The sequence below is a fragment of the Pinus tabuliformis genome, chromosome 3_1, assembly GCF_031772625.1.
Source record: "Pinus tabuliformis cultivar Carrire ecotype Pingquan chromosome 3_1, CPIR1, whole genome shotgun sequence".
NCBI classification, from domain to species: Eukaryota; Viridiplantae; Streptophyta; class Pinopsida; order Pinales; family Pinaceae; genus Pinus; species Pinus tabuliformis.
Window position 1 is genome coordinate 883,897,143 of NC_142301.1, and position 144,179 is coordinate 884,041,321.

A 144,179-nucleotide genomic window follows, 5' to 3' on the forward strand; every position below is an offset into this window, starting at 1 on the left:
ATTAAACTGTTGGATAAACCTTCATTCTCTATCTAATTTACAGAAATTTAAAGAAGTCTAATCATGATTAAATAATATGATTAAACTAAAGCAATTGATTGTGGCATTTTGAACAAGCTGCACACAACTTTATTTTACAGAAATGAAACAAAAAACTATGTATGAGTAGTGGCATTTAGACTTGCAACACTTTCAATATTATTCTCTTTTTGATTTTCTTTCTTTTTGGTGGGGTTCAATCTTTTTCCTTTTTCAATATTTTTGTTTTTCTCTTTATTCTTCTTCTTTATACCCTCTTTTCATTTTTATTTCATTTTTTCTTTTTATTTGGAAATCATTGGCAGATTGACAAGTATTTACAAAATAGGATTCCTGAGATACATCACTCAATTACCTTGAGATCCTATAAATTATAGGACCCTAACAATGCCCATACATACCAATCCTCCTGTCAGGTGTATCTAGTGATTTGTCGTCTTTGACTATATCCCTTTTATCCAACCTATATCGGGACTGAGACTTGCTACTATAGGCTCGATTAGTTTTCTCTTTCTACTCTTAACTGATCCTCAACCATCCTTGTCTCTGCAATTTCGACAAGCTCTGAAGAATTACTAAATTGACTTCTACCTTATTTTCCTGAACCCTTGCAAGTCTTTCCTGAGCCTCAACCAACCTGCCATTGTCTGCTTTGCAACTTCTGATCTTTGTCGTCAAACTCCTCAATGTGTATTCTATTCCAGGAGAATACTTATCTCCTTGCTACCCAGTTGATTTGTAGGGGGGGTCACGAGAATTATAGTCTACCATTTTGTTCATCATCTCTGATTCTCTTCTTCTTTCAAGTAGACCATGTTAGATAAACCAAATAGATGCCAAAATCAAAACCTTACTATACTGATGTTCATGGGAGGCTTATCTCATCTGAAAAATCAGTCAACATTAGCATGATACATATATGATCATAATCATATCAATATAACAACATCATACATGACCTTACCAATTGTATACCATGGCCCCATGCATGACAACCATAACCATGGCAACATCAGATTTTACCCAAAGAGAGCGCAACCCACTTTGATAACACCCTATAAGCGTCTCCTCCCACATTTACCCACTTTCACTGGTTTGCCCGGGGTAAACATGAGTTAAGGGTCACTATGATAAGACTCAACCTCCTATACGACCTTAAGTAAATGGAGTTGACAACTTAAGACTTTACTGACCTCCCTCAGGTGCCACATAACCTCCAGGAGCAACCTAACCCCTCTAGGTGTTGAACCCCCTATTTCTATGACCTAGAACCTCAATCACTCCCTTACCAAGGCCAAGCGACTGTAGCCCTCCAGCTGTTCCCATAGGCTTGATTCCCAGTGACTGTGGACTTTTTTAGTCAGTTCTATGCTAGCGACCTTGAATTCTAAGCCACTTTTTCAAGGCTAAGACTCAGGCCCCTATCCATAACTCATTGAAACTTCAAAAAATTATGAATCACATAGAAACAAGGCTTTCGAACCAAAACTTAAACCAGGGCTTGACCTGACCTCTCCTAACCAAGACTTACATTCCGTTAAACACATGATGAACATGCAACCTACAGGTCAAGAATGCATATCTGAACATAAGGCCCTGAAAAACTTATTTGAGGTTTAACAAGAAGGATCTATGCCTTCTCACAATAGTTGTGATAACACCAATTAGGTCATGCATTCATCAACCAGACATTCATTAATGGAAGTGTGATAAGAACCATACTTAAATCCATCAAATAACCATGCTTATAGCCAACATATAACCAGATAAATAACAATGATAGAACAACCATTAGAGCCACATAATAACAAGTACGTTTACTTATCAAAGATAAGATAAACTTAACTCTTATTAACCATATGCAAAAGCTAACCAATTCAGGGACTTCCATGTACCACTTGACCATAGATTGGGTTGAACTAAATATTTCTTTCATCCAATCACTTCCATGCCGTATTTCAAGCATCGATATGGGATCTCATAGGATAAACTAATATATGAAAAATCAAGGGAATCCAATGGTTAAACCACCTCCACCCTCACCATACCGTGATCTCACCTAAACTGGCTATGATATTAAAATAAAATAAATAAATAAATAACCGAGCTTGGATGCCTCAGAATTCTTTCACCATCCCTTGAGGAATTTTCCTATCTCCACCCACCTATTGAGGGCTTCTCGGAGAAAACCATCTCCACCTCCAACCCTTGGGATTTTCCTGAGACCACCTCACCTGGATCCAAAATCTTTTGGAAATCCAAAGCTCAACCGAGAAAGAATCCCATCACACCATGGTTATTCGAAAATGGAAAGGCAAGGCTAAAAAACACTATCAAAGACTGGAAAAATCCATGCCACCGACAACAATGAAACCAAATACACACATGCACATACCATGCATGCCAAAACTAGCTAGGAAATCATACACGCAACATGTTACATTCAAGTATTCTTGTTGAGGTTGCTTGATCCTTGATTTCCTTGTCCTTCCTTTCCTTGCTTGCTTTCCTTCTCTGCTTGGCACTCTTCTCCTCTCTGAAACTAATTCTGAAAATGCGCTGACAAAAGACTACCAATTAATGCTCTGATGTCTTTTTATTATTGATGCCTCTAATTTCTTCAATTTTCCATAATTTTCCTTCAATTTCCTCCTCACATGCAACCTATGACCTTTCACCTCTGTCTTCTCCTATTTTCCTTTATTTTCATAAATAAAATGCCAATAATGCCTTTTTTTCTTTTCAAATCCTTGCCATTTCCTTTGCCATTTTCCCACAATAAGTGATACCCACTAGGATATTTTGCCCAACATTAAGCTTGGAATACGTGTACCTTGACCATGGTCTTATTTTTCCTTTATTAACTTTTATTACATGAACTTTTAACCTGGGGATGTTACAAAATCCATTTACTATACCTTCTCATGACTATCCTTCCACCATCCATTTACCCCAATGGACCCAACCAATACAACTAGTTGTCATATTCTTGCCTTCAATTTCCCTTATACATGCATTGAGCTTCATTCAGGTCTCACATTACCTATTGGGTTCCATCCATCTCTCTCTGAGCTCTATTAACTTTCCTCTTTCCGCAACCAATTCTCAAGACCCTCAAAACATAAAAGGCAAAAACAAGAAACAAACAAGAATAAAACCACGAAAACCAATAGCAATATGACACCACAAACAAAGTGGCATGGCCATGCACCAGACATAAGAAAACTACAAATCAAGCGCAAATAAATCACAAAGCACCGAAAGCACAATACTAGCAACAAACACCATGAATCAACCCCCATGGGTTCCCAATGCTCCCAAAGGAAAGCTCAACCTGAACCTTCTTTGAGATTCACGATAGTCTCTTTTGCTATACAATCCCTGCATGATACTGCCATAAACACATAACTATCAGTGTATAAATAAATATAACAATATACGAGTTACCTTGTTGTGCCAAGCACGTTGCCTTGCAACTAAACACATCCAGGCCATCTCTCAAGGGACTCCAATTCCTCGAGGAATCCAGTCAGAACTAGAAACTAGCTAATATACCTTTCAAATACATGTTCACAAATATAACACATATCCACGTGATGTCAGACAAAATCAAGGTTAAGAATAATTCATGCATGCAAAGCACTCATTCATTGGGAATTAAAGTTGCCAAACATAGCCAAAGGAATTCTCATCAAATTCCTTTCTTTTACCTTTTCTCCTTGCTGTAATTGGATCTTATTATGTACTATCACATCACTCAGTTGTTAGTTATATAAATAAATCATTTGTTACCTTATCATGTTATTACTAAGTATGATTCCCTGCAACCATTCGCACATGTCAGCCACTTGTTCCAAAGATAAAGACAACATATCTATTAATTTGAAATCATCCTTTACCAAGACTAACAACCATGTCATAATCAACTATCAGTCATTAGTCATAGTACTAGTACAACTAGCACCCACTTACACTCAAGTGCATATTAGATGTCTCAACACATAACGTGTTAGTACAACCATCTTAAACAAGACCATTTCTTCATGCAATCTTATAGACACGTACTCATATCACGCAATTAATCAAACATTCAAACAACTCGTAAACATACCATGTTAGATAAACCAAAGAAACGACATAATCAAACACATACCTCAATGTATCTTAGGGGAAGCTATCACATTTGCATAAGTCAGTCTTGATTAATATGACACAATATCACAAGTATATCGACTCATACCTAAATATCATAACCATTACCACTTGCACAAGCCAATCCAGATTAGCACGATACATATAACATCAAGATCTTAAATGCAATGACCATAATCATCTTGTGGACAACCACAATGCATATAACAACAAGTTACTACCATTCATGACTATCTGATGCATATGCATAAGACCACACTGATCAACTAGCATCTACCATGCATGTAACCACAACAATGATAGAAAGACAAGCATGTATGTAACCATAATGCATATAACAATTATTAACCATCATACCTGTATGCCAAACACAAAAACCTATATGATGATTTGCTCTTACCTCGAGGTCCAAAACTGCAACCTCACTCTAATAATATGCTTCTCTTGCTCTATATTAGTCAACACATTAGCATCATAACATACCAACAACATCATGATGACACAAATTGCAACAATTACTGCTCTAATGCATGCATAATAATCACATAGACGATTAACATGCATGCATGACAAACACATTCCACCCATCCAGTCCAAGTGTTGAACCATGTTCTGGTACCATTCTGTAACCACCCATCCCACATCTACCAACTTTCATCGGCTTGTCAGGGTAAACATGAGCTGAGGGATACTATGATATGACTCAACTTCCTATATCACCTTAAGGAAGTGGAATCGACAAAACCAAAACCTTACTGACTTCCCTCAGGTGCTACAGGACCCCCAAGGGCTAAACTGCCCTTCTAAGTGCCCAAACCCTAAGTTAAGCCTCTTTTTCAATGTCCTGGACTCCCAGACACTGGCACAACGCTGCAAAAATTTGACTATAGCCCTCCAGTCACATGCATAAGCCTACAAGCGAGCGGTTGTAGTATTTTTCACCCAGTTTTATGCTTGTGACCATGAGATTTGGGACACTTTTTCGGGGCTACTCTCCAAAACACTGCCTAAAACTCAATGAAACTTTCCAGAAAAATGAATGACACAAAGACAAAGCCTTCCATACAAAACTTAGACAAGAACTTGACCTAACGAGGCCTAACAATGACAAACATTTCATTAAACACATTGAGACCATGTACTCTACAGGTAATGAATGCATATTTAAACATAGAGGTCTGGTAGTTATATTCATTAAGCATTCATTTATGAATCAAAACATGATGACAACCATAACTGGAATCTGTCATGAAACCATGCTTATAACCAACATATACCCATAAGAATAATAATATAGAACAACCATCAAAGCCACATCATAACAAGTATAAATACTCATGAAATACAAGGGAAAATAACTCTTATTAACATATGCAAATCCAACCAAATTAGGTACTTCCATGTACCACCCGACCATAGATTGTGTTGAACAAAATATTTCTTTCAGCCAATCATCCCTGTGCCATATTCTAAGCATGAATGTGGGACTCACAACAAAATAACCATGTTGCTTAGGCTTTACCACATATCCCGCTAAAATTGGTCAAGGATTTCTAGGCCCGAAACAAGCACTTATACAACTAGGCTTTACCGTATATCTCGCCATATACCAGTGAAGGATTCCTATGCCCAACTAAGAAACATACACTACCATGCTTTACCGCAATCCCACCATTATCGATCCAGGGATCACTAGGCTCTAAACAAGCATGTATGCCTTTGGATCTCTCCACCTAAACCGTGATGAATTTGTCCGTCTCCGCCCTTAGGCTTAACCTTATATCCTGCCATTTACCTTTCAAGTATTCCTAGGCCCAACGAGGGTATACACAACCAGGCTTTACCGCAATCCCACCTTTACTGATCTAGGGAATCCTAAGCCTTGTGATTTTTCCCAAGCCCACCTCACTCAGTTTCGAAACCATCTAACAATCCAACTCAACCAAGTGAAAGAACCCCATCACACCATGGCTATCCAAAAATGGTAGGGCAAGGTCGAAAACCAGTGTCATACTTGGCAAAACCCATGCTAATGACAATAAGAGAACCAAATACACACATGCATGCCAAACTAGCAAGGAAATCATACATGCAACTCGATACCTGCAAGTAATCCCGCTGTAGTAGCTTGATCCAACTCTCCCTTGCTTGATCGTTGCTTTCCTTTCTTCAATGCTAGAGTTCTCAAAGAATGCTCTAAGTGTGCAAGAGTATGAGAGAGAGATACTAGAGAGAGTGCTCCAAAACTAAATAGACAAAAGCTAACACTGACAATAACCATGAACTAGTCCTCAAAAGCCTTTTTATCATCGTGGCCTCTATTTTCTTCAATTTCCTCTAATTTTCCTTCAATTTCGTTCTCATGCAAATATGTGACCTTTCACCTTTAGTTTCTCCTATTTTCCTTTATTTTCATAAAGAAAATGCCAATTAATGCCTCTTTTCCTTTGCCAATGCCTTTGCCAATTTCCTCTTAGCCATAATAAACCAAATGAACACCCACTAGGATGTTTTGCCCAACATTCAGCTTGGAATATGTGTCCCATGACCTTGGTCTTATTTTGTCTTTATTAACTTTATTACATGAACTGTTAAGCCGGGGTTGTTACAATCATAGTTTATGTGTTCTACATTTTGGAGGGTTTTTCGGTCTAATTTGCCCAAAATTTGGTAGGGATTTCGTGGAATTACAAGTTTGAGTTGTAATCTCTCCATAATCTAAATGCCCCAAGGGTTTTTCAGGGTGTTGAATCCATATATGTAGTCAAAACTCATTTTAAACAACCAAAATAAAGGTTTGACAAAAAAAAATCACTTGATTCTCACCAAAAACTCCAAAATATAACATGTTTAAACAACATCTTTACATTAATTCAATAGATATCCACATTTATAACACAAACTTCTTCAATGTATCCACAACCTAACAACCTACTTTTTACTCTATAATATCATTAAACAAAATAACACAAACCACTATAAATTATATTAATTTAAAAATAAAAATCATAACTTTTAACATTTTAAAAAATTAATTAATATTAATTTTAGATTACATTTAAATATAATACTATGTGCTAATATCATCCTACCCCATAGTGTTTTTTTTTTCAATTATAATTTATAATCCATTAAAATAAATATCTTATCATTTAAGAGTTTAAAAAGATTATTGATGGTGAATTTATATATAAATATAATATTATACATAAATATCATCCATTTTAATATCATATTTACTAAATATTGAAAAACTTATCTATGCAAAACGATTACAAATGTCACGATAAAAAGCTGACTTTATCTATTTTTATAATAAAAGTTTTGATACGGAGATGTGGTGGTGTTCTTAGAGCTTAGTTGACGGAGTAAAGAGGGTGTTAGACATTAAAGTGTGGATGTGTGGATTTTTAGTGTGATTTTTTGGTAAAAAAATTGTGGGTTTTTTGGTTTAATTTTTCTAGAAATTTATTAAAATTATAAGTTTGAAGGTAATTGCTCAGAGTATTTAGCATGTAAAGTTGGATTTATTTTTTCAACTTGTTTTGACGATGAACCACACTGGTTGGTTCGATGTGATTTACGCCGAAGTTCTACTTATAGGTAATTGCTTCACAATTGAAGTGTCTTATGGGTTTTCCAAAGCACTGAGTCTATATATAATTAAGAAATCAATTTAAATAATACAAATCAAGATTCCACCTCAAAATTTTCCACCAAATTCTAATACCAGAAAATCCAAAAAATCACACCAAAAAATCCCTGTATTAAATTTCTAACCGCAAATTACAAAAGATATATTTGCCACGTCGAACTATGAACTTGAAGACACTTATACCATGTCATATTATGATATTTTTTTTTAACTGGTTGCCATCTTGGACTACGAAGGCACCGATGCCACGTCATATATTATGATATTTAAAATGGTTGCCATCTTGGACTATGAAGGCACTGATGCCACGTCGTATTATGATATTCTTTCAAATGGTTGCCATCTTGGACTATGAAGGCACCTATGCCACGTCATATTATGATATTATTTAGAAAGGTTGCAAAGTTGTGCTGCTTTGTTTTATTTGCACTGCACTTCTTTGTCCGTAAAGGAAAAGATTGAAATTCCTTAAAGCCCATCGCAAGGTTACCTCAAAAGCAAAGCAAAGGATAAGATTTGTTGTACGAATATGTTTTTTCTTTTTTCCGTTCGATAGACAAAGCAGGAGGATATACATTTGAAAAAAATATAGACAGCAGTGAAGCTGCACGTGTGGTTATTCCAACTCTGAATATACAATAAATTCTCCAATTCGGTGTGACAGCGGATAAAAGATGGTTTTGTCGACACTCACATGAGAATCATGAGTATAGTAACTTTAGCTTTTAATTTATTAAATCTTGAAAGGGTTAAGATAAAATGTAAATATTGTTTATATTGATATAAAATGAATATAAACGAATTATTTGGTTTAATATGATCTATAGATTTGAATTTGAATTGGTTAACCCGCTTGGTTTGTACAATGGATTGATTTCCATCACTACCATTATCGCTCCCAAAGTACCCATAATTGCTTTTGTTACATTTTTTTTTTGAAGTGCAGGTCATAAATTTGATTATTTTTTTTAAATGTATGATGTATATTTATAATAGGATTTATTTTTAAAATATATAATTAGAATAAATTTTATATTTTATTTTGAAAAGAATTTATATACTATTAATTTTTTTAATCTTTTAAGTAAAATTATAATGATTTTGGAATGTTTTTCTTAATACATTTCAAATATAAAGATAAAATTTTAAATTTTTTTATGTATGTATAAGTTTAACATTTCATATGCAATGAGATTGGAGTATGTCTTAAAATTGTTTCTGCTTGGCTAAGAGCTCATCTTCCTCACACGTAAGGAAACATGTTAACGACCCAAGACCTAAAGGGATTTGGCAAGAGTGAAAGCCTGCCCCCTTACGAACCGCCAACGGGTTATTCCAAGTGGCATGGTTTTCCTTGAATAACAGTGATGAGTCAGCTTGCATTCGCGGATAACAGTTAGAGATGACTATCCTCACAATTGGTTTGACAACTGAGTTATGATAGGTTTTCCCACATGTATAGAACATCTCACATGCAAGAACTAAATTGAAATGGAGATGATAACTTTTTTCCCAATCACTTAAGTTAAACCCAACTAACATATATATTAACTAGCATAGGTCCATCTTAAATACAGATCTAACATGAGCCAAGAGGGATCTAATTTCTTTATGTGCATTTTTTTTTATGAACCAATATTATTTAAATGTTTTGTATAGTTTTTTTTTTAGATTTTTAGATTTTTTGTTTTGGCCGACATGAGCAAAATTTCAACTTTGATGATAGACGAACATCCTTACACATCATATTGGGTTGTAGAATGAGCATCTCGGCTTAATAATTTTTAATTTTATTTATTTATTTATTTATTTTTAAATAATGTAAAAGTTCAAATATTTTTTAATGTTGGTATTTGGTAATTATTATTTTTCTTTTCCTCGATGGGGGTGACAAATGACATATCTAGTGATTTGATGGGGGTCTCATTGTCCTCCCACATGCGATGCCTAGCGAGATGAAACACGCTTGACACACTTCTTTTGGCATTAAAGCACCGAGTTTTCTAGAGACGTGGAGGGTTAATTGTGTTAGAGCAAGGGGTGGCAAGCATTGCTGGCTAAGGAGAGGTATGAGGTTGCTGCCGGTAGGAGTTTACTTCTATTTGTTTTTGCAGGGTGACACACCGACGGTACCATTTCCTATGAGCCAAACAATTGTGCAGGCCAAAGGAATTTCAGCCAGTGTTGGTGGTGTTGTTTTTACAAATGTGAATCAAATGACCATCTCTGAGTGGGTATGTGATCCAGAATTAAAGGGGCGACCTCTTGATGATGGTGGTGGTGCAGTCATCTCATGGAATTTGCAGTGGACATACGAACTAAGAGAGGTGGTCAACTAGCAGTGCGCTCTTGCACTATGATAAGTATTAGTTATTTTGAATTAAAGCAAGGGCTTGACAGCTTGTCTTGTTGGATTTCACCTTTCGTGGGTAGGCTATGTGATCTTTGTTAAGTCCTAGTTAGGAAGATCGTCGAAAGGACAAGGTTAGGGGCTTTGGTGGCGGGTTTGCAGGTTAATTTTCAAGGTGTCGACAATGGAGATTGGTGCGTTAATAGTGTTTGGAAGGCAACGTCTCACTGCAGGGTCTAGGGTATGGAGTGTTTATGTGTGGAATTTATCTTGGTGGTGCTAGCAAACTATGACTATTAGGGTTCACAGATGGCTCCCTGGGAGCTTAAAGTGGGAAGTGAAGAGGTGGTGGCAACCAAGAGGGTTTGGGAGATGTATTGGGTGGACTGCTTGTGGGGGTGGCTAAGGTGATTGGGACTGTTGGGGTGCCATGCTGCATCAATGGGGCCGTGCTCGCCATGGAGGGGGCCCACGAGGCTAAGGAACCATTCACCATGAAGCTAACTATGACCTAGGGGAAGAGGTGGATCAACTAGCAGACCTTTCTCCTAGTCGAGTCGAGATGCCTTCTCCCTTTGATACATTGGATGAGCGTCTTCAACAAATTAGAGTTGAGTTCTTTTGGAGCAGCAAGATCAGGATAGACACAAGGATAGGAACGAAGCTATAGGGTTCATGAATGATCTCCAACAAAACTAATGGTAAATTTTCGACAAGATGGTGTCGTTGAGGAGAGGTAAAAAATGAATCCATGATAGATTAGTGAACCTTGAAGGTAGAATGGAGCATATAGAAGGTCATGTCCATGAGGCTTTCCATCATCCTCTGCCTCGAGTTAATGAGCAAGGTGGGCCAATTCTAGCTCTCCATCTTGAACAATGATGAAAATGGATTGTTTTGAGCTACTTGGAGATTTTTTAGTTATATTGAGTTATCAATCTATAGTTGTCCAGTGTCATTAGTTTATTTGTAATGTGGTTTTGTTTTCATCTTTGGACCAACAACTCTGGTAGAAATGACACCTTTAATTTTAGTTTATGGAGCCTATCATGATGTAACATGAATGTGAATTAATATAAAACGTTGATTTAACAAAATATACTATTTCTCTTTAAATTAAAATAAATTATTTATTTATTGTAACATAATGAATATGTATGTCAAAAGATCTTAGCTCGAGTGATTTGGTGGACAAATTGTTTTCTGAGCTATGTGGGTTTAAGTCTCTGGAGACATGTTGTTACTGGTCATTTGTGACATTTATGAAATAGTTGCATTTGGTGTAATAGTAATAGATTTGATCCCTCTTGGCACTTGATAGATTAGGGGGTTAACATGAATCTAAAAGAGCATTTTAATATGGATAATGTGGGTCTAAAAAAACAAATCTCAATGCAACTATGTATATATTAAATAAAACAAGTAAAACTAAAATTTTGTTATAACCAAAGCATTTTATTAGTATGATGTTTAAGATGAAGTAGTAATTCCTTTCATGCTCAACATGGAGTTGACATGTTATACGTATTCCTTCCTTGCTCAACATGAAGTCATGGAGTTAACATGGATTGAGATGAAGAATACATGTAATTCCTTTCATGTTCAACATTGAGTTAACACACATATAAACTCCATGCTTAGCAAAGAAAGAATATGTACAACCACACACATACATATATATATATATATATATATATCAACTCCATGTCCTTCCTCAACATAGAGTTGATATATGGGTATGTGAATTCCATATTGAACATAAAAAATTACACTTTTACTCCAACTTAAACAATACACTAATAAAATACTATATATATATATTATTTAATATATACATGGTGCATTGAATTTTTTTTGAGATCTACATTATCATATTAATATGTTATTTTTTATTACTATAATTTTAAATACACTTTAAAATTACACTTTCTCTTTATATTAGGTAGTAAAAAATGTAAAAAACATATATTTTATATATTTCTCTTTGTACGCATCTTCCCCATATTACACTAGAGTGTCTCTCCCTGAATAATTTTAAATCAAAATATTATATAAAATGGTACTTATCATACATTTGACTTTAGTTCTCTGAAATGACTATTTATATGAGTGAGACAATCTGCTTAGCATAAACCACTCCTTTAGTATGATGGAGACAATCTATATAAGGTAGCCATGCTTTTTATAATTTTGAATTTTGATGGAAATAAATGTCACTATCTCTATTTAATTATGAAATGAATGACTTATTAATCCATTTAAGTTTAATAATAATAATAATTATATATATTTAATTTTGTTTTGTTAATTAAATTAATTAAAAGAAATAAAAAAATGTTATATATATATTAATATATTAAAAAAATTATATAATTAGATATATCATAAGTTTTATAATTTATATAAATATTTTAAAAATAATCATCATAAGTTTTATAATTTATATAAATATTTAAAAAATAATCGTTATAAGTTAAGGAAAATTATAAAATATGGTACTAAATCATGAATTAGCTTAGATTCATTTTAATTCTAGATCCAAGAGGGATCGAATCTCTTTTCATTCTAAAAGAAGTTTACACCTCAAGAGATTTGATCCCTCTCGACACTTGATAGATCCGAAGTTAAGATGGATCTATGCTGCTTTAATTATTAACCAGCATAGATCCATCTTAAATACAGATCTAACATGAGCCCAAAAGGATCCTATCTATATATATATATATATATATATTTTTTAAATTTGTATTTTGGTCGACATGAGCAAAATTTCAACTTTGATGAACACCCTTACACATCATACTAGGCGGTAGTATGAACCTCTTACTCAATAATTGATAATTATAAATATTAATTTTATTTTTATTTTTAATTTCAATTTTATGTAATTTGACCTCGTCAAAATGTTTTAATTAATGACTATAATTATCAATTTTATTTTTATTATATATATATATTTTTAATTGTATTTTAAGTTTATTTTTATTGTTATCTAATTTGACCTAATCAAAATGTTTACATCACATATCATAACCTTATAGCATCTCTTCCATATTAAGCTGGAGAGTACCTCTTAAGGCAATAATATTAATATCAAAGTGAAAGAAAATGTATCATATCAATCATGTAAACTTTTCAATTAGTAAATCATTTGATAGAATATTGAACTATCAAGCACCCTTGTGTCATCACATATGTGAAAGCAACTAGACATCCAACCTAAAATCATTGAAAACAACTATTTGCCTATTGAAAAACTTAAGATTTTTTTTTAAAATAATCTATACTTTTAATTTTTTTTTTTATTTTTTATATAAATATATTATTAAAACAAATTCATTTTATAGAATAAAAACAATATAGATACAAAGGTGAAGAAGAATTCACTGATTTCCCAAAAAAGTTGTCCTATAATCTTGTAACAAATAACCTTTTCCATTAAGTAATTTGATAAGATGATAATGAAAAGTCTCAACAACATATATGTACGTTCTCAAAATAAGATATTAGTGATTGGACATGAGGGGGAAAATCTCAATTTTAATAATAAAACATTGTCATTTTTTGCAATTTTTGACAAGGTAGATGTATTTCTAGATCTTCATTTCCTTTTTTAGGTACTTAAATTTTGTAAAATTGCAATTCAATTAAATAGTTCCAATTTTAAATTACATTTTTTACCAAATTTATGAGAAAATGTATTAAAAAAGAAATTTATTTGTTATAAAATCAACTTATTTGATTTCACTATTATCAAATTTTATTTGTTAAAAAATCAACTTATTTCATTTTACTATTTATCCAAATCTCATTTATTTATTAATAATCCTTAATTTCAATTTATACAAATAAATGATTAAAAACAAATTTCAAAATATATTTAATTTTGCTTTTAAAAATACATTTTAACAATATCTTTAAAAACCCAATTACATTTACAATTAATTAATGCATAATTAAATACACAAACCAATAACCTTTACACCTTAAATGTAATTAATATATGCAAATCAATAATATTTAAGCCTTTTAACTATAAAAGACTTTTACACACCTAACAATAAGGTACTTTCAATTTATAAAATCTGTAAAACCTAAATTTAATAAAATACTTTAAAAACTTCACCATCAATACACACCTCCATAGCATAAGGTATTTTTCAACTAAATACACAATTTATGAGGTTTGTAGATCTAAATTTGGTAAGAGATCACACAATTCCCAATGAATACACCGAGAATTTAAGGTATTCAACAAAAAAAAGGTACAGTTTATAAGGTTTGTAAATCAAGTTTTAAATCCACATTTAGAACCAATAGTGTAGAGAGTATACAAAGCTGTAACCATCACACCACCTAGCAATAAGGTACTCTCAAACTAAATACATTGTTTATAAAGTTTGGATTATAGATCTAAATTTGGTAAACAACCTTAATTTACCACCAACCATGTACACACTCTCTAAGTATATAAAATTTTAATATAACAAAGTGAGACGTAAGCCCCCAGCTTTGTGTTTTTTTAATTAGCCACAAGGTTGGGAGTGTACAAATTTTCAAACACGAGCGATTTAACTATACTCCTGATATTCCGTATAGGTAGAGCTGGCTGAATCAGACTCCTGAAAAAAGTCCCCCCAAACTGCATGAATGAAACCTGTGGAAAGAGAAGAGGAGAGAGAAAAAGATGGAAGGAAAAATTAAAAGAAAAGAATAAGGAAATTAAAAACTGCGAAAAGTTACGGGGAGCGGATTTTAAGTAGAATTAAAACTCTCGAGTGAAGCGAGTGTGGCGTTCTTGGAGTCGAGCGTTCGATTTCTACTCGACGGGAGTGAGCAATGGCAGTCAAATCAATTTTAATTTTCTCCCTTTCACCGCTCGAGACCGAAGGAAACATGGAGGCCAGGGGGCGTCATAGAGTTTGACCGGTTCCGTAGGGTTATGGAACGGCGGTTTTTTGAATTTTTTAACATGAAGAAACTCACGTTTTCTGGGTTTTAACAGAAGGAAGATTCCAATTTCAGCGGGTAAGAGTAGTTAAACCGACGATGCTTCTTCTGGAAGGGAGTAGTTGGCGTTTGGCTTGAATTCCGGCAACTCATAAAATCTTACGCAACAAGGCCTTCGCTCAACTCCACATGCGACAGATCTATGCAAGAGCCACCGATCCTGCTGCCCTGCCATTTATGTCAACAGGTTTTGATGTTTTTCTTTTTCGGAATATTCTGAATTTATATTTAGCACTCTCTTTCGCCGAGACTGGCCGTTGGAATCCTTTTATTTCTGTAGTTATTTCGTTTGGATTTCTTCATTTGGGGTTTCAACTGTTTGGTCGATTTTGCAGCCATATTGGGAGCCATTTATTGAGTAGCTTGGTTTCGGACTGTTTTCTCAGCTGAGAGCTGTATTCAGAACGCTTTATTCGATATTTTGTGGGCTCAAGTACCTTAATAGTTTTCACAGTGGAGAATCACAGGGAAGACAATTCGAAACATAGGGTTTTTACGAAAACCCTGGAACTCTAAGGGACAACAAATTACGATAGATTTTCACGTTTTGTGATGATAGTGGGGGGTTCTGTAACTGTATGCAAGCATATATTGTGTATATGTGATCGTTCGATGGGAAGAATTTCACGTAGGCAAGAGGGCATGCTCCAGTTTGTAATCTTATAATTGGGGGTCATTGACGGGTTCGGTATGTTCTACAGTTCCGGGTCACAGCCCTGGTGCATTTAATAGGTTGGTTATCTCATGAGATTCCATGACAGCTGGTGCAGAATTTTGGAATTGTAAGTTAGCAGGGCTGGAATCGCTTACTTCAAACCGTTGATGGTTTCAGGATTATTAGAAATTTATGTGATTCGGACATTGGCAACCATATATTGTATTTCATGAATTGTGCACGGAGATAAAATTCAGGTTGGTTTTGTTTCCAGTTAATCACCTTGGGCATGGAGCATCATATGTCAGGTGGTCCTGTAATGTTTGCTTGGCAGTGGATACTGGCTTGCTTGATAGTGTTGGTTGACTTGAGGTGATGGATCACTCTCTGTACGTCTCTCGGCGGGTCGGAACCGTGAATTGTGATTGTCCTCTGTAGCGGTGCTGCAGTTGAGTTTTTCAGATTTCATAATGATGATTTCCAGAGGTCTCTTTGGATGGTCTCCTCCCCACATACAACCTTTGACACCTGTTTCTGAAGTGTCTGAGCCGCCGGAGTCACCATCACCATATTTGGATAACGGTCCAGAAGCCCTACAAGTGGAAGATGATGGAGGTGTTGAGGAGGCTGAAGAGATGGAGCCTCCTCCCGCAGCTGTACCCTTCTTGAGGCTTTTTGCCTGTGCAGATGGGTTAGACTGTATTTTGATGATTGTTGGGTCTCTTGCAGCTGCGGCACATGGTGCAGCATTGGTGGTCTATTTGCACTTTTTTGGAAAAATCATAAATATGCTCAGTTTGCACCGCCCACCCGGTTCACCAGAGGAATTGTTTCATGAGTTTACAAAGGTTGGTTTTGTATAATTCAAATTTGACCCTCCATCTAGTGTACTCAAGCTAGGTTTGTACCTCTAGTTTCTAGATAATTTATATACCGCGTTAATGGCTGTCAGCTTTATGTGAAACTGGTAAAGTCGTAATAGTATGCGCCCATGCCCCCATTTTTCTACTTAGCCATGACGGAAAAATGAAACCACTTCTTGTACCAATTTCAGCTGAATGCAAATACTCATCACCAATAAACGGATGTCGATGTTGTCGTTGAAGTGAGATATAAGTTTGATTTTCTCTGCAGTACTTAATGATTTTTTACCCCTAAGTTTACTCCTTTTCATGTGCCCTGCATCTGTATTTTTCTTTAGATTTCCAATTTTGGTTTTGATGGTTTTTGATGATACAGGGTTTGATGATCCTATATGAGAACACACAAATCTTAATATTGTGCCAAGTATCTTCTTCCACTATCAATTTATTTGTAATGATTTCTTAGGCACTAATGCTTTAGTGAAGTAATTAATCTGGGATATGTGATTTCTCCTACACTCTTTTTCTGAACTTATTTTATTTGGAAGGTCTCTCAGTTCTTATTGCAGAAGGCTTTTTTTTTTCTAAAGTGGTTATACTCTTCTAAATGAAATGATCTCCCAAGCAAACTATAATGTTGTTTTTCGTAAACTGCCTGGGAAAATCCCTTTGTATCTCCCCTTGTTTTGAGGATGGTACTCAGGGTAAATCCTAGAATTTTTAGGGCACAAGGCCCATCAACAACAGGGCTTGAAGCCATTACAACAATATACTCAATGTGTGCTCAACATGTCACTAATGGGAATAGAACCTGGGTGGGGAGTAGAATACTCCATCCCACAACCACAAAGGTAGACCCGGTTGACATTCTATTCCAGTCAATAACAGAGCTTGAAGCCATTACAACAATGTACTCAATGTGAGTTCAATAAGTCTATAATGCGAATAGAACCTTGGTGGTGAGGATAACGCTCCATCCCACAACCACTCAGGCCAGACCCAGTTGACATTCCATTTCCAATATCCTAGAATTGAAAGCCTTTGCTGAGCTAAATTTGGCTTCTGACTTTTTCATGGTGTTTGACGATATCTGCTAAGTTGACACAACATAGTGCTTTATCTTTTAAAGATCATGGTAAAAACAAGATTTTGTGGAACAAATTTGAGCCTTTTTTAATTTCATTAATTTAAACGACCATAATAGATAAATTCAAGTGAAACTCTTTTTCATTTTATTTTCTTTATTTGTTGTTGGTTAGCAGGTAAAGGATGATTATAGCATGGTTTGTTAGGATACTTCAATTTTTGTCTTAATTAATTCCTTTTTAATTGTTCCAGATTGGAAGTTTTCATAGATGTATGCTAAATACTTTCCATACTTATGCAATATTGGTTTTTTGCAGCACGCTCTGCATATTATGTATATAGCAGCAGCTGTTTTTGCTGCTGGTTGGATTGGTAAGCTACTTCCTGATTGTGACTTATAATTGATGTGCACCTATCTTGATCAGAATCCCGATATAGTGGGATTAGTTCTAGTTTTGACTGTGCTTTCAACTGTACACCAGTTCAACTCTATCCTGCTATTCATTCATTTTTGTTTGCTTCATAACCTGCTTAGAGTTTGCGATTGTAGGGTTGCATTTGACTCTATCTGTGATTGTGCATCTGGATTCTGACCTGATTTTTGCTTTCTTTGTCTTGGGAAATAGAGGTCTCGTGTTGGATTCTTACTGGAGAGAGACAGACAGCAGTCATTAGGTCCAAATATGTCCAAGTATTGCTGAATCAGGACATGAGTTTTTTTGATACGTATGGAAATAATGGAGACATTGTGAGCCAAGTCTTAAGTGATGTGCTTCTTATTCAGTCCGCTTTGAGTGAGAAGGTATGTGGTCATATTTTTCGTAATCTTGAACACCAGAATTCAAGCATTTTTTCTCTAGTATCTTTTTTTTGTAAATTGAGAAGATGCTTTTCAAAGTGACAAAAGGAATTATTTATGCAACAGGTGGGAAATTATGTCCATAACATGGCAACGTTTTTTGGAGGCCTTGCTGTGGGATTCATAAACAGTTGGCAAATTGCCCTTGTAACTCTGGCTACTGGTCCCTTTATTGTGGCTGCAGGGGGGATATCAAATATATTTCTCCACAGGCTTGCAGAACAGATTCAGGATGCATATGCTGAAGCTGCGAGCATTGCAGAGCAGGTTTGGAACCTTTTTAGTTAGATTTGTTATATCTTTTGAATAAACATTATGGTTCAACTAATTTCTTGTTTTCTATAACTGTTCATTAAATCTAGTACATGTTTTCTCATTGCAACATTTCTCCATGTTAATAAATAACTTATAAGGATGTTGAAATATTATTTGAACTTTGAGTGTGATCAAACTGGAGCACTGTTGGCAGCAAATTGTATATTAAGCTAGTGATTTCTTCATGCAAAAACAGAAGAAAACAACCAACTATGAACCACAGTACAAGTTTTTCCTGTATAGAAAATATTGAAGCATCATAGCCCACAACATGGTAAAATATGTAAATTCTATAAGGCAACACGCTGGCATCTGTCAATAAATCAAACTAAATGCTTGAAAACAACATTTTTTACTTGTAATCTTCAAATTAATGCTTTATTATAAAAGAGTAAATATTGTTCCTGCACGTACTTGATGCACCATAGCTATGTAGCCTTCCGATCTGTGCAACCATAGACTGCAAAGACTGCTGGCAGGATCAACGTAATAACTGTAAAAAACGTGCTGTAGCTTGTACAGCCTTGAAAAGCAAGTTTTGGATTCTTTAATCTGTCCTACACTGAGACATATGTCTTTCACTGCATGATTCTAGTTAACTTGGCCATGCAGATCTTGTGTGAGGAAAGAAAATTAACATTTGTGTATAGGAGACTAGTAGGATTTGTGTCCAACAAGATCTTCCATTCAAGTTCCCCACTCTACAATTTTTGTTGTGTATATTCATATTTGGGTAGTTGCTAGATTGTAGATATTTAATTTTCTCTTTCATATGTTTCATGTTTTCCTCCCATTGCATTGACTTCTTGGTTGGTCTTTATGTTTTTTGTCCTCTTCATGCTCTGGTTTTACCTTGTCTTTTACAGCCTCTGCTAGTTAGAACAAGGAACTTTGTGCTACAAATTTGAAAAAACACTAAAAAGACAAAGAAGTTGAATGCTTTACTCAACCACCTCAACAAACAGACTTTTGCTAGCTTTGACTTCTAGATTTTGGTTGCCAGAAGATGATACCTATTGCTGTCTGTTTAGGATATCAACAAAGCCTTTTTATTTGATTCTGTTTCTTATTTTTTAAGTGTTTCCTATACAGCAACCTTCTTTGCCTTGGTTCGCTCAACTATGTGGTCATGTCTAGTTTCTAGATCAAGAAAGTGGTAATTTGTAAATGAGAAATCAACCTTGTTTTCTGGTTTGTTATTATCCTGTATAATTTTCTTGAAGATTTTAAAATTGTGAAATCAATATCTGTAATCTTTTCGTCACAGTGCAAACTGTGTTCTTTTACTGAAATCAGCATACTCTATAAATTGATGCGTTTATTTTCCTATTAGTATGATGTTATTGTAGCAAACCAAAAGGTGGCATTCACAAGAAGAAAATGAGTTATTATTCTGTTTACAATGTTTCTTTTCTTCTTCCAATGTAAACCTTGCGGGAAGCTACTGGTCACTTCCTCACATTTATAGATAGTATCCAGTGTAAACTCATTGGCACTTGACGTATGGACATCAAGCGAGGCACACAACAGTGGCAGTCAGACTGGGACATTAACCCCAAGATCTTCTGCATGAATCTTGAAGAACTCAATGTTATTATTTTAAAATATATTACGCAGCCCAAGTAAGCATTTTAGTATTTAAGTTAGGGATTTTGCTTAAGTAGGGGAGCAATATTATTGCAGTAAACCAAAAAACTGCCATATATGATTACATTTGAGGAGTATTTTTGTTCTATATTTTTATTGGATTCTTGGACACACAAAGCTTTAGTATGGAAGTTGTCAAGGTATTTTTTAAGAATTCAAATATTATGCCTATTTATAGTATTATAGGTGACTATCCTGATTTGAAAAGTCATACATATAGAATGTAGGGGAATATTCAAGAAAGGACATGTAATTTACTATTAAAATTGGTAAATTTTTGGCGAATATTACCCATTTAATCATATACATGTAAAAAATAGGCTAATTTTTAATCAAATGGACAACCATTTTTTCAGAAAATGTCCAAAAAATAGCCAATTAATGAAATTTTGCCCCTAAAATTTTCCTTGGAACTTGTTTTCAAGGAATCACTCAGCCTTTCCAAAAACTTTCCCACATTTTTCAGGGTCGCACTCTAACTAATAGATGTTTTGGCTTTTTCCTCCAGAATCCAGTGATACAATTTTAGGTGAGATTGTAATTTCTTGTTGTTTAAAATCAGTTTTTGAATGCATAAATGGATTCAGTGCCCTGAAAAACCCCTGGGCACTTGGATTCTGTAGATTACACAAATTAAACTTGCAATTCTAAAAAGTCTCTGCCAGATTTTGGGCAAAATTAACTGGAAAAAATGCCCAGAAAAGGGCCAAAACGTCTATTAATTAGACAATACTTTCTTGGAGAGCATTAGAACTGTGCACTTTGTATTCTAGGACAACAATGAATCTCACCTAATACATGCAAATCAGGTTGCTGAGTGGTTCTAATGGTTAAGAACATGTGTTTTCTCCTGGGAGGTCACATGTTCAAATCCAGAGTGGGCTAGGGTCTGTACACCTCTGTAATCTTTAGCAGTCATTGACTAACAAGGGGTACTCATACACCAATTTGGTGTCTGGCTTGACTGTGAGTTTAAAATTAGATTACTATTGTTAATGGCTGTAAATCAAACAATGATTGAAGTGCTGTGATATTTTAATTTATCTTTGTTGTATATCTATGCATTGTTGATTGAGGATAGTGCAGAAATGGCAATGTGGCCTGCCTAATTTTTCTCATGTTTTTGTTTTACAAACAATGATTGAAGTGCCGTGATATTTTAATTTTTGTTGTATATCTATGCATTGTTGATTGAGGATAGTGCAGAAATGGCAATGTGGCCTGCCTAATTTTTCTCATGTTTTTGTTTTTTATTTAGAATCGTTGACCATTGCATCTGCCTGGCCCATGCCTTGATTTGTGTATGATCGTTGTAACTTGAGACAACATAGGTCTTTACATTCAGAGTTGATTTTTACAGGCTATTGCTTATGTGCGGACATTGTATGCATTCACAAATGAGACATTGGCAAAATATTCATATGCGACTTCACTTCAGGCAACACTGAGATATGGTATACAAATAAGTCTTGTACAAGGACTTGGACTTGGATTTACATATGGGCTTGCTATATGCTCCTGTGCGTTGCAGCTTTGGTTTGGTAGGTTCTTGATCTCGCATAAAAGAGCCAATGGTGGAGAGGTCATCACTGCCCTTTTTGCTATAATTCTTAGCGGCCTGTAAGTATAACATATGAACATCGATATAGCAATTGGAGCATTTCTATTTTTGTTTTTATTTATTTTTTGTTGTTTCTTTTTCGTGAACTAATAATCTTAATTAAAATGTTTTCTTGCTGTCCAGTATCATTTGAAAATTTGATCTAACTCGAAATTCTGTGTTTTCCTTCAGTGGTCTCAATCAAGCAGCCACAAACTTCTATTCCTTTGAGCAAGGAAGGATTGCTGCTTATAGGCTGTATGAGATGATAAGTCGGTCGCCTGCAAGCATTAATCACGAAGGAAAGACTTTACCTGGTGTTCAGGGGAATATCGAATTTAGGAATGTCTATTTCAGCTATCTTTCTCGACCTGACATACCTATTTTAAGTGGGTTTTACTTAACTGTACCTAGCAAAAAAACTGTTGCACTTGTTGGAAGAAATGGTTCTGGAAAAAGTAGCATTATTCCACTTATGGAGCGATTCTATGATCCTACGTTAGGTGGGTCTCCTTTTATTCCTGTCAGTAGTGCTGAATTTTTTTAACACTTAACTTTTTCATTGCCAAGGTACTTTGTAGTTCCTAATTTATTCAATACTCAACCATGGGGAGATCTTCACATCAGGCTTGGCTTATCCCTGCAGGAGAAGTACTCCTGGATGGAGAAAATATCAAAAACCTTCAAATTGAATGGCTAAGAAGTCAAATAGGACTGGTAACTCAAGAACCTGCTCTGTTAAGATTGAGTATTAAAGAGAATATTGTATATGGACGATCAACTGCAACGTTTGATCAGATAGAAGAGGCAGCAAAGATTGCGCATGCTCATACATTTATCAGCTCACTTCCTAATGGATATGATACCCAGGTAGCAGCCTTAACCACTGGAAATAGCATGTTATAACTTATAGAGTAGTTGATTATATAATTTATATGGTTGAACATTTGTAGTCATATTGCAGATTGGCTCTGGTGGGTTGGCTCTGACAGAAGAGCAGAAGATAAAGCTTGCAATTGCAAGGGCTGTGCTATCTAATCCTTGTATTTTACTACTTGACGAAGTGACTGGTTCTCTGGACTTTGAAGCAGAACGCGGTGTTCAGGAAGCTCTAGACATTCTAATGTTAGGGCGCTCAACAATCATCGTAGCCCGTCGCCTTTTCCTAATAAGGAATGCCGACTTTATTGCAGTTATGGAGGAGGGCCAGCTTGTTGAAATGGGTACACATGATGAACTATTGACAGCTGATGGGTTATATGCTGAGCTTATTCGGTGCGAAGAGGCTTCAAAACCACCAAAAAGGTATTTTGTGGATGCTTTTCATTTTTTTTTAGTTGTGTCTACTGCAGTGTAATGTGCTTTTTAATAACATGGTTATCAAACATCCTTTCTTCATCTACCAGTTTTCTGATCAAGGTAGAAATTTGTTAAATAGCATGCTAGTGGACTGATAATGAACTAGAAAAGATTAATGGACTAGACATGATTGCAGGCAACAATCAAACATTCCTTCTTTATCATTATACTACAAATACATGTTAGCTTTTGAAATGAATTGATGCTTAACTGATTTGTAGGTGTTGAATTTTAATTTGGGCATTTACTATTTGTGCTTTGATTACAAGAATTTCTGTATGATTTTTTTTGTTTGAAACTCAATTTTCATATTGGTCATATCTGCCAAGACGTTAAGTTTAAAGTTTTAACTTTTAACAGACTATGGGCTGGCCGAAAGAATTGAACTAACAAAAGGGAAATCATAGAGATTGAAGTATCTGAGGTACTTCCTCCTCGTATGAACGATTTACATGAACTGTAGTAATAACTAGCAGAAGCTTATGATTCTGGATGAGAGAAATAATAGGAGTATCAAAGTGTGAAAGCAAGATCATGATAACAACACCTCTCAGTTTGATGGATAATCATTTTGTTACTGAGGAAGTGACTTACCAGGACAAAGAGAAGGATAAAGGTGTTATGATAACTTCTTTCCTGGAATATTTGGACGGATAGTGGCTCAATTGCGAGCTTCCATAGCAGCTGGTAGCCATGAGGGAGCATTCTTTTTAGATTATAATTTTTGTTGTTGTGTTGGAGCCTGTTGTAAAACCACACACTGTACTAGAAAAGAAGGAAAAATTTGTGAATGGAAGGTTCATATCAGACACCATACATGAGGAAGAAAAAACAAAGGTCAGAGGAAAGACCTTTAATGTTAATAATGGATCTGGCACATGCATTCTTTGTTTTAAGGGGTTGGGCACATTTGATTTTTCAACTTTTTTTTATAGATATTCTTAGTGTTATTTTCCAAAGAACTCCGAACCAATTTATTGATACACTGATGTGTTGTTTATTCATTGGACATGCCAACATAGAGGATTAATAAGTTCATTAGTTTGTGATGACAAGTGTGACACTTTCAAGTTAGTTAGAAGAACATGTTGCAGGAAAATGACATTTAGAGAAAGGTGTGTTTCTTGTCAACCAACATATTATGTACAGATGTCTGTTGCTTATGGTAGATGCTTGGAAAAGAATCTGCAGGATTTAGGGAGGTATTGGAATTCTACAAGTCATATCTAAATCAAGGTCACATATGGTAAATTCAAACTTCTTTTTGGCTTTAGGAATAATGAAGATGTGCAAAACATTCTTAACTATAAAAGGAATCCATTGGCAACATGTGGACCTCCTTAGGACAGTCATATCTCTAGAAGCAAGCGTTGATTCCTGATAAGATTAGGTGTCTCAATCATTTGGGCACACAATTAGAAAAATATATTTTTGGACTCTGGAGGGTAAATGTGGAGCAGTTAGGATGGAATTTTTATACATGACTGCAAGTTCTCACAATAGATTTGAGGATGTTTTGATAAGCTCAATTCCAACTGCTTTAATTGAGGAATCAGAAAATTGCAAAATAGATTAATATGTGGGCATGGCTATAGCTTGCCGTGTGAAGGGATACATAAATGTTCAATCCTTATGGTTGCAAGACTCTGCATTTACTTGCAAAGCAAGCCATATACAAAGTATGCTGGATTATATCACTTGCTTATTAGAGAACGCAAAAATGCAATTGGTTTCCAAGTCAGAATATGGTGTTCAACTGCAGTATAAAGTGAAAGCCAGAAAATTTGGGGAAACAACAAATTGCTAAATCCGATAGTTAAGGACATTTCCTAGTATGCCTAAAGAAGAAAAAGTTGACTTGCAGGATTCCTGTGACATCCACCAATTGCATTCGCAGTTGTGTGCGCTCATGTGGGTGTCCTGTAGCTCTTCGATGGAATTAGACTATAAATATACAGTGTAATTTGGTAATTTTGCACCCATACAATGTATTCACACAAGAAAGGCGTAAGACAGATGGACATACTGACAATATTATAATAATGCAAGACAAGAGGCATCTTTTATTTTTACTTGGAATGAAAGCATGGGAAACCCCGGAGTAGTTCCCCACATTTCATCGATGGTAAACAGGGTAAAATGTCGGCCCTGATTACTGGCCCTTGCCCCAAGGGAATCGAAGAGAGTCGAACCTGTGATCAGCAACATCTAGCAACCATATCAATGAGCTTCATCTTTGGCTCTAGACCACGTGAGCTAACCCTTGGGGCTAAGCTAAGAGGCATCTATATCAACAAAGATTGTATATGTTAAGTGCAGTTGGAAAATAAAAAGAATTCATAATAGAATTTACAAGCTTGTGAAAGAATTTTAAGGAAGCCTAAAGAACATATTCTTACAAAGGCCTCTGGAAATAATTTTTTTAAACAACGATAAGAAATTGAAGTTACATTGACATATTACATCAGCTATATCTGTAGAAGAATGCACTCTACAATCCTTGAGCAGAGTCTTGAAACTATCTACTTGTTTGGCTATTTGTAATTGTTTTTAGTGAACAGTATCAAGATTCAAAACGAAAAAAAAGTAGCCAGTTTTAGAAAAAAAGAGCTTGAGAAATTCTGAACGAGAAGAGCCAGCCTCATGTAATTGTGGAGACAGATCATTCAGATTAAATGGAGTTTACTGAACAGTGTCAAAACAAAAACAATGTAGCCAGTTTTAGAAAAAAAGAGCTTGAGAAATTCTGAACGAGAAGAGCCAGCCTCATGTAAGTGTGGAGAAAGATCATTCAGATTAAATGGAGTGGGTGGAGAGCTGTAATCCATGTATTCATCTTCATATGTACACTGTATCTTCCTCTTCAGTTGTTTGTGCAATCCCAACACATGTAATTTGTCCAAATAAATAATTAAAATTAGTCATTTATGTAATATATGAGGGTTAAGCATGCATCTTACCCTAAGGCATTGTAACTCACTCTTACAATAAATAAGATGATGTATACAAATATTAGAATTCAAACAAATGTTACTGTCTTCTCTCAATCTCTTTCCCTCTTCTGCCAACTAACAGTGGTACCAAAGCCAGACACTCTCATCTTGTGATCAAAGGGTTGCATGGGACCAATTTCCAAAAAATTGAAGGGTTTGAAGAGAGAACATGCTTGAGTAAAAAATACATCTTATATGTGATTGCCAAACTTTGAAAGGGCAAACATTATTCTTTAAATCACCAACCTTAGATTGTTGAAAGAGAAACAAACTTAAATATTTCAAGATCAAAGAGAGCACGGTGGATTCATTGAACCTACTGTAAATGGGGACGACGTCAGATGTTGAAATTTTCACTGCCCGTTTGCCTTCCCTCTAGGAGCAATTTTTCTGGTCCTGTTGACCTTCAGCAAGTATTTGCCTGCATAGATGATAGAATAAGTCTTTACTATGTGCATTTTGTTGTACAGTCTTAACAAACTTCTATTTAAACTGACTGTGAAAAACATTCTTGAATATGAACTTGCCACTTGGAACTTCAGCTGCACATTTCCATTCACTTGAACAATATTGTACCTGCCATTGTCTGAAACAAATGTCCTTGTTCTGGACCTAGGCTCCTCAAAGAAACAATCAACTCTTCCTATATGTTGTATGCTTTAAGACACCTAGAAGGAAATACCAACCATACCCACCAGTATGGTTGCTTCTTGGAGTGTGATTATCACCTCCAACAATGATTTTTGTTATGTAGAAATATCTTGCTGCCATTGTAGTTTTTGATGGCTGACCTGGCAACATCTCCTTGCTAGTATAGCCAAAAAATTAGCCCATAGTTGTCCTGACTTTTTATCTTCCAGCTAAGTTGCACGAAACGCCAAAATGTTTCAGAGTTTCCGAAATGGGTACGTTTAGAAACGTCACCTCCCAAAAATGGAAATGTCGGCCGAAACTTCAGCTGAAAAGTGAATAACACATTATCTTGCAAGAAAAAAGGGAATAAGACCCATAGATGACAATTTAGAAGGAAAAACCAATGTTGTTAAAAGCTCGCGAGCGGGATTAAATCGGTGCGATCGAATCGAAAATCATCGAAAGCGGAAAAAACGTTTGGTACAAAAATATTCATTCATTTTTTTATATCTAAACCATCTACAACATAAATACATTGACACATGATATAAGATGTAATCATTTCTAGCGCTAAAATCACACATAACATTGTCATGTCCTGAATAGTAAGTCTGACTCCTGAGTCCCAACTCAGCCTCATATCAACATATGATAATGTATCTCATCATGTCATAATGTCATAGACAATAAAATGAAGTCTAATCCTATTGATTTCCTCTGCCCTCTTGCGAGAAAATGCCACAGCTTTCCTTTCTAGATGTAGATGTTGGTGCCTGCTGAGATGGCAGTGGAGTCTGATGTGCTCTAGAAGCTGAAGAACTAGAAGTAGGAGCTATAGGAGATAGACCACGTCCTCTACTGGTTTCCGAGCAGGTGGTGTCACCTGGAAACATTCAATCTCCCAATCCTGAATCCTGAAAAACTGATAAGTCTGCTGGATTTTAAATGTAAAACTTCTCCATATGAAATATGAGGCTGGACCACTCTCAACATCCTGAGTCATTCTGGATGAAAATGAAGATTAGGAGAATGTCACTTTTACTTCATTACATGAATAGCATACATACTAGGGCCTAGACCATAAGCTGCCCCACTCAAAAATTATTTGTTTCTTTCAAAATGCATGAATGACCTGAAAACGAATTATAAAATCGCGCTGTCCCAATCACGATTTTTTCGAAAAAAGATTTTTGAAGCGCGATTTTTTAATAAAATCGGCAAAAAAAAATAGGCGATCGAAATGCGATTAAACGACAAGCTGAAAAAATCGCGATTTTATCGCGATTTTACACTGAAAAACAAGTCTATATTAACTCTAATAGATGATTACATGATGGTCGAGTTTCGGGTACGGATACGGCCCGAAACGGCGGGTTCCTTGAAGTTTCGTGCAACATAGTCTTCCAGGTAATTTTTCATGTAACTTTCAATGAGCTGCCAGCCTTCCACAAGTTGTACTCATCACTTAATCCATGTAAGTTCTGTTAGACTTTCACTCAGAAACAACTCTGCCTCAGCTTCTGCTGGTGATATTGGCTCTAAACTTGTGTTTTATCTACCCATTACACCCTAGCTGCCCACTGTCTGTCCAATATTTCTTGCCAGTATGATCCAACAGATTACCTTTTTGTTGTCCTAATAAATTTTGTCTCCTGGGTAGTTTTTCTCCAAACATTCAGTGAACTGTCTCCAATTATACAGAACACGTACACTTCCTTGACTCTCAACAATGTTAAATGCACATAAGGTCTGTTAGACTTAGTCACAAACAACCTTTGTCTCTGTGAGTAATAGCCACTGAAGCAAACTTTTACTTTATGTACCCAACTCACCCTGATGTGATGCCCACTGTCTCTCTGCATTGTATTTGTTGGAAAAATGTTAAATTCGTTTATACCAGATCTGATTTACTTTATGTCAACAATTTATTAAAAGTCCAGAAAATATTTATCTCAGATATTTTTGAAATTGCTGATAAAATAAACATGGTATATTAACTCAGAAAATAAAATGCAGCGGAAGTACAATAAGGAGGAAAAAATTTAGCCTTCCTCACCAGCAATTCGGCCGTCCTCTTCAGCTGATTTGGCCTGTAGAATTTCCTTGAAAATTCTGCACTGCTGTAGTGAACAATTCTGAAACTAAATTGTAACACTAACACACAGAAGTTCTCCACTCATTTGCAGTGAAATACACACAGAAGTTCTCTACTCATTTGCAGTAGAATAGAACATAATTAAATGCACATTAACACAACACAATACCACAGTATTTTCTAGGGAACCCAACTGGGAAAACTCTTTCCCTGTTTGAGAATTTTATTGATAGAAATTTGAGCAATAAATCTCTTACAATACAACTGTTTCAATCAGAAAACAATCTTGTATTCCCTTTGCTTGTCCTAAGCTGAAACAGTTGACAAGAATCCTGATCTGCTTCCTAAATCCTTGCGCATAGGGAGGCCATATTATTTAGAAATTAATTCCCAAATCCTAGCGCAAATCCCAAGGAATTCTCTTCTATCAATCTGTGCACAAGCTTCTCCTTAGTACGCCTTTCCCACACACAAGCTCCTGCACACAAACTCGTGCTCTCTATTGTCTTGTCTCGCCAACTTGTGCTCGCAAAACAATGAATCAATTCTGTGCCTTCATACTCCTCATCAACTTTTCGACCATGCTGAATCTGACAAGTTAATTTTAGAACTTGGACTTGTGATTGATTAGTTAATTGAGTCAAATTGACTCTTGTAACTCATCCTAGCCACAAATAACTCTGCTAACTTTTAGCAACTCATCCTAAATTATAGGAATTCGTCCCACCTTATACGAACATGTGCATGCTAAGGGCATGATTGCTTGTGGTCTCTTTGACTAAGGCACAAGTCAAAGAAGTACTTTTCAACATGACCTCTCTTCCCTACATTGGGCTTCCCTGAAATTTCTCTCGAAATTCCCTGCTGCAATTTTTTTCACTTCTCTATAGTCTAATTGAGCCTCTCACTCTTGAGAAAATCGCTTTCTCAACAATTGTGTGTCTTCACCTCTCCCTTAGGGCTATTTTTTAATTTCATTAAAGCCTAAATATCTGTCCTTGATGGCCCAAGTGATCAATGGCTAGGGTTAAATCCTAAGCCTCACTCGAGATCAATGATTCAGATTATATCTAAGTCATTTAAATAATTTTATTATTTATCCCTAGAAGTTTGGCCTAATAGTTAACAATATTTAATGAAATTAATTATTGTACTTTCTTAATTTAATTGTAGGAAGGAAATCATAAAATCACTTACTCCACCAAGCAAACACCTAAAGACGCAATAAAATATCTTTGACATGCTAAGACACCAAGCCAATGTAGAAGACCGTTCGAGGCTACAAAATTAACACTCCTTCCTAACAAAGAAGGGATTCTCCACCACACCCATCATGTTTATGTAAAGCACAAACTTCCTTTTCACTATATGCTTGGTGAGAATATTTGCTACTTGCACATCTGTGGAGACTCACAACATCTCGTTGGACCCTGTCTTGATGAAGTGGTTATTGATCTTTATATGCTTTGACCTATTATGAAATACTAGATTCTCAGAGAGCTTAATGCAACTCTTATTGTCAAAATGAATCAAAGTGGGCCCCATATCAAGGCCAAAGAATTCTGTGAGCATCTTGCGAAGCCATATGGCCTCACAACCTGCCAAACTCGTTGCCAGCTAAGTGCCACTGCGTGCTACTATGTAGTATACCATAGGATCATAATTGAACCCAAGCCGAAACAACAACCTAAAGTACTCTTCTTGTTCTCTGCATTCCCTGCCTGGTCTGAATCTTTGTAGCCTTGCAAATCCACTCCACCAATTCTAACATACCTCAGTTCATACTCCACTATACCATGAAGATACTTGAGCACATGCTTTGCTGCCAGCAAATGAACCCTCCTCGGCTCGACCATGAACTAGTTGAGCATGTCCACAACAAAACAAATATTCGCCTAGTGTTGACTAGATACATCAAGGACTCAATCAACTGTCTATACAGGGTGGGATCTACAACTCATCCTCAGAAGCATAAGGCCTTATTTAATCTCCATACGTGGGACTTCCTCTCATGCATCTCAAATCCTTGAGATTGCTCAATATACAACTCTTCCTCAATTTTACCCCATTGAGCAAGGTAGTCTTCACATCCATTTGATCTATCCCCCACTCCATCTTTGAAGCAATAGAAATGACTGCATATCTGGTGATAGGAGCAAATGTCTCCTCATAGTGTATTCCCTCCTACGAGATCCCTCTTGCCATGAACCTAGCTTTGTACTTTTTGACATTGCCTTTAGCTTCCTGCTTGATTTTCAAGATCTATTGAGAAGTGATCACCAACTTCCCCTCAGGCCTTGGAACTATCTCCCACGCATCCTTCCTAATGATGGAACTATACTCTTCCACCATGGCGTCCCTCCAAACTTGCTGGTTTGTTGCCTCCTCAAAGGTAGAAAGCTCATGCTCACTAATGGTTCTCCAAAATAATTGAAAAATCTGGCTGGTAGTCTACTCTCCTTGAAGGTTTTGCTAGGAGTGCCCACATGCTCCTTTGCATCCAATGTTATGAGAACTTGGTCATTGAATCAATAGACCCCCTTTACAAGGAATTGGTCAGAACCGAACCATAATCGGTAAAAAACCAGGCCAAAAAATTGGTCAACCAAAAACACATAAAATATTCAAATTTTAAAGAAAAAACATATATATTCACGTGCATCCATATTAATCCAAACCATTTTACACAAATAAGCAAAAATTCTCATTTATATAGCATGTAATGCACATAACCAAAATAACACTGAGTGCAATCTATCTCTAAACCAAAAATACATCAAAAAACAGGCATTACATGGTTTCTAGCATCCAAAAAAAATCATGCTACAACAAATACCTACATATCATCAAAATCTTTTCCTATATTGAGATTTTTGTCATCAATGTCACCCTCTAAGACCCTCTAAGCATTAAAATAAGATAGAAAATGCTTAGCATGTCAAATTGAGATTTTGTTTGAGTGACAGGTATATTTTCAGTAGGATCATAATAGAGGAGTTTGAAAACCAATGCCACTAACATCAAGGGACATAGAGAGCTTGGTGCTCTTGATTAAATACTAGTTCCATACCCTCGTACATGAAAAAATCAAATGGAAATGTTGCAATCCCCCTAATTATGAAATCTTGAAAAATTGTTAAAGTCTGTGTTTTGAGCGGGATCTAAAATTCTACTTTCTCCATATGAAATCCAATGAGTTTGAAACCAATCTCAAACAGCCCGAGTCATTACATGGTAATGTTAAAATTTAAGTAAAAGGATGAAAATGAAAGATAAAGGAGACTGTCACTTCTACTCTAATAATTTTACATTACCATGAATTGCATGGTAATAGTAGGGCCATAGACTTGAATATTAGGCACTTATTGTGGGCCAATAGCGAGCTAAGAGAAAAATTTAGAAAAGAAAAGAAAAGCAAAATAGGCCCTACATGTTGCGTTGTACGCAGCTTTATTGAACCAACCGATTCGGTGAAAATGGTCGGTTTGTTTACCGAACTGACCAAAAGCGATTTAGGAGGCCGGTTCGAACTGGTTTTTCCCCCCAACTAGTTGGACCGGTTCGGTTTGGTTCTGATAACATTGTCAACATCTCTCAATGTTTGCTTAGCGCATCTCAGCCTCCCCTTAACAGAACTCGAAGGAGCATCTCGCTTCTCTTGATTTGAAGGTTGTGCCCCTGCTGTTGGTGTTGTTGGTCCTTTTTTAGCCTTGGGAACCCTCTCGCTCCTTATTTCCTGCCACTGCTGGATCTGTCACATGTGGCCTCCTAAAGATTCTGCCCTCCTCAAATCTAGCATCCCTCCTGACCACTATCTTCCTCTATCCTAGAATGTAAACCCTGCAGGTCTTCAAGGTCTTACTATATCCAACAAAAATGGCCCTCTCTGGTGAGGGCTCCAATTTAGTCCTCTTCTCTAGAGGAATGTGGACATACATTGGACTATCAAAGATGCGTAGATTGTTGGTCAAACTAATTGCTTAATAATATCAACCTAAATCATCGACCAAGAGTTTGTAGACTTAGAGATGCTACACTATATGTGCAAACAAAGTTCAGGGAATTGATAGGTATTGTAATCTACTACAATAGAATAGGAAGGCATTCATACAAAAAGTAAATTTAGGGGATGTTTGCTAACTGCTGGGGTGTCAACACAAAGTCCCTTCATCGCATTTTTCAATCTTTCACTATGACCTAATAGAGTGTTCTTTCAGTCAAGGAAGGACTGCAATGCATATCTTTCCCTTCAAAAAGCAATATCATTTCTACCAAAACAACGATTTAAATGAAAGGGAAGGGAAAATAAATGAGATATGGTGATCATTGGGGTTGCACACAAAGCTCTTGTGTTAAAATTGGCAACTAGGGCCAAACTCCATGTGGGTCAGCTTATTTATGGCAACTGATATTTTTCTTGGATCCCTCTCATCAAGAGGTGTAGGATTGATCTAAAGATCATCCGATTCTGATAAGTATTCATGGAGATATGAATTTATTTGTGTTATGGGACAATTCGTCAAGGTCGGCCGACAACCAAATAACCCCCATGTGTGCTCAACGTTTTAGTATAAAAGGAGGTGACTCGATAGCCATTTGCACACACTTCACTCTTGATTTCTCTCCACTTGTTTTTGGGTTTTAGTGGAGGAGAAGTCTAAGAGAAGGAAGCCCTAGACGCAGGAGGTAAGGAGACTAAACAAGGAGCCCTAGCCACAGTTTGTCCGCAGTGATGAAGAGGTTCAATACTGCCCTAGCCGCAGTCCTAAAGAGGGTGGTTTAGCCGCACTCCAAGAGAGGAGATCCCTGCTCCTATACGCTACCCAAACTTGCCATAATACGCTGCCTAAAGGGATACCCTAACTACAGTAAAGAGGATCCCTAACTCGTTGTCTAAAGGATGCCATAACCAACAAAGAAGGTAGGGACAACGTGGGTGTCTTAGGGTTGTTGGAGCCTCTTGGTGACTATGTGGAGGGTTGTTCTATGCTACAACCAGGTCGAGTTTGAAGAAGAGAGCACGCAGGTCTGTGTGGGTAGCGTCAAGGTATGGGTAACACTGTTTTGGTTGGCTATAGGTGATAGCAAGTCCTTGTGGTAGGCCAAAGGCCTTGCCTAACTAAAATAGGGACAACGTGGAGGTTTCTTGGGCTGAAAAGTGCCCAAAACAACGACACGTATGGAGGAGACCCATCCTTGATAAGGTCGCAGTCTTTGAGGGTTGTTTTGGGTGGTTGTTTGAGGGTTGTTGTAGCACATGGGTGCCCTAACCAGTGATTGTGAAGAACAACAAAAAAGGAAGACTTAGACACCACCTATTTGCTGTAAGTTAACATTTTTGAGAATGCATTTTTGGTGCACATCTTGGCCACAGTCTTGAAGACCAGCCACGCTGAAAGGAGAGGTCTCTTCAGATGTTTTATGAGGAGATCCTAATCGCTGTCACAAGAGGTTCTTATTAGCAGTTTAGAAGGGCTATACTATGTTGGCCGAAGGAACTGCTACAGTAATGAGAAACCTCCCTATTTTGATGAGAAGAAGCTCCTATACCACACAGATCAACATTGTACATGTTGATGACAACCTTGTGTGTATCCTAAGACTGTGGGATCATAGTCTATCTTGCTACTGGGCTAGGCCATAGGCCAATAGCTAAGGCAGTGTGACAGCATGACTAAACAGTGTGGCAGCATGACAAGATCAATGGTGCAACATGGTGTAGATCGGTGTTGCTGGACATGGTGCAACAATGGTACATGGGACAATAATGGTACATGGTGCAACAATGGTACATAGGACAGCTATGGTACATGATGCAGTACAGTGATGGGTACAGTCATGATTAGTGAAGCATGATGAAATGCAGCATAGTGATGATGGGTGCAACATGGTGCAACACAGTGAGGTGCAGCATGATGATGAGGTACAACACAATGATAGGTGCAGCATGGTGATGGAGTCACCTTGGAGAATCAGTTGAAGCAACACGTCTTCAACTGAGTTCAGTTACCTCGTATCATCTTCTTAGAGATGATCTATGCTCCTATTTAGATAAGTCAAAGTGTTGACTTCTGTTGTAAATGTACTATCTCTCTCTCTCTCTGCTAAACTATTGAAGAACATATAAGAAGAATTGATCAAGGGTTTCCCCACATTGGGGTTTGTCCTTGGCCAGCGCCACATCTTGTGTCCTCTTGTCTTGGCTTGTCTTCTGTCATTTATGTTTATGTTCTATCTGCAATTTACTATTATGCTGATGTGATTGCTAATGTGGAAAAGACATAGAGCTAATTGTGAAAATTCAAATAAATTGCTCTAAGCATAGAACATACCTAAAATTAACATGGTATCAGAGCTAAGATGAAGACAAAACCCAAGCAAGAGTGAAAGAGCAATCACCGAAGATAGTTGGGAAAGGACAAAAGGATCAATGGATTCCTTATCCCTCTTCAAATTCACCAAGGGTGAAGTCGAAGTAGAGAATATTATCAGAATGGTGCAGCAGAAGCTTTTGATGACCTACCTAAAGATCACTTCAATGGGAATTCCAGATCTAAGGGTGGAAGGAAAGGTAGATGCCTTGTTTGTAATAAGTTCGGCCATTATGCGAAGAAGTGTCTAAATAGTAGGGACATATCACTTGATGATGATAACAATCATTCTAGGGACATCTTCAATGATCGGAGGAATGATAGGTAATGCAGGTCATCAAGGAAATAGCTGACTTTTCAAAGAAAGCAAGGAACCCCAGATATGAAGAATCAAATGTTGTTTTGATAAGATAAAGAAGCATTGTCTTATATTGGCCCTTTCCTCCAGACTCTTTGGGAATCTGGCTTATTGATTGTAGTGCTTCATGGCACTTTATCGGATAGAAGGGTGCTCTCTCTAAATTGGTAGAGATGAAAACAATCGTGGAATTATACTTGGAGTCAATGCCCCCTATCCTAGAAAGGGTGTAGGGAATGTTACGCCTCAATTGAATGAGGGTAACTCGATTCATTTACAAGAATCTCTTTTATGTACCTGATCCCAAGAAGAACCTGGTGTCCATTTTGGCAATGGAAATCAAAGGTTTCAGGGTGGCATTCATTGATGAAAAGGTATGTGTTTGAAAATAGAATTTTCAAAGATGCTTTTACTCATGGGTTCAGGGTTGGCAATTTGTATCAAGTTGCAAGAAGCCCATTGGGGACCATGTCAGTTGACACATATCGTTTATAGCATCGGAGGTTTGCTTATTATGGGGCCCCACCCGATGTGAGTCAGACGGTGACAGGGATGCCTGAATTCAAGAAGAGCATGAAGGTACATGTTCGCAATGTACCGAAGGAAAATCTTACAAGGGGACCATTCCCCTCTTGTAGTAGGTCCATAGGTTTGGAACAACTCGAGGGGTTTGAGATTCATGATTGGGAATCTCATGTATGCAGGTGGAAGAAAACCCTCTATGGCTTGAAGGAAAACACCCCGGGCTTAATATGAGAGGATTGACAGTTGTTTGATGAAGTTGAGATTCACTAGGAGTGAAGTCGATTCAAACCATTGCTTGAAGGTTGTGGATGATAGACCTCTCATACTGGCACCTTATGAGGATGACCTCTTTCTGACAGGTGCAGACCCTCTCATTTGCAAAATTAAGAGGGAGGTGGATTCCGGATTTGGAATGATGAATTGCAAGCTCGTGAATACCTCGATGGATCTTAACTTTCAGAAGTTATGTGGTAGGGATGTTGGACCTGATTTGGGAAATGTCTTTGAGTTTCACAAACTCATTCTAGCATTGATGTTCTTGGTGAACTCTCGTCCAGATATATGTTTTGCAGTTAGCATGTTGAGCTCATATATGGTTGAGCCTCATTGGATTTGTGGCAAGAATCTTCTAAGATATCTTCGGGGCACAATCTCTCATGGATTGAGATACACTGTCGGAAATGTAAAGCTGCATGATTATTCAAATGCTGACTAGGCAGGTAGTGTGGAGGATTGCATGAGCACTTCTGAGTGCTGGTTCTCTTTGGGTTCTGCGTCGACATCCTGGATGAGCAGGAAGCAGAAGACGATTGCTTTGAGCACTGCTGAGACCGAATACATAGCTACGAGTATGACCTCGTGTGAAGCTGCCTGGTTGAGGAAGCTCTTCATTGAGTTGTTTGACACATGATGGATACCACCGTGATCTTCTGTGACAACCAGAGGGGGATTCGACTATTGAGGAATCCCGTGTGTTATGATCGCTCCAAGCATATAGACATTAGGTACCACTTTATCTGGGATATGGTACATTGATGAGTAAGAAGGCTCCATCGCATTGGGATTGATGTGCAGGTCTCAAACATTTTGTCGAAGCCCCGAGGATAGGTCAAATTTGTGACTTTCCAGAACGACTTGGAGTCATTGAGAGACCCTCTTATGAGGGTCCTGTATGATGCATGCATTGAGATCTGGGAGCTCCGGGGGGCTTGGGGTACTTCTTTGAGCAACAAGCGACCATAGGGCGACTCTCCCTCCCCTAGTGGTGCGCTGTGTATTGGGTGAATGGTTCAACCTTCCCTTGTGATACCCTGTGGCAACTCGTGGGCAGGATGAGTGGTTCTCTTGCCGAGGCATCCTACCTATGTAGTCTGGGACTCATGGGAAGTACCTCTCGTTTCGCCAATGAGTAGGGAAATGGGGTTAGGGACCATAGTAGTACCAATGGACGCATCGTGTATCTACTGTACTCCCTATGCTAGGATGACTGACATTGATCTGGGATCAATTAGAACTGACTTCGGGTCAGTAAGAGTGATATAACTCACTCTCTCTTAGAACTGATTTGGGATCAGTAAGAGTGGTATGACACACTCTTTGGAATTGACTTCGGGTCAGTAAGAGCGCTATTGAGCACTCTTTTTATCTGGGACAGACTTTGGGTCAGTAGAGGATGGTATGAGACATTCTCGATCAATTCTTCTTCTTCATGGTTCAACGGAGCAGAGTAGTGCAGGGCATTGATGGAAGATATAGTACAGTCTGGCAGATGGATCAGCAGATGGAGTTCTTCCTATTTGAGAGGGAGTGTTAAAATTGGCAACTAGGGCCAAACTCCATGTGGGTCATCTTATTTATGGCAGCTGATTTTTTTCTTGGATCCCTCTCATCGAGAGGTGTAGGATTGATCTAAAGATCATCCGATTCCGATAAGTATTGGAGATATGAATTTATTTGTGTTATGGGACAATTCGTCAAGGTCGACCAGCAACCAAAAAACCCCCATGTGTGATCAACGTTTTAGTATAAAAGGAGGTGACTTGATAGTCATTTGCACACACTTCACTCTTGATTTCTCTCCACTTGCTTTTGGGTTTTAGTGGAAGAGAAGTCTAAGAGGAGGAATCCCTAGACGCAGGAAGGAAGTAGACTAAACAAGGAGCCCTAGCCACAGTCTGGCCGTAGTCATGAAGAGGTTCAATACTGCCTAGCCACAATCCTAAAGAGGGTGGTTTAGCCGTAGTCCAAGAGAGGAGATCCTTGCTCCTATACGCTGCCCAAACTAGTCATTGTGAGGAACAACAACAAACGCAGACTTAGACACCACCTATCCGCTGTAAGTTAAAAGTTCTGAGAATGCATTTTCGGTGCACATCTTGGCCACAATCTTGAAGACCAGCCACGCTGAAAGGAGAGGTCTCTTCAGATGTTTTATGAGGAGATCTTAATCGCTGTCACAAGAAGTTCTTATCAGTAGTTTAGAAGGGCTATACGACATTGGCCGAAGGAATTGCTACATCAATGAGAAACCTCCCTATCTTGATGAGAAGAAGCCCCTATAACACACAAATCAACATTGTACATGTTGATGACAACCTTGTGTGTCTCCAAAGACTGTGGGATCATAGTCTATCTTGCTACTGGGCTAGGCCATAGGCCATAGCCAACAGCTAAGGCAATGTGGTAGCATGACAGAATTAATGGTGCAGCATGGTGTAGATCAATGTTGCTGGACATGGTGTAGCAATGGTACATGGGACAACAATGGTACATGGTGCAACGATGGTACATAGGACAACTATGGTACATGATGCAGTATAGTGATGGTTACAGCCATGATTAGTGAAGCATGATGAAATGCAGCATAGTGATGATGGGTGCAACATGATGATGAGGTACAACACAATGATAGGTGTAGCATGGTGATGGAGTCTCACCTGGGAGAATCAGTTGAAGCAGCACGTCTTCAACTGAGTTTAGTTACCTCATGTATCATCTTCTTAGAGATGATCTATGCTCCTATTTAGATAAGTCGAGGTGTTGACTTTTGTTGTAAATGTTCTATCTCTCTCTCTCTTTGCTGAACTATTGAAGAACATATAAGAAAAATTGATCAAGGGATTCCCCACGTTGGGGTTTGTCCCTGGTTAGTGCCACATCTTGTGTCCTCTTGTCTTGGCTTGTTTTCTGCGATTTATGTTTATTTTCTATTTGCAATTTACTATTATGTTGGTATGATTGCTAATCCGGAAAATATATTGAGCTAACTGTGAAAATTCAAATAAATTGCTCTAAGCATAGAACATACCTAAAATTAACATCCTGTTTGACAAAGAACAAATCTATCACCTTGGTTGGACCAAATGGTCACATAACTAGGAGGGTTGCAACATGCATCAATTCCCTTCAATGATCAATCTCGCTCCTGCAACCAAGCAACGATTATAAGCAATAAAACATTCGACAAACTAAGAAACAAACACACTGGTCTATGAAATTGAAGGAAAAAACAAAGTATAGTCTAAACTAATGTTCTAAGCTATACTACAGTAATAAGGAAAACAGGGCGACGTGGGTTTAGTTGGTCGACCCTCAACCAACACGACGCTGCCTAAGAAACTTCAAAATTGAAGTTGCTGTGCTAAAAATATTAGGCACTAGCTTCAATAATTTGTCATTAATACAAAGAAGAAATCAAAGTTATGTAGTTGCCAACAATTCCAAATGATGAGATTACAAGGTTACGTAGGTGATAAGAACCACTAGCTGATCTAACTTCTAGCAAATCTAACTCTTAAAACCCTTTCTATCCCTATATTTATCTAGACTGTCAAACTATGGACAAATTACAAAATATTATGTTTTTCTTATTTCTAGAAGATTTATGGTTGTAGAACAACTCAAGATTTGATTACACTTGATCCATTTGACATATAGTCAATTGAGAATAGGCTGGAGTGGGTTTATTTCGCTGGTTGGTTGCTCTGTTTGGGATGCAATCTGGGAATAGTCGCAACAATAAAGATACCCTAGAAAGAACTGTGTGTATCCTCCCCAATCAACACACATTTTGGGGAAACTGTTCGTGAGTCAAGTAATTGGGATGTTCTGCACAAAATCGTTGTCCCTCTTCATTTCCTCTTAAATTGCACTTGAAGCTAGTCACTCAATTCTACTTGGCATAAGTCCGAATCATTGTTCATGAGTTGGAGGCTTGTGGAATCGACCTGGGTACAATATAGAGAACATGAAAGCATGTCATCAAGTCTAGGAATAAAACCCCTGTCCTAAAATCCCACTTGGAGTTGCGTATATATGCTAACCTTGGAGTTCAGCGACAGGATTGCATAGGAGTTACAAGAGTAGAACTAGGAGGAAATTGTCACAAGTAAAATCAAGCATAATCCTCTCTCATCAGTTAAAAATAAAGGAAAATGATGATAGTTAACTATTTTAACATTTGTAAGCATGTCATGGTATATCTACAAAGAAATGCATTAAGATTGGTAACAAACAAACAAAGGTGTGAGACAAAATGATAGAAAAATGGGTGTTTTGGATGGTGAGAAAGATATGAAATTGGCAACTTGACATCTCCCCCATGTCTGCATGTTTGCATGTCCTCATGCAAACAAGATAGTGCTAACAACAAAAAGTACTTGTCTAGAATCACCACAAGGTCAAGACTGAAAATGCTCTAACCTAAGGCTTCACCGATTTTCCTGATGCTGTCTATCCAGATGTCTGCTTGCTTCAATATTCTAGATCAGATCTTGGAGAAAAACCCAAGCTTTCCTTCTTAGAGCCACAGTCCTCTCAACAAATTTCCTTTCGAGTTAATGTAGTTCCTGAGTTCCAGGAAATTAACCAAGTTATTGTTTGTAGCCGCCAGACCCACTAAAGATGGTTGTATACCATCACTTGAATATTTTTGTTTGTTTGTTTTGTTGTTGTTGTTTAGATTTCATTGAAATATATAATGCACACTTTTTACATTCACACCAATTTGCAATCAGTGCCATCACTTTTGTCATTCTTGTTGCATGTGTAACCTTCCATTATATTGCGATTTCCCCACCTCAATGATGCTTGTTTGAACTGTCGCACTGCTCTTGAAGACCTTTCATTAGAGTGAAGTTTTTGCATTCTTCCCTGTTTGAGATTGACTCCAATGCCCATTTCCTTGCCTTAAGGACTTCTCATAATTATATAATATTTGTGAGGGTTTACTAAACATTTCAAGAAAAGAACACTGGAGGGATCTTGATTGTTGAGGACTTAGCTTCTCTGTATTTTATTGGCAGAGAATAACAATAGCACATACATTGCTTGCATAACCCCAACTTTTGGCACCATTGCTTTTCCTCAGGTGTAATACCAACATGTTCAATAGAAATACCACTACTTAATTTTAATCTTGAAGTTCCCTGAACAGTCAAACTATGGACATGTTACAAAATATTATGTTTTTCTTGTTTTTGGAAAATCTTGGTTGTAGAACAACTCAAGATCTGATTACACTTGATCCATCTTACATGCATTCAATTGAGAATAGGCTGGAGTTGGTTTGTTTTGATGGCTAGTTGCTCTGTTTGGGACTTTGTTTGGGAATGACTGCAACTAGGAAGATACCCTTGAAGGGAGTGTGCGTGAATCCCAATCCACGCACAATTTGGGAAATTGCTCGCAATTCACCTCATTGGGGATGTTTTGCACAAAACCCATGTCTTAGATTTCCCAGATTCTTCTTCATTTCCTCGTAAATCATGCCTGATGTTAGTCACTCGATCTCGCCTAGCACAAGTTACCCGAATTGTTGATAATGAGCTGGAGGTGTTTGGAATCGACAAGGGTACAATCTAGAAAACGTGAAAGCATGTCAACAACTCTGGGAACAAAACTCATGCCCCATAATCCCCCCTTGCGCTGTGTATATATGCCAACCTTGGAGGTCGGTTATAGGATTGCATAGGAGTTATGAGAACATAACTTGGCAAAAACCGTCATTAGTAAAATCAAGTATAATTCTCTCTAATCTGTTAAAAATAAAGGAAAATGATGATAATTAAGTATGTTAACATTTGTAAGCTTGTCCCGGTATATCTACGAAGAAATGCATTAAGACTGGTAATAGGCAGGTAAAAGAGTGAGATGAAATGACATGAAATAATGGGTGTTTTGGATGGTGAGAAAGATGCCAAATTGGTGACTCAACACATATGATTCACCTCCAGTTTTGCTTTTCTGAAAGCCTCCTCATAATTCATGTCCTCTACTGCCCTGCATAGGCTCTTGTTTTGTAAGTATACAACCACATTACATGCTTTCCCCACAAGGTAATACTCACCCACATTCTCTGATCTTAGGACCTTGATCTTCTTCCTAGCTTGGTTCTCCACAAGAGATTTGAACTCTTGAAACTGATTGAATAATCATCTATGGATGTCACAAAATAACTACACCTCGAGATAAATTCCTCTAACATAGGACGACAAATGTCGAAATTCACCAAATCCAACACACCTCTGGACTTGATCTTGTTGCTAGGAAATGTTGCCTTGGCCTGCTTGCCAAGCACACGTCCCTTACACACACCATCATGCTCTACATTGACCTTCGTAAAATTAGTGACCATCTTCCTTAACAGTTGTAGAGCCCTGTAGTGTAGATTTCCCATCCTCCCATGCCAAATTTCACTCTGTCTATCATTGCCTTGTACTAGGGAATTTACTGGCTGTCCTCTTAAGAGATACAAGTTATCCTCCCTACTGCCTATAACCTATCTCAAGCTAGGATCAACTCCTTTCAGCCTAACAACCACCTCAACTTCTGTGAAACTGATCTCAAGTCCTTTGTCTTCCATGGCAGAAATTGAGAGTAAATTTTTTTCCAACCCAAGTACATATATTTTCTCTTTCACCTCCATAGGACTCCTTATGTCTAGCTGAAACTATATACTGCTAATGCCCTCCACTGCATACTTAGTGTTGTCGTCAAGCTCCACATGTAGATATCTGTGCTCCTTGGGCATACTAGTGAAGATATCATGAGATCTCGTCATGTGACGAGATGCTCCACTGTCCACAAAGCACACCCCTCTTGCAGTGGTGTTAGAAACACAGGACAATAGAGCAAAATTCCTTCTCGAATTTTTTTCACCAACTCATCCATTTGTGTAGATGCGACGACCGTTATCTTCCCCTTGCCTTTTTTCTTGTTTGGACACTGCCCGACATAATGACTGAACTTATGACATGCAAAGCACTTGACTTTGCTCATATGTCTTTCTTCCCTTTTGATTGAAGATGCTCCTCCATGTTGGTTCTACTTGGCTTGACCCTTTCCCTTCTTTGCTTGCCCATCAATAGCAAGGTTCTCCTCATCTCCACCTTTGCATTGCCCACAAGTTATAGATTCTTCTTAAATCTCCTTTTGGGTGAAATCATCCTACTATCTGACCTAATCAAGAAGCTTATCTTTGGCTAGGATACTTGTCGCAAATGCAACCCATTGCTTGGTACACCCTTTTAGTGCTACTTTGACAAGATCCATCTCATCCACCTTTGCCCCAATAGCTAAAAGTTAATCACAAACCTGCTGAATCCTTATGAAGTATGAGGCCACAACCTCAGATATGTTCATCTTAATGCTATTTATCTTCTCCCTTACCACCATCTCTCTATTATGGTTGCCACTTTGATACAACTTTGTTAAGGCCTTCCACATTTGATAGGCTAAATCCTTGGTTATGTGATCCTTCACATCATCCTTGGTTATTACATCTTTTATTTTATGCTCAACTACTTGGGTAACATCCCGAGACACTTGACTCTCTTGGATTGCAATTTCCCCCAAACTGCTTGTCGTTAAAACCATGGTGATCCGCTTCTTCCATGGACTGAAGTTTAGAACCCCCCTCAATTTTGTCTTCATACCTCATACTTGATGATGCGATATTACTAGGTCGACTATAGCCACAAAACCCTCTTGCTGCAAATAATAATTCACTGCTGTAAAACTCTTATGATATATGATCTCCCCCACAGAGTTTCTATTGCTCTGACACCATGTTAAATTATTTTATACCTTATTTGATTTACTTTTACTTCAACAATTTATTAAAAACCCAAAAAGTATTTATCTCAAATTGAATTTGCTGATAAAATAAACACATTGGTATATTAACTTAGAAAATAAAATGCAACGGAAGTAAAATAAACAAATACATCACACTACAACAACAAATTTGTGCCCAAAACAATCTTCTTTCATATTAAATTTCTTGGGAAAATTTGGGCGATACATAGAGAGTACACATTAAAATACAACTGTTGGGAACTTGGAACTTGGCCCTAATGGTAAGAATCAACCTTAAGGAAATCAGACCTTGGAAATCGGGACTATTGAAACATCTTGACCTTTGGATAAAATTTAGCCTCCCTCACCAACAATTCAACCCCTCTTTTCCCTCGTACAACCAGTGCTCCTTTAGCAATTTGACCCTCCTCCAACAATTCGACTTGGCTTCCCTGAAATTTTTCTTGAAATTCCTTACTACAATTCTTCTCGCTTCTCTTCAATGCAATCAAGTCTCTCTCTCTTGAGAAAATTGCTTCCTCAACACTTGTGTGTCTTCACCTCTCCCTTAGGCTTATTTTATAATTTCATTAAGCCAAAATCCCTAACCCTAATCTCCTAAGTGATCAATGGCTAGGATTAAATCCTAATAGTCACTTGAGATCAATGGTTGAGATTATATCTAAGTCACATAAATAATTTACAATTGCAAAACAAAATTGTTTATACTTGAATTATGGACTCTTTCTCATAGAGGCAAACAAAATACTTGTTATTATATTGCTTGTTGTCATGTTGTGAACCTTTGAGCTGCCTATAGCTTGGTATAACCTCCTGCATGTTACAACTAGCTCTAAATTGCAATTGAAATTGCCAAGGTACTACGTGGGTAAGGTTGTGGGTATGGGTATGACTGTTTTGGAACAAAGGACATAGTTACACAAAGGGTTGTGTGTGTGTGTGTCAAATTTAAGAAAGTTAAAAACATAACTAAATTTTTTGTAAATAAGTGAGGATTCATGTTATTTCTAAGATAAGATTCATCATTCAAAGCATACAAATATTGAATTCATAGTCAAATATTTATTAGACAAACAATTTTCATTCGTTAATTAACAATTTGACTTTCATGATTCATAATTGACAATCAACATTTGAACAATCACATGATGATTAGAAAAAATGTAAAACTTGATCATTTTCATTAATAACTATAGAGTGCCCACGACGTGCTTTGTCCTCTAACCATATTTCCAGAGAAGAAGTTAGATGTACGTCCATGTATACATATAAATTATATATATATGATTTAAAAAATATAAAACATAAAAAAATAACTGAAATTTGTATAAATTAGTGATGTTTCATATTATTTTCAAATGAAATTCACCATTCAAAGCATTCAAACCTCAATTTCATAGCTAGACATTTGTTATTCATCAATTGACAATTTGACATTCATGATTCAAAATCTCATTCAACAGTAAACAATCATTCAATGGTTAGAAAAATTGTGAACTTGATCATTCTCATCAATAGCTCTTGAGTTTCCATGGTTGGCTTTGTCGTCTCCCCATATTTCCATAGAGGACTTGGCCTTGGAATCTATTGAGGGTCAACTTAGATTTGACTTTAGCTCAGGCTTGGAATTGGTCGAGGGTCAACTTAGACTCTACTCAGACTCAATCTCGGAATTGGTCAAGGATCATCTAAGACTCGACTTGGACTTAGGCAAGACTTGGACTCAAAAATTATGAAGATGCACGAACAACACAATTATTTCCAAGAGTGCACGACCAAAGTGTGACATATACATAAGAGAAGTGGTCCACTTGGGGTATAAAATAGGTTTGGTAAACCATAGGTATGGCAACTTTTACATCAAGAGCAACACCTTTAGATGGGATATAAAATAAGTGAGTTGGTAGGGGCTCTAGTATATTGTAATATCCCTAGGAAAATTTTTTCCCTTAGGGTTATTGGAGCATAAGCAATATTGCACCAATATTCTTCAACAAAACCAATAGTACACATCAAGTTACAATTCCCACGTATTCACTTCCTAGGGTTCTTCATTAGCAGAGGCTGTTATACAACACTCAACAATTAAGAACAAGAACACCTTTTTTACAAAGATCACAATACGATTAACCTCACTACGACATAATTAATTGGCTTACTGGTTCTTCCAACCACTACTTAGTTTGCCTTCACAACTCCTTGTTGTTTTGTTATCATTAAGAGCCCTAACGAACCCTGTTGATATTCCTGAATGGCAAGCTGCTTGCCTTATACACTTTCCTCCAACCAACCTTCACTTTGTTGCCTCAAGGGTTCTTACACCAGCAAAGTGTGTTGTACAACACTCAATAATTAAGAACAATAATGTTTTTTTTACAAAGATCACAGTACAATTAACCTAACTACGACATAACTAATTGGCTTACTAGTTCTGCCAACCACTGCTTAGTTTGCCTTCACAACTCCTTCTTGTTTTTTATCATTAAGAGCCCTAACGAACGCTCTTGATATGGAAAGTTGCTTGCCCTATCCACTTTCCTCCAACCAACCTTCACTTTGTTGCCTCAAGTGTGCTTTAGTGAGGAGCCTCTACCACTACAAGCCCTCAGATGTGGCCCACAACCACAACGTAAGCCCTTCATTGCCAAAATAATTCGGACGACCTCGCTACTACAGAGATATGACCTCAAAGGCCCTTGCTGCCTCAAGTAGTAAGCTTTGCTTCCTTGGATGACTTTGTTTACCACAAAGAACTCACTTTCTAGTGCGCTGTTGTCACATACCAAAGTATTAGCCCTCAATTGCCCTCACTATTATAGGGAACCTCCTCCCCATGCCTTGGATTAGGGCTTATTTTGCTGCTGGAAGACTCCTGCTATCCTGTAATGGCCTTATCAAGCTTATGCTGCCACAAAAGAGTTGTATGTGGCCTAGAATAAGGCCTTTGCGGCCCTAGATCTGTCTCAGATAGAGCTTGGTGCCATATTATTGCTCCACTGTTGCCATGTAATGGCCTTAACAGGCTTACACTATCACAAAAGAGTTGCTTGCGGCCTAGGATAAGGTTTGTGTTGCACAGGTCAATTTTTCCACAAAAATCCTTCCTTGCTTGCCAAAATTAGATGAGAGATGCCTTTGAAAATTGTGTCAAACAGAATGGAGATAAGGGATTGGCTAGGGTGGAATCTTTCACCATCGAGAGCAATCAGGAAGAAAGGGGTCTTAAAACCCTCAAGAACCTAAGCTCACAAAACAAAAATATCCACCAACCATGATGATTAAAATGATTCTCCTCTCTCTTATTTATAGATTCCCTTTGGGGTCTCTTTAATTTGAGAGGCTAACAAGTTTCTTTCCATTTTTCCCCAAATTTGACTTCTTTCACAACTTTTACTGACCCCAATTTAGAACCTTGTTTGACTCTTTGACTAAATCAGGCAAGAACTCCTCCAGTTGCATATGGGTTCTGGAATTCAGTGGTTAACAACTCCCAAGTTTATTTTGTTTTAAATAGGTATTAGACAAATATTGTGAACTTTGTTGGAGAATTTATTGAATTCAAAACTTGTAAGTCTTGGCAAATATCTGAAATCTAGTGGGTCTTTTCGCTTCTCAATCTTAGTTAGCTGTGTCTTTGTCAAAATCAATGAATGGGTAGACTTTCCACAAGAACTTTTATTGTAGGTTATTTCAACAGTTTGCCAATAAATATATAAAGAGAACAAGAAGACTATTGGTTTACGACACTCAACCTTTGTTAGTTCGACTTCTATGTGTTTTAGGTTTAGATGACAAATCTCTAGCATTTTGTAATGTGATTCAGTAGCAATGCCACCTTTCAAGGATTATTTCACCAAGGAGAGTGTCTTGTATATTAAAAAATGTTGTTGATTTATTTATCGTAATTCATCGATCCCATATATTTAATAAAATGCACTATTGTAAACTTATCGTGAATACAGGTAGGTTGAAACAATGCAAGATGGACTAAATGGTAAGACAGGTAAAACATTTTGATGAAGAACCAAATTTATTTGGATACTGGATGGACATAGTAACAAGTTAGAGATAGATGTTGTGTTTAATTTCCATGAGGAGCTTTCTCGTGAAGGGGGTTATTTAGAGTGTAAATTCTTAATTGCAGAATTAGGAGTAAGGTTTCTCTTATAATGGTGGTTACTCTTGTATACTTATTGTGAATACGGGTAGGTCAAAATGAACACAAATTGGAATAAATTGTAATATAGGTAAATTATTGTGATGCAGAACCAAATTTATTTGGGCATGGGATGGTCAAAATAATGAGTTAGAGATAGATGTTGTGTGTGGGGGGTGGGGCATTCCTTCAATAGGAAGGGGGTTGTTTAGAATGTAAATCTTTAATTGTAGAATGAGTAGTAATGTTTCCCTTATAATGGTTCAAATCTAAATTCTCATCCAGCACACACTTTTGATGACGTGCAATCCTTGTTCATGTTGTATCTAGGAGCATTCTTTCAATTACTTCCTAATTCCATGGTTCGACTTATTTTATTGCTTTACCTTCTAGCTTCTAAAAATTGCTTTGGCACTCCTACTGTATATCACTACTGGATTGTATGTTTGACTCGAGTTCCTTAGGCATACTCATTTTGGCCATTTGTGGACATTAATAAATTTATCTTATCTTTCAAATGATCAATGAAGATATATTAATCAGATATGTATACCCCAATTCTGTTACTTTTCTATAATTTATACAACCACAAAAAGTTGATCTCATTATATTAAAGTTTTAAACAACTAACATTATGATGTTCTCAAGTTACTTATTAACAATGTTCCATGGGGATATGTCCTCCAGGGTGGGAGACGCTCTCTCCATGTCTCCCATGGTCCTTGAATATCAAGATTCTTGGGGAAATGTTTCCCCATGTGTCCCTTTTGGGAAAACTTGGGGAAATGCAGGGGGAAGTGCTTCACCAAAAGAGTTGCTTGTGGGTGTCCACCCTTAAAGAGGGAGGGGCTTTTGGGTGTTTCCCCTCTAAAGGGGGATGTATGGGCATCCCCCAAATTCTACTTAAAAGCAATACTTTATGAGGTGGGAAGCGTAGTATTCAATTGTAAGGCCCTACTAATGCTAGGTAATGAATGGTAATGTTTCTTTTTACTTAAATTTTTAACATTACCATTAATTGTTTTAAGATGTTTTGAGAGTGGTTCCAACCTCATTGGATTTCATATGCAGAAAGTAGAATTTTAGATCCCACTCAAAATCCAATAGACTTAACAATGTGGGGATTGCAACGTTTCCATTGGATTCTATCATGTATGAGGCTATGGAGCTAACATTTAATCAAGAGCACCAAGTGCTCTACGTACCTTGATGTTGGTGGCATTGATTATTGCGCCGAAAGGCGCTCCACAACCCAGTATGGGCTAGATCTCATGTAAACATGTAAACATAAATGTAAAAGTAGATGTAAATGCAAACGTAAACATTTAATATGTAATGTTTAACATTTAACATTTTTAATCTAATGTCCACCCTATTTAAAAATCAATCTAATTATTATTATGTATAAACACAATATAAAGTTAAAATATAAAGGGGTTTATGAACACTCTAAAAATAGGTATGGTAAATAAATAAAAATTTAAATAAACTAGAGGTATGGTAAATAAATAAAAATATAAATAAACTAGAAGTATGGTAAATAAATAAAACATTTTTTTATATTTACTCCATAAACCTCTTTATATTTACGAAAACTCAAAAAAGAGGTTTTATTTAGGGGAACCCTATGGGCCAAATACCATTTTAATACCATGGACTAAATACCATGGGCCAAATACCATATTTATAAAAGGGTTATGGTAAATAAATAAAAATATAAATAAGCCAGATGTATGATAAATAAATAAAACTTTTTTTTATATTTACTCCATACGATGTTTTATTTAGGTGAAGCCTATGGGCCGAATTATTATTAATACCATGCAAAAAAAACATTATTAACCCTAATATTAATATTAATATAAATAAAGATGGCACATGGTATTGACCCATGGTATTGAGAACCAATGATATTGACCCATGGTATTCACGTGGAATGTAGCCTATTTAAAAGGGGAAATTAAACCAACATAGATCCATCTTTACTATGGATCTACTAAGCACCGAGAGGGATCAAATATCCTGATTTGCAAACTAGCATAGAGTGAAAAAATTTGAAGTGCCGAGAGAGATCAAATATCTTGATTTGCAAACTAGCATAGAGTGAAAAAATTTGATCCCTCTCGGCGCTTGGTAGATCTGAAGTAAAGATGGATCTATGTTGGTTCAACTCCTCTTTCATGACCCTAGTAAAAATGTACCCGTCACTCAAACAAAATCTTGATTTGGCATGTTAAGATTAATTTTTCTTATTTTAATGCTTAGAGGTGATATTGATGACGAGGATCTTGATATAGGCAATGATTTTGATGATATGTAGGTATTTGTTGTAGCATTTGGACTATAGTGATAATCTCGAGCCCTCTTTGTTGATGCACTTTTGGTTCCAAGAATGTAATACCCCCACCAATTTTTGATGTAAATTTGTATACCTTGATATTAGGTTGGTGACACTGAGACATTTTTGTGGGCCTGCATGCCTATGTATTTATGTTTGGTATATTTTGGGGGCCAATATTCCCAGGTTTATATGTCGGTTTTGATTATATGGCCAGAGGGCTAGGATTGTATAGATTGTAATTGATGTACTAATTTTCTTTATAATAAAATAATATGAAATACACTGGCTATGGTGCCACTCCACGGTAGGCTGGTTGGCTATGGTGCACACAACTTCACGGACATGGGCAACAATGTTGATGACAAGTGGACACATGGGGCCCACGTGGCTTCGGTGTGCCACATGGCGGAGATGCCATGCAGTCTGGGAAGCATATATATATAAAGCACGAAATATGATGATGGTTCGGATGATGTCAATACTAAATAACCGGTTGGTGAACCATGAGCTTGGGTTTTGATACTAGCTGGGAGCTATTTCGGTTGTGACCTAGAGGGTGATTGAATAGCCCTAGAGTAGCATGGCTGTTGCATTGGCACCTTGGCAGTTATGGAGTGGAGGATGCCTGGAGCCCTAGGACAACATGATTGTTGGGTTGACACCTTGGTCATGGAGATATGGTTATTATTGGTTTCTTGTTCCCTGTGGAGTTGCAGCCTTGGCTCGGGGGTGACCCATGGTTGAAATTAATGAACCGTGTGGTCTATGGCAGGGTGGAACGTGGAAAGCCCGTAGCCAGTCAGATTCTCTTTTAAAGATAAGTGTTCTTGATAAATATTATGTTGATTTGTTTATGTGTATGTGCCATGGTTTTTTTATGACATGCGCTATTGTTTTATGTAATTATAAATTCATGGATGGAAACCCTAGAATCATGGGTTTGTATTGATGTATATAGCTCTATAATGTTCCGCTGCACGTACAATTGCTATATTGGATGACGTACAATTTCCGCTATTCTCATTATGGATTATAAGTATAAACCTGGAGTTACCAAAATTTTGCAATTGTATCTACGAAAATCAAATTCTTTCCACATAACCGTGTGAAGTAAAGGTTGAGAAGTTGATAGGGTCTCCCACCCTATCACATGATGCCCCCTGTTCTCCCTGAATTTCCCTAAAATTTGGGTATGCTCCCACATGTTCCCCCCTGTGCGTTTCCCCATTCCTGTGATCCCCCGTCTTGGAAACTGGGTGGATCATTGCTTATTGATGCTAATATGAGTGATGACTGATTTCTCACTTTTGGCTGGGCACTTCTCTGTTTTGCATGCTTATTGTAACTCCAACATGTCACCATGCTGCCTACCAATCATCAAGTGCTACAAATGACTTGTTGCTACTAAATGGTCATTGGTTTCATGCTGTGAATGACTATAGCTGATTGTAGTACTCAAGGGTCACTTATTTCACTTTGAGCCCATACTTTCTAAATTCCTTGCCGAAACAGCTGTGCCTTGTAGATTGGTGGACATGCAATATATAGTTTACACTGATCTCTTACTTTTGTGGTTTATGAAATTTAGTAGTAAATTGTTAGTATACACTGATCTCTTACTTTTGTAGTTCATGAAATTTAGTTGTAAATTGTTACACTTCAATACTATGCAATGTGCATAGTGTTTGGATTATTGAAAGTTTGGGGAAAAAGAAGTTATGACTTGTACTTGAGGTGGACATATTTTTCAGTATTACAAAATGAAAAACCTCATTTTGGGGCTTATTAGAGTCTGGACTGTAAAATAGTCACATGCACTAGATGATGGGAAAACTAACCATTTTGTTAATTCTTCACTGTTTAGTCTAGATATTACTTATAGGTGCCTTTTTAGTGCCTGTAGAGAAGTTCTATATGAGGGTATCTGTCTCTGAGATTCTGCTTTTTGTCTTTTTCAGGACTCCAGTTAGAAGTTACAAGGAAATTGGAACTTTCCAGATACAAAAGGATCCATCAGCAAGTCAAAGCAACCAGGAACCATGTTCACCTAGGATGGCCAAGTCACCATCTCTTCAAAGACAACATGGGGCTCATGTCTTAAGACATTTTGAAACTAGCTACAATACTCAGGATTCACCTAAGCTACAGAGTCCACCATCTGAAAAAACAATAGAAAATGGGATGCCTTCAAATGTGCCAGAGAAATCAAGTTCCGCAAATAGTCAAGATAGCTTTGAAATGTCTTTGCCTGCGCTACCCAGACTAGATGTGCATACTATTCAAAGACAGTCATCAAATAATTCTGATCCAGAGTCACCTGTGTCACCACTCTTGACATCTGATCCTAAAAATGAGCGTTCTCACTCAAAGACTTTCAGTAGATCTCTCTCTCATTTTGATGAAACAAATATACAAGATAAAGATGACAGGGATTCACAAAATCTCAAGCCTCCATCACTATGGAGGCTTGCACAATTGAGCTTTCCTGAGTGGCTTTATGCTCTTCTTGGTAGCACAGGGGCTGCTATTTTTGGTTCTTTTAATCCTCTTCTTGCATACATCCTTGTCCAGATAGCTGATGCATATCATGGAATTCCTGGGACGCACAGAAGGAATGAAGTGAATAAGTGGTGCCTGGTAATCTCAGGCATGGGTGTGGTAACTGTAGTTGCAAACTTTTTGCAGCACTTCTACTTTGGTATTATGGGAGAAAAAATGACAGAGCGTGTTCGAAGAATGATGTTCTCAGGTAAAATATGTTACAACTTCCTGTGTGATACTAACTCAATTGGGTAACTTCATCTTGGCTGGCTATTAAAGAACATGCTGACATTGATAGAGTATTTTTATAGAGTTGTATGAAAGTGATTGAATTGCTTTAATTTCTCTGTTGCAGCAATGTTGCGCAATGAAGTTGGCTGGTTTGATGATGAAGAGAACAGTGCAGATGCATTGTCTATGCGGTTGGCAAATGATGCCACCTTTGTCCGTGCTGCTTTTAGCAACCGACTTTCAATTCTTATTCAGGATGCAACAGCTGTTATTGTTGCCCTTGTCATTGGGATGCTGCTAGAATGGCGCTTAGCCCTTGTAGCTTTGGGAACCTTGCCACTTTTGACTGTTTCAGCAATTGCACAGGTTTTCTTTCTTCTTACCTACTCAGCATTGTCTAAATTATGAATTATTAAAACCATTTATGACCTAGTACATGTCCAGGATCACAGCTTTTGGTTGAGTGAAATATGGCCTAGTTGAAACTGATGTCCTTTTTATGTTACAGTCTGAGAAAAAGTTCTAATTGAAAACTGACTTTCCCGGCTGTTGGTTGAGTGAAATATGGCTTTAGCTGAAACTTATGTTTTTTTAGTCTTGAAGTTTCAGAAAAGCTTTAAATGAAAACTGGCATTTTGGTAATGTTTAGATTGTATTTGGTTTGTCAACAACTCTTCACTTTGACCACACTGTCTTAAGGAACAGTTTTTTCTTTTAAGTATTTGCTTGTTGACAAATCAAATATAATTACAAAATGTTCAGTTTTAAGCACAGTTTTTTTCTGTTAGTATTTTATGGAGAAAGCATTGCCAATCATGTGTAAGCTTTACTGGTCAATGAGATACTGGTAGAGACATCTTCTATGATCAGTTATTGACATATATGTGCAAAATTTATTGGAAATAGTTCAAAGCTTCCTGTCTACTTTTCAATAGTAGTGATTATGACTGTCCAATTAATGATAAAGTAATGCCCCATTTAGTACTAGTAGTAATGCATTACTCAATTTCAGCCTCAAAAGGATTGGTTATGCTTCATACTAATACTATGGAAAAAGTTAATAAAACAGATATCGAAGCTGGCAGCAAAAATGAACCATATGATAATGTTTCTTTGAATGAGACATTAGTTTATCAGATGGCCACTAAATGGAGGGGAGACCATCCTATGCTGAAGCAAAGTTGGTAGCTGACCTTGCATAATAAATTTAGAAACATTGCATGATATTTCCAAGTTATCCTCAGTGAATATGGAGTCATTCTACTGTAAAGGAGAAGAATAACTTCTGCTGTTACAAACCTTGCATCATTTTGCTATGGTAGTGGATACTACTTGGCATACTCACTGTTGTTCTCTTCATGCCTCATTGTACATTGCTCTTGTGCTGCTTTACATTTCTCCTTGCTGCCATATATTTTTGTTCTTTGGAATACTGTTCTTTGGGAGATCTTCCCTACCATTTTTTCTCTTATTCCTCTCCATCTATGTTGTTTATTTCCATATTCACTTGCTATTTATTTCATCTAGCTATCTTGTGAGGACCATCGGACTTGTTGCAATTCATATTGTATGAGGTACCATTTTATGATTTTCCTCACATTGATGAGGATTTGCTGCTGGTACTCTTGGAGAATTGGACTGACTTGGGTGGGGTGACTTGAGATATACTTTTCATGATTGTTGATGTTTCCTAGTGACTTTTGCATGATGATGTGGTATTATTTGGTGCCACTAGGAGGGGTGCTCTACATGGTCCTTATATGTTGGATGTTTGATAGAGAACTCACTTGATGGTTTGATGGGTTAGATTTTTTATTGTGTCCTTTTCTCTGATGGTGTTGTTAAGTTATATTTTTGACATAATATATTATTATATTATATGTTTGATGTGTTTAATTTTGAATAACAACCAGATTTTTTTTCCCCAGGAAAAATCGTAATCTTTCATTAATTTTGAAAAATTACATACAGTAGATGCTTGGCAGCATATGCGTCATTGGCCCTTGGCCATATCAGTGTGTATCAGTCAAAAAATATATCTATGTCTATTCAAAAATGGTGCTGTGTAGTAATCATAGTTCACCACACAGGGTGATAGCATAAGAGAGTCTGAAAAATGTATTACCATAACTGAGTTAGCTACAATATACATACACCACGCAGGGCGATGTCCATAATATATAGTCTGAAAATGAAATACATACTGAAATATATACAATGTAGATTATGTTAAAACTGTGCATGTCCCAAAATAATGTTAGGGTCTCTCAACCCTATGATATGTCTGATCGATATACGGCCTGTGGTAGTATTGGTACTCGGCGGTACCCCGCTGCTCCTATATCATCCATTGGCCTCTGGGTAGTAGCGTGGCCTCCTTGGAAAGCCTGTCAAAATAACAACCAGATTTATTTTCTCACGGCAATTTATTTTATCCCCAATAATTTATTTATTTACGCAAATAAACACCGAATTACCGAAAAATAGAATCATTGGTATTTTCAACTTCTAGAAATAAATGTATGCAACGGAATTTAAATCAAAGAGATTAATCACTCATTGCAAAGTAATTCACCCACAACAATTCACTGTCATCTATTAATCTAGAAAATATGTGTTTTTCGACCCACAAAGATACACGGATAAATACAATATCTAGAACCTATAACTTGGCTCCAATAGAATGAATTCAACCCAAGGAATTCGACCTCTAGGAAATTAGTCTTCAGAAGAAATCACCTTGAAGAAATTGGCCCAAATACTCAACCAACAAAATCGACTTGTGCCCTCCTTGTGTGCGATTATTGCGCACTAGAAAACTCGGCCCTCTATCAACTTGGCTTGCTCCAGATCAAATTGATCTCCCTCTAACAAGTCGACCCTGCAATCTCCTCCACTCGGCCACTTGGATTCGCCCTCGATCCACCCGCACTTCCCCCTGTCTGCACTTTTGCTCACTAAACCACTCACACTTGAAAATCACTCTCTTCGTGATGACTCACTAACTTGAGTTTTGTGTGTCTTCGACGCTTCTCTAGGATTCCTTTGTAATCTTCATTGAGCCCAAATCCCTAACCCTAATCTCCCTTCTAGAACATCTTGCTGATCAATGGATAAGATTCTTAAGTCACTTAAATAATTAAATTGTTTATCCTTATAAAATGACAACAATCTACAATAATTAATTGACTTTAATTATTGTACTTTTCCTAAGTTAGACTTAGGAAAGAAGACACAAGTCACATAATCCACCAAGCAAGCACCTAGAAGAGGCAAATAATGTTTACCACATGTTAAGACACCAAGCCTATGTAGAAGACCTTCTGAAACTACCACTGGCTTCAGCATGATGCTTCATGCATATATGATTTTATATATGTCCAATATCTTCCATTATCTTGGCAATTTATATGCTGTGTCCATTAAAGTTTTGTGAATAAAAATAATCAGAGTAAGGGAATTATATTTTTGAATTGGAATTTGTAGGTAATGCAATGTTAACAGAGCTAGACCTATCATCGAACCGGTAGACCCCATCGATTAGGAACTGGTTAGGATTGATAAAAAACTAGTCATAAAGCCGGTCAACCAAAAACACATAAAATATTCAAATTTTAAAGAAAAACATATATATTCATGTCCATGCATATGAATCCAAACCATTTATACACAAATAAGCAATGTTCTCATTTATATAACATGTAAAGGTGCACATAATCAAAATATCGTCGAGTGCAATCCATCTCTAAAGCAAAAATACATCAACAAACAGGATCTAGATGGTCTCTAGCATCCAAAAAAAATCATGCTACAACAAATACCTACATGTCATCAAAATCTTTTCCTATATGGGGATCTTCGTCATCAATATCACCCTCTAAGCATTAAAATAAGATATGAAAAGCTTAGCATGTCAAGACAAGATTTTGTTTGAGTGATGGGTACATTTTTAATATGATCATGATAGAGGAGTTCAACAATCAATGCCACTAACATCAAGGTACATATATTCAAATTTTAAAGAAAAAGTTATATATTCATGTGCATCCATATGAATCCAAACCATTTATACACAAATAAGCAAAAGTTCTCATTTATATAACATGTAAGGATGCACATAATCAAAGATAACATCGAGTGCAATCCATCTTTGAATCGAAAATATATCAAAAAACAAGTTTGGAGTCCTCAAGTTGACCAAATAGGACTTTGGATCTGTTTAAGGTCGGAGCCTAAAATTGTTGTAAAAGATGATTGGAGTCTTGTCAACTCTCTCAAAGGACTCAGTGAAGATATCAAAGAGAAGACAATTGTCTAGAAAATTCTAAGATCACTTCCAAAGTACATTGATGCAAAGTTAGTGCCATAGAGGAATTAATAGACTTGGACGACTTGAAAATGGATGATTTTGATGAATATGAACCTAAGAAGAAAACATTCAAGAAGAAAGGCTCAAACACAAGGAACTTCTTCTCCAAGCAAGTTAGTGATGATTTTGATGAAGATGATGATTATGTGAGAAGCAAAGAAGTGCTATTCATGGCCTTCACAAATGACACAGACAAACTTGAAGAGGAAGAAGGAAATGTGGATGTATTGTTGATTAATGCTATTGAAGAGAAGGACATACTAAGGAAAAATATTGGAAAGTTATCCCAAGAGATCATTTCTCTCAAAATCGAAAAAGAAGAAGCAAAGAGGATGAAAGAAGTATTGAACAACAAGCTAAAGGAAAAGGAAGAGACTTGTGAGAAATTAGAAGTTGAAGTTGTCTCTCTAAAAAGAGAATTGGACAAGGTCAATAAAAGCTTGAAAAGTTCTCAAACCCTAGATGTCATCCTCAACACTCAAAGACCACAACATGACAAATCAGGACTTGGCTATATAGGTGAATCATCTAATTTAAAGGAGAACACTAGTATCCATCATGAAGAAGAACCAAGAAGCTATGTTGATGCTCTACACAATCATCCAAGAAATGAGAAGCAGTTCGACACACCAAAGGGACCTCCTTGCAATAATCCATGGAATGAGAAGCTGTCTTATCCATAAAGGAATGTCACATCAACTCAAGCTTATATTAACAAGTATCAAACTATTTTCCTTGGTCATTGTTTCATTTTTAATAATTTTGGTCATTAGGCTAAGCATTGTAATGCTTATGGAGGTAATGATGTTGACTCAAGAAAGAATGGGACTAATTACCAAAATAAGACTATTGATTCAAGGAGACAAAACCAAATCAAAACTTACAATTCATTTTGTCTTGTGTCAAGGTATAGTCTACAATGCTCCAAATGTAATAACGCAGGTCATGAAGCACAAAATTGTCCACTGGAACCAAGAGAAAGTGTTAATTTTAGGTATGTTCTATGCTTAGCGCAATTTACCAATTTTTCATATTAGCCCAATGTCAATATTCAGATTAGCAATCACATCAACATGATAGTAAAGTGCAGATAGAACATAAACATAAACAATAGAAGACAAACCAAGACAAGAGGACACAAGATTTGGCACCAGCCAGGGACAAACTCCAATGTGGGGAAACCCTTGATCAATTCTTCTTATATTCTTCAATAGTTCAACAGAGAGAGAGAGAGATATAGTACAAATATACAAATCTGAGATTTTGTGACATCAGTAGAAAACCCTTGCCAGAGAAGTCAATGTTGGTCAAACTAGACAGAGTCTTTCATCCAAGTATCATCAATAGGAAGCTCATCACACAGAGCCAGATATAGTCAAGCCTTAACTCAATATAATTCCCAGAATGTTGTAGTCTTCTTGCTGCATAAGCTGTCCTTGTTTCATAAGATAGGACATCATCCTTCATTCTCCATATGGTCAATAAGGCAGGCCTTCTAAGGCTGTGATGAACCAAGGAGAGACTTCACCACTGCAACGCTGTCCAGGTCTCATTAGCAACCCTGAGAACAACCTTTGTTGCTGGTTATGGCCTATGGCCTAGCCCAACAACAAGATAGGCCTCCAGTCCTTTATCAAACAACATCCAAGCAACAATATTTTATCCTAAAAGAACTTGACTTTGCTGTCAACCCTTTCAAACATCCAACTGTTTACATAAGCTGATCTAGGGCAGATTTCTTCAACACATTCCTTCATTATGTAACATTGACTTACCAACCTTGCACACAGTCCCTAAGGCATGTCTTAAATGTCTTCTATCATCATGCTATCACCTACAACAATCTGAATTTATACGCTGTCCTTTCAAAACTCCTTATACTGTCGGATAAGGAGTCTCCTTCTTTGTTGCGGAATGAGTGACTCTTCTAATCAGCGGATTAGCCTGCATATTAGAGTCTAGTTGCAGCGGAATAGGATCACTCTTTAGTGTGAATGGAGGCTCAAAGGCTTGCGGACTTAGGGCACCTTAGGACAACGTATAATGGCCTCTTTGAGCAACGAATAAGGGCTGTGTAATAAGGACCTTTGGGACAACGGATTAGGGCCACCTTCATACTGCATATGGTACTCCTCTTGACATGATCCGGATTTAAACAGGAACGCAACAAATTACAGAGATAACCATATACACAAAGGTGCAGCGGAAATAATACTTCATTTCATTAATGGAAAATATTGAAATATGCTTACAAACAGAAATGGAAATAAACTAGCTAGGGCGATGGTAGCTTATCTCTGAGAAGAGATGTGATGGCTACATGCCTCTGAACTGTGTTACAATGAGGCTCGAAGGCCTATTTATTGTTGAGAAACAATGGAAAAAACCCTTATCATTCCAAAACCTAACCCTAGGAGATGAAACGCCAAACTGTGGGCCCCGTTTGGGGGTAAGTTGGTACATCAACTTCCCGGGGTCGTAACTTTGGCATATGATCTCCGTTTGACGCGTACAATAGCTCATTAGAAAGATCTATCCGAGCACTATCATTGTTGGAACGGGCAACACCAATCCATTCCATGGACTCGTGTTGCCCCTGGATTCCCCAAAAAACGTCGTTTAGGGCCTCAAAACGGCTCCGGAAGTTCAGGACCCGAAAAACTGCTAAAAATAGTAAGTTGTGCTACAATTAAGGAAACTGAAAATGCTGAGAAAGACAATGGTGGGGGTCCAGGTGGACTTGGCAGGTGGCCACCAATATCCACCTGGATCATGACAACTACAAGTCTCCTTTTTAACTGCGGCTAGACCTCCTTGTAAGACATGATTGCGGCTAGGCTTTATTGACTGCAGTTAGGCATCATTATGACAACAGCTAGGTCCTTAGATGACTGTGACTAGATGGAGGCTAGATCCTTCCCTTGGACTGCATATAAGTCTTCCTCCATGACTGTGGCTTGATCCCATTGGGAAGCATATAAGTTTCCTTCATGGCAGCATATAAGATTCCTCCATGACTGCTTCTAGATCTCATTAGGGCAGTGTATAGGGCACTCCCTATAGATATCTCTTTCACCAAAACCCAAACAAATGAAGAGAGAGATCACAAGAGGTGTGCGTGTCCAAAATGACTTGAGGACCTCTTCTATTTATAATAAAATGTTGAGGGTAATTTGGTTGCTGGCCGACCTTGACCAATTGTTAAGCAACACAAATAGATTCATATCTCCATGAATACATGTCTGAATCGGATGATCTTTAGATCAATCCTACACCTCTCGATGAGAGGAATCCAAGAAAAATATCAGTTGCCATAAATAAGAAAACCTACATGGAGTTTGGCCCTAGTAGCCAATTTTAACAGAAAGGGTATGGAGATGGAAGACTAGAGAATCGTTAGAGAAATTTTGAGGTAAAAAATGGGCCTCAAAACAAAAATGTACAACCAAAATCAACTTTATAAGAACCAATAGGATTCAAGATAATGATGTCAACCATGGGGGATGATTCACCATTTTTGGAATAAAAAATAAAAAAAATAAAAAACTATTTTTTCAACTTAATTCCCTACTATTTTACTCAAATTTCAAGCGGAAGCAATTGGGTACGAAATTTAATTCCTCATCCAAGGAGTAACCATGTTGTATACTTTCAATGGACCTCGCTACACGAAAAATGTGAAATACTTCAAAAACGTGATTGCAATCACATTTTTGCATGTATTTCTCATTTTTTATGTAGAAGGGTCCATCAAGTGCGCCCGAGTGCTCCTGCTTGAAATTTGAGCAAAATCCTAGGGAGATAAGTTGAAAAAATAGTTTTCTTTTTTCCCTCTAAATTTTGATGATATAATATAATCTTATTTTATTAGTTCCACTATTATTTTATATTATTCCTTAGGAGGCCCATTTTAGACCTCGAAATTTCTCTAATGCCACACCCGAAAAGTATGGCCAAGCTTTGTGTGCACAAAATTAAGAAAACAAATGGTTTGTAGATAGTGGATGTTCTAGGCACATAACTAGTGACCAAAAGAAGTTCATCTTGCTAGAAAATAAGGATGGAAATGTGACTTTTGGAAGTGGATTTGCTAAAATCACTGGTAAAGGCACAATGAGTCTAGTCAATGGCAAGGCCAAAGCATAAAATGCAGTGTTTGTTGAAGTACTCAAGCATAATCTCCTAAGTGTCCACCAAATATGTGACGAAGGACAAGATGTTCCCATAATTTAAAAACTTGAAAAGGCTATTTGTGCACCATGTCAACATGGAAAGCCAAGAAGTACCAACTTCAAGACAAAGGAATGCTCATCATCAAAGCCTTTAGAAATCATTCATGCAGATTTGTGCGGGCTAGCCATAACTCTAGCTCTTCAAGGAGAAAGGTAATTTATATTGTGCATAGTTGATTATATTAGAATGATTATTTGTATCATCAACGATATAAGTCAGAAGGACTAGAATGTTTTAAAATCTTCAAAGCAACGGTTGAAAATGAAAGTGAGGCAAAAATCAAATGTTTAAGGACATATAGAGGTGGAGAATTCACCTCAGGGGAATTCAATGAATTTTGTGGAAATATGGAATCAAGAGGGAATTATTCGTTATTGGACTCCACAACAAATTGGAGTGGTTGAAAGAAAGAACAAATCCATACAAGAGACTGCAAGAACAATGTTATTAGCAACTGATTCACAACCTAAATTTTGGAATGAAGCAATATATACTATGAATAGAGAAAAACTCTGGGCAAATAATGACAAAACTCCATATAAATTATGGAAAGGAAGACTTGCTTCAGTGAAATATTTCAGAATATTTGGAAGTAAGTGTTTTATGAAGATCAACGCCGATTCACCTGGCAAATTTGATTCTCAAGTTCATGAAGGAATATTTCTTGGATATTCTACAAGAAGCAAGGCCTACAAATGCTACAACAATCGGTTGCAAAAGGTAGTTGAAAGTATTGATGTAAATATTGATGAGGCTCTTCTTGAAAAAGAAGTTGAAATCAATGGAGAAGATCCTATTCTTGGAGATCCAGAAGATGATGCAAAGGAAGAAAAAGAGCAAGAAAATAAAAAATAACCATCTCAAACTCCATCAAGAGTAAAGTTTGTTCAAAAACATCATCTAGAAGATCAATTTATTGCTAATGTAGATGATGGAATACAAACTTGAAGAAAGATGACAGATACACCAAAAAGGAATGATATTGCCCTACTATCCATGATAAAACCAAAGAATTTCACTCAAGTTTCATCTACTATCCACGATAGAACCAAAAAATTTCACTCAAGCAAGGATCCTCACTGGATAAAAGCAATGGAAGAAGAGATGTATCAAATTGAAAAGAATGGAACATGGGAGCTAGTACCTCATCCAAAGGATAAGAATGTCATAGGAACCAAGTGGGTGTATAAGAATAAAATGAATGAAAATGGACAAATCATTAGAAACAAGTCAATGTTGGTGTGCAAAGTATACTCTCAAATTCAAGGAATTGACTTTGAAGAAACCTTTGCTCATGTTGCCTAGTTGGAAGCTATAAGAATGTTTTTGGCATTTGCTTGTTCTAAAGGCTTTAAAGTTTATCAAATGTAAGTAAAATCAACATTTCTAAACGGTGACCTAAAGGAAGAAGTAAACATGGAACATCTTGAAGGGTTCAACTTAGTAGAAGGAAAAGATTTTGTTTGCAAATTAAAGAAGGTCCTCTATGGATTAAAGCAGACTCCAAGAGCTTGGTGCTCTAGACTTGATCACTATCTTCAACAACAAGGCTTTGAGAAAGGAGTTGCAGGAAGTAACCTATATATGAAGGTGGACAAAGACAATCTGCTAATGACACTAATATATGTGGATGATTTGATTTTTTGGAGCAAAAATGATAAAATGAGTCATAAAATTGCCCAAAACATGTCAAAAGAATTTGAAATGTCGATGATTGGTGAGTTGTCTTACTTTCTTGGACTTCAAGAAACTCAAACCAAAGTAGGCATATGATGTTCATATCATAATCAAAATATCTCTTAGATATGCTTAAGTGATCTGGGATGGAAGAATGTGTCATTGTGAGCACACCTATGGTTACAGGTTGCAAGCTAAGGATGATGAATCTCCTATGGTGGATGCTAATCTTTACAGATCAATGATTGGAGGTCTTTTATATTTGACAACTTCACGACTAGACATCATGCAGGCAGTAGGAATGGTGGCAAGATTCAATTAGTCCTGAAGGAATCTCATATGCTAGCTATAAAGACAATTCTCAGATGCTAGAAATGCACTCTTGATTTTGGATTATGGGTACCCTAAGAGCACAAATCTTATCGTGAAAACATATACTGATGCAGATTGGGTAGGAAGCGTCGATGATCTAAATAGTATTAGTGGAAATGCATTTCTTGGGACACTGTCTTGTGTCTTGGCTTAGCAATAAACAATCATCCATATCTCTCTCCACAGTTGAAGTCGAGTACATCACTGTTGTAGATTGTTGTACACAAATCCTATGGATGAAATAAGCCTTGAAGGATGTCAACATAGAAACGAATCAATCTTTCACCATCTACTATGACAACACCAATGCAATTAATCTCTCAAAAAATCCAGTAATGCATTCGAAGACAAAACATATCCTAATCAATTATCACTTACTTCGAGAACATGTTGCAAATCAGAGCATCAAAATGGAGTATGTCAACACTAAGGAACAAATTGCAAATATCTTCGCAAAATCCCTACCTCGAGAAGCTTTTGAACATCTTCGTCAAAAGATGGGGGTCATCTCTCTTGCATCCCATTAGAGCATCCCTTTGTGATTGATGTCCAAGGGGGAGAATATGATAGGGGGGGTAGAACGACGACAAGAGAAGCAATATATGAGGAGATTGTTGCCATCAATAACAAAGGGGGAGATTGCTGGAGAAATTAATTGTTATTTATGTCAAATGGACTAAGGATGAAATTGACAAAGGCTTGTAGAGGACTTCAAGCCCTTTGCAACAAGTATTTACTCGCCCTCTAACTCTTCCGTGTTGGAGAGATATTGAATTTACAAGTTGAAAAACTAATTTTTGTCAGGGTACATGAGTCGGTCTACAAGTCAGCCCTGTAACTAGGTTTAGTCTTCATAATGTTGTATGTACTCTTGATCTTATGTAGAAAGAAAAATTATTATCAATATTATTTTTTATAGCATGGGTTTTGTGCTCAAGTTTATTTTTGTTCTTGGTCAAAGCACCCATTGAGTGCTTCTATGTTTTTTCATAGAGTCAAGAAGTCATAAGAGTCATTTTCGTATGTATTAGACCCTATTAGGCAAATTGTAACAAGTCAAAATAATTTATTTTAAGTCAAAAGTGTCAGAATACCCCTCCAAGAGCAAGTTGGCCTAACAATGAAGAAGTCAGCCTAATTAGGGCTATTCGTCCTCCTTGGAAACCTATATATAAGATACTATTCGATCTCATTTGGAGATTCACTCGCTCATTCGTTCAAGAAAGCAAGAACAAGAAGCAAAAAGGCAAGCGAAGGACTAGAAGGAAGAAGGAAGACAAAATTTTGATTTTCTCTCTCTCTATCTCTCACACGTGTGAAAAAAGGCTACAATTTTGGCAACTACAAGGTCGACGTTTCTAAAGAAGCAAAGAAGGGACAATATCATCCACACATCGAAGTTGTTTCTTGTGCAAGGGGCCAAAAATTTCAGATCTGTAGTGAGGGCTAAAGTTTGTAGTTGGGAGTCGAAGTTGTGTGTGTGGAAGAGATTTTGACTTGGTAACAAGAAGCACATCCTTAAGAAGGTTTGACTTAGTCTTGGAAGGGTCTTGGTCTAAAGGTCTTGGAAATTGTCATTTGAAGAATCTATAAGAAGAGAAGATATTTTTGTGGGTTTTCCTCTCTATGAGAGGTTTTGGCCCTGGCTAGTAGCCTACATCTTGTGTTCTTGTGTACTATTGATCTTCATGTTTTGGTAGCTGTTTGATGATAAGAACAACATAATAATAAGAGAAGAAGAAGCTAATAATAAGGAAAAGTAAAAGAATATCACAAGCAATTATCAAGTCAAAGAGAAATCACTTCAATTGTAGCCCTATTGATTTCTCAACATTGTATCAGAGCTAAGGTTGACAAAGGGCATAATGAAGATCACTACATAAAGGGCATAATGAAGATCACTACATCCTTGAAGAAGTCATTGAAGTAGTTTTCTATGATGACAAATCATCTCAAGCAAGGCATAAAAGCATTTGGGGATTTCTTATTGTCTATCAATAACTATATGACCAAGACCTTCACTACAAAGGATTTGAATAAAGGACTATTCTCAACACTTACATGTACTTTTGAAGATGATAACATATGGGTGATTGATAGTGGAGCTTCTAGACGTTTGACTTGGTAAACATGGACAACTAAAGACCCTATCAAAAGGAATATCTTCTCATTCAATGGAGCCTAGAGACAAGGAGAATTGTGCAGTTGAGGAATTGGATCAACCACATTGCAACTAGAAGATGGAGGGAACATACATCTCAACAACATCCTATATGACCCAGGTTTGAAGAAAAAATTACTTTCCTTTTCTTGTATAGAAAATAAAGGTGACATAATTGCTTTTGTAGATGGAAAAGTTATGGTTTGGGGTAAGGGCTCTAGCATTCATGATGCAAAGATCATTGGGATTCGTGAGGGAAGGCTTTACAGATTACGTACACCTCTCTCTCAAGCCTTAGTTCACTTTGAAATCAATCCACGTGAACTTTGGCATAGAAGGTTTGGACCGGTGTTGCAAACATCTCGATAACATCTTGATTTTTATGTTGAAATCACGATTTTTTGGCCTAGGTGAGGTTTGCCTATTTTTACTGATATTTTGATGGTATCTTGATTTTGTCGACCTTTGCCAATTTTTATTGATATTTTCCCGATTTTTTCGTTTTCCAGACCCTCGATGATTTTATCCTGATGCCGATGTTCGCAACATTGGTTTGGACACCTTCATTATAAAATCTTACCATCCTTAAACTCTATGGTGAATGACATTCTTGAACTAAAGGAAGAGCATGAAGAAATTTGTAAGGGATTTGCATTAGGCAAAAATGTGAAGAAACCTTTTGGGAGCAGTACTACAAGATCTAAGGAAATTCTGGATCTCATTCACTTTGTGGTCCTATGGCTCCAAAATCTTTTGGAGATAATTTGTACCATGTAACTTTCATTGATGGCCACTCAAGAAAGTCTTGGATTTATTTTCTCAAGTCCAAGGATGAAGTATTTGAAAAATTTCAAGAATTCAAGGCAGAAGTGGAGAATCTTACAGAAAAGAAGATAAAAGTGCTAAGATCTAATAATGGAAGGGAATACATATCAAAAGAAATCATTTCTTTCTGTAAGGAGTCTAGAGTTAAGAGGGAGCTAATAGTCCATACATATCTGAACAAAATAGGGTAACAAAAAGAAAGAATCATACAATTGAAGAATGCATTAGAGCTATCTTACGTGATCAAGACTTAGCTCAATTCTTGTGGGGTGATGCATCAAAAACACTAGTCTATATTCAAAATCAAAGTCCTCATAAGATAATTGACAACATGACTCTTGAAGAAGCGTTTATCGGAAGAAGACGTAGTGTAGATCATCTTTGAATATTTGGCTGCCCTGTCCACATTTATATTACAAAAGATAAAAGGAAGAAATTGGATCCTACAAGCATGAAGGGCATAGTTGTTGGTTATAGTGCCTCATCAAAGGCATATAGAATCTACATTAAGGAAGGTCACCTAATTGAAGTAAGTAGAGATGTGATTTTTGATGAAAACATTGCCTACAAGAAGTCTAAATTTCTCCCTATTGATTTCGATGATGAAGAACTACCTATATTTGAAGAATGTCCAAGGGAAGAAAAAAATACCATATCTGATCAAGAAGAAGGCCCCAATGAATGTGTGTAGCAAGTCACAATCCTTGAAACTCGCCAGAGACCCACTTGGTTAACATCAACTCTTCAAGAAGCGGAAGGACATGCTACAACTAAAGGAACATTCAGGGAAAGTAAAAGCTTGAAAGATATTCAGGGTATGCAAGCCTATATGAAAGAAATGATTGAAGCAAAACCATCCTCTTTTGAAGAAGCTATCAAACATCAAGAATGGAAAGATGCCATGAAAGAAGAATACTAGTCTATAATGAAAAATGGATTTTGGGAAATCGTTCTTAGGTCTAATGACAAATATGTTGTAACTTCCAAATAGCTCTACCAGGTTAAGCATGCAACAGATGGAAGCATTGACAAGTACAAAACAAGCTTTGTGGCTAGGGGTTTCTCTCAACAGTAAGGTGTTGACTATGAAGAGACATTTGCTCCTACAATAAGATACACAACAACAAGATCATTAATCTCTATGGCAACAACTATCGGATGGAACATCCATCAAATGGATGTGAAGACAACTTTCCTGAATGGCACCATTGATGAAGAGGTATATATTGAGCAACCCTTTGGATTTGAAGTACATAGTAAAGAAACTCATGAAGAATACTAGTCTATAATGAAAAATGGATTTTGGGAAATCGTTCTTAGGTCTAATGACAAATATGTTGTAACTTCCAAATAGCTCTACCAGGTTAAGCATGCAACAGATGGAAGCATTGACAAGTACAAAACAAGCTTTGTGGCTAGGGGTTTCTCTCAACAGTAAGGTGTTGACTATGAAGAGACATTTGCTCCTACAATAAGATACACAACAACAAGATCATTAATCTCTATGGCAACAACTATCGGATGGAACATCCATCAAATGGATGTGAAGACAACTTTCCTGAATGGCACCATTGATGAAGAGGTATATATTGAGCAACCCTTTGGATTTGAAGTACATAGTAAAGAAACTCATGTCTGCAAGATAAAGAAGGCACCTTATGGCCTTAAACAAGCCCCAAGGGCTTGGTATGCTAGGATGGTTACATATCTACTAAGGATGGGTTTTTCAAGGAGTTTTGCAAATCCAAAGTAATAGAGGGTGAACCAGTGATCATTCTTCTTTATGTGGATGACCTTCTCATAATTGGTGTGGAAAGTGGTATTTAAGAATGTAAGAAACAATTGGCGACGTAATTTGATATGAAGGGTCTAGGGCTTATGCATTATTACTTGGGGTTGGAAGTTTGGCATAAATTGGGCGAAATATATCTAGGTCAAGGAAAATTAAGATGCTACAAAGGTTTGGCATGATGGATAGCAAATCGATGAAAGGTCCCATGGTTACAAATATGAAGAGGGTAAGAAGTTTAGAATCAAGCCTTGTGGACCCTACAAGTTATAGACAATTGGTTGGCTCTCTGATGTCTCTTATGAACACATGTCTCGACATTTGTTTTGCATTCGATATACTCAATCATTTTTAGTTGGAGCCTAGACATGACCACTGGATAACAACCAAACATATATTGAGATATTTGTGAGGGACTATACATTACTGCTTGAAGTATGATGGAAAGAACAATATCCATCTAATAGGATATACAGATTCAGATTGGGGAGGCAACGAGACAGATGGAAGAAGCACTACTGGAGGATGTTTTAGCTTGGGATCCTCTATGATCTCATGGATGAGTAGAAAGCAAGAATCAATTGCATTGAGTAGTGTTGAAGATGGATATATTGCAACATGTGAAGTTGGTAGAGACGCTGTTTGGTTAAGGAATTTGTTGTTTGATTTATTCATAAGACCATTTGACCCTACAATTACACATTGTGTTAACAAAGGTTGCATAAGGTTGTCTGAAGACCCCATATTTCATGCAATATCATAGCATATAAACAAGTATCATTACATACGAAAATTGGTGCAAGATGGGGTGGTGCAACTATAATATATCTCCACTGATGAGTAGGTAGCTGATATTTTGACAAAATCTCTTCCTAATAAAAAGCTTGTGTATTTAAGAAGCAAGCTTGGACTGGTTGATATTTCCTCCTTAGTTGAGAGGGAGAGATAGGCACGTCATTCTTGTCTTCACATTATGATGAAAGAATGAAGGATTGGGTAAACATTTGAATACAAAACTCTTTGAGGATGAGGTGGGGCATCCAATATGTAAGAGTAGTCGAAGAGGAAATTCCTTGAGGATGTGTAAATCCAAGACAAGAATGGTCCTAAAAGGACATAACTTGTGAACATACGGATGGGGTGTGTGCCTTGAGAGACAACGTTGAAGGTGTCTATAAGTCATTGTCTCCCCAACATTGTGCTCTAATCTAGTGGAGAGATAGAGCTGTTAGTCAAGGCCTTGCTATATGATAATGCTGATTGATATGATGAGATGCACTGATATAAGCTGAAAAGATAGCTTATGAGATGGCTTACCAATCCAACTCTTCTTATGAGATCTTTTTAGTATGAGAATGTCCTTGTACCATTGTGAATACCTCCCTAGTTAAGAGGGAGTGTTGAAATATGTAACTAGGATCGGTCTTCATAATATTGTATGTACTCTTGATCTTATGTAAAAAGAATTATTATTATTATTATTATTTTTTATCCCATTGAGTGTTTCTAGGTTTTGTGTCTAGAAGTCATAAGAGTCATTGTCATATGTATTAGACCCTATTGGGCAATTTGTAAAAAAAAAGAATTTATTTTGAGTCAAATGTGTCAAAATCCCTGTCCAAGACCAAGTTGGCCCAATAGTGCAGAAGTCAGTGTAATTAGGGCTATTTGTCCTACTTGGAACCTAATATATAAGATACCAATCGATCTCGTTTGGTGATTCACTCACTCATTCGATCAAGGTAGCAAGAACAAGAAGCAAAAAGGCAAGCGAAGGACTAGAAGGAAGAAGGAGACAAAATTTCGATTTTTTATCTCTCACATGCAAAATATTCTAGGGTTTTTGCAGCTACCAGGTCGAAGTTTCTAAAGAAGTAAAGAAGGGGTGAAATCCAAGGAAAGAAGGTCATCTTGATCACCTACAAGCCTTTGAAGAGGAAGCAACCAAAGCGAAGGAAGCGGGGAGCCTAAAAAGCCCTAATTCATACACACGTGCAGAGTTTTAGCTTGTTACAGGGGGTCGAAAATTTCAGATCTGCAGTGAGGGATGAAGTTTGTAGCTGGGAGTCGAAGTTGTGCATTTAGAAGAGTTTTTGACTTGGTAAGAAGAAACTTTTTTTTAAGAAGGTTTAACTTGGTCTTGGAAGGGTCTTGGTCTTGGTCTAAAGGTCTTGAAATTCATCATTTGAAGAATATATAAGAAGAGAAGATATTTTTGTGGGTTTTCCTCTCTAGGAGAGGTTTTGACCGTAGCTAGCAACCTACATCTTGTGTTCTTGTGTACTATTGATCTTCATGTTTTGGTCGCTGTTTGGTGATAAGAATAACATAATAATAAGAGAAGAAGCCAATAATAATGAAAAGCAAAAGAATAGCAAGTCACAGAGAAATCACTTTAATTGTAGCCCTATTGATTTCTCAACACTCCCAAGAGACGTGTCTTTTCAAATTATGGTCAAACAAGTATAAATAGAAGCAATACATCCTCATTCGCTCGAGCTAGAAAAGAAGACATCTGATTTGAAGTGAGAATAGAAAAGGTTCACAACTCGTGAGCCAAAGAGCAAGGAAGCAAGACGTGGGTTTATCATTGGTGTGGTCAGGGTTACTTGGGAGTGGAAGTGGGGAGCGGGAGTGTGGAGCGAAATTTTCAAAAGCTCCTGGTTCGGGAGCAAATTTTTATATATTTTGATGCATATATGTCAACAAAAGCATGTAGAATGATGAATTAGATATAAAAAACATAAAACATGGATTAAACCATATAACATCAATCATTTAGAAGTTATAATCTTCATGAACCATGTCCACAAGTTAGTAACATACAACATATTGAGTCTCATGATTCATCAATCTTAAAGTTTCAAGATTTCATCATTCAATATATAACATTTATCATCATTGATCACTAAAGTTGTAACTTGTACTTGTAACCATTACCATCACAAATTAACCAAACGATAATAAAGAATATCTAACATGTAAAGGGAATGTTTCAATTTTCAACTTTCACGAAGCATCATATTCATAATTCATTACCAATGAGTTATAAATGCCAACTTCAAACTTCAAACTTAAATTGTCATATATTGTTTACAAAAAATACCACAATAAATATGAAAGAGTCAATGGTTATAAGAAGTACTAGAAAATAGAAAAGACGAGTAAATCTATTATCTATGCTTGACCCTCTTGCCACGAGAAATTTATAATTTCTTGTCTCGTGCTTTATTGGGAGTCTCCTCCTGCATTGTCAAATGACCTTGGTGCTCTTGATTAAATAAATTTCCATACCATAGTACCCTAGGCGCTCGTGATTATTGGGAGTCTCCCCCGCATAGAGGGCTTGGTGCTCTTGATTAAATACAAGTTCCATACCTTAGTAGATGACATAATCGAATGGAAACATTGCAATCCCCCCAATCCTGAAATCCTGAAAAAATGATCTGTCTGTTGGAATTTGAGTGAGATCTAAAATTCTACTTTCTCCATATGAAATTCAGTGAGATCAAAACCACTCTCAAATATCCTGAGTCATTTCATGGTAATTTTAAAAATTTAAGTAAAAGGATGAAAATGAAAGATAAAGGAGAATGTCACTTTTACTTTAACATTAGGCTGACCCACTCAAAATTCTTGTTTCCAATCTTCAATGGCTCCCTCTATCACTCTTGAATTGGCAAGTAGCAATTTTTTTTAGGGAGCATGCTTCCGGGGTCGCTTCTGATGCACTCGCACCCGTAGCGTGCTACAAGATCGGGTTCGAGGGTGGGGGGGGGGGGGGTCTCTTGCAACCTTGGTTCCGGTCATTTTTTCTGGGTTTTTGGATTATCATTAGAACAAAATTTCGACCCTTTCTTGCAACAGATTATTTGTGAATCAAAGCAGACTTTTAGGAAAAACTTGTGTCTTGTTTTGGATAAGATTTTGGCCCTAAGGCTAGGAGCAAACCGCTGTAATTTTGACCTTACTACAGTCATCAAACTTTAGTTTTATGGTTCGATCTTGAGGCAAGGACAAACCTCTGATCTATGGCATATGTTCGGTGCTAGATACACTATAAACCTTTGCAATTTCGACCTATGGAAATCTGTGACAAGGAACCTATGGGAAGTTCAGAACTTTGACGTTTTATAAGAAGCAGACCTCAGGTGTTGCAGGAGTAGACCTCATCGTAATTTAAGAACGAACTTCGACCTTTGAAGGATTAAGACCTTGACCTTATTGGAACAAAATTTGGTCCCAAGTTACTGGAAACGTCCTTCCAAAACCCTAGAAACACCGTTCAGTACTTTTGAAACGGAAACGAGTACGAAACGACATGGAAATGTTTCAATTTTTTTTGGGAACGTTGGAGCTGTTAAAATTGGCAACCAGGGCAAAACTTCATGTGGGTCATCTTATTCATGGCTGATAATATTTTTATTAGATTCCTCTCGTCGAGAGGTGTAGGATTGATATAAAGATCATCCGATTCCGATATGTATTCATGGAGATATGAATTTATTTTGATTATGGAATTATTATCAAGCCGACCTACAACTCATGTAGGCTCAGAAGCCCAACAGTCGCATCTATTCACCCAACAACGTTGTGTATAAATATAAGAGGACTTTTCCTCATTTGGACTCACTCATCTCATCACATATCTCTCTCTCTACTGCGCAGATATGAGTCTCTTCTTTACTGCGCTGAAATGGGTCTCTCTCTCTCACACATGTGAAGCCGGAAGCTGTTGAATTTGAAGCTGCAACTGCAGAAGTAAAGATTGACTTGTGTGGCCTAGAAGATCTTTTTGGAACTGCGCTGTAGGTTCATCTGAACCTTCTTTGAAAGCCGCAACTTTTGGTGGTGGAACGAAGTCAATCCGACGAACGGTTTGCAAGATATCGACTGTCCTAGTTTGAAGCCGGAAACTGCTGAAACTGAAGCTGCAACTGCAGAAGTAAAGATTGACTTGTGTGGCCTAGAAGATCTCCTCATCTGAACTGCGCTGTAGGTTCATCTGAACCTCCTCTGGAAGCCGAAACTTTTGGTGGTGGAATGAAGTCAATCCGACTGTAGGTTTGTGGGATATGGTCTGCCCTAGTTTGATAATGAGGTCGCTAATGCTGATGCTACTGATCTAGGGTTTGCTACTGCTGATATGAATCAGATTTATTGTACTATTTCTCTCTGCTGAATTATTGAAGATAAAAGAAGATTTGATCAAAGGGTTTCCCCACGCATTGTGGGGTTTGTCCCTGGCTAGCCGCCACATCTTGTGTCTCTTGTCTTGGCTTGTTTTCTGTCGATCATTTAATGTTCTATCTGCACTTTACTTAATGTACATGTGATTGCTAATCGGTGGAATATAATAAGAAAAAAAAGTAAACTGTTATAAGCATAGAACATACCATAACTTAACAGGAGCCAATTTATGAAATGTTTCAGTTTTTTTGGAAACGCACGATCTTATTTTTGAAACACTTCAGTGTTTTTGGAAAGATAGGATCCATTTCTGAAACATTTAGGGCATTTTTAAGGGTTTTGGATCTGTTTCCAGAGTTGCTTGACTTGGGTATGACATTGAATGCCATGTCTCAAATGACTTTGTTTGATGAGGAGGCACCAATAATTGCATCTTCAAGTGTACATGGCAGCAATGCTCCTACTCATGGAGAGGATCCAATTTTTGATGTGGATCTTAATTACATGGATGAAGGCATATTTGTTGATATGTAAATGTAATTTATGATGATGTTTAAATTTTTGAACAGTGAACATTGAATACCATAATATGTCATATGATAGTAGACTACAAGTGAGTTCATTTTGTAATTTGTACTATGTAGTGTGCGTTTAACATTATTAATTTTGGTGATGATGTTGATGATTGAAATTGGAAACAAAAACTTGATGATATGTTGAATGTTATAATAATCATTAATGATGATAATGTTTAAACTTTATGTTGAATTGATGATGATGATTATATATTTTTAAATATAAAATGTAGATTCTAAAAGAAGCAAGGAAACGTCATATATATATATATGATGTTTCCTTGCCGTATTTTATCTAGATTTTTTGAAAATTCATCGTATTCGTTTCAAACCTCGTTTCCGTATTTGTTCTCGTATCCGTTTCAGTGCAACCTTACTTTGATCATTGCAGAATTAAAATTTCTGATCCACTAGAGGACTAGACTTTGATTGACTCATGGACAGACGTCGGCCTATTAAAACAATGAAGTCTTAGACTTATGATAGAACCTGTGGAGAATAGAAGCATAGACTCAGACTTTCGAAGCATACCTTATCACTCTTGAAGAACATACTTGATTTCAGGATCCTCTGGAATCTAAAAGCAGAGGTTGGATATAGTTCCTTGAAGCATTATTAAGAATTGTTTTGTATTAGACTTGTGACACTCCTTAAAGAATCGTTGAAGATTATGTGAAGTAATCTTGAAGCATTTTTGAAGACTTGTTGGAGAAGCTTGTGGACCTGCTGTGCAGATCTATTGAAGACATCCTTTGGAGCAGCCTTGTTGAAGCATTTGAAGACATCTTTGAAGTAGATTTGTTGAAGCATTTGAAGACATTTATGGAGCATTGAAGACATCCCTTGGAGTAGCCTTGTTAAAGAATTATTAAAGCAATCCTGGAGCATTATGGAAGGACATTTTGGAGATATTTTTGAAGTAAGTATTTCCCGTAAAATTTTGATTTGACCAAGTTGGAGCTTGGATTGGAGTCCTCAAGTTTAACCAAGCTGGAGCTTGGATTGTTTTGAGGATTGGAGTCCTCAAGTTGACCAAGTAGGAGCTTGGACCCGTTTAAGGTTGGAGCCTTGAGAAAGTCAAAGATTTTGTTGTATAGGTTGGAGCCTAAAATTGTTGTAAAATAGGATTGGGGTCCTCACTATTTTTGATCAATAAAATTATTTTGTTCTCTTATGTTCAGGTTTATTTTGTGACAAAAATCTGAACTGGCATAATATAACAATTGAAAGAAATACCGATTCACCCCCTCTTAGTATTTCCAGCATCCTACTCAAGATAATAATTACATAGTACTGAATGTGCTATCCAATTACTAGTTATTGAATAGAGTATAATTGGATTGATAGACATGGATGAAAAAAGTATGACATGCAATCTACAACTGAGTATCGAAGACTATACTTTTGTCTCGCAATTCGTCGTTAAATCGTTATTTTGTGATGATAGTGACATAGTTCTAATACCATCCTGGATGGAAACACTAGGTTGTTTTGTCCTAAACATGAAGAAGTTCTCAACGTTTTCCTATAAGAAGAAAAAAATAACATTGCAGGTTATAACATGGAAGCCAAATTCAGTGAAACCTGTTACCTACCACTTCGTGGGTGATATCCCTAGGAGAATATTTTCTCCATGATGAACCTTAGCTGACAACCAGCAGCTCCTTGCAGCCTCCTACTAGCTTCTTGTGCCATTTCTCTGTCACTTGAGCCAACCATGTGGTCCCTCACCAACTTGTATTGATCGTATGTTTGAAGGTGGGCGTTCCGAATCTAAAGGTATGTCTTGTCATTTGGTAATTGAGTATTGGGTTTACTTATCATGGATACTTTTGGGTATGGATTGATGGGGGGTTTTGGCGGAAAAGGTGGGTTTAGTTTGTGCTCTTGCCCCCTTTATCTCTTTTGGATGTTACCCTTGGATCTTAGTCCCATAGGATCTCCTTTATTCACCATTTGGTTCTAGAGTGGTACTACTTGGGAAACCCCGATTTTGTGTGTGTCGTCCCTCTCCTTTATCTGCATGTATTACTCCTTTTCCACTCACTATACCCCCATTCATCATTTTTCCCACCTGGGTCCACATAGGGCTAGCCTCCATATCCCCTTGCTTCCACCTTGGGTCAGGCTTGGAATGATGCACCAGAGGTTGAAACAGCTAAAAGAAAAAGAAAAAAGGCATAATTGGCCACATTTAACAGGAAATTGTACCACAAAATGCAAAAGATGGCCGGGACAAAAATAATTAGCACGTGGACAAAAGCCAATGCATGAGCCCCACCCCAATCCATGGTCATCACCATGGTTCCATAGGCCCTATATGAGCCACCTTTATCATTTAGAAACCCATGATTGTCCCAACCCTTGGAGGGAAATGAACCGCCCTGCCTAAAAGGGGGTAATCATTGCTATATCTTACACCATGCTCTTGTCCTTTGAGCCCCGAGCAATTAATTAAAAAAAATTCATAAAAGAAGGGTGTAAAAATAAAGGTTGGGGCACCTCATGTACCACGATTTCTCCCTCCTACACATTACATACCCAGGTGTGGGATTCCCCTTATCTAGCTACCCTTATGCCCCAATATGTGGCCCAGGGTTGCCCCTCTCATTCCCTACTCCATTCCACCTATTTATCACTTGCCACCCCCATTAGAGGGATGTACCCTGGACATACTATCTCCTTTAAGGGCTGAAACCACCTATAAGGTACTTGGTTAACCCCCTTTGGAGCTTGGAGACATTAGCACATGCCAAAGCTCACTATGGAAGGACATGCCATTATGAAGTCGCCACTTTGCTATCCATGGTTTGTAAACTCTCTTACTTGATTATTTTAATCACTGGTTGTACTGGAAACCTAGGGGAAGCATTGGATCTTATGCAGGATTACAGGTGGTTTCCATGTTGGTTTGGTCTCCCTATATGGGATCGTAACCCCAGAGATCTACATTGACACATATAGGGTGTGCATAGAGAGCCATTTGCCTCCACAACAGCGAACAACACTCCACGGATCCTAATCGATGCTCAAAGACTACCAACGATCCACTTTTGGGATGATAGTGATATGCTTGGTACATTATGCCCAATAGGTCCCCGCAGGAGCCCCACACTCTTGGCAGGTGTCCGAGGACTTATGCGATGTCATGGCAACATTCATTCTACCACTCGTACCCTTGCAGATGATCTACAGGCATCTTTGATTCATATGGAGACCCACAGGGTCATTTATGTGCCCTTCGACCTAGTGGGAGCACCACTGGTCTACTACTTGGAGAACAAGGGGCCACCCCTTGTCCATCATATTCTGAGGAATTTATTCCTCATTATAGCACTTCAAGACATTATTAGGCCTTTGGAGGGCCCCATGGCATGTATATATTATTATTTGGCCCCTTGTGAGACTTATTTTTACACTTGTGAGCTAGTTTGGTGGGCTTGTCACCAATAGGGGTTTTATTTGCACATTAATTTATCATTAGGGGCTAATGTAGGCCCATAGTCTAATTCGAACTCCTTAGGAGGCTATATATTGATGTTAGATACATTCATTTGGGTCATCACTTGACTTGGATCTCTCTAATCATAGAGAACTTCACATTTTTTCCTTGGAGGATATTTTTTGGAGATGGATGAATTTTGACGTATGGATTTGGGCTATTTTTCTTGTCTTGCAAACGAAATCTTGGTTGGATATATTCTATAATGTTGTAACTAAATTTTGATGTTGTTATTCTTGTTGCTGCATATTGCTAAAACTAGGGCTAGTTGTTGCATAATTGAAATGTGGAATTAAGAATGTTTTAGCTAATTTAATGTATGGGCCAATGTTATATCAATGAAATGTCCTAGAGATTATTTCTTTCGATAAGGTTACATCATTTGCTTTGAAGTATAAATGCTTGAAGGTCATTTTTCTTTTCTTTCTCTCAACATTGGATGAAGCTAACATTTTGGGCCTCCTTGATCAAGAAACCAAGTTCTTACTCATCATCATCCTTGACTCCATATCCCCAAGTGAATTAGGCACTAATCCCTCAAAAAGGGTGATCGTTTTAACCCTCTTTTTACCATTTTCCCCTTTTACCCTAGGTCTAGCCCCATTAGGTCACCTAAGGCATCAATTTCCCAGGAATTGATCCAAGGAAAAATTTTGATCTGCTACAAGATGGTACGCTGGTGGGTCCCTTCCCTCTCCTCCAAATGTGAGGCAATTCTTATGGTGGAATCTCTGGGAATCCCAAGCCCTAGCTCTAGGATCGAATTTTGCTTAGGCATCCCCAAGGCTAGACCTCAATAGGATCAATTCAACCTTTTGAAGTAAATATTCATGTTTGGTCCTTTCCTTTCACCTTGTCTAGGATAGGAACATCATTGGTTGCTACATTCCATCCCAGAAGCTAGACTGGGTCCACTTGGCCCTGTGTTGTCCCACATCTCAATAAATATTATTTGTCAAGGACCATTTGGGAATGCAAGTTTCCCAAGGATTATGGGGATTGAGAACCTCGTCTATATGCTTATTCCTTCTCTCTCAACCCTCCAATCCTCACCCGTTACACCTGGAGGACCAATTCCCTTGCTTAAATGGAAAGCAAGTTCCATTCTTCACTCCATCCCTGGGAAAGGGTTCCTAGGGTCACTTTCCACCTATCCATTAACATATACTTTACAAGTGATCCCTACACTACCGAGACTCCTCCCAATGGTGAAAGTTCGTAAAGAGCAGGGAGACTTAGCTATGGTGACAATGAGCTAAGTCTCCACCGTTGCCCTTAACCTAGCAGTTGCCGTCTTAGGAAACCCTTTTAGGTCCCCTTCTGGTTTGAGTGGTAACATTTCTGGCACCGTTGCCAGGGACATGAAACGTGTGTTTTGTTCCCCATACGACGTATTTACATATCATTATTGGCGACTCCATTGGAAGAATGAAGCCCTAGTTCTTCATTGAACTTTAAGGTCGATGCTTGTAGGGTGAAGCAAGCATTTTTTTAGGCATCTTTAATTTCACCCTGGTGACTCCCACATATGTTTCATGTATACTTCAAATAGGTTGTCATTCTTTCATAAATTTTCCGCTTTGGACATTGCTAGCATCTCTAGACATCCTAATCATGTCGCAGGAAGGATGCTATGTGGGATGCTCGTGTTTGATGGTGATCCACTCTGCAATTAACCACGTAGAAATATTTAATGCACATGCTTCAAGAGAGAAGGTTGTCCACCAAGATGTCCTTATGTTGTTGTTCATGGGGTCGCTTAGTGGTCATAACTCATGGCTACATGATCACAAACCTAAGAGCATTTCATCTATTGAAGAGTTCGTTGAGGGCTTTCTTAGACATTTTCAAGTACACCTTGCATTAAGCATCCAAGAGGAATCTTTCATTGAACATCATCAAGACATTGAGAATCTAGGTAATGAGCAAGAAAACAAGTCCTCCTTGGGTCCACATGATGAAAATGATGATTTTAAGGACACATGTGCTGGGAAGGATGAATCTATGGAAAGTGAAATTGAGACCAACCCTACCTTTCTCAAGGATATTACTCTCGATGAATCCTCTTTTAAAAACCTTGAGAGAGATGATCCCATTAGCCCCTTGAAAAATGAGATTGAAGATGATTTCCACATTGAAAAGGATAAATGGGAAATTGTTTGTCCTCAATTTGATTGTGCTCCCATTTATGACACTGACAAGGAGGATGAGGATGAGGTTGGTCTTCCCTTCCCCTCAGGCACTATTTACAATGACATACCCATTGATACCCTTGGGAAGGAGAATTATTATTTTCCCTTGCATAAATAAGGACAATCTTCGATGGAAGTGATTTACTCTCCTTTTAATGAAAGCCCAATCATTGAATCTCCTTTTAATGAAGGCCCAATCTTTAATGCTTATAATAAGGAAAGCAATGAGGCTCTTACCTACCCACCTTATGTTTATGTATTTAAATCACTTGAGCCTTTAGATTGTGGGGAAGGAAAACCCGTTGAATATGACACTTCACCCTCCCCTTTGCCTTTCCCTCTTGTTCATCACCTTGAGTCTTCCTCAAGTAAGTCCCTCATCCCTTTTGGTATCACCTTGAGTGACCATGCCCCTTTCCCTCTTTTTGAATATGGTGTCAAGAAAGAGCCCTTAATTGAATATAATTTATCCCCTTTGACCCATCCTCAGGATTATGATCACTTCACGACCTCCCCTCTCCTATGTGACCATCACATTGAGCGACTTGTTTGTTGCACTCCTCCTTTCTCTCACCCTTCGTTCCCCTCTCATCACAACCATGTGACATCTTCGAAGCATGATATTACAAACAATGATTGTGATGAGGAGTTCTTCGGAGTGATCATTCATTCCACCATTGTGTACCTAGAAGGAAACCCTGAGACCTCTAGATTGACCTTTTTTCTTTCCTCTAGGACTTCCTTCTATCTCGGATGGAGATCATATTTTCTTGCCTCCCACCCGCTTCATCTGCCATGTTCAACTTGGGAGTTGCTGCGTGAGTAATGATACTGACAGGGATATGTATATTGATGTGATGATATGTTTGTTGCAATAGCATTATGGTTACACTTAGTATCAACCCTACTATATGCATGTTAGAGTAGGATGCATTGCATGTTGATTTCCGCATTAGAACTAACATCATATGATATTTCTCATGATAGATTATATTGCATTTGGATTAAAAAAAAAAAATTGTATATGTTGATTCTTGTTGGTTTATGGGCTAACATTAAGCATGGGTGATCATAAGACACCGTGAAAAACATGCTGCTTCGTGGGTTTGATCTTTGACATGTGTAGATAACAAGTCAACGGTGAGCAAGAGATTGCTGGAGTTCTCGTGACCTCTCGTTTGAGCAGCCTTGTCCACTTCTTCGAGAGATCACGTTCCAGTTGGAGCCATATGGTACCCACCACTTCGTGGGTGATATCCCCAGGAGAAATATTTCTCCATGATGAACCTTAGTCGACAACCAACAACCCCTTGCAACTTCCTACTAGCTCTTTTGAATATCCTGTGGAATATTCTGATCACTAGAATTTTGTAAAGAATTGTCATTATAGGACTGGATTGAGGTTACATCAATATTTTGTTTTGAATGGTCCCGATACATAGCTTGGTTGAGTTGTCTACTCTCATGATTCAGATGTTGACAAGGGACTTTTTTGGTTTGACTTTCCTTTATTAGGTGTGTGGATTTTTTCTTATTTTTTATTTCCTTCTGGTACTACGGTTGTTGAGTTAGGTACACAATCTTCGTTTGGAATCTTCATCATCTGGATTGTAGCATGTGAGAGTGTTTTTCCTCCAACTGATTGATCCTCTTCTTGAGTTTTGTTATTGACTAGTTCAATATTTGTTTCTTTATCTTCAATTGGGGATGTTACGACTGGCGACGTCGATACTTCCTCTTGAATACAATGTTCTAACTTGTCTTTTAACGACTTCTTATCCTTCTTAAGCTTTTTAATTTGTGTTAGTAATTTTTCGTTATGATCCTTGAGTCACAAGACTTCTTCATTTCTATCAGTAGTGATTTTGTCAATTTCATTTTGCATATTTTGTAATACCTTTTTACCTTCTTGAAAAATTACTTTTGAAATATCTTGGACGTCTTCTGGTGTCACTAAATTTGGCTTCATGGTGACATCCTGTAGTGTTATTTTTTTCTTTTTGTGGGAAAATGTCGAAAACTTCTTTTTTGTATTTAGAATAAAGGACCCTAGAGTTTCCATTCAAGGTGAACCTAAAATAATGTCACCTTAATCGTTCCATAGGGTATAAATGTATAATCCTCAATGTTTTATTGTAAATTGGTTAGGTCATATGTTTTGTTGTCAAAACAGTCTAATTTTTCGATTATATTTGACTCCGTGATCACTAATTGGTTTGCGATTTTAGGCGTTATATAATTTTTATCTTCGACAGGTGAGATAGCAATAGTGACATCTTTTCCCGCAATGGACCCTTTAATTTTAAATAGCACTGAAGCATAGTTATGCGAGTTATTGTTTTTTATTGTTTAAATGATATAAATCACTTCATTTAATTTTAAAAATAAAAATTAATTAACCCGAAAACACTCTTAAATCGGATTTCTAACTTGTCTTGAACTTAGTCTTTCCTGTCCTTCTTTGAGATAGGCTTTTAATCTCTTGTTTTTTTTTTAATCATTTTAATATTATGCTATACAACTTCAAAAATTATTTATACTTTTCCTTCACATATGAATGGTACCACCATTCATTTCACTTTTATCAATTCCTTCTACTATTATAGTATTGGACTATAAAGCCCAAACTCTAAGGTTTTAACTACTTCCTATCAGAGACACCTTTAATTTTGTTCCCTTTTTATAATTACAATAATATTTTTTTTTCCTCAGAAAATTTGGATGAGACATGACTTTTGTTACGGGTCACAATCCACTCTGACGTCAAAATAACTATGGATTGTAAAAAAAAAGTGAATCGCTTCAAACTGGTAGTTGCAGTGACGTGGGGGAAGTCGAATGGTTGGGGTGTCGATCAGTTGTCGGACAACAACAGAGCGGAAACGGTGTTGACCAATGTCTTGGTTGTTGGTCCTCGTATTCAGTAGGGTGGGGTGGCAAGGGCAGAGTCGTTTGGCAAATGCCGTTGTAGTATAGCGGAGGTAATGGGTTGGTGTTTTGGATGTGGCCAGCGAGGGACGTATGTGAATGATAGGGATACGATATGTAAAGACAGTAGCGACGGACAAAAAGGACTTTCACGATTTGCAGCAGTGGGGAACACGACAGGCCGGGCGTGTATGTGATGGGGGGCGTATTTATTGAACTGGATGCCATGTATGGCGTGTATGGTTACTGAATGAGTCAATTGAGAATGCGAACAGAACGGAATGGGTAATGCGTGGATGGAAGCGCGGATGCTCCTTTAACTGTATGGCGTGTATGGCGGGCGGATGGCCCAACAATAGGACTAGGAATTGTCGAGGTACGTAGGCGGCAAGGAGAGAAGGGGACAAGGAATATGATTAGTAGGTGCAAAAAAGTTTTTTTTTTGTATTAGTCACTGTCAGTGCAAAAATCTGTTGATCGTTCAAGCAACAGGAGGTAGGTATAATATATTTTTTTTAATAATCTCTCTTTATATATATATATATATAATTGAACCTTTTTGAAACTTTATATTCCTTTAGTCCTTATATCTTTAAATTAATTTCAACCCCTTTAACTCTTTTATAATTGTGGTCCCTTTTTTATATAATGATTTTTTTTGTTCTTTTAATAATTCCTTTTTTTATGTAATTTTTTTTTCTTGTCATATATATATATATATATTTATTTTCTATTTATTCTAGCTTCACTCTTTTTGTGTTTGCTATATATATATATATATATATATATATGGCCAAAGGCCAATTGGCGAATTGGAGACCCTCCAAAAGCTTCAATAATGTTGACGAAACCTTGATGGCCACAGGCCGATTTAGATGTGCTCTGATACCAAATGAAGTAAACAAAGTTCATTCGTCAAGTTAAATTCTCCAGAAGACTTGGAATATAAAGATCTCCATTGAGATACAAGAATATATATTAGAAAGTATGAATAAGATGATGATACAATTGAGAGTGAGGGTCTTGTATATATAGCTAGGTAAGCACCCTTTCACGAGCGGTCATGTCTCCTTAGACACGCCTCTTTGTTTAACTAATTATTAATTAACTAATCATTATTACAATTATTTATATATATTTTATTTGTAACAAGCGCAAAGTACAACTGCCATAAGTCACAAGCTCCTGATGCATGTTTATTCCATGCAGATCGTCTTATTGTAATTGATCATTGCACTGATGATGTGTATATGCTGTTATTGGTCCCAAGCATTGAACTACGTAATGAAATGGATATGCAAAATATCCAATGAAAGAATGCCTCTACGAGAATTAGCTTAAATGGATCCCCAGAGAATCATCAATGTTTTTCTAAGCATGGTGCAATTGAGTCTTCTTATCGTCACGAGGATATTTCTTCTAGTTCTTCAAAGCACAATTACATCAAGTCTAATAGAGCAGAATCTGAAGCATGGATGGAAGCTGTAGAGCTGAAACTTTTACGATTAACTGAAAGAGTTGGTAAGGCAACATAGGTAAGAAGAAAATCCCCTTCTTTATCCATTAGAGAAGGAATTAATAATCAATAGGAAGTCTTCAAATTGCAAAAGTCAAAGTAACAGTATATGGAAGATGTCAGAAAATTGAGAAAGGGAAGATGGGGAAAGCACCAACAATTAGAAGCAAAGTTGTCGCAGTGATAGTGTGCACATAGGACTTGACCATTGCAAAAAATACATGATCTCAAACTCGGTAACATTCATAAGTCAAAAATGGACAAACAAGATTGGCATGTGTAGTGAGAGAAGTTTGAGAAATGGGGGAAACATATGGTAAAATGCGAACCTATACAAGAGATTTTACATGCCTTGACTTCAAGGTATATAAGACAAAAAGAGGATGCTACCAATTTTTTTAAACAATAGATTCACTGCATGATTGTATACTAGAGACAACAACATAATGAATATGTTGATTGGACTACTTTGTGAGGGTGGATTAGTAATATTAGTGACAAGAGCACAATTTCCACAACAAAGAAGATAAAAATAGACAAGACTTGTAAGCTTGGTTGGAATGATTGTGTCCTTGTGCTACTCATTAATAGGTAGGGTTTCGTACTTGCCTTTAGGAACCCTAAATGTTTTCATCATCATTATAGATAGTACCACATATAACTTTTCATGGCACTTGGCCACATTAGTTTGTCGAAATATTAGAATGCTAATCCAAAACTAAGGCTATTATGTTTGTTTTCTATAAATATTTCCATTGGTAGTTTACTCCACACACAGCAATTTACTTAGTGTCTTCATCAATTGGATGGAAATACATGCCTTTTTCATTTAGTTGGCAAGCATTGTTGTAAGTGTTCAACAAGGCAATAACTATTGGTTTGGGCTAGTGAAGTATATGCCTATGCACCTCTATGTTTTAAAGTCAAGTGACAGAAACTTCCATCCAATGCAACTTTTGACTATTTCATGATACGACATCCATCATTGTAAAGGGTGTCCTTATTGGTTCCTAAGACTTCAATTATTATTTATTTGAAGTAAAGGTTTTTGTAGAAATTATTCAACAAACGTGCTATACATTCACTCCATTATCAACCTCAAAGCTTGATCCTGTACATTCATAAGTTGAAAGACATTTAATTAGAGGTTGACATTGACAAAGTTATTAAGCCCTTGGACATTTCTTTTCAACAAAAGTTGACACCATAGAAGAAGAGGTCAAATTCTCGACATCTTCTTAAAAGGAAAGAAGGGAGGCATTGAAAGTTACTCATTGATTATGAGGGTGATGAGAATGTTGATAGTAAGTTCAACAATGAGAATGAGGAAGCAAATGAGTACGAGGAGAGGACAGTTCTAGGTGATGAGCAAGAATAAGATCACTATGTAGCTGGCTAGGCCATGGGTGGTTCCATTCAGAAGATTATAATGGAGTGGATGACAACATATTTTCCCCATGCTTTGCAATAGCTAAAAGTCCAAGTACCTCCACTTGTCAACATCGAAAAACAACCTCAACAACAACATATGGACAATGCTTCTAATTTATCTTCGTTATTGACTAAAGAAAAGCTTGTCACAGGGTCGTTCAAGTCTTTGGACCAACCAAATATTTAACAATGACAACTTGGACATTAACAATCGACATCATTCAAATGAGAAGCTACAACAATGAGATCCATGATACGACTTGTCAATGCCGTTGTCTATAATGTTAGAACTTAAACTACTAGTTTGTCACTACCTTCAAAATCTTCACCCTTCACAATTATGACTACATTATGCTCATTTGTTATTTTCACTTGAGTTGATTGAACATTTAGTTTCTAAGAGTTACATGTTTTACCTATATATCATTCCTAACAATGACACACTCTTGTTAGAAAGATAGTACACAAGTGACATGGACCATAACACATGGACTTGACCACTTATTCAGAGAGGAGTATATTTGCTTAATTATTTAAAAGATTAAGCCAAAGCATTCAAAGATTTTCATATGCCAAATGAGAAGCTTTGGCCTATTACTCAGAGATCTATCATCATCAACACCTTGTGTGACAAGTTTGAAAAATTGTCAATCAAGGAAATTGAGGAAGGGATGGCTAAAGCAAAGGAGTAGGTCAAAGTGGAGTTATAGGATCGTAAGAGTTTCAATTCTATGTTTAACAACAAAAGATCATGACTAGCCATGCTTTTGCTATTTTGTACAATTGGTAAGATTGTTATAAAGAGTAAAAGATATTAAATCTTCTAATACCAATCCATATTTATTTTCTCACAACAATTATTTATTTCGAACAATTTATTTCAATAACGAAATAAGTTGTAAATTGCCGAAAAATAAAATCACTGGTATTTTAGCTTTTAGAAACTATTTGTAGCGAAAAATGAAGATTAGGAGAGATCAATCACACATTTCAACAAACAAATACCCACAACAACTCTCTGACATTCATTAATCTAGAAAATTAGAGTTTTTGACCCACAAAAAATTACAAGGAAAAATACATTTATTGGAACTTGTAACTCAACTCCCATTGGATGAGTTCAACCCAAGGAATTTTGCCTCTTGGAAATTGGCCTTTGAAAGAACTTGACCTGGAGAATTTTGGCTCAACAATTTGCTAGCAAATTGACCTTGCGCCTTGCCTTCGAGCTGCCATAGCGTCTCAAGAAATTTGGCCCTGGCAAATTGGCTTCTCCAATCAAATCAATCTCCCTCTTTCTTCAGCAACTCGACCCTGCAATCCAACAATTTGGCCTGTTGAATATGCTCTTGAATCCTCTTGTACTTGTCCTCCTCTGTGCTTCATTTTACTTAGACACTTGCATTAGAGAAAATTGCTTTCTCTTGTCGTGTCTCCTCTCGTGTGCTTTTAGCTCTCCTTTAGGCGTCTTTTTTATAATCTTCATTAAGCTCAGATCCATAACCATAATCTTCCTTCGAGAAGATCTTGGAGATCAATGGTTGAGATAATTTCTAAGTCACTTAAAGAATTAAATTATTTATCCTAAAAAAGTGACTTAATAGTCCACAATAAGTAATTGACTTTAATTATTGTACTGTTCCTAAGTTAGACTTAGGAAAGAAGACATAAATTACTTGCTCCACCAGGCAAGCACCTAAAGTGGCAATAAATCATCTTACAAATGCTAAAACACCAAGCCTAACACTCCCTCCTAACAAGGAAGGGATTCTCCACAACCACTAGCTTATCTTGGTACTTCACAAAATTCCCTTTGACTAGAGGCTTAGTGAGGATCATTGCCCCCTGTTCCTATGTAAATGTACTGCGTCTCACACCACCTCTTTGGACCCTATCTTTGATGAAGTGATATCTGATCTCAACATGCTTGGACTTGTCATGAAACTCAAGGTTTTCAGAGAGTTTAATGCAACTCTGATTAACACAGTGAATCATTGTTGGCCCCATCTCTAGACCAAATAATCCTACAATAATCTTGAGAAGCCATATTGCCTCACAACTCACGATACTCACTGCCATGTACTCTGACTTTATTGGACTAAGTGCCATTGATTGCGGGTTCTTGCTATACCATGAGATCATGGCTTATTCCAAGCTAAAACAACATGCAAACGCTAATTTTTTGTCCATAGCACTCCCAGCCTAGTCAGAATTTGTGTACCCCTGCATATCTCAGTTCAAAGTCCACCGTACCTCGTGGGTACTCCAACACATGCTTCGCTGCCACCCAATGAACCTGTCTCAGCTCCACCATGAACTGATTGAGTGTTTTCACAACAAAGCAAATATTTGGCCTAGTGTTGACCGAATAAATCAAGGAACCTATCGACTGCCTATATAGTGTGGGATTCGCCAATTCACCTTTAGAAGCACTTAGCTTCTTCAGGTTAGTGATCATTGATGTAAACACGAGCCTGTAATTCTCCATCTTGAACCTCTCGGAGATCTCAACTGCATACTTGCCCAAGGAAAATCTCTCCTTGTTGTTGCCACACATCCAATCCCAAAAAGTAGTGCATCAAGTCGATGTCCTTCATCTCGAACTCTGAAGTAAGATCATCCTTGCATATTCCTATGAGCTTCTCTGATCCTGTCAAGAAGAGATCGCCCACATAAAGTACCAAGATGAGCGACTCAGCCTCAACAAGTACATAGTACAAGTTAGAGTCTACGTTGATCTTGGTGAATCCCAAACCAAGAAGATATCCATCAATCCTGGCATACCATGCACGTGGAACTTGCTCAGCTCATAAAGGGCCTTCATCAATTTGTATACATGATATTATCTCCCATGTTCAATATACACCTCCTCAATCACCTCGTTGAGGAATGTAATGTTCACATCCATATGATATATCCTCCACCCCATCTCTGAAGCAATGGACATAACTGCTCTAATAGTTGCATATCCGATGACAAGTGCGAATGTCTCCTCGTAATCCACTCCCTCACGTTGGGAGAACCCTTTCTCCGTGAACACTGCCATGAACTGCATATTTTGTCTTGTAGATCTATTAAGAAGTGGTCACATGATTTCCCCCCATTCTTGTTACTATGTCCCACACATCATTCTTCATGATGGAGCTATACTCGTCCACCAGGGCATCCCTCAAAACCTGCTCATCTATAGCCTCCTCACAAGTGGAAGGCTCAAAGTTAATGATGTTGCTTGACAAGGCCAAATCACTGGAACATCTCACTGAAAGTGCTACTAGGAGCCTCCACATGCTCCTTAGCATCTCTCAAGGTTTGTTTGGCCTATCTCGATCTCCTCCTCCAGATCCACAGGTTGTGTCCTTGTTGTTGGAGCTACTGGTCCCTGCTCAGCTTTAAGAGCCTCTTGCTCTTGATCCTCTACCCTCTCCTGGCTTTCTCTCATGAGATCTCCTAAAGGTCATGCCCTCATCAAATCTGATAGTTTGATTGATTATTACTTTCCTTTATCCTAGAATGTAGACTTGGTAGGCCTTTGAGGCCTCATAGTAGCCCACAAATAAGTCCCTTTCTGACAAGGGCTCTGTTGATGCCTATCATGTACACCTAAATGTAGGAAAAGTTTTCAAGCCCACAATGTATAGTTTTTAAGGCGCAACACTTAGAGAAGGGGCTGTCACCTATTTCCAACTCTCTTATTTTAAGCTCTCCCCTAGGTAAGCTATGGGGGGTAGTCCCTAAAGATGATTAGTAAATGAAAACTTGTTGAAAACAAGTAGTTCTAGGAGATCAAGGGCAAGGCAATTACAATTCAATATAACTTGAATTAATGATTAATTAGCAAGTATAATTATTAGTGAGAAAGTATTAATGAAATAAATTTGATTAAATGAAAATGGCATTCAACAAGATATAAAGATGAGAGAAAGATTATACTACTTGAAATAATATTTCAAGTTACAAGATAGGCAATGTTGCAAGACAAGTGTTAGTACAAGAAACCATGAGATTATAATCAACTAGAAATATGAGCAATGAGATTCAAAATACAACTTGCAAGGAATGAAAACTTGTACTTCAAGTAAAGATGCTTTGATTATGATATGATGTTCAAAAGGCAATATGCATGGAATTGACGAGTACAAGAATATAAAGCTTGTAACTAAAAAATTAGCCCACAATTCCAATTACAATAACCAATTGAAAGACAATGTGAGATGAATGAATGCAAGACTAAACTATTTGTGATGCAAGGGTCTTGGTTGATTTTAATTATATGCCCACTTTATGGTGAAGCTTCCCTTCTATTTCTTGAAACTTGGTAAGCACTAGGGTGGCTTGCAAGAAGGATGAGCCGATGAGGCGCTTAGTCCATCATTAACGATACCCACCCAGCCTCCTTGGCAATCCACGTGCCTTCGTTCCTACAAGGGCTTGACTGCAAGAGAACTGCGAGGTCACGTGTTTTAACCTTACTCCAAACAAAGATTTATCAAATTGAATTAAAGTTAGGGAAATTGGTTCCAAAATTTCTATCAACCAAGCTTATGCTTGGAGGTAAATTTAGAGATGCAAAACTAGATCTAAAATGCAAAATATTAGTGCAATGCTCCAATGAGATACAATTATAACAAGATGCTTCAATCAGAGAAATACCAATATGCTTATAATCAAAATATAAGATAAATACTTTGAGCACAAGCTTATTAGCTCACAACAATGATTCAATGAAGCAATTGAAAATTACTTAATGAAACAAAGTGAATTAGAGAAATGACAATTAGACCAAATGTTATAGCAAGAAAGCCAAATGCCTCAATAGAAAGTGCTCTTAGGGATGTTTCTTCACTTATGTTATGACAAGTAAAACAAGTGACGCCTATACATTGAAAGCACAAATAGATGATGGCAACGAAGATTGCTAATCAGAAAATAGAAAGACTACTTTAAATCTAGGATACAAATGAGATTGAGACAATAATTACTCAAATGCAACTAGATTAAATAGCCCATATGATCACAATAGAAATTAGATAAAAAAAGGTTAACAATGGTGCTAATGACAAAAGATATCAGATTAAAAATGAAACTAAAACTAATCTAGTGAGAGCAAGAAATGTTGGAAGTTAGGAATTAAATCTAGAAATTAGGAAAACAAATGAAGGAAAATTAAACAATGAAGACAGGAAACCCTCTTTTTTAAATAAAGAGGTGGGATACCATTGGAAATCCCAAGGTCCCTCAAGAAACTAGATCATTTTATTATTTTTATTACAAAGACAAAGATCCTTTAGACAGTGAGAAAGGCTTAAAATTTTTGAGGAGGCTTACAAACAAAAATGGAGATCCTGCCTCGAGTTACAAGAGATAAAATTACAGCGAAAAGTCTCCTTCAAACCCTCAGCTAAAGACCAAGCCTCCTTATGCTCACGGTAAGGCAATGAAAAATAACCAAGAAAATTGAATTAAATTTTACAAAAAAATTACGACTCATTCCCTTCAATTTCCAAGCCTTAAAACCCTCACAAAATTTGGTTATTTGAGCTCTTAGTTAGGGTGATCAAGGCCTCCATTGCTTGCGGCCTTCACCAAGGCAAGATGCAGCGCCCTAAATGCTCACGACCTTGGAGAAAATCGCCTCCAAAAGCTTACGATCGAGCCAAAAAATTATCCAATATTTTTTATTTTAAATTTTATAAAATTCTATAATTAATTTCTGTTAAAATCCAAAGGATCAGAGCTTTAATTTTTTTTTGGCAATTTCACCAGATGTTTAACCTTTAGAGAACCTTAGTACCAAAGATCAGTCTCGACCTCCTTGAGCTCTCAGCCTAAGGAAAAATGGCTCCAAAATCTTGTGGCTTCCCTCAAGAAAATTCTAGAAGTTAAAACAAGCCTTTAAGCGGTTGATCCCAAAAGCAAGATCCAATCTTCAGGGTCTTACGGCACAGAGAATCTGTGCCCAAAGGTCTTGTGACTTGCTCAAAATAATTTCAATTTAATTTTCATGCCACAAATAAATTTAATTTCAAGAAAATTTCTCGCTTAAGAGGCTCGAAGAAGTCTCCAAAGCTTGCGGCTTCACCAAATGTTGCTATTAGATTTGCAAAAATTGAAACCCCAAGTGAGATCCTCAAAGAATTTTTCTTATGAAACCTTTTACAAAAAAAATTAAATTCAAATGCAAAGGAAAACCCTTTCTTGTTTGCGACTTAAACCCAAAAATAATTAGAAATTAAATTTTGAGTTCCAACCACAAATCTTCTTCAAATTTCAGACTAGAAGCTTTCAAACCCTAGCAGCTAGGGTAGACACAGATGTAGATGGCACGAGGGTTTTAATTCAACGAGCAGAGGTGATTGATCTTTAAATTTCAATTTTCTCTCTGATGCCCAATCGATACACTTGCAAAATAAAATTTAATAAAAATTCGAATCCAAACCCTCACTTTGTCTTCAGATCTGCAAAAAAAGAAAGATAAAATCCAAAATATATACAAGATCTGCAAATCGAAGGTTTAAGAAATATATACAAAAATTATTTACAAATTTACAGACTTATTAGATCTAAGGAGTATGAGTACAACTTTGCTCCTAGATCAGTGGAAAATAAGCTCTAATTTAGCCAAATCTACTCAATTAAGGTATAAGATAGATAAAATAGAATATATAAAAATATTTTTTGCTATAAACAATGGCTAAGAAACCCCTGCAATATCGTTAGATAAGTCTTTGATGGCAAACAAAGTAGGCTCTTCAACTTTTATGTCTTCTAGCTCTTATCTCTACACAATGAAGATGAAATCTGTTAGATCATAAGGAGCAGGATAACACAATGAAATAGAGGCCTAGGGGTTCAACCAAAAAGGCACTAGAGTTGCTACTTCTAGAGTGTTTCTCCAAGCTCAAATACTAATGCAAGATAACTGTGCAAAAAGTAGATCCACAACTGGATAGTGAAATAACAATAATTTAATTTAAAACCAATAGAGCATTAAGAACCAAATTCAGAAAGAGATTAATTTATCCCCAAAGACTTGTGTATTATTCATAAAATATTTCCAGTACAAAGTAGAGCTTCAGTAGCCAAGAGCTTGATTTTCATGTGTGACAATGAAGAGCTATTAGCTCAATTTATAAAAAAAATGAGAGTTCTAGATCCCTCCCCAAGTGAAAACAACTAGGTTCAATGAATTGCACAAATTTGACTTGATCCCAAAAGAAAACTAGTTGAAAGTTTGATCCATGTCAAAATAATCTCGTCCTTTTATTTGGGGGAAAAAAATCGATTTTCTTGAAGATGGAGTTGATCCCAGACCATTTTTTTTTGTTAATTAATTTTCGTAATTGCAAATTTTCTCCTCAAAATTTTCTCATTCAACTTAACCACCTTGGACCATATCACCAAAAAATTGATTTTTCTAGGAAATAATTTCTTTTTTTTGGACCAACGATTTTTTCTTGCTTGATTTGTGAAGATTATTTTCTTGGGAAAGTGCACATCCTTTTTTAATATTTTTTTCACTTGGAGAGAATTTTATTTTTTCCTCATTTTAATTTTTTGACCAATTTCCGGCTAATTATTTTGCCATTTTTTGCCGGAAAAATAAAAATATGACTCTAGAGGGGTATAAATATATTTTCCCACCTTCAAAGTGTGTCTAGATAGAAAGTTTAGGACTTGAGGTGTAATTTTAAGTACTCATGCCCCCTATAACTTCTATAGACATCACTTTTTACATCTTTACTTCAAATACCAAATAAAAATCCCATTCAGAAGGGGAATTTGAAGAATTAAAAACTGACCCCTTAGACAACCAAATTCTTGCAAAACTTTAGACATGATATAGTATGATAATTTACATTGATTCTATACACTAATACTCACTTAAGATTTCACCATCAAGCCTCACTCTAGCTTTGGGGGATGTGTGGGAGTAAAACTTAGCTAATTATTTGTTTCTCAACACAAATAATTAGCTAAGGAAAAAAATTCCCTAGAGTGAAAAATTTCTAGCAAAAATCTTAAGCTACCTAGATGTGTTACATGGCTTTATAAACTCACTAGAATCATTTTTACATAATGGCCCCATTTTAAGCTGCATGATGATGACGAAGTTTGAAATTTTTTTGACTGCTCTGAAATGTACTCTGGTCATGGGGTAGTTGACACCTGAGTGGTCAACAGGCTCCAACATAGTTCTCTTCTTTGTGGGAATGTGGACATACACTAGACTATTAAAATTGTGCAAATAGCTGACATCTAGTTTCACTCTTGTAAACATCTCCTTAGGAGTCACGTTCTCTAGTATCCTATGAGGACTCCTACTTTGCACATAAACAACTATATTGTAGGCTTTTGCCCACAACAACATAGGCAAATTCCTGACCATGGATCATTGCCCTTGTTGCGTCCATTATGGTCTTGTTCTTCTTCTCACCAACCCCATTCCGCTGAGGGTTGCTAGGTATCGTGAGCTCCTTCTTAGTCCTTGTTGCGTTGTAAACGTATTGGAACCCATTGGAGGTATACTTGCCCCCATTATCTGATCTAAGAACCTTAATCTTCTTCCTGGTGTGGTTCTCCACAAGAGCTTTGAACCCTTGAAACCGGTTGAAGACCTCACCCTTGGTCTTTAGGAAGTAGATCCAACTCTTCCTGGAAAATCATCTATGAATGTCGCAAAGTATAAAGACCCCGATCAACTACACAGATATAGGACCAGAAATGTCTGAGCGCACCAAGTCTAACACTCCCTTAGACCTGGTCTACTGTGAGGAAATACGACCTTGGTCTGCTTGCCAAGCGCACCACTGTTGCACACTCTATCTTGATCCACTCTGATCTCTGGAAAAGCTGTAACCATTCTTTGTAACATAGGAAGAGCCCTATAGTGTAGGTGTCCCATCCTATTGTGCCAAATCTCACTCTGACTATCACTCTCATGTATGAGAGCCTTCACCAGTTGTCCTCTCAACAAATATATATTCTTCTCCCTCTCCCAATTACTCGCTTCTTGCTGGGATCAGTTCCTTTTCGTCCAACAACCACCTCACCTCCCATGACGCCGATTTCTAGTCCTCCGTCTTCTATGGCTTAAACTGAAAGCATATTCTTCTCCAAACCTGGTATCATTCACCTCAATGATACCACTTGAGTCCATCTGAAATTCATTGCTACCAATGCCTTCTATTGTACTTGGCATTATCACCAAGCTCTACATGTATTTCCCTAGGATCCCTGGTTATGCTGTTGAAAATATCTCAAGATCTTGTCATGTGACGAGATGCTCCATTGTCCACAAACCAGACACCTCTCTTGACAGTTCCAAAAAGCATGACACCAAGGCAAAGTTCTTCTCGAACTTTTCAGCGATTTCGTCCATCTGAGCAGTGGTTGTGATGGTTGTCTTTCCTTTGGTATTCTTCCTGTATGGATACTAGCTGGCAACATGCTTGAACTTGTGATATGCAATGCACTTGACTTTGCTTATGTCTTTCTCCTTTTTACTCTGTAAAGGTCCATCTCCACTTTAGTTTTGGTTGGCCTTCCCTTTTCCTTTTTTGTTTGTTTGTGTAGCAAGAGCAAGCTCTTCTTTCTCCTCACTACTGCTTCACTATCCTCCGGTCAATGAGTTCTCCCATACCTCCTTCTGGATGAAATCATCCCACAACTGGCTCCAATCAGGAAGTTATTACCTAGGAAGGATCCTACATCCACAAAGGTGGTCCAACGCTTAATGCAACCTTTCATTGCAACCTTCTGTTGGAGAATCTAGTTGGGCAGCTAATTAAACAATTCTCCTTATCCTTAATAATTGCTTGTGAACTTTAGTTAGCTTCTTCTTGTTCTTTATTAGATTCTTTCATCAAACAATTATCAAGAGCATAAACAATAAAGACAAATGATACAAGTAGGCTCCAAGCTAGGGCAAAGACAAATGACACAAGTAGGCTCCAAGCTAGGGCAAAACTCCTCCAAGGGGAAATCCCAAAAGGATCTCTTCTCTTCATATAGAATTAGATCAAATGAGAAAAGCAAGACCCAAACACTTCGAACAAGACCTCCTCCAAGTACCAAGTCAACCCTCTTTCAAAGCCCTTTCAAGAAGTCAAAGTCAACTCTAGTCGAGAATCAAACCTTATCCAAACTTTCTCAGAACTCAGATTTCGACCCCTAATTTCAGAACTTTGGACCTGCAGTGACTTCAGAAACTTCGACTTGCAATTCTCGACTTCTTGCAGTAGAACAAAAACCCTAATCCTTCAACTTCTTTCCTTCTCTAGGGTTTTTCTTCTTGTCTTCTACTCTCCTCGCTCTTGTTTCCTTCTTGTTGTATTGCAGATCGAACTTCAAAAGTGTGTCCAAATGAATCGAACTTGTTTCCTTTATATAGCCTTCTCAGGAGGTCAAATAGGCCTCTTCTAGGCCAACTTGTCACTGGCAGGGCTGACTTGTGCTTGGAGGACTTTTTGACTTTCTAGACATAAAAATAAATTATTTTTCATGTTACAACTCGCCCAAATGGGTCTTATACAATTGATATTGATTCTCTTGACTCATGACAATTTTTCTTAGGACATGGCAAACCCTAGAAGCATGAAGAACACACTTAACCTAGTTGACCAAGCAAAAAAAGCATGAAATCCATGCTTGAAAATAATAATATTTCTTTCTTCTTTTGTTTGTTACATAGGATATACATTATGACGTGAGTGCAATGAGAATTATGAAAACCGAATCTAATTATATTTTCCAACACCTTCACTGCCTCCGAATCAATCATAGTTTCCTCATTAGGGGAAGGCTCATCACGAGCCCGCTGGATCCTTGTGAGTAAGATGTTACAATGTTTGATCTGTCCATCTTGATGCTATTTAATTTTTTCCTGCAACACCATTTTCCTGTTTTTTGTTTGTGCTCTGATAAACACTAGTTAGGGCTACCCACATATGATGCCCTATGTCCTTCCCTGATATGTGAGGAATTATATGATCCCTCACACCATCCAAAATAAATATACTTCGCTTTCATATCCTAGAGATTATGCTTGGCTGCTAAGTTTGGATATGACGGAACTTGAATGTCTATATTCACAAGATCCCACAAACCATTCTTTTTTAGAATCATGGTAATCCGCTCCTAGGAACTGAAGTTAGTGGCCCCATCCAACCTGTCTCATATCACAAACTACTTAGTCCATCTTCACAAATCGACCTTGGTGACAAAACCTCACTTGCGAAATAATTCAGCCACCGTCAAAGGAAGAAACTCGCTATTGCAAACCCTAGTGATCTTGGATCTCCCTTTCAGAGTTATCTAGAAAGCATTGATACCATCTTAAATCTCCTAAATCCAACCCAAATTTATTTTCTCATAGCAATTTATTTAAATAACCAAATAAATTCTGAATTGCCGAGAAATGAGATCACTAGTATTTTAACTTCTAGAAATTATATACAATGGAAAATAAAAATTAGGAGAGATAATTACACATACAACATATAAATACCCACAACAATTCTTTGTCATTCATAAATTTGGAAAATCAGGGTTTTTGACCCACAAAGAATTACAAGGAAAAATACATTTACTAGAACTTGTAACTCGACCCCCACTGGATGAGTTTGGCCCAAGGAATTTGACTTCCTATAAATTAGCCTTTGAAGGAACTAAGATTGGTGAATTTCGACCCAACAATTTGCTAGCAAATTGACCCTACACCTTCCCTTTGAGCTGCTACTGCACCTCAAGAAATTCGGCATTGGCAATTCGACTTCTCTAATCAAATCAACCTCCCTCTCTCTTCAACAACTCGGCCTTGCAATCTCGAGCAATTCGGCCTTGTGGGTATGCCCTGAAATCCTGCTATACTCTTCCTTCTTTGCGCTTCAGTCTATTGAGCCACTCGCACTAGAGAAAATCACTTTCTTTTGTTGTGTCTCCTCTATTGTGTCCTCACCTCTCCCTTAGGCTTCTTTTTATAATCTTCATTAACCCTAGATCCTTAATCCCAATCTCCCTTATAGAATCTCTTGAAGATCAATGATTGAGATCATTTCGAAGTCACTTAAATAATTAAATTAATTATCCATAGAAAATGACTGAGTAGTCCACAATAATTAATTGACTTTAATTATTGTACTTTTCCCAAGTTAGACTTAGGAAAGAAGACATAAATCACTTACTCCACCAAGCAAGCACTTAAAGAGGCAATAAATCATCTTCCACATGCTAAGACACCAAGCCTATGCAAAAGACCTTTCAAAGCTATTATATGCTTCAACGAAAGAAACGTCAATACAAGACACTATTTAGGTTTTAATGTTTGAAGAAATTGAGAAACAAAAAGCTTTGTTGTGAAACATACTAAACATTCACCAAACCGAATTGAAAAGGCATAACATAAGAGGAGTTTATTGACACCCAAAGCGTTGATACTTGTTTGATCAAGTGAAAGAGACTAAGAGAAGTCTGTTAGAAGTTGAGCATATAACCGAAAAAGTACTTTATAAGATCAATTAATTGTTATCTATTAACTTGAAGATCTACAAAGATATTGCATGGGAGCAACTCATTGATCCAATAGATGAAAGAAAGGATAAAATATGCCATTAACACTTGGAGGTCATTTGGACTTGCCATGCAATGTTGATCACAAACTATCTATGACCCTTGCATTCATAAGATGCCAACAGTTGCACTTGGACTTCCATATTGAACCTAACATTAACAATAAAATTTTCAATCATTGCTTGAAGTTATATTACTCTTCCTAGCAACAATGATCGAGAAGTGCTTGCTCCACCTACTAATTCCGGATGGATAGTGAAGCCTTTGATATACCAACTTCCTATTGACAATTTGATTGGTTTTGAATAAATTCTTTAGGGACTACTGATTAGTGTTCTATTTTTGTGAAGAGATTTTTTCTTCGTCTATTGTAAGATAAAAGCTTTGCTCAACTATTAATTGAACAATCTGTAGAAGGATTTTGTTGCAGGAAAATCAGGTTGTGCATGCAACCTCCCCAATCACTGTCACAATCTAAGGAAACTCAAAAATGTGGGCCAACTTATGCTAAAACACCAATTACATGCAACTGAAAATATGCAGAGTTCAAAATAGATATAAGGTCAAAATAGAAGGCATTTTGCTTAAGCATAAGCACTTGGTATCTTTTATAACCATGCCAACATTAAATGGAGACTCATAATGATCATTTGGGGTTCTGATGTATGTTGTACTTCAAGAGAATAAGGTGATTTGGGCGTCATCAATACCTATCTTCAAACCTAAACTCAAGCATCAAAACTTGTCAGTCACAGTGGTTCACTACTGTTATTTCCTCCCAGTGGTTTAGCTCCCCCTTCATCCGCTACATTCTTTTAGATTCACATAATACAGAGCCACCAGGTTATCACCTTTGGTCGTCAAAAGGTCTCGCTTGCCATGGCACAAGTCCCTCTGCTGCAACTAGTATATGAATCAATTATCATGGTTTGTTGTAGAACCATGCATGATTGCAGCAGGCATTGGAAGTCCATCACCACAGTTCTGGCTCTCTAGCCCCAACTATCATATCAAAAGGTATGCTAATCCAAGGCATTTTAAAGGTATGTTGATCTTGGGCATTTTGGAGGGCTGCCTACATCACCTCACGAGGCTCTTATTCCAGGCATCTTGAAAGGTATACTAACCCAATGCATTTGAAAGGTACATTGGCCCCTAAGTCAAATGTTTTGGGTTCGAGTTCGGGTTTGGCAACAATTAAATTTGACTTGGTTTCGAGTTTTTTTAACGAGGCTCAGCTTTAGGTTCGACTATATATATATATATATATATATTATTTTTCATTCTATATAATTTATTGATTTTTATTATTGATTTATAATAATAAAAAATGTATAATTTATTAATATATAATGTTAACTTATTATTAGTTGATAGTTTAACATTTAGTACAATAAATAAACATATATAAACTTATTATTATTGATTGTAAGTTTAACAAGTAATACACTGTGTATATATATATATATCTATCAGACCATTAATTGTCTGGCGAGCCACTGAACAACTGCGTTGGGCGAATTGAACCCATAGCGCAGCATAGTTTCAATAACAAATAATGTATAATATAAAAAAAAAAAATTCACAAGGTAAGCGAACAATGGTTAGGGATAAGTGGGATGTCACATGGAAAACTGCCATTAAAACCTACAGCAATACATGGAATCGGCTGGCGGAAAAATATCTCATCAAACCCATCACTGAACTGGAACAAACTTTAAATATTCTTTGGGGTTTGCCGAATTTCGAACTTCAAACTAGAAGTTCGACGAACCCGGGACTTAGATTGGCCTTAGACATCTCAGAAGGTTGACTGCATCACCTCACTAGGCGCTTAATCGTAGGCATCTTAAAGGTATACCGATGCTAGGCATCTTGAAAGGTTGTCCTCATCACCTTACAAAGCTCTTTGTGCCAAGCGTCTCAAAAGACATGTTGACCCGAAGCATTTGAATGGTACATTGACCCCAAACGTATTGGAAGATATAGGAATTGCTACTATATCATTTGTGATTGAGTTTATCCCTAACCCATAAGATGTTGCTTATATAGATAGCTTTCCTTCATAGGTACGTGCTTCGATGAGATCTTTTATTGAACTAGCTCTCCATGTCCATGGAGTGGGTCCCCTGTCCAGCTGACACACATCATAAAAATTAAAGCATGAGTTATAACATGTATCAGATCCTTACCACCTTGTGGCCAATATGTAGCGAACATAAATTCATATATATAAATGACTTGTCATCAGAAGTAACATAGCATCATTGCATGATCAATACCAAGCATCTGCTAAGTGCCAACAAGTGTATAATTTATCCAACAGATGTTCATTCTTATTCATTATATGCCCACATAATCATAGTCCATGTAAATTCAACAGCGGATCCTACATGTTCTATTCATCATGATATGCACATATATAATACTAGAAAAAGTTAAAACCTCTTTTTCATTACATATTAGCAACTTTCCAAAACATCATGGAATAACCCCATCATGATAATCAACACATAGCATATGTGGAAACATGACAACTGATATTTCTTTAATACATAAGCAAATGAGAAATATAGATATTGCATATGATGCCATAAGAAAAAAGACCATCCCAAAACAATCTGTCTAGATCTGGGTCAGCTATTATAACAAAAAATAGGGGCACTAGATTTCCTCCAGAATTATTGGCCCACAAGAAGTCCTCAAGTGCCTTTTCCAGCAGCCGATAGGCTGACTTAAAGGCCACCTGACACTAGGAAGAGTAGACATGGGTGGCAGCCAAAACTTGAGTGCATATTAGAAACTTTGCTGCTAAGGCCAGAGGCCTTATAGTTCGTTTATTAGTCATTTTCTCAACTCTATGGGCTATTATCTCCCACAAATCTTAGGGAAAGCGTGAAAAGGAAATGGGACTCAAGGAACATAAATACCTGGTCCAACTGAAGCAAAGAACATCCCTGGGCTGCTAGCCAATTAGGAATTGAGTGCTGTACCTGTGTAAAGCACTATGTTTTGAGCCACTGAATTTTTGAGCCCAAGTCTGTACAGAAGGTATCCATGCACTCCATTGTATTGTCCAAGATGTTTTCTCTTCCAAGATGGTAAGGATTGAATTGTCAGCAAAATAGTCTTTCACCAATTTACTTGATTTACTGCCATTACTGTTTCCTTTGTTTCCTTTTTTGCACTCTCGTGTGTATATTTGCATATATTATACTTTGGTGTACTATCTGGTTTATGCCCATGTTGTAGTGATTATGCAACTAGTAATAGACAACAAAAGAGGTCAAAAAGGGAGATGTAAGCAAGTTTCGTCTCTCTTGCATAAACTTAGCAACACTCTCCACTATAAAGCACCGAGCCCTCTATTTCTTTGCATCATGTGACTTGAGTTAGCTTCATATTCAATTAATTTAAACACGAGGTCTTCCTGTCATGCATTTTGGTAATTGGCACTATTTTATCTTATAAGACTAGCATTGAAGCATAAATTCCTTGTGTATGATTTGTGAGGCCAAACAGTTGTGTATTTGGTCAGTAACTTTTTAATGTGATTATTTATAAAGTTTTGCTGGACCTAATAATATGTTTTCAGAATTTGGTATTAAGATCAGTTTCTGTTGGAGTCCATTGGTTGGGCTAACATATTTTTATGTGGATATGCAGAAGATGTGGCTTGCTGGATTTTCAAGAGGCATCCAGGATATGCACAAAAAGGCCTCCTTGGTTCTTGAGGATGCTGTCAGAAATATCTATACAGTGGTTGCATTTTGTGCTGGTGGGAAGGTGATGGAACTCTATAAGTTGCAGCTTAAGAAGATTCTTGTGCACAGTTTTCTGCGTGGGCAACTTAGTGGCTTTGCTTTTGGAGCCTCACAATTTCTGCTTTTTGCTTGTAATGCCCTTCTCTTATGGTATGCAGCTATAGCTGTCAAAAGGAACCATGTCACTCTACCTACAGCTTTGAAAGAATATATGATCTTCTCATTTGCAACATTTGCACTTGTAGAACCATTTGGATTAGCTCCTTACATCTTGAAACGCCGGAATTCCCTCATTTCTGTTTTTGGGATTATTGATCGTAAATCAAAAATTGATTCAGATGATGCCAGCGGTATAAAGCTACCCAATATCTATGGGACGATAGAGTTGAAAAATGTGGACTTCCATTATCCAGCACGCCCAGAAGTGATGGTCTTAACCAATTTCAATCTCAAAGTGAATGGGGGTCAAACAGTTGCAGTGGTGGGTGCATCTGGTTCAGGCAAAAGTACAATCATTGCACTCATAGAACGATTTTATGACCCTGTTGCTGGGCAAACCTTTCTAGATGGGAAGGATCTAAAATCATTCAACTTGCGGTGGCTTCGAAATCACATGGGTTTGGTTCAACAAGAGCCTGTTCTCTTCTCTACTACCATACGAGAAAATATCATATATGCTAGACATAATGCAACTGAGGCAGAGATGAAAGAGGCTGCACGAATAGCAAATGCTCATCACTTCATAAGTAGCTTACCACATGGATATGATACGCATGTTGGTATGAGGGGTGTGGATTTAACCCCAGGACAGAAACAAAGAATTGCCATTGCCCGAGTGGTGCTAAAGAATGCCCCAATATTATTACTAGATGAGGCTAGTTCTGCAATTGAATCAGAGTCTAGCCGTGTGGTACAAGAAGCTTTGGATACGTTGATAATGGGGAATAAAACAACAATCCTTATTGCACATCGGGTTGCTATGATGCGTCATGTGGATACAATTGTTGTTCTAAATGGGGGTCGTATTGTTGAAGAGGGTAGTCATGACTCTCTAGTGGCAAAGAATGGCCTTTATGTGCGTTTGATGCAGCCTCACTTCCATAAATCCCTGAGGCAGCACAGGCTAATCTAATGACTTGAAAATTGAAATGATGCCAGTACAAGTTAATTTGGGATTCTTCTCAGGATCTGTGTAACGTAATGCCAGTGAACCATTTTCCCCAGCATGCCATTTGGTTTCAACAGCAGGATTTCCCTCTACAAGTGAGTGTTTGGCATGGCGGCTTCAAGTATGGGTTGGGGATCTCTGAGATCAAAGAAGTCTGATTGTTGTAAAATTATTGATCCCTAGTCACAAGGAGTGCACACTGCTTGGTCGATATTTGTATACATATTTTGTTAGTGTTCGTTTTCAGAATCAATGTAATTCTCCTGTCTAAGGTGGAGGTGAAGTTGAGATATCTAAGTTGTAGGGTTATTTTTTTTCAGGGAGTGATTCAAGAATGAATTAACTATACATGTACAAGTGTACATAACCAGGGCTTTCTAAGGTGAATTCATTGGGCAATTTGTCAGTACTCCCTTGGAAGCATATCATATAGTAATTATTGTGAATGTAGGAAGATTGAGTTCACATTCACATATTTGCAGTTAGCCTAGGTTTTAACTAATTGATTCGTAGTTAGTTGAGGCTCTATGGCACCTTATTTGGTGACATTCTTTTGGAGACGACATGGTGGAATGGCTTTCCTCCATACTGTATTTGTTCGAGATGGTGATTTGTTCTTCATTCTTGAATTCATTTAATTTCCTCAGTGTATCTATCCATTGCTTGGGATTTTTTTAGTTCAGCAAAGCTTAGAGGATGGGGTGCAGTTTGGCAGATATGCAATTTGCATATTGGGGAATTGTGATGATTACTCATTAATTATTATAGTCAAGCACTACTGAATAGTGCACCCAATTCTACTGATTTAAATCGCTAACCACCCAAAACGGATGGAGAATTGTGGGAGTTATGAATTAATTTGAATTATAGTTCTGTCAAAACCCCAAAATTATGGTCTCTGTGTTTTCGGCAAAAAACTTTAACCTATTAAGATGAACATTTTTGGGATCATTTTCATAAACTGCTATGACAAAAACCCTTTGGTATTATGCCTTGTGGAAACGTTGTTGGCATTCAGTTCATGGTCCCAATTGTTCATCACGTGCTTGCGAAAAGTGAGGTATACACCACATTAGCATTGAAGTTTTTCATTGAGAACACAAGATTGACGTGCATAAGGTCTACGCGCATAAAGAAATGCCTTGCTTTAAATGGGAGAGCTTCAGGGTGTATTTTAAGAGGTATTCCAAGTGATATAGGTTTATTCTATTGAGATGACGTCATATTTAATTAAAGGAATATATTCCTATTCCAAGCAATTCATATTTGGTAGAGCACTTGAAACTATTTCTGGATTAGGGTTGATTGCAATGTGGTCCGAACTTGTTATGAAAGAGCCATTTCTGGCAAAAGGGCCATCATTTACAATGCTCTGTTTTACGGGAAAGGGCCTTCCCTTCGCTATGTGGGTAACCTTCCCTATCTTATTTCGTCTCATCCCTTTGCTACCAGAAATCATAACATATGTCGGGTAATACAAATTCACAAATTTTGCTATTGCTTTTATTTGTGCTTGATAGGCCGTTCAAATTGAACTAGTTATACTTGTGCTTTATGGACCGCATAAATTTACATGTCAAACTAGTGTTATATTTACCTGTTATTACCTGTTGTTGCTCTCTATGATAATTTTATATATAGGTCTTGATTTGAATCCTAGAGTGGAGAAGCAACAACATGCTTACATATATTCATTGATTATATTTGTGGTTAAGTTCCAATCAATCACTCAACTGATGTGTGCAAGTGGATATAGCATGCGTAACTCACCTATGTTGGATACCGCGTGAATACATGATGGTGGGGTTGCTGATAATTTTTTTTGGGGTTTTTTTAACCCATGCATTTATGTTTATTATATTGTAATACCATTTGGCAGGTTAAAGTGAATGATGCAGCAAGATTCCATATATGTTGTATTGTGAATTGTCCCTTTAATACAGGCGGGAGGAAGAGGTGACCAAATTGTATATGTGCTGTTCTTCCTGTTATTAGCATTGTTTCTCTTGCATAAGTTAATTAGTTATTATTTTTTTACAACTTACACCTTTTTAGTGGGCGAACTAATGCTAATGTGGGACGTGTCAAAAGGGATCTAATAAAATTGTTGTCATTGTGTGTGATAAGCTAAAAGCTAAGTAACATGACATGGGGATTCGAGTGTCGGATTCGGACACGTTGACCCCAAGACACATAGGATTTGTTATATATATATATATATATTAAAAATTAGATATTTCTTACACAAATTCTCATTAATGATACAAATTCATTGATTTCAAACATAGATTTTCATCTAGATGTTAGTTTTACTGTTTACAAAGTAAGTAACATTATAGCATGCATAGTACATACAAAATTCAAATACATGTCACATAAATCATGATTCATAAATGAAAGACAACATACAAGATAGTAAGATAAAGACACTGACAACTGTAGTTTTCTCATTAAGTCATCAAATCAAAATGTGTTACGTAGATAGTAAGATAAAGACATTAACAATTGTAGTTTTCTCATTAAGTCATCATATCAAAATGTGTTACATAGATAGTGCAATGCCAATGGCAAATAGAAATAGAAAATATAAAACAACTACAGGTATATAAGCTTCAAGGTGATAGGTAGCCCATGACTTATGAGTTATCAATCCTCGTAGTCATAATCAGAATCAGCATCAATGTCTTCATCATCATGGTCACCACTGCTTTGCTTTGCATCCTCCTCCCCTGTATCCATAGTCGCTTCTGCATTTGCTGGTGTGGAGGATGACCCTTCTAAAATATCACCGTCATCAAAACTAACAGGCTCTAGCACTGGATCATTGAGATCCATGTTGCTCAATGCGAACTCAACACCGCTGCCTAGACTCGTATCATTAGGAAAGACATCCCACATTTGTCTTTCCCCTCGACCACTCTTCCCTCTGCCTGTGAATAAGACGAAGGTTGGTGTGCACAGACACCATTGTCTTTGCCTTATTGCTCAAGCTTGCTCTTCTTCACACTACAAATTTCCATATGTGCTCCAATTCCTCTCACAACAAGAGGATGAAGTCACTTGAGAGAGGAGCCTCATGGCTAATTGTTGAAGAGGAGGGCTTGTTGCTCCATGATTTGCCCACCAAGAATAGGGCTTCTTACCTCACCTGTCTCTGATCACATCATATCTTGCAAATCTGCCAGTGCCAATGGAAAACTCTGCAAAGGCATCCTCCACCTCATCAAGCAGTGCTCTATCTTGGAAAACCCGCTTGAATGCATCTTTCCTCCCCTGTGAGATTTCAGCATCCATGTGAGGGAATCTGCGGGAGGTCCACCATTCAGCGACTCATCGCTGTAGTATTTTGGGTTCAATGAGTGAGGCAAACAATGTAAATGTGTGCAATTCTTGTCCCATATGCTGACAAGAATATCCTGTACAGTACCACAGAAGGCCTCTGGTGATGTCTCATACTCAAGGCACTCACTCTGTAGAATAATGTTCCTCACAGACTCAATCATGGAATCCCATCCCTCATAAACCTCTTCTAGGATGGGTTTTTCTATATCTGCAAATCGAAGCAAAGAAATGATGGGTTCCATGATCTGAATAATTAGATCTACCACGTCCCACCAAGCATCATCTAGCACTGTGTCCTTCACTCTTTTAGAGGCTACTTGATCTGTCTTTCTCCAAAAAGACCAAAACTCAGAAATAACCATGGCCCCAAGAGCAGTGTTGGCCTCTCTCAACCTCCTCAACATGATGAATGAAGAGGCAAACCATGTATCAACAATCTTCAACAATGATAGATAGATGTACTCCTTGTAGATAGTGAGGGCATTTGTATGATTTTGCACAAAGTTATAGATATGTCATGCATCCTCAATAATGTTACCAATTCAAAGCACATCAGAAGCAATGGATTTCACTGTTAAGTCCAATGAATGGACAATGCAAGGTGTCCAAAACACTTGTGGATATTTAGCTTCCACGATCATGCCAACAGTGTTGCAAACAAGTGCATTATCTGTAATGATTTGCACACAAGAATCAACACCTACATCTTCAATAACTTTAATAAATAATTCACCTATAAATTGTGCATCCTTGTATTCTCCAAGTGTATCCACTGCTTTCAAGAAAACTGGACCATTCAAGGAAGACACCATGAAGTTAATAAGTGGGTGTCATGTTGGATATGTCCATCCATCAGAGACAATGCTAATCACAGATTTTGGCCATGATGCTTTAATAGGCTCAGGTATTTTTTGCACTTTTTTTTTTGCCTTCATCAACAATGTGGTTCTAAGCTTCTCTGAACCAAGAGGCACATACCATGATGGAGACCCGTGAGTTAGAGCTCGACACAGCTCAATAAATAGAGGTGAGTGTGCAACATTAAATGATATGAAGTTTTGATAGAAAAAGAAGGCAATGGTGAAATCAAGCTCTTCCTGTTTCGCTTTTTGAAAAATTTTGTCCATTGGACCAAGTGAAATTGATTTTCTTTTTGCTGCTTGTCCCCCAATAGAACTCTCAAATGGAAATTTGGTGGTGCCTTTCCTAAAAAATGGAAGGGTGTCTTCATTCTTAATTTTTCTTGATTTTGCAGCCATATTTGCCATACCAACAGTGAACTCTTTCCATTTCTTTCTTCTTTTGTAAAGGAACAATTTTATAGGGTCCAACACCACAACCTGGTAAAGCCAACAAATGACCTTTCACATAGTAATATGTGCTTTTGAAAGAACTGTGACAAAAGTTGCATCTCAATTGCACATTGCCTCCTCCCTTCCCCTTGGTGCTTGTCCCATCCTCTCTTGTGACATATTTCCACAATGGATATTTGTCAATGTTGTCTTTATGAGGAAGTCTTCTTTCAACATTACTTGCAGCGGATTTTGATGATATTGGGGGAGGAGGGGCATCTCCAATGGAGACATTATTCCCCTTCCTTTGCCCCCTATCTGTTGCCCTTGATTGAATCATGAACACTGTAAAAAAATAAACAAAACATGCACAAATTTATAAAAAAAATTCACATACAAACTGTTGTAATATAAATGCAAAAAATTAGAGATGAAATGCACTTACCTAGTGCTTAAATCTCCTTGCTGAACACTCCAAACCCTTAGCTCCTTGCCCACAACTCACTATTTGCAAAAACGAATGAAAGAAATGGTAAATAATGAAAAGAACATCGTTGTTTTTATGCCGCACTTTTTTGGGATTCAAATCCCAAAATCGGGACATGTGTCCTAATGTGTCCTAATGGGACACGACTGGGATTCGATCGTGTCCCGTTAGGACACGACATGTCCCATTTTTGGATTCGAATTCCCATCGAATCGTGTCGGATTCGTGGGATTCGGACATGTGGTCCGTTTTGGACGAATCCAGTTTCAGAGGTTAAAAGTCATTTTGAATGGGCATTGTTTTGTAAATTTATTTGTATGGCTTATGTTATCACCCTGTGATTTGAAGGTTGTAGGACAAATCACAAGAATGTAACATCAAACCAACTTTGGGATGCGAATCTAGCCCTTCCAATCCCAGAGAGAGTCCTGGGCTCTCTGTTAAATTTATCTTTGTTTCTTGAAAATCTTAGATTAGTTATTGTTGTACTTGGGTTTTGGGTTTTGATTTTGGTTTTGGAAGACTGATTGTATTCAATTTAATTAGCATCTATTGGGCAATGGAGTCAAAAGGTAAATTGGATGGTTGCATCAATTTTTCATAGAGTAAACTGAGGGTAAGTTAGGAATATTCACTGGATTTTTTAGAATAATAAGTGGATGATGGCAGAACAATGAAAACCTTCAACAGAACTAAAGAGCAATTAAGAATTCTTTAGTGTGGCATTCAGTGAATCAGGCATAACTAAAGAGTAGTCAAGAATTCTTTAGTGTGGCTTTCAGAGATTGAAAAAGCAACGAGAATAAGGTACTCAAAATTAAATCTTATTCATCACATTTTCTGTTTTGCAATTGGAATTTAGATGATTACAGTGAAGAGATGACAATGAAACACTTTAACATAAGAAAAACATCAACACTATTTCAGCGATGAGAATCCTATGAATGGTCTGCTAAGTATTGATGCTCCAGTGCTTTAAAAAAAACTTACAATGCTCCAACAGATCACAAAAGCATTGATGCTCCAGTGCTTTAAAAAAAACTTACAATGCTCCAACAGATCACAAATATTTTTGATCTCAAACAATCGATTCTAATACTTCAAAAGCAAAGGTATTTATACAAAATTTACAAACTGTTGACAATAAATGTTGTCTCTAACATATATGACAGTTTTAGACTATAGATGAACTAAAAAGCTCTAACTGATAGTTCTGGTGAAATGCGCTGTGCAAATGTTGTCACTGTGGAAGTGGGAGCAAGTAGGATGTGGACCCAAATTTGTCGCTGTGCTGGAAGATGAACTAGCAAATGCATATGTCGCTGTGCTGGAAGATGAACTAGCAAATGCATATGTCTCTCTCTTTTTCTTAGTAATTCACTCAACTACTTGCTTATCCTTTGACTTGATAATATGAGACTTCCAAAACTGATCGCTGATCTTGTGACTGCCTGCTGTTTTATCATTCAGTAGTGTCACAAAATATTTTGGAAAATATATAATAATATATATATTTGAATAATTTTTCTAAAATATTTTAAACGAAATTTTATAACTAAATTTCTACAAAACTATGTGTTGTTTTCAATTTGTGGTTTTGTTCTCTTTCCAGGAATTCACAAAACCATGTGTAGTTTTGTTCTTATTACTCCTTCCTTCGTAAATTCACTTTATCTGTATGTAAATTCCTTTTACTCTTATATAATAGTTGGATGGTTTTGCAAAACCATGTGTTGATTTGTATGGTTAAAAGATTATTCTCATTTTATTCTTTTACTTTCACCCGCAATATGATTTTACACCTGTAAATTGATTTCACCATGCCTATAAATTGATTTCACCTTAATCTTTTATCGTGAAATGCATTTACATGAATGCTATTTTGTTTTTATGTACATTAATTGCATGTGAAATTCTCCATTTTATTTCCTCTGATAAATTCATGGCATCTGTGAATTTTATGTGTCGCTGTAAAACCACTTTACCTTTGAATCTCATTCCACAACCTTAGTCTCATATTGCGTGTATCGATATAATTTTACCTCAAGTATGGTTTCCCCTGTAGCTCTGAAATATTACCACATTCTCATATCTTTGTATTTCACTTGAAATTAATCCACCCTATATTCCTGTAATATTTATAAGATTCGAAACCAAAACAGTGAATGTTTTATCACACCTCTTTAAAGTGGTAGGTGGTATTATATAGCAAAAAAGTGAGCTGGGAAAACCACTGATCTCGCGGGCTTTTTGAGCGTAAAGTGTTGGATGAGCTGAGCGCTTTATGGAATTTTAACCGTTCATTTATTTTTACGAATTTGGAGGCAAATGAAAATGAAGGGGGTTCAATTCTTAGTGCGGGATGGACTATTGGTTGACTTTGCAAGAGGAAGAGGTAGTATAGGGTCCCGGAGAAATTGATATAAAGTCCAAAACTTTATATTAATAGGGTTTTGTGAAGTAAGGGGTAAAAAGAGAGATTATATATATATATATATATATATATATATATATATATATATATCTTTATGGGATTTACCCAACATTCACAAGGGAACATTCTTCATGATGGTTTATATAAGCCCATAGTTACATTGTGTTTTGACAAAATAAGCCCAAGGCTATCCACTTGTGCTTGGTGGTAGGTGTGCTAGGCTTAGGTATTGTGAACGCAGGTCGCATGGAGATGGAGTGGGAGCTAAGCTTTCGGGTTTATTTTTATGCAAATTTTAATAAAATCCAAGGCTTTAAAATCAGAAGCTCTACAATATATAACCTTTTTGTCACACAAACCTATTCGTAATGATTTGAACGCAGGTATTAGGCTTATGTTGGGGTAATATTCAGATAAATTAACAAGGAAAGTGGGTGATAAAGCATGAACGCTGAGTAAAGGATGATGGAAAATGGATAGGAAGCGAGGCGAGTCAGCAAGCCAAAAGCTTCATTATGAGAGCAACAAATGATATTTGAATCATTAGATTTCCTATAATTATAGGACTCTAACATTAGTTCCAGCTTGGGGATGGCAATCTCCTTGGAGGTGCTAAGAACCGCAGATCTATGAGTTTATAGATCAGTGCCTTCTCCATTGTGCTGTTCCCAAATCTGCAACCTGTTTTTCCAAATCTCAAACTGAAATAAAAACCACTCTACATACTGAACATTGAACTGAAAGTTGAGAAGCAAACTGAATTTGAAACTAAAAAAAGGCTCAGAGTCATGAGCTTATTTGCACCCTGCTACCTACCCTATATTGTTGAAAATGAGGCTGACTTAAATAATACAAAAATGCCAATGAAGCCAGTTAAGCAGCTGCAAAAACAAATGGACTGCTTGACTAATTGTCAGTAAACTTAGAAGTATAATTTGATCATGTGTCCACATAATCAAAGCTGTGATATATAATGGCACCTGCTGACGTATTTGGTCCTTATAGAGAAAACATGTTTCAAAACTTGAGCTGAAAAGAACCTCCATGTAATTTGCTATAGGATCAACAAAAACATAATGTATGATATTTGCTTCTAGGCCTTCAATGACTAATTGATCAGCTGTATCCTCAATATTAAACCCTGAAACTACTTCTTTAGTCTTGTACTTGAAAGCATAATCACCCTCAATCTGCCAGTCAAAAAGTAGTACAATTTCCTCTTGCTTTGGAGAAGGACGATTTTCCAAGAATTCTTTAAGGTCTTAGAAATTATATGACCGAATTTGAAAATGCAGAAGTTTAATGCCATTTTCATATTTTTCAGCGACTAACTTAAGAACACATTTTAATTTCAGGAGAAAATTTTCTTGATTTGAAAATAAGAAACACAACTCTCACAAAATCTTTATCCAACTGAAATTCTGATAATTCATCCCCTGAATTTATTTAAAATTTCATGAAATGAAAAGTTTTCCACAAGCTCTGTCATCCTGTATCACCATTAACGCTTTGGAATATGGATTCTTTGGTTATGGAATCACTTTGAACTTTGAAGCTCTGGATCTTGAACAATGGAGTCGCCAGGTGAAAGTTACAACCTTCTGGTGTCTAATTGTTGTTCACCATCAACAATCAGATATGAGCTTTGATACACTTTTATGAGGAAGATAAAACGTTCTGTTCCCCAGTATAGTCGCCACTATGTTGTCACCCTGTAATTTGAAGGCTGTAGGACAAATCACAAGAATGTAACACCAAACCAACTTCGGGATGGGAATCTAGCCCTTCCAATCCCAGAGAGGCTCTCTCTGTTAAATTTATCTTTGTTGCTTGAAAATTTTAGACTAGTTATGATTGTACTTGGGTTTTGGGTTTTGATTTGGTTTTGGAAGACTGATTCTGTTGGGCAATGGAGTAAAAAGGTAAATTAGATGGTTGCATCAATTTTTCACAGAGTAAACTCACGGCAAGTTAGGAATATTTACTAGATATTTTAGATTAATAAGTAGATGATGGCAGAACAATGAAAACCTTCAGCAGAACTAAAGAGCAATTAAGAATTCTTTAGTGTGGCATTCAGTGAATCAGACAGAACTATAGAGCAGTAAAAAATTCTTTAGTGTGGCCTTCAGTAGAAAACATATAGATTGCAAAAGCAGAATAAAGTACTCAAAAGTAAATCCTATTCATCACATTTTCTATTTTGCAATTGGAATTTAGATGATTACAGTGAAGAGATGATAGTGAAACACTTTAACATAAGAAAAACATCACCAATATTTAAGTCACGAGAATCCTATAGTGCTTTAAAAAAAACATACAATGCTCCAATAAATCACTAATATTTTTGATCTCAAACAATCGATTCTATTTTTGATCTCAAACAATCGATTCTAATACTTCAAAAGCAGAAGTATTTATACAAAATTTACAAATTGTTTACAATAAATGTTGTTTCTAACAGATCTGACATTTTTAGACTATAGATGAACTATAAAGCTCTAACTGTTGCAGATTAATAGTTTTGGTGGAATGTGCTGTGCAAATGCTATTGCTGTGGAAGTGGGAGCATGTAGGATGTGGACCCAAATTTGTGGCTGTGCTGGCAGAGGAACTAGCAGTTGCGGATGTATCTCTAGTAAAACTACTTTACCTTTGAATTTCATTCCACAACCTTAGTCTCATATTGTCTGTAGCTATATAATTTTACCTTAAGTGTGGTTTCACCCATAGCTCTGAAATATTACCGCATTCTCATATCTTTGTATTTTACTTGAAATTAATCCACCCTATATTCCCGTAATATTTATAAGATTCAAAATCAAAACAGTTAATAGTTTATCGTACCGCTTTAAAGTGGTAGGTGGTATTATTTTGGAGGACGCGATATAACGTGGGGCTGCGACGTAGCAAAAAGGTGGGTTGGAAAAACCACTAATCTCGCGTGCTTTTTGAGTGAAGGGGGTTTAATTCTTAGTGCAGGGTGGGCCATTGGTTGACTTTGCAGGGGGAAGAGGTAGTATATGCTTACGGGGAGAAATTAATATGAAATCCAAAACTTTATATTAATAGGGTTTTGTGAAGTAAGAGGTAAAAAGAGGGAATATATATATATATATATTATTTTATGAGATTTATCTCACATTCACAAGGGAACATTCTTTATGATACCCACTTGTGCTTGGTGTTAGGTGTGCTATGATTAGGTATTGTGAATGCAGGTTGCATGGAAATGGAGCGGGAGTTAAGCTTTTGGGTTTATTTTTTATGCAAATTTCAATAAAATCCAAGGCTTTAAAATCAGAAGCTTTGCAATATATAACCTTTTTGTCATACAAACCTATTTTTAATGATTTGAAAGCAGGTATTCGGCTTATGTTGGGGTAATATTTAGATGAATTAACAAAAAAAAAGGGTGATAAAGCAAGAAAGTTGAGTAAAAGATGATGGACAATGGAAAAGAAACAAGGCGAGTCAGCAGGCCAAAAGCTTCATCATGAGAGCAACAAATAATATCTGAATCATCAGATTTCGTATAATTATAGGACCCTAACAGCTTACATTAATAAGCTATTTATTTTAATATTTCAATCATCTCTACCACTTATACATCTGTTAAAAGCCATGATCTTCACATTTGAAAAGAAAAGGAGATAAAAAAAGATCTGTGATACGCCAATTACAACTATATATAGTGGAATAACAAATGCCCCTTTTATTTTGTTGATGTAAGTTCCTTTCTTTTCTTTTCTTTTCATTTAAAGTCAGTTTTTTTAAAATTTTCAAGGAAGAGATGGAGAGCATTGTCTCATGAGTTTACATCAGTGGTGTTGTCACACCTTCCTCAAAGGGTAGGTTTTGCTTGCTGCATGCTTATTATACTGAATATTTTTGTTTCTTAGGTTTATCGATGCCTTCGTATAGGAGGATGTTAAAATTGGCAACCAGGGCAAAACTTCATGTGGGTCATCTTATTCATGGCTAATAATATTTTTATTAGATTCCTCTCGTCGAGAGGTGTAGGATTGATATAAAGATCATCCAATTCCGATAAGTATTCATGGAGATATGAATTTATTTTGATTATGGAATTATTATCAAGCCGACCTACAACTCAAGTAGGCATCTATTCACCCACCAACGTTGTGTATAAATATAAGAGGACTTTTCCTCATTTAGACTCACTCATCTCATCACATCTCTCTCTCTCTACTGTGCAGATATGAGTCTCTTCTCTACTGCGTTGAAATGGGTCTCTCTCTCACACACATGTGAAGCTGGAAACTGTTGAATTTGAAGCTGCAACTGCAGAAGTAAAGATTGACTTGCATGGCCTAGAAGATCTACTCTTTGGAACTGCACTGTAGGTTCATCTGAACCTCCTTTGAAAGCTGCAACTTTTGGTGGTGGAATGAAGTCAATCCGACGAATGGTTTGCAAGATATCGACTGCCCTAGTTTGAAGCCGGAAACTGCTGAAACTGAAACTGCAACTGCAGAAGTAAAGATTGACTTGCGTGGCCTAGAATATCTCCTCATCTGAACTGCGCTATAGGTTCATCTGAACCTCCTTTGAAAGCCACAACTTTTGGTGGTGGAATGAAGTCAATCCGACGAATGGTTTGCAAGATATCGACTGCCCTAGTTTGAAGCCGGAAACTGCTGAAACTGAAGCTGCAACTGCAGAAGTAAAGATTGACTTGCGTGGCCTAGAAGATCTCCTCATCTGAACTGCGCTGTAGGTTCATCTGAACCTCCTCTGGAAGCCGAAACTTTTGGTGGTGGAATGAAGTCAATCCGACTGTCGGTTTGTGAGATATGGTCTGCCCTAGTTTGATAATGAAGCCGCTAATGCTGATGCTACTGATCTAGGGTTTGCTACTGCTGATATGAATCAGATTTATTGTACTATTTCTCTCTGCTGAATTATTGAAGATAAAAGAAGATTTGATCAAAGGGTTTCCCCACACATTGTGGGGTTTGTCCCTGGCTAGCCGCCACATCTTGTGTCTCTTGTCTTGGCTTGTTTTCTGTCGATCGTTTAATGTTCTATCTGCACTTTACTTTATGTACATGTGATTGCTAATCGGTGGAATATAATAAGAAAAAGAAGTAAACTGTTATAAGCATAGAACATACCATAACTTAACATGGTATCGGAGCTGAGGTGAAGACAAAGCCCGAGCAAGAGCAAGAGCAATCATTGAAGAGAAGATTGGCAAGGCTATCCTAAAAGAACTATGGGGTCCTCAACACTCTTTCCTGCCGAAGACAAGCTCCGTAAGAAAGCTGACTATCACGGATGGAAGATGTCTATCGATCTAACCCTTGAAGATCAAGGAGTGCTAGACCATGTAAGAGGCAATATTGTTGAGCCTTCATCAAATGCATCTGCTGCTGCCTGGAACAAATGGAAAAATGGAGAAGTCAAAACAAAGAAGATCATCCGGGACTCTATCGACAAGCGCTTGGTGGCCTACATCTCTGATCTAGACACCTCCAAGGAAATCTACGACAGACTGGTGAGTTTATTTAAAGTTAATGATGCAAATCAAGTTTTGTTTTTTAGAAATAAGCTGAGGGAAATCAAGAAGGGTAAAGATGAAAGTATGCAAGCATACTTCTTAAGAATCACCGAGATCAAGAACGATCTCCTATCTATTGGGGAAACTATTATTGACAGAGAAATGGCACTCACAACTCTTGAAGGATTACCATCTGAATGGTATGTGTTCAGGACTACTCTTCTGAACTATAATGTAATTCCTGGTTTCGAGGAATTAATGGCTAGATGCATTCAAGAAGAAACAAGGGAAGAAGTGTAAGAAATGCCCATGCCTAAAGGTCCTCCTGCTGCCTTTTCTTTTCATGCAAAGAAAAGAAATAATTCCGGGACTAAATCAAAAGGAAAGGCTGGACCTAAGGCTAGAAGAAAATGACGATGTTACATTTGCGATAAAGCAAGTCACTATGCAAGGGAGTGCCCTGATAGAAAGGACTCACTCTAGGACGATGATCAAAATCCCTTTGATGGCAATCAAAGGAATGACAAATTCAACAACAAAGGTAAGAGGAGAGCTGGGAATCAAGGAAGAGGACAAGCATTCAAGAAGGCCAGAAATTCCAGGATGTATTAAATGCACCTGATCTCAAAAAGAACCTAGTGTCCATCTCGGGAACGAAAGACAAAGGCTACAAGGTAACCTTCAGCGATGGCAAGGTATGTATATGGAAAAATAATGTTAAAGATGCCTTTACTCTTGGGTTTAGTGTTGATTCATTATATCAAGTCGATGGAAGTCTGCTAGGTGTCATGTCTTATGACACATCTCTTCAGTCCGAACTTTGGCATTAGAGGTTTTCCCCCCTTCATTATAAAGCTATACTCGGTGTAAGACAAATGGTTATAGGGATGCCCGAATTCTGAATAGAGAATGAAGGTGTATGTCCAGGATGTGCTGAAGGAAAGCTCAAAAGGGGACCATTCCCCTCAAGCCAAAGCAAGACCTCTGATATATTACAATTGGTTCACTCAGGCATACCTGAGGTTGGCATTAAGAGGGAGACTACTACACCACATACTCCTGAGCAGAATGGTGTGGTGGGAAGGAAGAACCGCACGATGATGGAAGCTGTCTGGGCCATGCTACATGATCAAAGACTTCTGATGTTTCTATGGGTTGAAACTACAATCACCGTCGTATATGTACAAAATTGATGCCCTAATCAAGCATTGGGTTCCAAGTCTCCTAAAGAAAAGTTCACCGCAAGGTGAACAATCTTTCGACTTTGAGGAGCTCTCAAGAAGCCAACACCAGGGAACCGAAAGAAAAGGATGATGAATCAATGCTTGATGTAGAAGAACCCATGGATCTGATAGATTCTCATCCACATGAGCCTTCCTCTTCTAGGAAGAGGCCTTCATGGCTTAGGGGGATACTTGATGATGCTAAAGGACATGCTGTACCCTGAGGAACCTTCCGTCAAAGTAAGAAACTTAATAGGTATCAAGGATACCTGACCATCATGAGCACGATCATACAAAATGAGCCTTCGTCATTCTCAGATGCCGTCAAGCATCAAGTATGGAAGGATGCTATGACCGTAGAATATGAGTCTATTATGGAGAATGATGTCTAGGAAGTAGTTCCCAGACCCTGGACAAGACAATTGTTACTTCAAAATGGCTTTACAAGATAAAGCATGCAGCAGATGGAAGCACGGAAAAGTATAAGGCTCGTTTTGTTGCTCGAGGTTTCTCCCAAAAGGAAGGTATAGACTATGATGAGATATTTGCACCTTTTGCCAGATATACAACCATCCGCTCGATCATAGCCCTTGCTGCTTCACAAGGATGGAACCTACATTAGATGGATGTCAAGACTGCATTCTTGCATGGATCGATCAAAGAAGAGGTCTACGTGGAGCAACCCGAAGGATTTGAGATTTATGATCGAAAATCTCATGTATGCAGGTTGAAGAAAGCTCTCTATGGGCTGAAGCAAGCACCCCGAGCATGGTATGAGAGGATCGATAGCTACTTGATGAAGCTGGGATTCACTAGGAGTGAAGCTGATCCTAACCTTTACTTTAAGGTTGAAAATGACAAGCCTCTCATATTGGTATTGTATGTGGATGACCTCTTTCTAACAGGTGCAGACCCTCTCATTCACAAATGTAAGAGGGAGCTGGCCTTTGAATTTGAAATGAAAGACCTAGGACTGATGCACTACTTCCTAGGACTTGAAGTATGGCAGAAGCCAAGGGAAATTTTCCTATATCAAGGGAAATATGTGGTAAAGATATTGGAAAGATTTGGTATGATGGACTGCAAGCCTGTGACTACCTCGAGGATATTAACTTTTAGAAGTTATATGGTAGTGATGTCGAACCAGATTTGGGAAATGCCTCTGAGTTTCATAAACTCATTCGCATTGATGTTCTTGGTGAACCTCCGTCCGCACATATTTTTTGCAGTTAGCATTGTGAGCTCATATTTGGTTGAGCCTCACTGGATTGATGCCAGGAATCTTCTGAGATGTCTTCATGACACAATCTCTCATGGATTAAGATACACTGCCGGAGATGTGAGACTACTTGGATATACTGATGTTGATTGGGCAGGCAGTGTGGTGGACCGTAAGAGCACTTCCGGGTGCTGTTTCACCTTGGGATCTGCTTCGATATCCTGGATGAGCAGGAAGCAGAAGTCGGTGGTTTTGAGCACCGTCGAAGCAGGATATATTGTTGCTAGCATAACCTCGTGTGAGGTAGTCTGGTTGCGAAAGCTCTTCAGTGAGCTGTTTGGATTTACATTGAATACCACTGTGATTCTCTATATCAACCAGAGGTGGGATTCGATTATTGAGGAATCCCGTATTTGTCGATTGCTCCAACAGATAGACATCATATTGGATATGGTAAGTTGATGAGCAAGGAGGCTCCATCACATTAAGATGATGTACAGGTTGATACACCTTGTCAAAGCCCCGAGGAAAGATCTAATCTGTGATTTTCCCAAACGACTTGGAGTCGGTAAGAAACCCTTGTACAAGGGTCTTGCATGTTGCATACATTGAGCTCTGGGAGCTCTGAGGGCTTGCGGTTATTACTGGAGCAACATACGACCACAGGGTGACTCACCCTCCCCTGGTGGTGCACACTGGAACAAGATGATTCGCTCTCTTGTGGGACAAGATGATTCGCTCTCTTGTGGAACAAGATGATTCGCTCTCCTGTGTAGCAGGATGATTAGTTCTCCTGTGAGGCCTGGATTGATGTGTTCTCCATGGCGGCCTGGATTGATGTGTTCTCCATGGCAATTGTAGCAGGATTGATGTGTTCTCCTGTGAGGCCTGGATTGATGTGTTCTCCATGGCAATTGTAGCAGGATTGATGTGTTCTCCTGTGAGGACAGGATTGATTAGTTCTCCTGTCGAGGCATCCTACCCATGCAGTCTGGGACTCATGGGAATTACCTCTCATCTGATCAATGAGCAGGGAAATGAAGTTAGGGACCATAGTAGTACCGATGGACGCATCGTTGTAACTACCGTACTCCCTACACTAGGATGACCTCCATTGATCTGGGATCAATGATACTGGTCTGGGACCAGTGGTAGGAGTTGTACCATACTATGACGCTGACTTTGGGTCGGTTGAGACTGGTCTGGGATCAGTGGTACATACTTTGAGACTGACTTTGAGTCAGTGGAGGATGATATTGGTCTGGGACCATTGGAGTTGTACTCACTATGACGTTGACTTTGGGTTGGTTGAGACTGGTCTGGGACCAGTGGTACATACTCTGAGACTGACTTTGAGTCAGTATGATACATCCTCGATCATTTCTTCTTCTTCATAATTCGGACAAAAGCAGAGTATAACAGAACAATGCAAGAGCAGAGCAGAACAGAACAAAACAGTACAGATGAGTGCAGGGCAGAACATGACAAAGTAGAACAGGCACAATAGAGCAGAGCAGGGCAAGGGTCAGGCTGTACAAGGCAGTGCATTTGATGGATGAATAGTAACAACCGATAGACAGATTGCAGATGAAGTTCTCCATGGTTGAGAGGGAGTGTTAAAATTGGCAACCAGGGAAAAACTTCATGTGGGTCATCTTATTCATGGCTAATAATATTTTTATTAGATTCCTCTCGTCGAGAGGTGTAGGATTGATATAAAGATCATCCAATTCCGATAAGTATTCATGGAGATATGAATTTATTTTGATTATGGAATTATTATCAAGCCGACCTACAACTCATGTAGGCTCAGAAGCCCAACAGTCGCATCTATTCACCCACCAACGTTGTGTATAAATATAAGAAGACTTTTCCTCATTTAGACTCACTCATCTCATCACATCTCTCTCTCTCTACTGCGCAGATATGAGTCTCTTCTCTACTGCGCTGAAATGGGTCTCTCTCTCTCACACATGTGAAGCCGGAAACTGTTGAATTTGAAGCTGCAACTGCAGAAGTAAAGATTGACTTGCATGGCCTAGAAGATCTCCTCTTTGGAACTGCACTGTAGGTTCATCTGAACCTCCTTTGAAAGCTGCAACTTTTGGTGGTGGAATGAAGTCAATCCAACGAATGGTTTGCAAGATATCAACTGCCCTAGTTTGAAGCCGGAAACTGCTGAAACTGAAACTGCAACTGCAGAAGTAAAGATTGACTTGCGTGGCTTAGAAGATATCCTCATCTGAACAACGCTATAGGTTCATCTGAACCTCCTTTGAAAGCCACAACTTTTGGTGGTGGAATGAAGTCAATCCGACGAACGGTTTGCAAGATATCGATTGCCCTAGTTTGAAGCCGGAAACTGCTGAAACTGAAGCTGCAACTGCAGAAGTAAAGATTGACTTGCATGGCCTAGAAGATCTCCTCATCTGAACTGCGCTGTAGGTTCATCTGAACCTCCTCTGGAAGCCGAAACTTTTGGTGGTGGAATGAAGTCAATCCGACTGTCGGTTTGTGAGATATGGTCTGCCCTAGTTTGATAATGAAGCCGCTAATGCTGATGCTACTGATCTAGGGTTTGCTACTGCTGATATGAATCAGATTTATTGTACTATTTCTCTCTGCTGAATTATTGAAGATAAAAGAAGATTTGATCAAAGGGTTTCCCCACACATTGTGGGGTTTGTCCCTGGCTAGCCGCCACATCTTGTGTCTATTGTCTTGGCTTGTTTTCTGTCGATCGTTTAATGTTCTATCTGCACTTTACTTTATGTACATGTGATTGCTAATCGGTGGAATATAATAAGAAAAAGAAGTAAACTGTTATAAGCATAGAACATACCATAACTTAACAGAGGAGCACTCAGTGTTGGTCACTGGTATGTGTATATTCCAATCTAGTGTAAGTGTTTTTGTCTTCATTGTTGTTTATTGATGTCTTTGTATAGGAGCACTCGGTGTTGGTCACTGGCATGTATATACCCCAATCTAATCAATTTTTTTGTCTCCATTGCTGTTTATTTTTCTTCCTATCAATGTTCCACCAGAGTGAGCCTTGAATGTATAACAATGAAATACTGGATAATGTATAACTGTGACTGTGTGCTTGGAGTTATTCCTTTGGCAGATTATGATAGATTGTATGTGGGTAATGTTGTACTAATTATAACAAATTATGAACATGTACAAATTTTGTCAACTAGAAGTGATCTATATTACACAAATTTTACAGCCTATGAAGATTTTAGATTGAGAAAGTTGACTACTAGTAATATTGAATTTGCTTAAAATACTTTTTCATCGTACAAAGCTTGCAGTAACTTAGTATTTTTGGTGCTTCAAAGTTTAGGTTTTTATGGTGCTTCAAAGTTCTTTACCAGGGTTTCTTTACAAAAGCAATAGCTGATCTATAGAGATTATGTATTCCTTTAGATATGCAATCAAGCAAAGGAGCAACCTTTATATCAATATCATTCGGTAAGAAAGGGATTTAATTTTTTGGATGAAGGACATTCCTTTGCTACAAGGATCACAATTGCTTTGTAATGACAAAGTGAAAACAATGAATGATGCATTGGGAACACATCCTCATCGCTTTTAGTTCCTACGGGATGGTAGGGACCTCCCTATGGACAACAAAATGTCCCTCCACTGTCTAGGGGATGTTTGATTGTTGGTCCCTTGTGGGTATCAGAGTTTGGAAAATGAGAACACCTCAATAAGAAGTTATAGCATTGCTAAATCATAATTCAAATTTGTGAGATCCAATTTTTGACCAACAATCTTGTGATGAGAATCAAATGCAAAAGACAGATGGACCTCAGACCTAATTTGCTTGCGGTTGATCGGGTGATTGGTATTTCTTAATGATTAATCTCGAGCAAAGTTTGTTTTTCACTCGTGTTTGATTATATTTAACCTCCATGATAGCGATCTTAATGCTTGATACCAATAGAATAACTAATCCCTGAATCGATTTCTAGAAAGGAATAACCTACATTTTCACAAGGATGGGATGGTTTTTGATTTCTTAAATAAGAGATAATAAATGTTTTTTTTGTTTTGAATCTAGGATAATCGGTAACTGGTGAGAGTTATTTTGAATAGACTCATGATCAAATCTAACTAGCTGCCACTATAAACCTAGGCTACGTGCAACAACCTGCAAGCCGCACAATAGCAGGAAATTTATGCCTCAACAAGAGTCAGGACGTCCTCTATGGGGTCGTCTACTCTTCTAGCCAAGACACAACAGGTCATATATATACTCAATGAGATTTGAACCCTCATCTCGTAGGTTTCACCCAGCGAAACTCACTGCTAAACCCCATATCATTGTATAAGAGATAATAAATGTTACTAGCGTGTTTATTGAGTTTGTGGGTATTATAATTGGTTATATGAGCGAAGTGATAATTATAGGTATTGTTGATGCAATTTAGGGATATGCCCTAGCGGATTTTCTAACCGAGTTATCAGGTTATAATAAACAAGTTACTTGTGCTTTTATGGTATAATGGAACTAACATTTATTTTTGTGTTTTGAGTTGGGAGGCTGCTTTGGTCGTCAATGTTGGTAATTGAGTGGATTTGTCTATGCCATATATATGCCTAATTTATGCCGCGTAGTAATCACAATAATGTCTAAATTTCAGTTTTTGGTTTATATTGCAACATGATAGCATTCAGAGTCCCCTAGTTAGAGTTGGAAATAGCATCTTGGATTTTTTCCCAAATGCATTTTGAAGTGCCGCTCAATTGCATCCCATTTGAATCACTTTTGATCCTTGAAGGAATCTCAATTGTGATAATGTCCAAATTAAATTATTTTTTTCCTTATTCTTTGGGTCTCAATTATTGTTGTAACTATGTCCAAATAATTAAATTAACCAAAGTGAATGAGAGACAAGTCCTCATCTTTTACCACATATTTGGATTTAATTTTAAATAATTATAATTTACTAAAATTTATTGTTTTTTAGTTGTGTAAGTTTTAGGTATAATGTAAGAAAGATTGTCTGTCAACATATATTAAATATTTTATTTTAATTTTATTTTATAATATTTTTTTAACTTAAATCTAAAAGCAAAAAGGTATAGATAGATGTAATGGTGTAAAATAATAAATTTGTAACCATATTTAAATTTAGTTAATAAACACAAAAACTTAATACTTATAATAAACTTACAAGATTCTTAACCATTCATATTCATTCCCATTTTACCTGATCTTAATTTGTAAAGGAAAATTAACAAACACAAATTGATAAATTGGATAAATATAAAGTACAAAACCATGGGAAAAAACTAAGATTAAATAGATGTAAGACAAATTGTATGTCAACATATATTAAATATTTAATTTTAATTTAATTTTATAAATTTTTTTTTTTTTTTTTTAAGCAAAAAGGTATAGGGAGATGTAATGGTGTAAAATAATAAATTTGTAACCATATTTAAATTTAGTTAATAAACACAAAACTTAATGCTTATAATAAACTTACAATATAATAAGATTCTTAACCATTCATATTCATCCCGTTTATCTGATCCTAATTTGTAAAGGAAAATTTAACAAACACAAATTGATAAATTGGATAAATATAATGTACAAAACCATGGGCTATAACAAAATCATGAGAAAAAATTAACAGATTAAATAAATGTAAAGTACAAAACCATGGGCTATAACCAAACCATGTGAGATAACATTTTTCTCAAAAGCTACTTTAACACAACTAAATCCATTGACAAAAAATGAATGGTTTAGTAAATTCTAGACTCAAAAGAAATTTATATATGAGATTTAATTTAGTAGAAATTAAAAAATTCATAATTTAATAATATTTTTAAAATAAATTATGGTTAATTAAAAATAAATAATATTAATGTAGGGTATTTTAAATTACAAGAAGTCATAATCTTGCTAGAAATTGTATAATTTTGGCGAAAAATCAATTTCTCCATTAGTTAGACTAGGTCAAATTAAATTCAAGATAATAATTAATTTATATTAATTTACAAGTTTAATTTCCAACAATTAAAAATTAGTAATTTAAAAAATAATAAATAAATATTTATTATATTTTTATTTTTCAAAAATTTCAGCTTAAATTACTATTGATATATTATAATTCATATTAATTTATACAAAAATATTTAGCAAACAAACACTAATACCTTAGTATATTTGAGACATGAAACAAAAATAAAATTATACTATTTTTAAAACTAGACTAGATCCATCTTAAGTCTTGAGATACAAACCTATTTTAAAGTGAAAAGAGATTTGATCTCTCTTGGTGCTTGGTAGATCTGAAATTAAGATGGATCTAGGATGGTCAAAATATATTCAAAATGTCTTTATTTTATTATATTACTTTTTTTGCTTCCAAAATAATAGCTAAAATAAATAGAGTTTTTCATAGATTAACTACTTTAAAACAAAATAGAAATAATGATTTTATGATTTTAGTCACAAATATATCATTAAAATAATAACAAAACTACTAAAATGAGAAATTGAAGAGTGAAAATAAGAAATAACAAAAATTTCAAAATATAAGTACATACATACCATGGCTTCTAAGTTGAAGATGGTGGGTAGCCTTTGAACAAGGCACATGATGAAAATTTAGGAATTCCTACAATGATATTTTATAGTAAGGGATTACTTTCATGTGGTCTTCGACTCTATTGGATTGATAGCTTCTCTCATGCTCATTGTAACCATCTCGTACTTTTATATTAATTTTCGATAACATTTACATATCTTGAATATATTGGGGAGTGTCTACTACATTGTTCATAGATAGTATATTTGTTGCACTCACATGTTGAGTGACTCTCTAAAAATACATACCAATGCATTTATGTCATTTATTTAAAGCTCAAATGATTTCATTCCTACCTTTATAACCACTCACATACAATCTATATATAAATTGATCAAATATGTCCAAATGGTCTAAATCAAGGTATCATATTGCCTTTCATAAAATAACATTAGTCTTGGTGTAGTTTGAGATGAAATTGAAAATAAGTATACTTCCCTTAGGGGCATCATCAAACTCCCATGTAGGCTCATTGGAACCAAGGTGTTACCATTGCACATTTCTATATATGATGGGTTAGTTATGAAGAAATGTTACTTGTTGATGATGTGTATATATGATGGGTTAGTTATGAAGAAATGTTACTTGTTGATGATGTGTAGTGACTTTGTCTTGAACTCCCCTCTTGTTCCATTTGTGTCACAACCCAGTCAATCATGTAGTTAGAATTGTGTACATATTTTTTAAGCATAGAAACATGGAAAACACTTTGAGATTTAGTGTTATTAAGCAATGGATGTCTTTATGCAAATGTCCTATCCTACTAGGGATTTCAAATGTCTTACCATACGTACATGCTAGCATGGCACACATTTGAAGCTCCAAAGAGATCTTCCCGTTTTCTTCACTACGAGGAGGACATGATCCCCAACTTTGAATTCTCTATACACAAGTGTGATTTTTTATTGGAGTATTACATCTTCTACCATATAAAGCCTAAAATTGACTCATTCTTGAGGACACATGATTCCCACTATTATATGCAAAATCCAAGTGCAATAATCTTACTATTTGGACAATTTATCCATCACATGCATGTGAAGCATGTTTTTGGTTATTTGATTCACTTTTTCATTTTGTTCATTGGTTTGAGGGTGGTAAGCAACCCAAGAATTCAACTCGGTGCTGAAATCTTCAAAAAAATTATTTGAAAATCTAGAAGTAAAATTTGCATCCCTATTTGAAACATTTTCTGGGTCACTTTGTAATTTGAAAAATTATCTAATGAATATATTTGTAATGTATATAGATTTACGAGTATATTTAACATGAATAAAATAAGCTTCCTTGGTTATTTATCAATAATAACCATGATAGAATTACGTCGCTTCACTATTTTGGGTAGTTGGTTATGAAATCCATTGATACTACCTTCTATTTCCATTCCAGAAGTGGAAAAGCTTGTAACCATTTATTGAGTGTTAATGCTCAACCTTGACCTAATAATATTCCATGCATCTAGTAATGTATAAGGCGACATCCTTTTTTTGGGGAAAAATATTGTTTTCTTGTTGTAACAATTATATTCTTGGCATCTTATGTATTTCATCCATGATAATTGTTTTCAAATTTGAAAAGTAGGTAATTTACATTTATTTTTAAATAAGAAGTCCATTATTCATACTTTTTGCTTGTACATAATGCTTCTTTGATAAGTGACTCAAGTTTTTTCTTCCAAATCTTATATTGAAGCATGTATGCTCAAGTTTTTATTTACCTTTCCAATTGGACTAAGAATCAACAATATATAATTATATTTATATTTCAAGTACTCTTTATATTCCATATGAGGAATATACCATAGGCTTAAAGCCATTACATCAAAGATCATCATGTCACTTGTAGGAGTTGAAATTCGGTGGGACGGGTCCCAATCATTCCTCCCAACCACCTGAGATAAACCCAACTAAAAAAAATCAACATTATATAAGTGAATGATGAAATAATTTATATTGAATAAGCCTTTTTTTTAATTGAAAAACTGTCTTGCAGTTATTTATTTTATCTATCTAAATTACTTATTGGTTATTTAGTATCACATTTATACTTTTCTTATCTTTATTTTATTTATATAAGATTTCCTTCCCTTTCAAAATTGCTTTGTTCTCAAAGCAAGGATAGTGAGGGAAGCTGTTGGCAAGGTATCGAGCATAATAACTTATTTGATTTCCTCCTCTATTATTAATCTTGTATTTGCATGCAAGTTCAAACACTTATATGTTCATAAATTCTCCAACAATGAAAATTTGATTTAACTTGAATATATGCCGTCAAAGACATGGGACATCATAAAATATTTTTGGTGTTAATGCTAAAATATCTTTCACCGAAGGCTTCACATCCTTACATTAATGCCTATGAAGCAATTTCTAATATGAAAAATTACTCTATCACCTAATGAAATATATGCATTTGAGGAAGAAATGAGAAATAATCATCCTTCTTCGTGAGTTGTTCGTCTTGACATAAAAAAATGACCAATTCCAATACCCATATAAATCACATTTTTATTTGTTAGTAATCAACACCACTAAGTTCACTTGTAGTGTAACTAGTGTACATTATTGTGAAAATATTGATCATTCTGGGTAAAGATAGTCCACAATTCCTTTCCTCATTTAGCAATACAAAATCATTCCAACGAAAGAATTTGACTCTAGGGCATTCAAATTTTTTTCTTTGTGAATCACTAAAGCTCACACTTGTCTTGAGATAATTTGAACACTCTAGCAAACATTTAACAATTTTAGGATTTTTTTTCCTTTTCAACAAAGACAATTGAGACTTGAGCATGATGATTGATGAATTAAATTACAACATCCATACCAATTTTTCATACGAAAGAACATAATAAATTCCATTGCCATTACAATATTCCCTGCTCATAATCAATTTAGGATAGTTTGCATTGCAATGACCTCCTAATCTAAGATACAACTTTGAATAACATATCTAATTTTGATTACCATGTCATAAGGTTCTTGTTATGTCATCATGGCATATTTGTTTACTTATCCATTTACGATCTTGTGCCAACCTAACATTAGATTTTTTGGGTGTATTTACATAACATGGTTGAGCAAGTCTCAACCACACTCAAAGCTTAGAGTATAGGTTTGTAATCCATCTTTAGCATAAATATTGTAGGAACTTTTATAAAAGAATAAAGCACCTTAGTGCAAATTATCTAACAAGGTTTTAATACTTCTAGAACATGGAAGTGTTACCGCTATCAACTAGGCAATCAATTCTCTCTCTCTCTCTTTAGTGAAGGATATATCCTTTATAAGGGAGGCTTCCCTAGTAGCTTCAAGGGTTATTAAGGAAAAATCAAGTTTAAGGACACCTATCATAGCTATTACAAATGCCACTAAGATCTAAGATTCAATGGAATGCTAAGGTGGTCTAATTAGTGAAATTTCCAAATTTGGGTGGATGGCATTCTAGGAAAAATTGAGACTTAACAAGTCAATATTGGTCAAAGGATGAACCCAAATTATTACAAAAGAAAATGCCTTTTGTCAAAACTTGCTTCAAAGATGATGAATTGCAACAATAAAATGAGTTATAACAACAATAAACAAAAAAACCCTTAAAAAAATATTATCTATGCAATTTAGGCCTGAAACTAGGGTTTAAATAAGTAACTAAATCTGAAAAGTGCAATGCATATGCATCGCTAGGATGCAAGACATTAACCCTAGAAGTGCTATAAGGTGAATCAACAATACAAATATGATGGTAAAATAAATTATAATTTTTAACCATATAAATGCGCAAAACCCCTAGAAGTCAAGTCTAAGTATGATTGCAAATGTATGTACAACCATTACAAACCCTAATTTACACCTCAAAAAATTGATAAAAGGTTAGACTTTTTATTTTAATAATTTACTATTGGGAGACAACTAGTGCCTAGTATTTTTTGGGGTATATGTGGTTAACGAAGGACTCCCTTGAACACATGTAAATAGTCTAGGGTGATAACTATGGTTGTACACTACTAACATTAGAAGATCCACCTAGTTGTTGGGTGTGTGTTATATTCTTTCCACGCGTCAATTTTTATTTTATTTTATACGGACCCAATAATAGTTGGGCGGACCCAAGGATGGGGGGCGGACCCAAAGATGGTGGGAGGACCTACCCATGGTTTTGGCATGGTTTTTGGGCACGGTGGTTTTTGCTTGGTATTTGTTGGTCCAGTCAAGGGAACTATGATTATGTTTTAATCTAGGGTTAGTGAATTAGGGTTTATGAATGCTTTGGCATGTATATATATATATATATATATATATATATAATGTAACATTGAAAGGAATATAATGAAAAATCAATTTGGTATTCCTGGTTTTAGGATCTAGGGGAAAATCTTTGTGTATATTTGTTTTATGTTCTCGCCATTGTATACTTTTTTGTTCTAAGACTTTGTTTGTAGGTAATTTCTATATAGGGTTAAAACATTCATCTAGTATTAGAGATATTTTAGCTTTAAGGGGGTGCCTTTGCTGCTATGGGTTTTTCTTAGGCCCGTGGTAGACCTTGTTACAATGGGAGATTCGCAGGATCGATTCTTGCGGTGAAAGAAGATGGCGAACAATGGAAAGATAGAGATCGAGAAATTTAATGGACAAAGTTTTGAGCTGTTTAGTGGATTCTAAGAATTTGTTTGCAGGTAATTTATGTACAGGGTTAAAACATCCATCTAGGATTAGAGATGTTTCGGCTTTAAGGGGATGTATTTGCTACTGAGGGGTTTTGCTTGGGCCTGTGGTAGACCTTGTTACAATGGGAGATTTGCGGGATCGATTCTTGCGGTGAAAGAAGATGGTGAACAATGGAAAGATAGAGATTGATAAATTTAATGGAAAAAGTTTTGAGCAGTGGAAGCTCAAGACAGAGGATATATTAGTGGAACATTGTAGATCCAAGTACGAAGCCAACAAGAATGTTAGCAAAAGACTGGGCGAAGTTAGATCGGAAGGCGAAGAGAACAATAAGATTGTGCCTCTTAGATTCAATATTGTTGAATGTATCAGGGGAAGCTATGTTGAAGGCTTTGTGGGACAAGTTATAGACTTTGTATCAATCTAAGTCTCTGGTGAACAAACTACTAATATGGAAAAAGTTGTATAACCTTAGGATGAAGGATGGAGACTAGGTGACAAAGCATCTAAACGCCTTCAATAATGTAGTAAGTCAGTGGTTATCTGTTGATATTAAAATTTTAGATGAAGATAGGTGCATCGGTTTGTTGTGTTCTCTACTGTAGAAATTTTGAATAATATAACACTTATTCACAGAGATTATCCTGATTATACACTATTTGTGGAATGCATGCATAATACATAACCTCCTCTACTATTGATCATCAATTTGCAGTATTCAGAAACAATCGCATGCACAAATTGAAGCATCAATCGCGCATATCAACACAGTATATCATGGGGAAAGCATACAGCTGAAAACCCCGAACTATCTGTATATTATATTGATTGAGAACATGTAACAATACATAGTACAATACTCCTCGCAAGTACTCAGTACTATCTCCACCTGTTACACACAAACTAGCTCAGATTTGAATCAATCACAGGTTCAAATCTCCTCCGCTGCTTGCCTGCCTCCACTACGCAATCCTGCATGAGAATGGATGAGAATGGCTGATACAAACTCGTATTTCCCTTGGCTGAACCACGCAATCCTCATTGGCAATACTCAATCCATTGATTATGCAAATCTCATGCACAATTATAGTCACAACTGACAACTGTCTTGCCCTTTCACTCACCTCTAACACTTGTCTCCACTGAACTGTCCATGCACTGAGTTAAATGATGTATTCTTTAGTTGATTTATGAGTTAATAATTAGTGAATTAATTAATAATTAATTCACACCACTCATCACTAGAGTATTTGTTAGTTAGACTAAATACAACTAGTTCAACTAAGTCAAACTGAACACAACTCCATCAACTCCTCAATCAACTCCACCAAACTCAACCACTTGAGTTCTAACTGAAGTCCTTCATGCAATAGCTCAACTAACCCATAAGAAAAGCGTATTTCCTTTTGGCAGTTGCATGTGTCACATCCGTAGCTCGAATTGAAGTGCTCCAAGAGGATAAGATAATGTTTATAGTCCAAATATTATTAAGAGCTAATAATATTCGACTGTTCTATTTTTAGCCTAGCAGTCTAAAAATAGACTCTGCCCATATGTCTAAAAATAGAAGTCCATCTATTTTTACCAACATGACCAATCATCCACAAATAGCATCTTGCAACTCATAGACCATGATCCATATGTCTAAAAATAGACATGGTCTAAAAATAGACTTTGCGCCAAAAATAGCCTGCGGGCCCACTTAGTGAAGGCGACTCCTTTCCACTAAGCTCCATCATCTTGTTGCATTTTCAACACTCCCTCTCAACAAGATATGGATTATCTGCAACACCTATCCTACAACTCTGGAATGTTCTGCATGCAACACATTTTCCTGGTCCACTTTCTCCAACAACACTTGGAACAAAAACACTCCCAACTGACCACTCTGTTGGGCTAGGAACATACTTTGATGCTGAAGCTCTACCTGTTGCTGACAAGTGCTCCCTCTCTGACATTTGTGCTACTGCAACATCTCCATGCATCTCGCACCATTGCACACTTCTCTGTGCCACCTAACACTGTGCAAAACACTTGTGCCTCTCGCATTGCTGCAGCCTGCTAGCTATGCGCTGTCCTGGGATTCCCTACACTGTCGCTCTCTCTGCCGCTCCATCCGCATCTGTCTCTACCCAATTAGTCAGTTTCTGCTACTCCACATCAGGGCTCCTGTAGCAAGGTCTCATCCAAGAGGTTGGGTACCTCAAGGATCCTACCCCTCCTCCTTGGGACGATCACTCTATATCGCCCCACCTCCTACCTGGAGGTATGGCTGCATGTGATCCCTCAGCCCACCTGGCTCGAAGTTTCCCCCTACTGGAGGTCTCTGCATGAGTAGATGTCTCTACTCGATCTCCTCTCAGCTTCCTTTGTTGTGCTTGCTCCACAACCTCCTGAAGTTGCTGCACCAATCATGGCTCCTCCATAGTCGTCTGAGACTTCTTTTGGCTCTGCATGTTGAGAGGTAATATACGCTCCCTCTCAACCACCAAGTCTCCATCAGTTGCCTTGCTGCTTAAGGCTTTGCATGTATCTTGAACCTTAAGAGCATACAGGTTCTTGACCCGTGAACCAATCTGCTTCACCTGTCTAGTGATGATGTGTCTAAGGAAAACCTTTCCCTTACTGAAGACTACATCACAACCTCCATCTTCCAGCATCGCGATTGACACCAAGTTTCTCTTCAGTCCTGGTACATACTTGACATCGGTCAAGGTAAGGCGAGCTCCATGCTCCCTCTGAAAAATAATCTTGCCTACACCTGAGACACTATACTTCTCATCATTACCCATCGCTATGAGTATTTGGAGATCTTTCTCCTCCAAAGTACTAAACAAACTCTTGTCACCGGTCATGTGGAAAGAAGCTCCACTGTCAAGAAACCAACCACTTCCCACCATGGATGAAACCATGCATGCAAAGAGTGTGAAATCCAACTCAAACTGTGAAGCAAGTGCCTCACCTTCAGATCCTTCCCTGGATCCCTTCTTGGATTTCCTCCATGGACAATTTGCAGCATAATGGCCCACCTCATGACAACGAAAGCATCGCACTTTCGATTTGTCAACCTTCTTCCCATCATTGGAAGAATTGGATTCAGAAAGAGAACCCTTATCCTTCCCCTTCTTTGCTTTGGCAGCCAAAGCATAATTTTCTTCATCAGATGCCTTTGTTGAAGATCCATCCCTGGTATTCCGCCTGATCTCCTCTTGCACAAGATCCGACCAAAGTCTCTCCCATCCTGGCAATTTCTCCTGACCATTGACAGAGTCCTGATAGGGATACCAACTCTTCAGAAGACCAAGGAGAGCCAAGCTCACTAAGTCCTCATCATTGACAGTCACCCCCACACTTCCCAGCTCATCCCGGCATTGGGTGAACTTCATGAGATACTTGGGCATACTGTCTCCATTCTCACATGTAATGTTTCTGAGTTTATCCTTGAGCACCAACTTCCTCTGGTCGCTCTTGCTTTGGAATAAATCTGTCAACGTGGTGAGCTCCAGTATTGTAGCAATAATGCTACAACTCCTGGGGCTTCCTGTCTCTTAATTTTATCAACCCGGTAGTTCGTACAAACTTGGAAGTGACGGTGCTGTATGCACAAGTACTAGCCCTTGTCGCAGCTGTCACTTGGTCAGCTGGCACAAGTCCGCTAGGGCTTAAGCCAACTTCTATAGGCTCACAGAAGAAGCTTTATCAATGATTGATGAAAGCTAACTCAAAGGAAGGCTACTCTACTTGACAAACTGAATCAAAGCAATTTAAAGCATGTAAATCTATGAAACCCTAATTTAACTAGTCTATCCTCTATAATGCAACGAATGTGGATGCAACTCTTATGAATGCTGTCATTACCTCTAACAAGTGTAGATGCATGGGTCTAAGCTACTTGCATCATGAGAAATGTGTTTTTGTGTTTTTCCTTTAGGTGTGTGGAATGAGTGTGAACTTGGCCTAATTAGGGTTGATTGTGCAGGTGGGATGGAGAAGGAAGGAAAGTGTGGGACAGGTTGGGGAGGCTAGGAGAGGTTCCTAAGGATCCTTAGCACCCATCCACAGAGGTCCCTCACGTTCAGAAGCTCGGCAACGAAGTGAATGGCCTCCTACAGGAAGGCTGCAGGGGATCCTACAGGATACTCTGTTTTCTACAGGATGGCTGTGCACGTCTACAGGATGGTTGGTCGTGGAGGTTTTTAGGAGTTGATGGAGTGTTGGAGTGGTGTGGGAGGCTAAGGGAGATGGAGATGGACCTAATGATGTCTTAGGAGATGGCAAGTCAGACGAAGGAAGGGTGCATGCAATGGGTTGATGTTTTGGAAAGGTGGAATCAACGAGAGTGAAGGAGATGGAGCTGTACGTGCAATGAGAGAGTTGGAGGGCAAGTGAGTGAGATAGAGGGTGAATAGAACTTGCAGGTGGATGGAGAAAACGACGAAGGAAGTGGCTTGAGAAAGAGCAGTGTAAATGAAGCAAATGACCTGTGCATCAAAACGAGAAATTCATTAACCTATTATGCCATGAAACCTATAAATCCGAAATGGAAAACAAGAAATGAAACTAATGCGTGAGAGTGCAGTATGGATCAATGTCGAGAATGTATGAATGGATCTTTAATAAAAACGTTCATGTGGCAGCTTGCGTGGAGATGAAACGACTGCTGTTCTTTTTGGTGGCTGATCATGGTCTACACCCCAATCCCAAACAGTGAGATGGCAGTGAACCTTTACAACTTATTTTTGTTGGAGCTCCAAGAGATTTATTCTACCAACCTATCAAACTTGAATACTGAAAGCAAAGCATCATACCAGTCCTATCTATGCTAATGAAAACAATTAAACTAACAAGCTGGAAATCCGAATTGCATAGGAAACTAAACAAACTCAAGTGCTGGAACTAAGGGTAAATGCATTACAACACTGAGGAGGTCTATGGCTCTCAGGTTGGGCCCTAACCTGAGAGCTATAGCTCCTTGAGAAAACTCAGAACTAACTCAAAAGTGGCCTTCTTTATTCATGATCTGATAACATGCCAAATTGGCTTACAAAAGAGAACGAAACTTGAGCTGTGCTCCAAAATTACAATAGTAATACGAGAGTTTCAACAACCTAACCAAGGCTAAGGCCTCTATACTTATACAAAACGATGCTCCAACAAGTATCCATGATTCTAGGAGCTCGGCTGTTCAATCTATAGTTTAACTGCTGATCCTATAGGATGATCATAAATGCTGTTTCCTGTAGAGCAGTTCTGAACTGCTGTTCCTGTAGAACAGCTGGCCGTGTATTAAGCTCGGAGGGAGGATGGAGTGGGGCTCGGAGTTCTTGGTGAGGATCACGAGGAATGTCCCCCAAGACCGTGGACAACCTCTCCTTACGTCAGCAATGCCAACTCGTTGTCTCCTTGCCACCTTTTCGTTGTCTTTTGCTCCCTTTTAATGCCAAAACCTGGAATCACAATGCATTAGCTACGTAGATAAAGTGCCTATCCTTTCTCCTACAAACAACATGAATAAACTAAGAAGTGTATGCATAAACAATAAAAATGAATGGTTTGAGCAAGCAAAATAGGCCAAAAATGAGCCCAAATTGTACCAAAATTGGGGCTCATCATCACCCCCCAGCTGAACCATTTGCTCATCCTTGAGCAACCTTGCCCCTGCTCCTCGTCCTTGGCCGAGGACTCGGGACCGGAATAGGCTGTTTCTTTTCTGCTTTTGATGGCCCTGCCTTTTCTGCCCCTGATGGTGATGAGGGTGATGCTTCCTTCCCTTTTTCTATTTCTTTGAGTCGGGCTTCAGAAGGCGACTGGCCTATCTTTCGTGTCCAGGAAGTTATTTTTGGGCTCCCCTTTTCGGGGGTAGCTGATGGTTTAGAGGGGGTTCTTGCACTGGGTGAAGTAGGTACATCCCCTGAAGTGGTATGGCCGCTGGGTGAAGGCTGTGGCTTGCTCGGGGACATCCTCTTGCTTCTCCTGGCTTCAGGTGGCAGAGGGGTCTCCCTCTCCCTTTTCTCTTTCGGTTTTGGAGGTGTGCTGAGGGCAGCCAGTGCCGCTGCTGCCTCCTTATCGAGGGTCCCTCCTGTGGAAGACCCTGCTTTGCCTGCTTCCGGGCTTCCTGTAGAAGACTCTTTCTTTGTCTTCGGACTCTCTATAGGAGGCTGTTTCTCAATGACCTTCGGGCCTCTTGTAGAAGCCCCTCTTTCCAATCTTGGGCTTCTTGTAGAAGCCCCTGTCTCTGTCTTCGGGCTTCCTGTAGAAACCTGTTTTTGTGTTTTCGGGCTTCCTGTAGAAGCCTCTTTCTCCGTTTTTGGGCCTCCTGTAGAAGCCTGCGCTTGCGTTCCTGTAGATGCAACTTCCGCCACCTTTTCTTTCTTGGCTGCATGGATTTTGCTTTTGGTTTTGCCTGCAGGAGCTGACGAGATGCTTGGGCTGGCAGGGACCACCTCAGTTTTGACTGCCCTGCTTTTCAACCTCTGTTCCCTTGCTGACAGGATGGGGGTGTCTTCTTTTGCTTTGTCATCCTCTCCCTCCTCCTTCTCTTTTCGTTCTTTCTTCTGTGATGGAGTCGGGGCCTTTTTGCTTTTCCCTTTCTTAGTCTTGGCTACGGGCTCTTCTTCTTCACCGCTAGAGGACCCTGTCTCTCCAAGCAATATTTTTATGTTCCCTTCTCTTGTTAAGTTCCTAAATGATTCCCATGCGAGGGGGACTTTATATGAGCGGAGAGCATCCTCCACGAGCAATTTTATCAGCCCATGATGGGCTATCTGATCAGGGATTCCGTCCTTGAGCTTTGTAGAGCACACTATCAAGGACTGCAGTAAAAAGTAAGGAATGCTCAGCCTCTGTGCTGCAGGGAGGTCAATCTGGTGTCTTAGTTCGTTAAGCAGCCTGAAGTGATACGCATATACAATGCTATATCGACCCTCACAGGTGATATATTTCATAATTTGTAGACTGACTTCGTTCCATGGCGGCAACAAGCTTGCCCTTTTGACTCCATTTTTGTCTTCGGTGAATGACTCTTCCGGTGGGAAGAACTCCTTCTTTGCTTGCTGGCTCATCTTCCGCTCTTCTTTGTCCCACGACAGACCCATGGGCAGCTCTGTAATCCGACTGATATGCTCTGGGGTGAGTTCGAGGCTGAGACCTCTGAAGGTTACCGTGGCCAATGTCTGTGATTTAGGCTGCAGAGCCTGCAAAAATTCCTCGGCTACTTCATCATCGTAGCCCTGTAGTTTATCACAGAAAGGCATCCATTGCGCTCTAGTGAAGAGCTCAACCACTGCCGGGTTTCTCCTTAATGCATTTGAATTAGTGGGCTCTCGCCTGATAAACCTGCCAGGCATGATGAACACAGTGGTTTATACCAGAGGTGGTGGATACATAGGAAATTCGGTCTAAAGACAGAACATGCAATGAATTTTCAGACCACAGTTGATTATACAGCTATCCTGTAGGAGCGATAGTATAGGCACGACAATCCAATTTTTATGACCACACTGTGACTAAAGGCCTTGCCACCTTTAAAAAACAATTGCGGAAGGAGTTTTTGGGTTACCTCTTTTCTGCCACCTTTTTTACGTGAAGACTGCACCTTCCTGTAGAGCCGCGTTCCTGTAGGAACTGCTTCCTGTAGGACGGCGTTCCTGTAGAAACTGTTCCTGTAGGAGCAGTGTGCAGGCTTCGGGAAGAGCTTTAGTTGGCTGGCGGTCGAGAGGTGCTTTACCAGCGTTCAGGTAGCCGAGAGCTCGGCGTATCAACATACAGAGGCGATCAGAAGAGTTACTCAAGTTTTGAAGTGGAGTTGATGGATATACACGCTTAGTCGAGCCGATTAGATTTTGAATCGGCGCAGCTCGTGGCGCGGGGGTGAGCTGTCCCCGCCGGACCGTTGGGTGACGTCACCCATCATCCGCCTGCACATTCGTTTGTTGCCGCATTCATTCCCACAGATCTGCCGCCGCCCTTTTCGGTTAAACTTCACTTCTCGGTTGACGGGACTGATCTTCACGTGCTTGCTGCGTGTTTCTTTCGTCGTGGCTGCCACCGCGTCCTCTGACTATCCCTTTACTAATCGACGTGGCCAATCACTGGCCTTTAGGCCGCTCAACCATTCACCTTTATGCCATGCAAAACAAATCGAAGTAATAATCATGCAGTTTGATGGAGAGAAGGATTAGAACACTTACCTGCGCGCGGCTGCACATGATTTCTAGTTTTTTGAGCGATGGATCTACCTGCCGCATGTGGCTGCACATTCCTGTAGGCTCGTGGTTACAGGATGCTGGCGATGGAGTGAATGGTTCTGCGTTCATGCGCCTGTGTTTGATCTCAGATGGCGGTGCTGTGAACGGTCTTCACTTGAGCAGGTTGAACTGTTACAGGATCCCCGCGAGGGGTCTTGTCACCGTTCTTTCTCCTCGGGTGTATGCTGCATGCTGGCGGTTCTGGCTTCTCGATCACGATCCCAGCGCTTCTGATGTATCAACGTGGATGTGGTATGGTTCTCGGTGCCTAGTTTTTCTTTGACAGATGCTTTCTCACGAGAACTGATTACTTTGTTGTGCTGCTGCAGGGATCTTGGTTGCATGGCGACGAGGATGGTGGAGGACGATAATGGCAATGTTCAGGGGTGCCATCATTGGCATGCATGCATTCAATCCACTCCTCAGTCGCTAGATCTTCATTTGAAACAGATTTCGGCCATCGTAACCTTCTACAGGAAGTTTCCTGTAGAACACAGAGCTTCCTGTAGAAAATTTGCACTTTCTTGTAGAAGATCCGCGTCTTCCTGTAGAAAAACTGTATCCTCTTGTAGAAGATCCAAAGCATGATAATAATTGCACATACCTTAAAAAACATTGCTGTTCTTGGAGGTGGTGCTGATGACATCCTTTGCTAGCATGATGAAGGCCCCTGGCTTGGAGTGGAGAGGCTTCTTCTCCTCCATAGAACATCTGCATGCAAACCTTTTATGGTGCTGATTGCTTTTTCCTTTTTTCTTTTTTTTTTTTCTTTTTTTTTAGAAAGACAATAGGAGCGCCTCAATGAGGTTTTCACCCTTACTGCCTGCCTTGGGCGCCTCAGAGAGGTTTTCACCCAAGGATCTTTATTTTTCTCTCTTTTCTTTTTTGAAAGTCAATAGGAGCGCCTCAATGAGGTTTTCACCCCTACTGCCTGCCTTGGGCACCTCAGAGAGGTTTTCACCCAAGGATCTTTATTTTTCTCTTTTTTCCTTTTTTTTTTTTTTTTTTTTGTGTTTTAGATCCTTCAGGGTATGCCCAAAGTGGAGGCAGAACCCTTCTCTATGACCAAAACAGATTTCTCCATAGTGCTGATAAACTCTTGTCTTGAGAGAGGTCTTCTATAGATCTTCAATCGGTGCCCATTGACAAGCATGGGAATGGATTCCTCATCAATGGTTCGAATGAGGACAGATCCATTGTCATGGCACTGTTCCACCACATAAGGTCCTAGCCATCTGGTTTTCAACTTCCCCTTGAAATCTTTGAATCTGGAGTCATACAACAAGGCCCAATCTCCCGGCTGAAATTGCTTGCCATGGAGATGTTGGTCATGCCACACCTTCCTCTGAAGTTGAACCACTTCTGAGTGAAGGAGGGCCTACATGCGGTGCTCATTCAGTCCATTCAGCTGCAATAACCTTTCTTGCTGTGCATGGCTGAGATCTAGGTCCAGCTGAGCTGCCAACCTCAAAGTGTTATACTCAAACTCAATGGACAACAAAGCTTTCTTCCCATAGACCAGCTCATAAGGTGTGAAGCCGGTGGTGGTCTTCCAAGTGGTTTTGTAAGCCCATGTGGCCTCAACTAGGCGATTTGCCCAGTCTTTTCTGCTGCTGCTCACCACTTTGGTCAAGATCCCTTCTAATGCTCTATTGGTGACTTCCACCTGCCCATTTGCTTGAGGATGATAGGGGGTGGAAGTCCTATGCTTGATCTTGTGATGAGCTAGTAGATCTTCAACCAAATTGGATGTGAACTGGCTCCCTTGATCGGTCACCAGCTCTCTTGGGTAGCCAAACTTGTAGAAGATGTTTTCTCTTAAGAACTCGACCACCTTTTCTTCAGTTGCTGCTTTGATTGCTTTAGTCTCTGCCCACTTTGTCAAGTAGTCAGTACACACTATGATGTAGGATCTTTGCCTCGAAGAGGGATTGATTGGGCCCACAAAGTCCATGCCCCACTTCTCAAATGGCTCGAGAGTCACTTGAGGTTGGAGAGGCATCTCATCCCTTTGGGTCGGTTTCCCCATTCTTTGGCATTGGTCACACTGGCTAACATATCTTCTGACATCTTGATGAAGTGTGGGCCAATAGTAGCCTGTCTGCAGGATCTTGAAGGCAGTTCTCTTTGCTGCAAAATGTCCTCCACAAGGCCCATCATGACAGGTGAGGAGAATGTCAAAGACTTCCTCCTCCCTTACACAACGCCTTAAGATCTGATTGGGGCCAAGCTTGAACAGGTTGCCCCCAATCCATGTAAATGAGGCACTCTTTCTGATGATTTTGCTCTTCTCTTTTGAAGAGAGGTGCGGAGGGAACTGAGCTGAAACAAGGTAGTTTGCTATATCAGCAAACCATGGAGAGAGTACTGAGATAGCAAACAGATGCTCATCAGGCATCTGGTCATCCACCGTCCCATCTTCATCTGCAGACAAATCCAATCTAGACAAGAAGTCAGCAACAACATTTTCTTTTCCTGGTTTATCAACAATGGTTAGATCAAACTGCTGCAATAAAAGTAACCATCTAATAATACGAGCATTCACATATGGTTTATTCATCAAATATCTAATAGCAGCATGGTCAGTATGTACAAATGTTTGATATCCGGTAATGTAATGACAGAACTTGTTTAGTGCATGGACTACAGCTAAGAACTCTTTCTCGGTTACAGTGTAATTCAGCTCAGCTTTGGACAAGTTCTTACTAACGAAGTAAATGGCATATGGAAGTTTTTCCTCAATTTGTCCTAAAGCTGCCCCTATGGCTTTGTTTGAGGCATCAGTGTGGATGTGGAAAGGTAGGGCCCAGTTTGGACCTCTCAAGATTGGTGCTGACACCAACTTGTCCCTTAACTCATTCAAACTCTTCTGACAAGCGTCAGTCCACTTAAACTCCACATCTTTTGCCAACAAGCCAAACAATGGCGAGGCGAGCTTGCTGAAGTCCTTAATGAATCTCCTGTAGTATCCTGCTAATCCCAAAAAACTCCTAACATCCCTTACCTTTTGTGGAGGTGGAACCTTCTTGATTAGAGCAATTTTGTTAGGATCCACCTGTAATCCTTGGCTAGAGATGGTGTGGCCTAGCACGGTCCCTTCAGTCATCAGGAATTCACATTTTTCGGGACTGAGGGACAGGTTCATCTCAATGCCTTTGGTGAGGACTTTTCCCAAATTGGACAATGCCTCCTGGAAGTTGGCCCCATAAGGGGTAAAGTCATCCATATAGATTTCCACTGTATCATGGACCAGCTCCGAGAAGATGCTTAGGACAGCTCTCTGGAAAGTAGCAGGAGCATTGCATAGCCCAAAGGGAAGGACTCGGTAGGCAAAGGTACCCCAAGGGCAAGTGAAGGTGGTCTTATCTTGGTCTTCTGGGCTGATTTGGATTTGATTGTACCCGCTAAACCCATCCAGGAAAGAGAAGAACTTCTTTCCTGCCAGTCCATCCAACACTTGATCTATGAAAGGTAGAGGGAAATGGTCTTTCTTGGTAGCTTTGTTCAGCTCCCGGTAATTTACACAGATCCTCCACTTCCCATTCTTCTTGGGAACCAACACTAGAGGGGACACCCATTCACTATCTGAGATGGGGTAAATGAATCCGGCATCCAACAGTTTTTGCAATTCTTCCTTGACAATGTCCTTAAGGGCTGGATTCATTCTCCTCTGGGGTTGCCTAACTGGTTTACAATCCTCTTTGATGTATATATGATGAGTACAGACCGAGGGATGGACTCCTTTCATCTCCTTATAGCTCCAAGCAAAAGCATCTAAGTGGCTGGCCAACAGGTTGCACAACTCCTTTTCCTGAGAAGGAGATAGGGAGGAGCTGATTTTCAATGCTTTCTCAGGGCCGAATTCCACATTCTTAACTCTGGGAGTGACAGGGTTGGTTGTACAAAGATCCACTAAGGTGCTGGCTTGGGCATCCTCCACCAATTTTTCTAAAGGTAGTGCACTGGTAGGTGGGTTTTGAATCAAGTTCTCGATCAAATCATCCTCGGTTGGGGGATTTCTTCTATTGGTTTCTATGGTACATAGAGGTGCTGAATACACCTCGTCTTCTTCTCCTTCTTCCAACCAGAGTGGTAAGTCATGCTCTAAAGAGGGTTGGGCAGGAGGGTATAGGACAAGTTGCTTGGACATAGGACCATTTTTGATGGTCATATTTCCGACACGACAACTGATATAGGCATCTGCAGTGGCTAACCAAGGCCTTCCCAAAATGAGGGGATATCCAGTAAGCTTTGCCTTTGGTTGCAGAACCAGGAAGTCTGCAGGATACTCCCAAGAGTCAATAGAGACCAAGACATCCTCCACAATTCCTTCGGGAGTCACAGTGGAGCGATCTGCTAATTGCAGTACTGTCGAGGTCTTCCTCAAGGAACCTTGAAGATTGAGCTTGCACATGGTATCCCTGGTCATTACATTAATGGCAGCCCCCAGATCAATCAGGGTGTGGGGTATGATGGTGCCATTGATGTGGACATCTACTACAGGACTTCCAGGATCTAAGTACTTTGGGCAGATGACTTGTCCTAGCATAAGGTCAGACAGTTGTCCTATGACATTGATAGTTGAAGCATCTTTCTTCCGTCTGCCTGGATGTTTGAAACACTTCTCCTTAACCAGCTTGTTATAGATTGGCACATCCTTGATGGCCTGGAGAAGGGGTATCTTCACACACAACTGCTTGAGCTCTCCCAGAAGCTCATCTTCCTCCGGGTTGGGTTGTGTGGTGGCTGTAAGTCTCTCAGGAAAGGGTGGAATAGGTTTTGGTTCACTCTCCTGATGGTTTTCCTCATCCTCTGGGGGAGGAGGTTGGCGATCTGGAAGAGTCTTTCCAGATCTAAGATTGATCTCCTGGATCTCCACAGCATAGGTAGGGCATGAGGTCTCCCCAGTATATACCTGCTGAGCCTGTCTATTGTTGGGGT

The 144,179-nt window shown here is 37.7% G+C and overlaps 1 protein-coding gene across 1 annotated transcript; it reads left to right on the forward strand.

The window, feature by feature from the left end:
• Positions 1 to 14,966: 14,966 nt before the first annotated feature.
• LOC149190433 (ABC transporter B family member 6-like) lies at positions 14,967 to 104,843 on the forward strand. Its single transcript, XM_089412150.1, has 12 exons — positions 14,967 to 15,393; positions 15,542 to 16,709; positions 18,128 to 18,182; positions 18,437 to 18,612; positions 18,736 to 18,936; positions 21,992 to 22,251; positions 22,424 to 22,734; positions 22,878 to 23,101; positions 23,196 to 23,536; positions 53,118 to 53,908; positions 54,056 to 54,297; positions 102,925 to 104,843. Exons 2-12 carry the CDS (start codon positions 16,332 to 16,334, stop codon positions 104,152 to 104,154), a joined length of 4,209 nt encoding a protein of 1,402 aa, XP_089268276.1. The 5' UTR covers positions 14,967 to 15,393; positions 15,542 to 16,331; the 3' UTR covers positions 104,155 to 104,843.
• The last annotated feature ends 39,336 nt before the right edge of the window (positions 104,844 to 144,179 follow it).

Coding starts and splice junctions, on each gene's coding strand:
- LOC149190433 (XM_089412150.1), top strand. CDS start 16,332: ATGATGATTTCCAGAGGTCTCTTTGGATGGTCTCCTCCCCACATACAA. Junction 23,537..53,117: donor GCTTCAAAACCACCAAAAAG/GTATTTTGTGGA, acceptor TGTCTTTTTCAG/GACTCCAGTTAGAAGTTACA. Junction 53,909..54,055: donor TCGAAGAATGATGTTCTCAG/GTAAAATATGTT, acceptor TCTCTGTTGCAG/CAATGTTGCGCAATGAAGTT.